This window comes from Lontra canadensis, unplaced genomic scaffold (genome assembly GCF_010015895.1).
Source record: "Lontra canadensis isolate GAN:19392208 unplaced genomic scaffold, GSC_riverotter_1.0 scaffold9, whole genome shotgun sequence".
NCBI classification, from domain to species: domain Eukaryota; kingdom Metazoa; phylum Chordata; class Mammalia; order Carnivora; family Mustelidae; genus Lontra; species Lontra canadensis.
The window spans coordinates 37785482-37929660 of NW_022631003.1; the positions used below are offsets into that span (position 1 = coordinate 37785482).

Here is a 144179-nt window from a genome sequence, read left to right on the forward strand (position 1 = left end):
CCCTGGAATATTTTCAGCCAGAAAGAAATTGAAAATAACACAACTGATTCTGGCACTTCTATCTCACCTTCTCTGTCCTGTGTATGTCCTGCCATTATGCCTGTTTAAGCATACTTGCTTGTTTATGATAACACTGTACAATATTATCATGTAAGACACATAAAATATCCTAAGTCTCAGCTGTGGTCAGGTGAAATTTATTTCTTGATACCTGTGAGGACTTTAAAACAATGCGAAAGCCTGTACTAACATTTTCACAACAATTTCTATGCACTCAACTACTAAGACAAGAATGTAAAGGAAATATTATAAAGAAATTTCCATGGGGTTCCTGGGTGGCTCAGTCAGTTAAGCATTTGCCTTAGGCTCAGGTCATGATCCTGGGATCCTGGAATCAAGGCCTGTGTTGCATACCCTGCTCAGCTGGGAGTCTGCTTCTCCTCTTACCCTTCTCCCTGCTTGTGCTTTCATTTGCTCTCTCTCTCTCTCTCAAATGAATACATTAAAATCTTAAAAAAGAGGTTTCACCATATGGTGCCAATATAATGAGAGTCTATATTAAGGTTTAATATAAAGTTGGAAGGAGAAAGAGTATCAACCAAATTATCTTTAAAACAGGAAACTTTAAATCAAGACTTCAAATTTTAAAATTTCTTGGTTTGGATTTTTCCCATCTTTTTATAGGTAGGAGATAGAATTCCCTTGATTACATCATTTGATTTAACAATAAAAATTTACCCATAGCACCCAGGTGGTGCAGATGGTTGAGTATCCCACTCTTAGATTTGGCTTGGGTCATGATCTCAGGGTCATGAGACTGAGCCCCATGTCAGGTTCCTTGCCTTGCATGGAGTCTGGCTTGAGATGTTCTCTCCCTCTCCCTCTGCCCCTCCTGCTTATGCTCTCTCTTTGTTAAATAAATAAATCTTAAAAAAAATTTACCCATGAAAGATAGCTATTTATGATACAGAATAATCTAATTTAACAACACAATGATGAAGACAACATTGAACAATGAAAATTTTCAGAAAATATAAAAAATTAAAATATAAAAATATATAACAAAAATTTTCAGAAAATATTTTAAAAAGTATAAAAAATCAGGAAATTAATGCAAAGGACTGAATGGCAATTTCATGATAAAACTATTGCTGAGATTTACAATAGTCATAATTAAATTACCTAACTCTCATAATAGGTAAAACAACTAGAATGCACAAATAGCTATTATATTTACTTATATTTACTTATTATGCCTATACTTAAGAAGGCTAATTTAGTTCATTGTGGATATGGTTCATAAAAGCAGAATTATTTTTAGTTCATAAGATAATATTCTCTAAAATTATGCAAATTATAAATAGAATCATAAGGACTGGAATGCTGTATGACATTGGTAGCTAGATTCTTTTGGGCTTATTTTGTTGTTTCTGGCAGAAGTATTGATGTACAAATAAATGACAGCTGTCAGTTCATGTAAGATAGCTGGATTAAATGCCAAAATTTGTTTAAAAAGATTCTTAAATTTTATTGTTATTGAAGAGACAGATGGAAAAACTGAAAGAAGTTATTATAATGAATTAAATAAATCAAAATTAATTTAAATAAGATCAGTGCTAATATTTATAGTATCTACATATATTTGAATTTTAGTGGTGATGTAGAAAATCCACTTTTTGGATTGAACAATGATAAGGCTTTGTAAGGAATTAAGAATTCCAAAATTCTCTGAATTAAAGAAAAAATTATATGACACTATGCATCTGAAATTCAGGCATTTTGTTTCCCAAAATTGGTGTGAAGAAGGCAAAGGTGTAGCATGTAAGAAATTATATTGTTTGTTGAAAAACACTGAATTGTATATCATCATGGGTTATGTGAAACAATGTTTTAAGAATGTAACTTGTCTAAATTTAAATGTAACTTGTCTAATAATTGTAGTGATTTGCTGAAACTGGCTTTCGGATTCACATGTTTTCTTTTCTTTTCTTTTTTTAAAAGATATTATTTATTTATTTGTCAGAGAGAGACGGGGAGAGAGAGTGAGCGAGCACAGGCAGACAGAATGGCAGGCAGAGGCAGAGGGAGAAGCAGGCTCCCCACCGAGCAAGGAGCCCGATGTGGGACTCAATCCCATGACACCTGGATCATGACCTGAGCCGAAGGCAGCCATCTAACCAACTGAGCCACCCAGGCGTCCCCACATGTTATCTTTTCCTTAAAACTTCTGCATCATATGTTAAGAGCTGGGGCTTTTGCTCTAAGGGTGCCAAAGTAGGTACTTTCTGCACTTCCTGTTCAAAAGTAGAGCATTGAAGAGACACTAAACTATGGAGGAGGGTAAAGAGGAATTACATAAAAGCAAAAATCCCAAAACCAAACAAAAAAGCAATATCAAAACTGGTATTTCAAAGTTATAAATAATGAAACAAACATTTTTCAATTACACATTTTGTGAGACTAGTTATAAACCATGTTTTATAATATAAGAGCACTCTCCCCAATCTCTGTTCCATTGCCAGGTTTATATGGTAGTCCTTTGGCCAACACTGCTACTATCCTTACTCTTTCATTTCTCCATAGTCTATATAACCACTGAGACTGTGGTGGCAAGTAAAATGAAACAAATTTATTCAAAAGGGAATATGGGTATAGAGGAAATGGGGACAATAGGGGGAATGAATATGGATGTAATTATTGATTCTTATGGAAGAGAGATTGAAAGAGATCAGTGCCTATTCATTCTTACGTTTATTATTTTCGGTTATAAAATTAAATTTTTATCTCTGTTTAACAGATTCACCTAAACATATTGATCCACTAATTGATACCAGTTTTCTGAACTGGGGATGTGGCTTATAGGATTTAACAGGATAGATGTTAATTGATTTATTTTTAAGTGGACCTTAGTTGCACAGAATTTTGTTAATCATAGTGCTTGGTTTGTAGACAGATTATCTTCATTGGTCTGTGCAAGGTCCTCTTTTAAGTTTGTAGTTATGGTGCATATGTGTGTTATCAATATAAAGAACATCCACGAACTCACAACTTAATCAAGAACTAGACTAATTCCAGTTATTTATGCCTATTCAGTTGTTCATCCTTTTTCTATTCCTCAAGCTCCCACTTCTGAATAAACTCTACCCTGGATTTTTGGTCATTCTCTCTCTTTGTAGCAACAGCTTTATTGGGATACAATTCATATACCAAAAAAATGCATCCACTTAAAGCATATAATTTTTTTTTTTAGTGTATTCACATACTGGTACAATCATCACTACAATCAATTGTAGAATATTTTCATCATCCCCAAATCCTGTGTGCTTTGCAGTCCTTCCTATGCTCCTCATCCACCACAGCCCCAGATATCTGCTAATCTACCTTCCATTTCTATGTATTTGTCTATGCTAGCCATTTCACTTAAATGGAATCATCATGTTGATACTGTCTTTTGTGACTGGCTTCTATCACTTAGCATAATGTTCCAAGGTTCACCATGTTGTAGCATGTACTAGAGTTTCATTCTTACTTATTGCCAAATAATGTTCCACTGTGTGGTTATATTGCATTTTGTTTTTCTCTTCACCAGCTGATAGGCATTTGGGTCGTTTCCTTTTTTTTTTTCCCTATTATGAATAATGGTGCTGTTAGCATCCATGTAGAAGTGTTTTTGCAGACGTGTTTTTATTTCTCTTGGGGATATATTTAGGAAGTAGAATTGCTGGGTCATATGACAGCTTTATGTGTTTACAATTTTGAAGAACTGCCAGACAATTTTCTAAACTGGTTATGCCATTTTACATTTCTAATAACCATCAATGAGGGTTTCATTTAATTTTTTACAGTTTTGTAAATTCTTCTTATTATCTTTTAAATTATAGACATTTTAGTGAGTGTTAAGTGGTATCTCATTGTAGTTTTGATTTCCATTTCCCTGATAACTGATGGTGCTGAACATCTTTTTTAGTGCTTATTGGCCATACGTATGTCTTTTTGGAGAAATGTCTCTTGAGATCCCTTGCCCATTTTTAAATTGAGTTTTTTGTCTTTTTATTACCGAGTTATAAGAGTTCTTTACATATCTAGACACGAGTCTTTTATAAGATATATAACTTGCATATATTTTCTCCCATTCAGTAGTTTGTCTTTTTACTTTCTTGATGGTATCCTTTGAAACACAAAAGTTTTAATTTTGATGAAATTCAATTTATTTATTTTTCTTATTGCTAGTGCTTTTCTTTTCACACTTAAAAAATCATTGCTAAATCCAAAGTCATGGGAATTTATGCCTATATTTTCTTCTCAGAATTTTATCATTTTTGCTCTTACATGTAGGTATTTGATACACTTTGAGTTAGTTTTTATATGTTGGGTGAGGTAGTGGTCCCACTTCATTCATTTGGATGTGGATATCCAATAGTCCCAGCACTAATTTGTTGAAAAGACTATTGTTTCCTCATTGAATTCTTTTTGCATAATTGTCAAAAACTGATTGATCATAAACATGAGGGTTTATTTCTGGAATCTAAATTTCATGTCACTGATCTATAGCACGTTCTTGTTCAATTATCACAGTTTTTATCCTATTGCTCTTTTAAGTTAGTTTGTGAGTAGGTTTTGTTTGCAATGATACAATATTCTTTAGAGATTAAAAAATTATAGAAACATATATACATAAATTCTTCAGACTATAGTGATTCAGTCAATGTTTTGTTACTAAAATTTATCCATGTCACAGAAATAATTTAGTGATTTCACTGTTCTTGTTGAATATACCATACCTTATCCAGCGCCCTATGTATAGGCACGTGGGTCACTTCCTTGCTTTTATGCCTCCTATTTGTACAGTATTTCGAGGAAAAGTCTTGTGCTATCTACTCAATTCTTATGAGTAAAGGTTTTTCTGGGTGTATACTCTGGGGTAGAATTTCGCTGTCCTGGGTATATGGGTGTTTAATAGATATTTCCAAATAGTTTTCTTAATATTACTCTCCTATAAGAAGTGTATTAGGAATCTTATTAATTACCCCCTTTTTAGAGTTGGTATTGTTTACATTTTGTGAGTTTGTCAGTTAATGCTATATATCATTATCTCATTAAAAGATTGATTTGTATTTCCTTGACTAATAAGGTGGAGTATCTCTTTATATGTTTATTACCCATATGCATTTTCTCTTCCTCCTTAAAATATCTTTCATGGATTTCATGTTTAAAGTTTTAAATTAGGTTATTTACGGTCTTACTGATTTGTAAGATTTTTTTCATATAACTTGCTACTAATCCTTTGTTAATCATATGTGTTGTAAATATTTTATCCCCAACTTGAGTTTGCTTTTTCACTTTTTAAAGGTGTTGTTTTTTTTAAAAGGTGTCCTTTTTTTGATAATGACAAATTATTTGTTTTTTAAATTGAGGTACAATTGACATACATTTTATTAGTTTCAGCTGTACACATAATGACTTGATATTTGTGAAATGATCATCACAATAAGTCTAGTTAACATCTTTCACCATATAGTGTTACAGCATTTTTTGTTCTTGTTATGAGTACTTTTAAAATCTGTTTTAAGAACTTTCAAATATTCAATATGGTATTATTAACTGTAGTTACCGTGATGCACATTACATCCCCATGACTTATTTATTTTATAACTGGAAGTTTGTTCCTTTTGCCTCTCTTTACCAATTTCACAGCTCCTCCTCCCTGCCCCATCCCCACCTGCCACCTTTGGCAGCCACCAACCTGTTCTTTGTATCTATGATCTTAGTAGGTTTTTTTTTTTTTTTTTAAGATTCCACACATAATGAGATCATATGGTGTTTGTCTTTCTATGACATATTTCACTTCACATGATGCCCTTGAGGTCCATCCATGTTGTTGTAAATGGCAAGATTTCATTCCTTTTAATGACTAATATTCCATTGCATATATAAGTCCATTTTCTTTATTCATTCATCTGTTGATGGACACTTAGGTTTTTTACATATCTTAGCTATTGTAAATAATGCTGAAATGAACATGGAAGAGGGTGAGTGCTGATACCTTTGCAAGTTAGTGTTTTTTTTTTTTTTCTTTGCATATATTCCTAGAAGTGGAAATGCTGCATCATACGGTAGTTCTATTTCTTTCTTTCTTTTTTTTAAAGATTTATTTATTTGAGAGAGAGAGAGCATGTGCACCTGAGTACGGGAGTGAGGTGGGGCAGAGAATCTCCAGCAGACTCCCCCCTGAGCAGGGAGACTGATGCAGGGCTCAATCCCATGACCCATGATCACAACCTAAGCTGAAACCAAGAGTCAGACAATCCAATGAGCCATCCAGGAGCCCCTGGTAATTCTATTTTTAATATTTAAGGAAACTTCATATTGTTGTCCATAGTAGCTGTCCCAATTTACATTCCCACAAGTGGTGCTGGAGAGTTCCCTTTTCTCCACATCCTTGCCAACACTTGTTATTTCTTATCTTTTTGATAATAGCCATTCTAACAGTGTGAGGTGTTATCTCATTGTGGTTTTGATTTGCATTTGCATGATGATGGTGTGTTGAGCATCTTTACATCTGTCTGTTGGTTATTTTAATGTCTTATTGGGAAAAATGTCTGTTCAGTTCCTCTGCCCAATTTCTAATGAGATTGTTTGCTTTATTGCTATTGAGTCAGATGAGTTCTTTATATATTTTGGATATTAACCCCTTATCAGATTTATGACTTGCAAATATTTTCTCTCAATCAGTAGGTTACCTTTTCATTTTGCTGATGGTTTTCTTGGCTGCGCAGAAGTTTTTAGTTAGTGTAGCCCCATTTATTTATTTTTGCTTTTGGTATCAAATTAGTAAATGTAATATGATTTATTGGTCTTTTAAAAATAAACAAATATGTCAGGCATATTTGGTGCCTTAAGAAGCCATTTTCTGTCTTTAAAAAATTTATACTCTACAATAGAATTTTGAAAGTTATTGAAATTTAATGCCATTTGAAGTTGAATTTACTATGTGGACTCCATTTTTCCCTATGAATAACCATTCTTACAAGTGTAGTTATTAAATAAATAGTTCCATTGTCCCCACAATCTAGTATGTCCTCTCTGTCACATACCTCCTTTCCATATCTACTTGACATGTTTTTGCTCCATTTGTTTCACCGATTTGTCTAACTTTGCACTATTGTGACACTGTTTTAATCACTATAGCTTCAGAATAAGCCATGATATTTTTAGAGTAAGTCTCACCTCTTCCTCCTTCTATTTCAGTAATAGGGCTGTTCATAGACCTTTACTTTTCTAAACACTTTTACATCAAGTTCTATTAAAATAAAATGAAAAACCTCATTTGGGTTCTGATTAGAGTGGCTTTGAAACTTTGAGTTGCTTTTCAATTTGGCAGGAATTTAAATCTTTCCATTTTTAAGACATTCTGTAATTGCCTTGGGCTATTTCTAAGAAACTAGAAAGTCTTAACCAAGTGTGCTTACCCCAAGGTCACAAAGATATCCTGCTTGGTGTTTCAGAAGGTTTATAGGCTTAAGATTTATAATTAGGTTTGATATGCCTGAAATTAACTCTTATGTAGGATATAAAGTAGGTTTTCAAATTATTATTTTTAAACTAAATTTCCAGTTGTTCCAATACCATTCTTCTCCCCTTTAAGATTCATTTAGGGTTTTTGTGTAAGGATATGGGATGTACAGAGATGCATTTTCTAGAGGTAGCACTGGGCAGTAGAGAGTAGAATAGTAGTACTCTGGGCAATACTACTACTGGCAGTAGTACTGGCAGTACACGGGGCAGTAGTAGAGATTCTATGAGAATCTGGAGATTTTAAAAATAATTAGCGATATTAATAAAACTCAGAAAAGAGATTTCATGGCTTGAACTAGAATAGTGGCAATGGAAAATTAATTTTAAAATGATATATGATTAGCAGGATTTTATAGGACCTGAGCTTATGTAACATGCTCCTTCTCTTCCCTTCTTTGCCCTTTTCTGTAATGTCAGGATCAATTTGGTATCTACTCCCTTCTTTTTAGCAACTTTGTCTGCTTGTACACCCAGCTTATGGTTCTTAAAAATATTTATCCCATCCATAGACATTAGGCATTAATGATAAGAATAATGTCAGTGGCAAAACCCAGAACCTACTATTTGCATAATTGTTTGCACATTATAAAAATGAAATACACTTTGATAGATCAGGCAGACAAAATTGATCTCAATTTATAGATGTGTAAAGTAGAAGTCAGTGAAATTTATATATCCTTCATCTTGGTGATTTACCTACAGAGGCAAAAAAAGCCATAAGTTCTCCTTTGTTTCATAGCATGTTTAGTGTTGTTTTCTACTGAAAAAGCATCAGCTAATAAATTATGTATGCAGTTTGAGGGCCAAAGACCTAGATCTGAGGCCCAGTCCCATGATCTACTACATGACCTTGAGCTTTCATCTAACCTCTATCTATCACAAACACCATCTCTGTGAAATGGAAGTGATAAAACTCACATGCTTTGTGGTAAGGACCAAGAAACAGCACATGCAAAAAAAAGAAAAAAAGAAAGAGCATACATGAAAAAAATTCTTAAATTGCATAAATATTAGTTTTTGTATTTCACGACATGTAGAGAATAAAAACCCAGACTTTGGAATTGTTTAACTATTTATTCAAAACTGTGCTCTACCATTAAGTATTATGCATATCTGCTTAATTGATCTGAACCTCAATTTCTCTATTTAAAAATGGTCATAATAACACTTTACAGGGATTTTGTATTGGTGCATAATACATGAGCTGTATGTTTCAGGTAAGATGCCAGTTTAAAACAAAACAAAACAAAAAAACTGTCCTTTAATTCTTGACCCTAGCCTTCAGTTACAGCTTCTGGTTGAGGTAACTGTAGCTTTTAGTACTGCTGCTCCGTTGTTGTTCACTCATTTAAGTTGGTTAGATTTGTGTCATCCTGGAGGCACCATTTACATAGACTACAGTGTGATCAGTACTCTAAGGAACTGTGCAGTGTTGTGGCCTGTTTGTGTTTTGCGTTCTCAGTATGATTCTCACATGTTAGTTCCTCTATGTTCTGGTTTGATTTCCCATCTCTGACTCAGATGTAGCCTTCCATTTAAGAGAAAATATTCAGTCTTATTTGTTCTGAAATTTAAAAAAAAAAATTGCTCATGAAAATGCATACCAGCTAACAATTAAATTCACCAAGTGCATTCATAGTGGGAATTAATTCTGTTCACATAATTTATAGTCCTATTTGGAACTTTAAATGATTTTTACCATTTGGAGGAAAAGTGGGTTAAAAAAACAGAAACTGTCAAGTATCTTATTTGAGGTTACTCTTCAGATTTTTGGTTTTATTCTCTGTAGACATTAATGGATATATATTTCTATTGTATTGTTTATAAGAGTGGATAGAATCAAAACTGTTCAAATCTTCCACACAAAGGAATTTTAAATAGCTTATCCATGAATTGGATGCTTTCAGATTCTGTCAGACACTTTGGTTGTAACAGCCCAAATTGTCAAGATAACAACTCATGCTTTTTAAGAGATGATAACTTCTGATTGCACTTTGCTTTATATTTCTCACATATATTTTTCAATGTATACGTTTCATCATATATATTATGTAAGTTGCCTATAAGATCATAACCTAATTATTATACCTCTGGTTAGCAGAATGGAGCTATGGCTAAGATGTGATCCTATGAAGATCTGTATACATTTAAAAAAATGGGATAACAACCTCTAAAAATAAGTAAGGAATAAATGTTTGTAGAAGAATGGGAAAAGTCTTAAACAATGAAATCCAAAATTAATCAGTACATATGAAAACTGACCAATTCCACTAGGAAAAAAAGAAATAAAAATCAAAACATTGAAAAGATATCATCTTTGTCATGTTCAAATTGGCAGAGATTGGAATAATAATAACACTACCAAGTAATGATTAGGGTACTTAGAATATTGTTAGTGGAAGTGTAAATTTTAAATCAGTGTGGATAGAAATATAAACAATTGTTGAGGAGATACTTGGAATTACTAACAAAAAAAAAATCTTTAAAGAAGCAACTTGGATTTCATTTAGGTGCTGCACACTTTTTGGGTGTAGAAACTTCAAAGTAAGTCCAGACAGATCAGACCACTACCTCTTTATCCTGCATTGTATCCAGGGGCATACATTTATTTACTTTCTTCTTCTTATGAGCTGTTTGTTTGTTTGTTTAAAGTGATGACTCTAGTATAGAGTATGTGCTTTATCAGTGATCATGATTTCCTTTGAGTCACATGCCATGTTGACCACCCAAGACTAGTTGCAACACCAATGTTCCTTATGAAAATCTTTTTGAAAATCTGAGGAAAAAGAGAAGCAAATGAATAAAATAACTGGTATACTCCAGCTATAGGATCATTTGCTATTTATAGGGACTTTTTTAGATGAAACAAATGTAGCTAATATGTGTAGGTAGTACTTACCTCTTTAACACTTGATTAATAAATGTTTCATTACTCCTCAATGGAGATAATCCAGGACTTTAAATTAATAGTTTTGTGAAAAAACAGTGTGTATTAAGTGAGATTTTTAAGATACATTCAGTTGCTCCTGATAGTTAATTATTGATAAATGTATCACACCGCTCTCTAATGAGTGGCGAAAACAATGACTACTGGAGTAAAAGCAATGCAGAGGCCTCAAAATTAAATCTTAAAAGGTATTTTCTTCAAAGACAAACATAATTTATAACCGCTTTATTTATTTTTCAAAATACATATGAAACAGTAAAATTATATTTCAAGTGCTTTTCCATTTTCTTTTACAAAAGTTATCATAAACTGTACACTTCATAACAGCTTTGAGGTTTCATTGTTATGTAATTCATCTGAACCTGACAAATATGTTCCCACACATTCTAAAGAAGACATTGTAAAAATACTGAAATGTATAACATCTTTTAAATGTGGTTGCAAAACATTTGTTCTAAGTAATACAATTATATGCGGTCAAGTTTCACAAATGGCTGGTTACAATGTACAAAAACCTGAAACACGAATTTCAAAAGATTTTAAAATTTCTCCTCTATACTACGGAAGTTAAAGATACTGATTTGAACAATGGCTACGTAGTACATCACAAATCAGTTAAAAAGTCACCTTATGAACAATACTGAAGGATACCCAAAAAGATCAAATACGATGGATCTAAATTATTCAATATCATGTATGAATGAAAAATTTTTGTGTTTTCTGGCTGTTTAGCATAATTGGCGAGTATCTTGAAGTATTCGTTAGTTGAATCATCACATTTACAATGTGAGGCAGCTCTTTTCTATTTTGACCTCTTGATTCTTCATTTTAAAAGGTCTCTCTTCAATGTGTTCTATGACTTATGCGTATATATCTGATGAACCCCATTACTTCTCTCATTTGGAAAGGTCAACAGAAAGTCAACGCAAATGACATGAACTTGGGTTGGATTTTTTTTTTATAAAAAAACTATAAATGTAAATGTTTTGTATATTAAAGTTGGTTCACCTGCTTCTTTCTAATACAGTGATAGAATTTATGAAGCTATTCATACTGGAGATTACTGTCTTTTAAATGGAAAGCTTAAAGGGTCTTTTTAAGTAAAAAAAAAAAGTAAAACCCACAAAATGATCTATATAGAGTAGATACAAATATTACAAATAGAGTAAGTCATGCAATTTTTATAGAGACCGATTCTGTGGCTAGCTTGACCATAGCCTTAGAGATTACAGTGTTTTTGTTGTTGTTGCTTTTGGTTCACAAACTTTATTCTACAGCAAAATCATTGCCAAACACTCTCTGTATTGATGTTCAGACTGGGAAACAAAACAAAACAAAACAAAAACAGCTTTGAAATAGATAACAAAAACAAAAATCCAATGCATTAACTGTCCAACATTGAGACTTATTTCTCTTAACAATTTTTCATTCATTTCTACATTATACCTCATTACACATTAAATTGTTTTTAAGGGAAGAAAAATATGAAATTGAATAATTGAAATACACCACCCTGTACAGTAAATAAAGATTCTGTGCACAGCAGATGTACATCACAACAAAATTTCTGAAGAAAATGACCTATTTTTAACCCTTTCATAAGACCAGGCATAGTTTGCTCTTTGGAAAGGGTTCTCATGACCCAGGTGAGCTCAGAAGATATTACTGGAGATGAAAACATTTCCATATAAATACTATCTGTATCTCTAAATCTGTCAACAGCAAGTCATTTCCAGTGTTTGAGTGTAGATAAAAATAGAATTATTCTGATGAATACCACCTCGTAGGACTGTATTTAAGTCATTTCAAGTATAAGGAAGTCTATCTTTTCTCATAAACACCTACTATTGTTTCGGTCACCATTTCTAGTATTTAAAATGTTTGCATTCAATAAATCCCTAAACCTTACCTTAGCCCTTAATTTAGCTCTGTCTTTTTAAGTTTCTAGAGCATGATATTTTCATGCCATCAAATTCGACACTGGTTACCCACTTCCCTGATGAACAGGGTGAAAACAAAAACACCTTTTTACTTTGATGAGAAAACACTTGAACTGAATATTAATTTACTGCCACTGTTCAAATACACATCTTTTTGGTTAACTGTTAATGGTGAATGACAGGTATTACCAATGCATCTTTTATTAAGTTACCATTTACTCTAACATAAAATTGAGTAAATATAGTAAAAGTCTTTTAATGAAATAGGAAATTCTTACCTTAAAGAGCATCACCTAGTAATACATCGGAAACAGAATTTTGATTAATCAGCTGTTTCCCATGTAAGATATAAACTCACTAATTTCTTTTAAAGAATGAGTCTTAGTAGGTTCAGATGAATAGTATCCTGAGCCATGTCACTGAGGAACTATTAAAATTCTGTGTCATGAGTTTTTTAAAGCAGTATTAGAAGATTTACTTTCACTAAAAGTTGAAGGTACAAAGGAGATTTCGATTTTGCCTTCATAATCTTTATTTCCATGTGCTTTAAAGTCTGTGTTTATGTAGATTTTCACTTTAAATTATTTTACTTTTCATGCTTTTGCATCATCTCTTACTGGCAGCAATACATTTTTAGCCTAAAAGCTATAGAAGTTTAGATCAATTAAAGTGTATCAGAACAGCCAGAGCTACTTCAAGAACAAGTTGTGAAGAAAACAGATCTCCACATTTTCTTTAGATTTAGTAGAGGTTGAAAGACTTTAACTCTTTATCAATAATATTTTGTTGTTGTTGTTGTTGTTGTTTTGTTTCAGTTATCAAGTAATTAAATTGCCTGGTAATAATCAAAACTAAGGTGGCAAGAAATAATCAGATGGAACTGCATTCCAGGAAAATATATCTACTTAGATAACATCAAGTACTATTTTAAAGAGGTATAGAAATGACTATGTGTTCAAAGTTGAGATTTTGTGTACTTTTATTATTAATAGCTTTTGGCTCTTTTGAGAATTCATTCTGAACTGTTATATTCAGTTTTATGAATAGCAAAAGTTGAGAAGGGAATGAAAGTTTGGCTTTTTCATTTTTAAAGCAATTAATTTTTAAGTTAAAGTCTTATGAGATTGACAGCTCTTTATTGAGTCTGCAAAATTTTAAAATAATAAACATTATAGGAGAATAAACACAGGTGGAAATGCTAATTAAATATCACAATCAAATAGATTCAAATATATTTGCTTTTATCTAAAACCTGAGTCAGTTATTGATCAGTAGTGATCTCCCTGCAGTAACTAGAACACACATACACACTCCTCAAAACTGCATAATAAAGTGGATGCTTGGCTTTGCATTCCCATCTCTAGTTCCCCGGCATAGTCCTAAAGATATTTTTTATTGAACTGTGCCTATATTAATATCGTGAGATTTTACATGTGAAACAATGTACCAGAAACAGGGCTAGCCTAACAAAGAAAATTAAAACCATCAAGAAACTTATTATTAAGAAACCACTGTTAAAAAAAAAAAAAAAAAGCATCCGTTCAGATTTTTCTGAGAAGATTGTACACTCCTCAAACATTAGTGTACTCTTCATTATTCAATTACCTCATTCCCCTGATTACTTACCGAATCAGGTAAAATACACAAATAAATAAGAAGCCCAAAAAGAACATTAGTATTTTTACATAATGAATCAACCCTTGCTCCCTTTCCCTAGACTTCAGTTTGACCAGTCACTGAATAGTCCCTGAAATTAGGTGTTCATTATGTGAAATTAAAAACATTCCATCTTTAGTCACACACAGGAGGATAAAATAGGTTTGCATGGATGTGTCTGTGTAGCGTGAGGGTGTGTTGTATTGAAAATGGTAGTATCCATGAAATACATGTATATTTACATGAACTGTCCTCTGAAATGATCACACTTTATGGAGGAGGATACATCTCCCTCATGCGTCGAATGAGATAGTTGTGGTTGTTCTTAATCTCTCTCACAGGGTTAACAAATATTGGGCATGATAAGTTTATTCTAAGCCCTAGGAAACAGTTTTTAAAAATTACCTTAAAAACATATTTGTATTTTAATCTATAATCCCCACAGTAAAGTCTCCTGTTTGGCTGGTTGATTGTGTTTTTTCATCACAAACATTGGCTTTTTCTCCATAGGAGGCAAAGAAAAGCAAGAGCTTCTAAGAATGCATACAAAGTCCTTAAAATATGTTTTCAGATGAAAATAATTATTATGCTTGGGAAATATAGTTGCTAATTAATAGCAAGCTGCAGCTATATCTACTAATAAAATATCTGTCTGCAAAAATGTCATTTTATTAAGAGTATAACTTGTCCTCCCATTTGACAATTTTTATTTCCTAGTAAAACAATGAATTCCAAAATGGTAGTGTCATCTTCAGTCATTCTGTCTATAGCGAATGGTTCTTTTAGGCTTCATAAGGTAAACAGGTGTTTCAAACAGGTTCCTTCTATTATTTTCTATCAGCTAATGCTAGCTAGAAATACTTGTTTTTACTAGGATGATACAGGCATTCTTGAAAAATTTTATGGAATAGTGTTTGCTTTTAAAATATTAATATGTAAAATATTTACATGTTAATTAACAGTAATGCAATCATATGACAGATGCCACAAACAAAATTTCACAGCTCTTAAAATTTTTTTAGTATTTAGAAATGAGATATTTTACTAAAATCAGAATTTTATAACTGCTGATAAAATTTTCTCATTCTGATGGCTATGTTTTTATAGTCTAAGTACAGATTTTCTTGGTTTTTTTTTTTTTGTTCTTTTAACCTCTTATCTAGGGATAATCTTGAAATATGCAGTATCCACAGTATATATCTCAAAAATAAAATAGGGTCATTCAATATGGATATCTTCTGATAGGGCCCAGAAGTGAGACAATAAAAAGCTGACCTGATTTAAATGAAAGTCCTGTCATGTAAAAACATTTGCATAGTTTTTACAACTCCTGGCCTGATCCTTGATCCTTTCATAAAAGGACTATGGGTCTGGGCCTTTAGAATTATTTTTATTTTTATTAAATGTGGAAGTTATGTTATTTATGGTATATTTATATAATTTTCTGAAAAATAACTCCTCCTGTCTTTAGGAAATACCCAATTCTAGTGACTAGTTTCTGATTGGGTTTTAAAGTCACCATTACTATTTACAATCTAGTTGACAATGAGCACAGGCATTTATTGTACCTTTGGTGTCTGTTAGTATGTTCTATCAGAAATACAGGATCTATGTGATAGTTTCATGTCACAAAATATATATGTCACAGTACTCGAGAACCTTACAAACACTTAAAAAAATGAACAATTTCTGATTCTATTCATTAGGAATACTAATGCTACATAAGTATCAGTTAAATAGTTCAACAGATGTTTGAACTAACGTAACATTAAGAAGTATAAAATGGTAGCCCAAATGGTTCAACCTTCATTTTCCAGCTACTAAATATTACTTCTTAAATTTAATTCAAAATTGTTCTTTGAATTATAGCATTGTTTATATGTTTTAAAGAATGAGCTTGAAAGACAGTTTTGTGAGTTTAGCAGAGCCAAACCTCACTAAGGACGTAATTTGCTGAAAATGAAAGAGTATGTTATCAGATAAATAACATGAATTTGATTGTGCAAGCATTTAATGCTGTGTAAGCGAAGTTCAGAACTTCCATTAAAGTTTACACGGAACCATCTGCACAACTAGAGATTAACACCGTTGTAACAAAATCCAAAACCATACATACATGACATGTGCTACTTGATACAATAGCAGCATAAACTATATTTAATTTAGGTAAGTACAGATTTCTTTTAAAAGAATGTATTTCTTTACTTATGCAAAGAATTGCAACTTATGAAAACATTCTTTGTGCTAATAGGCATATGACGTGAAGAATAAAATGCCTTATGCAAATAAGGAGTATTTGTACTCAAGTAAAATATATCAAGATGTCCAAAGTTAATGAACAGCCAAAAAAAGTAAATGAAAAATCATATGTCAAATTTGTTCATTATCAAGATATATTTTAAGTGAGGAAATCAAACCTTCCACTCTTTTTCTGATCTGATGAGCACAGGGTCCTTGTTCCTTATTATAATGGTCTTTATTCTGGAGGCATTACGGTGTGGAAGGTGGTTTGGGAGACGGACATGATCCTTGACTATCAAAACTGGTTGCTCGCCCAGGTAACTGAAAGACAATAATTTCATAATGCATAATCTCGTGCAAAAAAATAATACAGTGGGTAGTCGCTGCTACCTTTTAGTAGTGCATATTCACCCATGAGATGCTAGTCTCTGAAGAGAAGATATCCATAATTCCCCTTGCCCCCTAGAACTCACCGTCTCGGGCAACATGATGGGGCACAGACATCTCATGGAGATGTAGGCAGAGTATGATACACAGTGGCATGCGGAGCAACACTGTACACACAACTATTCATGACTGCAGACTCATTTCACATTTATGATAGGCTTTTAGTTCTTACTGTCAAATTAGATGGTTTGTGGTAGTGGGGGGTGACTGCTAGGTAAGAACAAGAAGGCTCAAGGCGTAGGAGACTGCATTGTACTTGTTCTAAGGCGAGAGAGGATTTTTATAGGGGCAACTAATGAGACCAGAGGAACTGACTCTGGGTAATGGGAGCTATGAGTGTTGAAGAATAATTTCTCATGGCCCTTAAATATTACATGTATTTAAAAAGTTCAATTACAATAGGATAAACTTTTGACTAGGTAGAAGTAACCAAATTTTCTAAATAATGCTTTAGTCTCTGCCCCACCAACTTACCCAGTTTTCAAATAATTGTTCCTTTCTCATTTTAATCCCTTCTCTGGCAATAAAACATATAATTATACACTCACCACTTTCCCAAAATGTAAAATCCAGCCAGTTCTTAGGTCTCTAGTCCATATGTTCTGTTTGACCAATGAAAGTAGGTGCAGGAGTTGGAAAAAAGGAGCTACTTGCTGGAGAAAGTACATTTACATAGTCTTTTAGTCCCATTTGTCCTCTGATACTCAGCTGCTAGAAAAATATCTGGGATCTTCTTCTGATGCCCATATTGTAGCGTGTTCTTCCTGTGTATCCTACAGTGACTGAAAAGTGTTCACATGTCCTGAGACACAAACACATGCCTATTCCAGAGCTTCCCTTCACCAAATAAATGCATAGCTGCTTATGAAACAGTCATAAGTAATTATAATATACCTTGTACCAGCCCTGTCTTTTCATTAATGAAAAATTCTTGCTCACATTGTTTCTTTTCTCCTTACATAATTCCTGTGAAGTCTGTACGGGCATGCTTTTCTATTTTCATTAAATATGGAGAAATGCAGCTGTAGACAGAACAAGTGATCTGCTCAGGATTAGACAGCCAGAGGAGTAAGGATTAGATCCCACATCACTTTTCAGTGTGGTTCTCTGCCCAACAAACTTTACTCTTATGTCTAGAATCTTAGAATTAATATTCGCTTTTCCAACTTTAAATGAAAGTAAGTTAAGAAGCAGGAAAAGGATAGTGATTGTATAATAAGAAGTAGCATATACTTTATACTTTATACAATACACACTGTTGACATGAAACCCAGCTTCCCAAGATTTGCTGAATACACTTGTTTGTACTTCTGATGCACTCTAGGGGAGAGTGCTGTGTGAATGTGAATTTATGTTTGTGTTTGTGTGTCTTCTTTGATTTACATTAAATGAAGTGTGATAAAGATTCAGGACATTAATATACCTGAGCAGATCTCTTATCCATAGAACAGCTTGCCTCTGTTGCCTGCGCATGCAGTGTTCATACAGTGTTCATCAAAATTTCCCTATAATGTCCTGGGTAACACAGCCAAGGTCACTTTTGTGACTAAGCTGAAGAGAACCTGGTCCCACTGACATTTAGTTAATTGCACTGTGCTGCCTCTCCCATTTAAGCCATTGCTTAATGCCAGAACAAGAAGCAGAACATGAACAGATCGTAGTGTATTCTTCACTTCCTATGTGGCTATCATAGCTATGCTTTTAATCGAATTTCAGGAATCTCATCATCCACCCCCATCCTTTCATCAACCTGCATTACCTCTCAATCAGGTCACACAAAAGATTTACTTTGTGCTGCCTCAAGAGTCTCCTTTGGGAGACAGTCATCTTTGGGAAAGGAAGTCATTCCATCTAGCAACACTTGGTGTATCAAGTAGACTGACAACTAACTTAAAGGCTAAAAATCCTGACAAACTGGTGTTGATACTTCTGATTAATACAACTATTAATAGTAGTTGTAGTCAGAGGTAACATTATGTCAAACTCTGTGCTAAGCACTTAAAATTTGGCATTTTATTTAGTTTTACTCTTTGAGTTTGCTACTGTTACACACTAAGAGCAGAAGTGTAGAGAGGTTAAGGAACTTGCCCAAAGTTCTCCAATATGTAGTCACACAGCAGAGCCATGCTTTGAACTCAGGTAATCTGATGTCTCAATATTTTAAAAATCCGTGAACACTTTTACTTACTGCCCTGAGTATTGGGAGATATACCTGTCCCTTTCCATAGAGGAGTCATATTAGAAAATAATACTTCTATTCAGGGATTCTAGAGAAGTTTAGGTGAGGTGGCTGTTTTCATAAATAAGCAGCAGCAAAATTCAGTTTCCAGGTGGTAAAAGATTTACTTGATTGCTCTATCACTCACTGATAGAAGTTTTCAGGCTATGTAAAGAAAATGACAGACTTGCAATTTTTATGAGCTTACTGTCCAAAGGAATATCAAACCCAAAAAATTTAGTAGTTTCTAAAATCCTACAAGGCACACAGAACTTTGAATATTGGATGAAAGATTATATGGGATGGAAGTAAGAGCAAGGTATAAACAAATAGGTGAATATATAAAATGACAGACGCATGGTAGCAGATAAATAATGTTTAAGCTGAAGAGATAAAAAAGAGAGTAGATGCCAGGGAACCACAGCATACCTCCAGCAAGGGGTGCCAGTGTGTTATTGGTTTTCGATGATAGGCCAGCATTTCATTCCAGTGGTCTCGCCCAAGACCTTCAGCATCCAGTCCTGTTCTACACACTCCTATGACTTCATTGTGTCCTACCCTACGATTTGGAGAATATCACACTTTCATTCCAACATTCAAAAATAAATGGAGTTTTGCATATCTTAGCAGAATTTTAAACATATGATTTCAACACTAGATTTTATGATAGGTTCTAAATGATTCTGCAGATTAAACTACTTTAGGTCAAATTATAAATCTTAAGTAAACAAAATTTCCTACACAGGATTGGCATTCAAATATGGATTTGTAAAAGGAGCACACACAAACCATTTTGGTTCTCTGTAACTTGAGCACATTTTACAATAAAACAGAATGACAAATGACGGCTGCTTCTTACCTATATTGTTGAATTTCCTTTTTAGAAGCAGCACTATTAACTTTAAGTGCTATAAATCAGATATTGTTTTTTTTCACAAGGCTTCATGTTTTATAACGATGCTTTGATTTCTTACCAAGAGCTCAGTACCCACTTTCTTGCATAAATGACCATATTTCATTGACTCTACATGGTAGGTCAGCATGTGTCACTGCTTGTACTACAATTAAACAGGGCAGGGCTATCTTCAGCACTATGAATTTGATTTACTACTGCAGAGTACCGGAGCATAGTGCACAACATTCCTATTTTCTACTCCTGTTTTCACAGCAACAAATCAAAATAACAGTGATACTTAATATTTTTGAGAGCTTATTATGAGCCATACACTTATAAGTCACTTAATTTTCACACTATGATCGTGAGTATCATTATCATCATCTCATTTTATGGAAAAAGAAACTAAATACCCAGAAGTTAAGGGACCTGGTAGTACACAGTAAGAAGTAGAGGCAGGATCTGAATCCAGACAGTTGACTCAAGTGTGCACGTGCTAAGTTGCTTCTTAAGAGTGGAATGTAATTTTTTTTTTTAAAGATTTTATTTATTTATTTGACAGACAGAGATCACAAGTAGGCAGAGCAGCAGGCAGAGAGAGAGGGGGAAGCAGGCTCCCCGCTGAGCAGAGAGCCCGATGTGGGGCTCGATCCCAGGACCCTGGGATCATGACCTGAGCCAAAGGCAGAGGCTTAACCAACTGAGCCACCCAGGCGCCCCAAGAGTGGAATGTAATTTAAAGATATTTCTATAGGGTTCTTTTTTAAAATTTTATTTTTATTTTTATTATTTATTTTTATTTTTTTTTATAAAACATACAATGTATTTTTAGCCCCAGGGGTGCAGGTCTGTGAATCACCAGGTTTACACACTTCACAGCACTCACCACAGCACACACACACACCCAATGTCCATAATATATTAGGGTTCTTTTGATAGACATCTCTAAGGAGACTTTTGAGATTATCTTAGAACATTTCTTTATTTTCTTCCTGTCATTGATGTAGATTTGAATGTTTACTATCATGTTTCTTCCATATGAAGTTTCCCAAACAAGCATATTTTTAGGAATAATTTTTTAAATCTTTCTCTTCTATATATTGTCAAGATCTATTTCCCTAAAATTGTCTGCATGACTAATACTTTGTTTTATCTACCTGCAATCACTGTGAAAAGCAACAGGAATAATTTTTTGGAAAGTAGAACAGAGGTTTCTGATGAAAACACTGCGACAATTTTTGAGTTTTTTGACTAATTCAAGACTTTTCTCTCTCTAAATAGTGACAGCTTTTTCCCCCCTTAAAGTGTGATATAAACTAATTGCAAATAGATGGTATAAATCATTTTACTTTTTAGTGCTTCATTTTCTAACTCCGAGCCAGAGGATAGCGTATTAATTTCTCTAGCTTATAGGGTCCTGTTACTACTATTTTCATGATACTATAAAATGGAGCACTCCTTTTGAGTACATTAGAACAAAATAAACATAGCAGGACACTATCTATATGCTAATTTTGTAGGTTAAACATGTAGTATTCCTTTCCAAAAGGTTTATAAATATAAAAAGCAAAACAATACGAAGAAGTATATAGCAAGGGCCAAATAACAGATATGAACCTTTAGTGGGACATGAGTTCAGAGAGAGAAGAGGTTGGGATGCTGAGAAAGACACAGAAGGGGTAACTGGAGCAGGGCTGTGAAGCCTGGGTGGAATGAGATACACAGAGCAGGATAACATTTCAGACAAAGCAAGTATGTGAGAGCAAAGCTGGAGCTGAAGCAGGAAGAAAGAGCAGAGCTGCACTTGGGAGTTTGTAATTTATTTTATGAAAGAATTGACGTAAAAACTGAGCTGAAAGAAAAACCCACAAAGCACATTTTAAGATTGATACGAAGGCATCAAGGCTGTGTCCCTATGGCCATTATTCACCTTCCACTCTTAATACTCACTGTTAATGGCTCTGTATTAGGCTAATGTTTTACAAATGGGAAAAGTGAATCCCAAAGAGATTACAAAAATTTGCCCTTTCACACAACCAGTTAATGATAGAGCTAGGAGAAGAATTAGGATATGCACATTCCAGCCTAGTTGGGAAAACAGACTCCATTGATTGCAATTTCTGTTGTTACTGTAAAGAGATGTCACAATCATGCTTTCTGTAATGGATTCCACATGACTTCTGCACCACTCTTTCCCCAGCCCCAGGTGTCCTGTCCTTCAACTTAAGAATGGCTTCTTATGGAAAAGAAAAAAAGAAATAGTATAACATGGGAAAAATGAATTTTGAATGAATAATTTTTTCCTCTTCCATTTCAAATTGAAACTGTTGGAACAGTAAATAACCTGGAAAGTTGAATTTGCTCTGCATATGCCTCTTCAGTGAGTGAGAAATACATGTACATACCTATCGTAATCCATGACCGCGATGGAGAGGCTGACCTGGTCCACATTCTCTGGAGGGATATCAAAAATAATGGCCTCATTGTATACAGGGTTTAGAGTATTTTTCTTTGTAGTTGTTTTCCTCTTTTTTAGTCTTCGACCCTCGCACATCAGAGACACTTTGACATAAGGATCTAAGGATGGTAAGGTAATTTCATTAAAACAAAGGTAGTAGTACAAAGTATAAATAAAACTGTAGTTAACTGTTACTAAATAAGAAAAATGACATATTAAGCCTTTTAGTATTATCAGTTTTAAATTGAAATGACTTATTTAGAGGCAATAGACTAACACTTTCTTTTCAATGTAGGAATTTATCTTGAATGAGCCAAAAAATCATTAACTTTATCTGTTTTTAATACAACAGAGAAAACCTACTGATCTATCAAGAGCCAGTCCAGAACTATAATATGTCTTCTAGTCACAGCTATTTGAGGACACATTTTGTTAAAAGTGATTTCTAGGGCACCTGGGTGGCTCAGTCATTAACCATCTGCATTTGGCTCAGGTCATGATTCCAGGGTTCTGGGATCTAGCCCTGCATGAGCTACCATTCAGTGGGAAGCCTGCTTCTCCCTCCCCCACTCCCCCTGCTTGTGCTCCCTCTCTGTGTGTCTCTCTCTGTCAAATAAATAAATAAAATCTTAAAAAAGAAAAAGTGATTTCTAGGGAATATAACCCTAACAAGTAAGTATAATTGCCTTAGTTATAAATTATAAATTTATAATTATAAATTACAATATATATAATTATAAATTACAATATATATAATTATAAATTATAATTGTAAAAGTTAATTTCCTTCAAAATAATTTAGGATAAGACTACTAAAATTTGTGAAAGAGTAACATTGTATCTAGTTGTGTGTGTGTGTGTGTGTGTGTGTAAGCACAATGAGTAGAAGTTAGAATTTTCCTCAGTTGTGGGAAGGGTACTAAAATAAGAAGTTTCATTTTAGTGTCATAGTGTTGGTATTTGATAAGCGGCTCAGGCAGAAGAAATAAATGATCACTACAAATATATTAAATACATTGTGTTTAATTGTATACTATAGTATATAATAAAAAAGGTAATATTTGGTTTAAAGATGTTCTCAAGGAAGGTTCTTGAGATGACATTGTCTAAATGATGCCGACTTAAAAGGGAAAAAAATAGTGGGGGTATATTTTTATGGGACAAAGGGTCAAATAAATGTTAACAAGTTCTGCCCCCAGTTGACTGATCTCTGTTTTTACTTCTCCCACCTTGAGTAGGAAAACTGTTACAGTATTACAGAAAATTATGCAGTATGATATGAAAGTTAAAAAAAAAAGTTAAAAGCCTTACTTTTGTACCTTTTTACAAGAAGGAGGCATGGCTTTGAGAAGGGGTGTCGGCATTGGAGTGAGAATGCTAGTTGGTTAATCAGTATCTGCTCTATGTTTATTTATTTTTCCCCCTTTATTCTGGTGGCCCTCCAACAGCAGCACCACCACATCTTTCTCCCTTTTTTCACCAATGTCATAGTAAATCTCATTCCCTTGGAATAAGCCCAAATCATGACAGTGTAAATTTACTTGAATTTATGCCTTTTAGGCACTAGAATAATGTATCTGTATATTTCATAAGCATTTTCATCAAGAAGCAAAAATATATTTTCTGCCTAGAAATAGGATATGTAAAGGAAGACAAAGTAAAATGGCAATGTTCAATGGCTGTTTGCCATTTACTTCTCAATTTTTTAATAATAGGAAATATGTTCCAAGGAAGAAACTCACTTCTGTGATACTCTTTTCTGTATGAGGTCCCAGGCCTAGATCTCTCATTAACAATGGGAATAAGGCATGCTTTATCCTCTGCCACCCCCATCATGACACTTCTCCACTAGTGACAAGGATAATTTACTGGTTCCTTAGTTGATTCACAAACCACTTGTAAACCTCTTGTAAGAATTAATGAGGTGGTGTTCTCAGAGTATGTACTCCTCCGATGAAGACTTCATATAAACAAAAAGTAATCTTGCACTTAATTACTGCTTGATGCTGTCTGCATGTCTCAAAATTTGATCTCTTTTGATATATGGTGGAAAGAGTAGGATAAACAATAATTTGCAGGGTACACTGTTTAAATTCTTCAACACTTACTGACCCAAGAATTTTTCACCAAAATAAATGTGGAATTTACTTTCTTCCTACCTTTAACTATCAATGATGTATTGCAAATTTTTAAAAAATGAAAAATTATTCACAGAATAGTTCAAAAGTGAAGATAATTGAGAACAACTTATAATGAGAAGACTCCTTCCCATCTGTTCCCATAACTCTCTCTCCACCCCTTAGTTTTCCTGTGTCTGGTATTTCTTTTTGTAAATATTAACAACATAAATATATACTGTAACACTCCCCACTCTTACACAGAAAGGCACATGATACCCATATTCATTTTTGCACCTCACTTTTTAAAAATTTACTTAGTATATCGGGAGCTCTTTCTACACTAGAACTTAAGAGTTCCCTCATGCTCTTGTAATGCAAATTCAGTTTAATTTTTTGTTCTGAAGAACCACAGTTAGAGATTCCTTCCCCATGTCATCCTTTCATGTATCTCCATTACTGTTTCTTTTTTGTTTAATTTGACAAATACTTACTGACCTCCCTCTTCTATCCTGATCATTTTTTCTTCTACAGAGCTGTGCCAAAGTTCACATATGAAGCTAATACATAACCCTCCAGACTGTAGTGATATAAAGGAAAGGGTAAAGGAGCATGATGAGGCTTTACCTTTTTATCAAAATTAGCACAGAAAGAGAAATTTCCTCCAAGAACATCTTTAAGAAACTTCAACATTCCTTTACTTTATAATTTCTTTCAGTCCCTATACTTGCCCAAATTTTTATTTCGAAAGATGGTAAGAATGCAAATGCAAATGATGGTCTTGGAAACTTGTTATTTCTCTGCAGATCAGGTAAGGGAGATAAAGTCAGCCTACATGTGTTTTCATACTTGTTGGGTAATGCAAGCTTGAGGTCAAGAATCTTCTTTTATAAGCAACTGACTAGTTAGAAGTAGGGCAGTGATTAGTAAATTATGAATTTTTGAGAACTAAGTCAGTAGAGAAAGAAATAAAAATAAAAAACCAAATTTCATAGTCAATCTATTTGATAACATCTTCTAAAAATTTTTGTAATGATAATGTAAATACAAGAGGTGATTTGGAGTACTTTGTTTGACAATCTCTTTTTCCACTTGTATAATAATCCTCTATAGACAACTGAACTTAATAATTCAATAGCCATGCATAATTTTGGATACATGAAATATTTTTTATTTGGAATGTATTTGAGCCACTAGCCAATCGTGTACATACCTGATGAGCCAGTGATATCCATAGCCTTCAGATTTCTGCACTTGATGACGGTCAATGTCATACGTCCAGCAGTTGGCAAGTAACAAAGGGAGAACATGATTTCACCCAGATCTATACTTTCCTAGAATGGCAATTGGTAATGTTATCAATTTCAAACACCAGATACTGAAAACAAGATACAATTGAAGAGGTTAAATGAAAAATCACTTCAACAGGGTATGTGAATGTCATTCTAAATTGTTTTATAAAGGATGCAGATAATATTGCAAGAAAGCTGTTCTAAACAGAGTAAGAAAATCGAGTATATTCCACCTGCTCATTTGACATCTCCACTTGCGTTTTTAATAGGAATCTCAAACTTAATACAGTCAAAACCAGACTGCTGATTCCACTCATTCCCATTCATCTTCTGGAACCAATTCCTATGTCAGTCTTTCCAAAACCCAGCAAAGGATGTCATCATTCACCCAGAGGCTGGAGCCAGAGCCCAGCAGTCGCTTTTATTCTTCTCTTCCCTCACCCCTACACTTCTAACCCATGTCTTGTCTACTCTGTCTGCAAAATAGATCCCAAATTAGTGACTTCCTTTTCAGCTCTATTAATACCATTCAAGCCAGTATCACTTCCTCTCAGGATTACATTATGAGTCTCTAAAACTGATCTATCTCAGAAGCAGTCAAAGTGATCCCTTATGAAATGCAAATCAAGTTATTTCACTCTCCTGCTTAAACCCATGTAAGGGCTCACAATTATACTGGAATAAAATTCAAACTCCTGCATATTAGTGGGGTGACTATAAATCTTGGTATATCTGAGAAATTCTGGGTGTATACCCATTGTCCTGGTGTAATTAGTAAGAACATCCTGCAATTCTTAAATATGTCTTTGATTTGGACAGTGCATCACAAGGTCACACATATAAGGCCCTGTGTGATCGGGATCCTACCTGTCATTCTAACTTTATTTCTTGCTTCTCTTCTTGTCTTACTCTGATATAGACTCAAAAGCCTTTTTTTTTTTTTTTTTCCTGTTACTCAAACAAATGCAGTTTGTTCCTGCTTTTGCCTGGTGCATTTTTTTTCCCCCCTCGTATGTCTTTCTCGCTATGCAGGACTCAGTTCAAACAATATCCCCTCAGTGAGACATTCCCCCTTCCTATCCTGTGTTCACCTACTGAAGAGATCCTTCACATTTTTTTTTTGATAGCACTTATAATCATCAGTAATAATCTTTTAAGTTCTTTTTTGTTCCCCTGATTCCCATATATAAGGTCTAGGACAGCAGAGTTCTTATCTTTTTATTACTACATCCTACTGAAGTGCCTGGTACATGGCAGGCTCTCAGTGAATCTTTTTGAAGGAGTGAAAAGCTTATTAGTTCAGATGGACAAAAACTGACCCACTTTGTATCAAATATGAATTTGAACTGTCTATAGTACTCTTCCATAGCTATATTTCCTCCCCATAGCTGCATAGATGGTGAACAAATGAAAATGAGTATGAACAATGCATATTTAGGATGCTTCTCAAAGAGCTCTTTACAGGATTTAATCAAATAATTCCTGGTAAGACAATATGTGGGAGATTTAATTTGGCAGGAAATAAGTTGCTATGCACCCAGGCCCGTAGAATTAAGTTCCTCAAAATTCTTCATGACAAACTATTAACATTTATTGGACTTATCCTCACAGCTTAGATTCTGATTTATGTAATTCCTATTTCTTTATTCATGAGCTAGAAGTAGTAGAATCTGCTAATTAAGAACATAAACTTTAGAGCCAATTAAACTTGCGTTTGACTCCTACTTTCTTTCTACTTCCTAGCTGTGAGATCCTAGGAAATTTAATTAAGCTTTGAATCTCTGAAATTCATTTTCAAATGGAGGAAAATACCCACTCAACCATCGTTTTAATCATTAAATGAGATAATGTAAATAGAGTCCAAGGCATTTAACACAGCGTCTGGCATACGATGAAGGATGCTGTTTTATTCACAGCTGTATTGCCATCACACGAGCAGTACCTTATACAGAGTGGGTGCTCAGTAAGTACTAGATAAATGAAAAAAAAAATTAAGGAAAGCAGTTATTACTTTTTAAGAACTTTAGCAAAAAATGTTTTAAAATAAAGATATATCCAACTGGGTTTCTTCTGGGCTGTTGGATTGCTGCAAACCCAAAATAGTGGGCAAGATCCAACAGGAGAGGCTTGAGAAAAAACAGAAAGAGTACAACCTCCTACTGAGGATTAATTAATTAATTAATTAATTAATTATTTTTACCACCAAGCAATTACTGAGTATTATTTGCTAGGTGTGCTGGTAGGAGCCACACATACCAAGATAGATGTGGCATGCTTCTGTCCTTGAAAATCCCAGTCAAGAAGGAAAAGAGTAGGCTATAAAAGGCTAATTAAATAAGTCTGGATCCTATTTTATCTGATGATTTTCTTCCCTTTTCTCTTTCTGTCTCTTTCCCAGTGTTTCTTTAGGCTTCGTCAATAGAGTTTTCTCTGAAGTTTTCTATCTGGCAGCCACCACCCCTCCCTTTCTCTCACTGTATATTTCTCCTTCCAGGAACTATCAATAAAAGTAGGCATATTTTATCACCAGCTGGTGAAAAAATAAAGGGATCTCTTTATGAATGTAGAGAGCAGGTATCAAGTTCTATCAAGAAACGGTGGGGATGGCAATGGAGAAGCTAGGGAGGAAATAAGGGACATGATCTCAGAGATGAAATGCTTAGAGTCCAAGAGGGAATGTACCACATACAGACAAAAGAACATAGAGACATGTAACAATCATGAAACAATCTGTGGAACTAATTTTTCTACTTCTCTAGATATATCACATGTTTACTGGTTGAAACAAAGAAAGTTTACCATATTTGGTCCCATCTCTCAAAGGTCCTTTCTATCCAGCTGCAGCATAATTTTGACTATCTGTTATTAACAAGTATTGGTAAACATAAAGAAGTTAAACTGAGGAGCTGACCAAAGCACTAGCCTAAATAAATTGAAAGCAAAGAGCATGATTAAAGAACATTCCCAGGCCCTTCTGTATGTATGACAGGATAGCTGGCTTTTTGCCTATTCTGGTAGTAAGAATTCTCCTTAAATATGTGAACTCCATGAGGTCAGGAGCTTTAATGAAACTGGAATGAACTGGGTGGTAAAGATTAATGTGTATTCTGCGTGCATAATAACTGCATAAAAGTTATATACTTCATTAAACTTGATTTTTTCCTTTAGGGGTGTGAATGTGAAAGAACTGAAATTGCATACACTCTGAAAAGGGCAGAATACTCTCTAAGGTAAATACCAATATTCTATAACTTCTTAAGTCTGGAAGCAATCTAAGAGATGATTATGAGACATGAACTTAATGAAGGTAAATGGCTGTATAACCTTTAAAAAGGTCCTATAACAAATGTAACAGCAGAACTCCAGATTCTGGCTACAGTTCTGTGAGCTAGTGTGTACTAACTCTTGGTAACCCCACTGAGTCTGTCCCTGTGTTGATGGCGCAGCACCAAGGAGTGGGTTGCGTTTTAATTGCCACCTCTTATCTGCCCGAGATCACCGCTGATACACAGTCCCAACAGTCTGAACCCCTTCCTGCAGAGCAGAGAAACAGAAAATAAGTTAAAATGTCTCCGCACAAAGTTATATGGTGAAATTCTATTAAATAAGGAAACTACCTCATTTCTTACTCATTTACTATTTACTTATTCACGTACCCATTTTCTATTATTTTAGACAAAACTCTAACAAGAATGTTTACTTGGTATATCAATCTTCAGCAGGTCAAAATTCACAAGTGGAATGTGGAAATGGGGAAACTAACCAGTAGTCTGTCTGACAGCAATAAATGATAGCTAGAAAGACACTACTCATACAAGAAAAAAGCAAACATTTGAAAAAGGATAACAATCTGGAATCCTTTTGTATCAAGGGGAACTGATACTATTATCTCACTGACTTAAAAACATCATTTTACTATAGGCTTCAACAGTAATTAATATTCAAAATTATAGCTTTTGAGTTATTAAGCTTAGAAAAAATATTCTATATGTTCTGCTTAAGAAAGTAGATAAGTGTACACTATTTTTTTGGAATTATTTTTATCCAAAATCCTTGAAATGTTTGAATTGGTCATTTTGGGTTTTAGTTTCTTAAAATGAGAAAGGCTTTGTGTTTCTGAAGTTTAATTATGGAAGACCTCATTTATTTCAATTCTACATAAACACAAACTTCCCATATTAACCTTGGAAAAAACATTGTATCTTTGGGCAAATAATCACTTGAAACCTGTTTTAAGTCTAGCATAGAGTGTTCTATAAAATTTCTTTCAAGTATAAAGACTGTTCTCATACACACTAATCTATTTGGTGGAATATTTGCAGAGACAGGCTTCTGAAAAAGGTTAACACTGAGGCTGGGTCAGGGACTGTATATTTGATTTCTTCACTCTGGTTCCACAGACATAGAGCTGTGTAGAGAAAGATCATTTTCTAATACTTGGCAATAGTTAACCTCATAAATCTAGTCAAAGTTATAAAGATTTTTCCATGTACCGTCTCTCCAAGATAAAAATAAAAGTCATTGGAAAGATAAGTTGATATATAGGTAGTTGCGTTGCACATTCTATTTCAGGACTGAGCTAATAGTAAGATCGAATTATAGCAACTGAGTACAGAGCTGGAGAGGAAGCAGACTGAAGGCTTGATAACTACAGCGTGTTCTAACCAAGGGAAGAACTCCTGGAGGGCAGTAAACATCACATTAGGGTTTGAGAGCCTTAAGACATGGGACTGGCAAAGAAGAGGAATGATATTGTATGTGAGTACTATGATTAATATTTACGAATACAAGTGGCAGTTTATGTTGAGAAATAAGGAGTTTGGTGACATGTGGGAAGAGTTAAGGCTCTATGTAGTTTATTTGGTGACTCCTATGGGTAATAGGGATCCAAAGGTATTGGTAATATAAAAGAGTGGGAGCTTGGCAGAATGAAAAGGGCATGTAGGTTCCCAGATCAGAAAAGCCATAGTTAAAATCTTACATCTCCCATGTATTAGTTGGTAATGAAAATGATATTTGGAAACCATTTCTTTGTTCTGAGTAGGCTAGATTAGGATGAAAAAAGGAGGGGCTGAGGTGCCTAGGTGACACATTTGGTTGAGCATTGGACACTTGGTTTCAGCTCAGTTTGTGATCTCAGTGTCCTTAGATCTCAGAGTTGGGCTCTGCACTCAGCATGGAGTCTACTTACGACTCTCTCTCCCTTGACCCTCCCCCAACTCTTTCCCTCTCTCAAATAAATGAATAAATCTCTTAAAAAAAAAAAAGGGAGGGGCCATTAAACAGGTATGTGAAGGTGTTAGCTGAAGAAAGGTTTGAATTCAGAGATATATTAGAAAGTAAGAATCATTAAGACTTAAAAAAACCTTTAAAAAAGCAATTTGTTACCATGGTGACAGCAGTCATCACATCCACTTAGCACCCTAAATGCTGCCTGCCTTCCACATTTCCTGGTTGGTAAGAAAACGGATAGTTTTCCTCACACTGTTAAACAATGTGTTACTGGATCAAATGAGCATCTTCACTAAATTACTAGTCTTTCATTTGCCTGCTCACAAAACGAAGCTACAGTGCAATGCAGACCCAGAGTGGGTCTACTGCATTCAAACTACTAGAAGGTATCTATTTTTCTCTGACTCACATCACCCCTCCACCTGAGAAAATCATGGAATTTAACCTTGGACAATCCACTTAACCTCACTTGACCTCAGTTTCTTTGGTATAACATGAGGGTGTCCAAAGAGATGAACTAATTTATTTTCCAGCTCTAAAATTTTATAATTTTAAGCACTGGTAAAATGAGTACTAAATAGTATATATAGTTCAAGCATGTTCAGGAATATATGGATAGGCCCTTTTAACCCTCGCTTGGTATAGACCAAGCAAAGCCTCATTAGAAAGACCATAAAGGGGGTGCCTGGATGGCTCAGTGGGTTAAAGCCTCTGCTTTCGGCTCAGGTCATGGTCTCAGGGTCCTGGGATCGAGCCCCGCATTGGGCTCTCTGCTCAGCAGGGAGCCTGCTTCCTCCTCCCTCTCTCTCTGCCTGCCTCTCTGCCTACTTGTGATCTCTGTCAAATAAATAAATAAAATCTTTAAAAAAAAAAAAAAAAAGAAAGACCATAAAGGATCAACTGGTGCTAATAGCTCAATTTCAAGTTTAAGAACAAGGTCAGAGTTGATCTGTTTGGGGATGCACGGGGAAAGATCATACTGGATAGGAACATATCTGGTTCTTTCTATGAAATCTAGGAGGACTTCAGAGGTGGGTGACTTTTAATCTGAACTTTGAAGAATGACTAAAGGTAAGGAGAATTAAAAACAGAGGGGGCAGCATATAAAGAGGCTTGAGATGCAGCATGGAGGGTCCAACCATGACCAGAAGGCTGAGAGAGACCAATGACATAGGATAATTTAAATGGCAACACACTGGCTTTATTCTAAATGACCCCTCCTTGGAGTGCCTGGATGGCTCAGTTGATTCAGTGTTTCTGCCTTCTACTCAGGTCATGATCTTGGGGTCCTGGGATTGAGCTCCACATCAAGCTCCCTGCTCAATGGGGACTCTGCTTCTCCCTCTCCCTCTGATCCTCCATCCCGCTCAAGCTCCCTCTTTCTCTTAATCTCAAATTAAAAATAAATAAATAAATAAATAAATAAATAAATAAATGACCCCTCCTCAGGAATACGTAGATCAGCCCTGATTTTTATTGCAAACAGGATGAGATCCATTTTCAAGGTTATAACAATTACCTGGAAGGGTTGCATTTAAATTATAAAGGGATGATATACAAAGCTAATGTAAGTATGGATCCAGTAGGACACAGTAGATGTTGAACAAGAATAGTATTTCTTTTCTTGTTTACAACAATTTTTCTAGGGTCAGTGACTGGTATAAGTTTGATGCTCAATAAAAAAAAAAAATGTACCAAATGAATAAATCATAAAAGCATCAGGCCAGGTCATGACTTCAGTGGCAGTAGGACATCTACTGTTTGAAGGACTGAAGGCTACTCACTAACCAGAGAACAAGGGAGCAAGGACACTGTTTATGGGTGTTGTGGGCTCTGAGTGGAGGCCCCTGGAACTGTGCAAGGGCATGTCTACATATGGCAGACCTGGGAGTATAATAGTTGTAATAGTTTTGAGGCACCTAAAGATACACTAAAGGTTTGGGGATCTTAAGTAAGAGGATACTTATCTTATGGTTTTTACTGAACTTTATTTCTTCATAGATCCCAGTATTCTAGTGTGATCTTGAATTTTGTTTGCTGTAATTATATGGTGTATTGAAATTTCAGAATCAGATGTATCCTTAAGGTGTAAAAATTGCATTTTTCCTTGCACATCTGGGCATTTACACCAAACAAGCAGTCTGGGGTCTCTGGGAGGCAAAGAAGGAGTACTGATGGAATACAATTAGGAAATGTAATTAACATTAAAATCTTCTCCAGTTTCTAGCCTATTTTCTTCCTTTTCTTTCAAAGAACCACAATTTTCACACAATACTTCCTTCCTGCCCTTCCTCCTTCTCCTAGTGATTGTGATTAAACCAGATTTCACTATGTTCAATGAGGGTGGGAGAAGGAACGGGCAAAGGAGGGTTCCCCACACCGGGAACCACACAACACCTATTTAGACTCCTGGACTTTCACATATATTTTCATTATTGATTCTTTCCTACCATCTCCACTTGAAGACAGAGAAGATTGCTCACTAGGTGTCCTTTAGCAGGACCTGCTTGTATTTCTGCAGGAAAGAAAGAACACACTTTTCAGTAAGGGTATAATATTAAGCATTGTGCTTGGCCATGGAACAAAGTCCAGGGGAAACTTTGCTGAAGTCAGGCAGAAAGGGGACAGAGAACATAGCAGTGTTGGAGATGGGATGATTACAACCCCCACTGAGCAGTAAGTGATCAATAGTCACAACCCAGAGCTACCATTGCCAGTGACGCTATTTAATAGTGCCGTGTTTCTGCTCAGTGGGAAAACCATTTTCCGTTCCCAATCCCAGTGGGAAATAACTGCCTGCCAGATGACTTAGCTTTTATCCTATCGACACAGCCTCAGACTTAGCCACTAGGAGGGACAAAATACTGAGGCCATAGAGAAGAGATGAGGCCTTGGAGTAGTCTTTCATGGACTTACCAAATCAAATTTCATAACTATTGGTGTAATGAGCAGCCTGAACCAGAGGAGATAGCCCAGTGTAGACACTGGGGTAAGAGCAGTCTGGGACATAAGAAGATGATACAAATTTACTAAGAACTCTTCCCTCTGTAATGCTGACTAAGAGACACCTTAAATTTCTTGGTGAGAGGAACTGGAGACTGATTCTCAAATCTTAATCACTACTTATAGATAGTGGCATAGAAACTTGCATAGTACACTATGCAGCTCTCTTTGGAGTATTTGAAGCTTTTAAATACCTTTGTAAAATTCCTCATTAGAAATATCCCTTTCAGACACTTGGACTGGATGAACCTGGCTTCACCATTTTAGAGTCTACCTTAAATTATTTTATACAGTTTTATCCCTGCTGTGTACTGACTTGTTATGATTTCCAACTCATGTTTTCAGGCACCTGGGTGGTTCATTTGGTTAAGTGACTGCCTTCAGCTCAGGTCATGATCCTGGAATCCCAAGATTTAGTCCTGCATCAGACTCCCTGCTCAGCAGGGAGTCGTCTTCTCCCTCTGACCCTACCCCTTTCATGCTCTCTCTCTTACTCATTCTCTCTCTCTTTCTAATCAATAAATAAAATCTTAAAAACAAACAAACAAACAAACAATGTTTTGAAAGCTTGCTTTGGACAACATTGTTTGTGGTTTGGACTTGTTTTGAATAACTTATCTCAATGAAATTGTTGCGCAGTTAGATATTAAAACTTTCTTACCAAATTCTTACACATGAATAGAAGATCATTACATTATTGATATCAGAGTAATGGCAGGGTGTCCATCAAGTGATGGACCTTAAAACTTTAAAAGCCAAAATTTGACCCGTAACTTGAGAGTGTTTGGTCTGGGCAAGTCTACTCTTTGTTGATCTAAATAGCTATCTGTAGATTTTGAAACACCTACCCCTGCCATAGCCAGGCTACTCTTGGCAGTGCTGTGGAACTGTGCAGCAGTCTCAGGACAAGAAGGGACACGTGCTCCTGCCTTGGCAAATCTACTCACCCCAGGCAGCGATGCAAGCTGTGTCCCTCGAGTAAATAACCTCCGGAGCAGCCCATCTCGTCTGCAGTACTGGTCCCCTGCTAGCTACACTCTCCCAGCTCCTACTAAGCCAGCAGCTGATACCCACATTTCAGTTGGAAAGACCAACTCTACTGAGAACAAAATTGTTAAAAGGAATACCTCAACTAAATGTGGACTTTATCTCATTCATTTCCTCTTGGCCTGAAACAATAGTGTAATTAATCTATTATTGGCTTGGTATCTCTTTATTGGCATACTAAAAGACATTATCCTGTATGCTGTTTGTTTGTGGAATATGATTATACATTATAATTCCTAGAGTGAACCCATGTTAAACAAATTACTGGCAAAGACAATCTAGTCTTTGAGCATGATTTGCCATGAACCAAACAACCTCTGCTCCTCAGTGTCTATCCTCCATAGTAGTCATATCTTATCGATGCTAAGTGACACCGTGGCTCACTTCTGATCAAAAGCCACCAATGGTCTCACAAGTCACTCAGAGTAAAACTAAAAGCTCTTCCTATGGCACATAGCATTTTGTTCATTGGACACACTATATATTCCCTTCAATATTACCTGCCTCTCTTTTCTAGAAAGTAGGCCTTATGCACTGGGGACAGAGTATGCTCTAAGACATCCAGAAGAGTAAACAGGAGAATAGGTAAATAGGTAAATAGGAGAACTAAATGGAGTTAGTTGAATTGATGGGTTTAAGATCCCTATTCTGTAGATGGGCAGAGCAGAGAACTAGCCTCTGGTACAGAATCTTCTTTTTAAAAAAGATTTATTTATTTACTTTGAGAGAGAGAGAGAGAGAGAAGGTGTGTGCACGTGTGCAAGTTGGGGTAGGGGCAGAGGGAGAGAATCCTTCAAGCCGACTACCTGCTGAGTGTGGAGCCCTTTGGGGGCTTGATCTCACAACCCAAGAGATCACGACCTGAACCTAAACCAAGAGCTGGACACTCAACTGATTGAGTCACCCAGGTGCCCCTACAAAATGTTCTTTTATCCATTATTTTCTCTGGATCTGGATGGCCAATATATCACACTTGCAACTCTATGCATAATTAGACTGTAGTTAAATATTTGCAGCCTATTTGCTTTGACAAAAACCTGACCGGGCATAATTTTCTGCTTCTGGTTATTGGCTCTCTTGTAGACTGGTATTTAAGTACCTGTACTTGTAAAGCATCCCTTTACTTACCACGGGGGATCAGATTGTACATAGAGCACTTAAAAATTTAAAAGCACTCCAAAGACATGAATAAAATTGATATTCAGTCAGTAAGATCTCTGGTTTAGTGAATTAAATTTATAGAAAGACTGAATGAAATATAAGCCATGGCATAGTCTCTTATAACATTGTCATATTTTATTCAAGTTCAAGATTGAAGAAATGTGTAAAGAAAAAGAGTCACATTCATTTAAAAAAAAAATACCAAGGTGATTCATTTAGGAAATTTAATTATTAGGGTAAAAAATTTAAAACATGGAAGACACTGGGATATTAGAAATCAAGTAGATAAAAATGGCTGTGTGCAAGAGTATAGCATGTTGGTGATAAATAATACTTGGCAACTTTTATAAGAAGTTCACATTTATTATCTCCTTTTATTTTCAAAATATTCCTGTGGGGTTGATATTATTATAAGCTTTTTTTTTTTTTTTTTTTTGTGGATGAGGAAACAAGTTCAGAAATGTGAAGCAACTTACCCAAAGTACTGGAACCAGAAGGGAGCAGACCCAGGTTTCCAGTGAAACTAGACTCATTTCATTCCGTTCCTGTAGATTTCTGCTTCCCTCTGTGACATTCCCCAGCAGAAACAGCGTTTCAAATTTTACTAGTCAGGTCAAGAAACTTTAAATTGTTTTCATGGTCTTAGATTTCAAAGCTAGTAGATGAAGTGCTATGTTTCTTTGAAAAAATTCTTTAGAAACTAGAAAATCAGTGATTTAATTTATAGGAAATTTTAATGCAGTCTATTAGAAAGAAGGAGGAGAATATTTTGAACGTTCACATTTAAAAGTCAACTGCATATTCCCTTCACTATATAAGAGCATGTTAATAATAAACTAATTAAGTTCAAGAAAGGGACAACTTTAACTCATGGTACTTTTACAACTATACTGAACTCCTAAAATTTGCAACAGATGTTGCTAGCATGTCCTGGGGCTGAAGAGCTTCTCCTTATCTGCTGCAAGTTCCAAATATTAAAATACAGTGGGACACAAATGATAAAACTCAATTATACCCCAAATACAGATTTTTCACTAATTATGTCTGAGAGGAAAAATTGCCTAGAAATTTCCTGAACATTGATTCCAACTGTTCTTTTAAATAAGGCCAAGAGAGTCATTATTTAATTCTCCATGCATTTTGATACAAGTTGTTAACAAGGTAGATTTGATAGTATTATATATTTTAAAGGCCTTAAACTCATATTTTTGTCATAAGTATATTAAAAATTCCTTTAATTCAAATTACGTAAGTATTTTGAGATTTCAATCCTGTAAGCTGAAAATTGAACTTCCATGTTAAAAAAAATTCGATTCTTTTTATTTCCTGTTAGTATATTGCAAACATGGTAACACTCCAGTATAATTCAAGACAAGGAACACTGAACTAAGAGTTAAAGATTTAAAATCTAGTTCTGGATCTTCTGTTAATCAGCTGGGTGTGCATAAGTGATTTTTTTTTTTAAACATTCCAAGACTTCATTTTCTAAGCTATAATATTAAAGGACAACATTTGAACACTCTAACAATTCTAAAACAATATGAGCACATGATCTGGACATGTGTGTTCTTGAAACCCTACTCCAAACATTCTCTAGAATTTAAAAATTAATATGAAAAGACTTCTGACCTATTACAAGTCTCATGCATTTAACTCTGAGAAAAAGATCACAGGCCAATATTTAAATGTATTGATTTTATCTGTATATAATTCTCCCAACTTAGGTATTTTATTAGAAACCTAAAAGCACAAATTGGAGAGGAATTCAAGAAGCATTTGGAGAGGAAATATTGTAACAGAAGAGCGATGGACAGAAATAAAAATCTGCTTTTTAAATTTATTATTTATTATGCTAACTAACGGTTATAACCTTAAGAAAAGGTTAAATTATTCAGTACATTTTACTTAAAAACCAGGGATATGCATAGTGTTTTATGAGTGTTTCTATTTTGAAATTTTTTAAGTAAGAAATTGGCCACATAAGCATGTTTGAAACCTATAATATTAACATAGACTTTTCCAGATGACCCTAAATAAATGATCTAATATTCCTGCCTGAAATCTTGATTTTTAAGAGGTGGAAATTCTGACCTTTTCAATTGTGATGAAATGTGAAATTCCATTTTAAGGAGTTCCTTTGAAATTCTCTGTATATAAAGATTAGAGGATTTTAGGCATTTTCTCACTTTCTGTGGCTGCTTTGTCTTACAATCAAGCTTTTAAAGGACTAAAGGTAGTGAACACATAGAATGTATCAGACACATGGCAAAGTCCAAGAAGGTTATAAGAAATTAAATCATTTGCAATCAGGAATTTTTTGTTGTTCTTTTTTTCCCTTTAGGTTGTCATTCAGAGATCCAGGAGGAAAGAGATGGCACACACAAACTAGACTAATTCCAGAGGGCTTAATGAATGGACTATCTACAGAGATGTGAGCAGAGGTAGGGAAGCCACAAAAGAGAGTACAGCACTGGACACTGGTAACAGGGGAGGTTGTGATGACCCCTGGGTCTGAAAGGACAAGGGTAGGGGGACAGCTACCTGGACTCAGAAGGAAAAAGTGGTGAAGAGAAAAGGCTGCTTTGAGAGGAAATATGCCCTCAGGTGAAGGACATTGTGAGCCTGAGACAATCTCTCAGAGAAAGATGAGAGAATCCTTACCCAAATGACATTCTCCTCCTGCCCTAACATCTCTTGCCAGAATTCCGAGAACAGTGTCTGTGGACATAACTGAGGTACCAGATAGCAAGGAGGATGGTAGAGAGTGAACCTGAAGGGACACACGGAGCATACTAGCATCTTTAGCTCCCAAAGTGTGATAAGATGCACTTAATAAGCACACGTAGAGATTGGGAAAGGAACAAAGAGGAAGAGTGCCTGGTGTAAAAGGAAGAGTTAGGTTAGGTTGCAGATGAGGGGCATACAGCGTGACATTATGAGTATATACTTCATAAAAAAATTATATACTCACTGAATCACAGTATATAGTAACTAATAAGATTTAAATAAACTCTTGCACAAAACCTTTCACCCTACATAGAAAAACATACCACCTAAAACTATCTCCTACCATAATAATAGGACATAACCATTTTTTAACACCAAGGTCTTTATTCCTGTTTAATATGTAAGCCACATCAACAACAACCGAAACCATCTCCTGATGACAGCATTCTGTAATACTTCTTGACAGCTAACATACAGTAAGCATTGATGAATGCCTGGCTCTCCTTAGCATTTATCTTATTTACTCTATTCAACAAACTATGGGTTTGCCTTCTCATCATCCCTGTTTTACAGATAAGGTAATTAAGGTTCAGAGACATTTTCTAACTTGCTCAAAGCCACAGAGAGAAGTGATACGGCAGGGAGGCAAAGCTTGTTGGTTTGTCCCAGAGCCTAAGTTCTCAGTGATTAGGCTGCAGGGCTGCCAACAGTAGCCAGATGGGGAGAGGGTAGCAGATGAGCAGGGATGAGGGAGGCAAAGGGGAAGCAGGGAGAGGGAGAGACCTCAGGGTGATAGAGAAGTTAGATGGCATTATAATCTTTACAAGTCAAGCAAGGTAGGAATTTAAATTGGAAATTATGTGGATGCAATGAATTTAGGCAAAAAAAAAAAAATCTTCCTTTTTGAACAACCCCAAATATTATGACTAAAATATGGTTAGGTATCAATTTTTGACTATTTTTCAGTGACTCAGAATACCTTACTGTGCTTACCCAACAATTCTCTAAAAAGTGTGGCTTCAGTGTTGAATTAAGACTAAAACAATTTAAGTTTTAGATAGGCATTAACTTTTTTTTTTGTTTTGTGAAACATAATGCTGTAACCAGTATTAGAGGAATCTACTACTTGACCTGATAATAAAGGGCTAATTTAATTGTTGTGGGCTATTTTAAAACTAATTTGCCATCAATCTCTCATGTGAAATACAAAGGCAGTCAAAACACATGGAACACTGAAGCCCTGTTCTCTAAATGTACATAGATGAGATTTAACTTTCAAAATAATATAAAAAACTATGGTGATTTATTAAATACCAAATATTTATGAGACAAAGTTCCTTATTTTTCCCCCCCTTTTCCCCCATTTGCCCTTCCCTCCACACCCTTCCCCTCTGGCAACTACTAGTAATTTAGTTGTTTGTTTGTTTGTTTATTTTGTGGAGACAAAGTCCCTTAACAGTCTGCTTGAGTTAAGCAGGAGCTGAAGCCAAGAAAAAAAACCACACTTTGAGAAGCTGCATAATCTTTGGATAGTTTATGATAGTCTCTATTATTTTGAACTTAATTTTAATTTGATTTTATATTGCTACATAGGTACATGCTATAAATTCTTGCAAAATGACTAAAAGACCTTATAGGTAGGTCATAGAATTTATTTGCATCATTTGAGTTAATAGTCAGTTAATGGTGGTCCATTATTAGCAGATGTGGTATCTTTGACACTCCAGAATCAGGTTTAGTGCAGAGATGAAAGAGAAAATTAGGAATACCTAACAAGGAGCATCATGATATGGGTTCATTGTCCCCCAATCTGCAGGCCTATGACTGTAATATTTCTTGCTTCAACCCAAAGATTGAGCTAGATGGCCGCTGAACAAAAAGTTTACTCTCTAGTGCCTTGCCTTCCACCACACTTTTTTCTTTAGAATGAAGTTGGAATTTTGCCACTCCTTAAAATGTTATTGGATAACAAATTATTCCAGAGTTAACAAATTTTAAAAGAGAATTGATAGCTAAATGCAAAAGAACAAAACAAAAAAAAATAGTATTATTTTGATCCTGGAATAGATCCAGGATGTTCATTGGAAAAATTAAAAATATATCACGAGAAACAAGAAAGCAAATTAAAAAAAATTTTTTTAAACATTTAAAGCTACTTTGGTACTGGGTATTAAAATACGTTATTTCAAACTCAAGCTCAGCTAGTACATTCGGTACTCTGATTGGTACAATGAACACAATAGTTTCTTTGTATTTGGCATGTCAAGGTCTACTCTTTCAAACTTGACAGATCCTTAGTTAAAAGATAATAGATTCAAGTACTTTATAGCTGTAAACCAGGTCAGTGTGGTTATGTGTATATACTCTCTTTTCCTGTGAGAATTCCTAAGTGTCTAGAACGTCACTGGTGCTGAAAAAAAATGTTCACTGATTAGATGAGTGAATAAATATGTAAAATAGAGGTAGTTTTATTCAAAAACAGAAAAGCTTTTCTTTAACCACCTATACTTTCAGTGGCTTCTTGAGTGTGCATGAGATCACTGCATTTAAATATTCAAAATACATAAGTCTTTATAATGAGTGACTTCTTGAAAAAAGTTAATTAAGAATTTGAAAAATATACTTACATAGCTTAAAAATTAATGTATATAAAGCAATATGTTGCAAATTATTCCTTTTCTACATTCATCTAGTTTCTATCATTTTTGCCAATAGTAACTACTGTTAGTTTCTTGTGTGTCCTTAAATAGGCTTTACTAATATATATAAACATATAAATATATATTTCTTTCTTATTGTCAAAAAGTGGCATAGTGTACACATTGTTCTTCAATGCAATTTTCCCTATATTGGGAGTTATTTCTATACTAGTGCAAGCAGTGACTGGCTTGCCACATTTCTGGTATATAGTGGGATGATCCTTAAAGTAAAAATTAATTTTTTGCAAAGAATAAAGACATACCTTTTCATTTCCTTATTCCTTAACCTTCCTTTTTACTCCCAATCTTAAATTTTAAAAACCTTGCTAGGGACGCCTGGGTGGCTCAGTTGGTTAAGCGGTTGCCTTTGGCTCAGGTCATGATCCCAGTGGCATGGGATCGAGTCCCACATTGGGCTCCTTGCTCGGCAGGGAGCCTGCTTCTCCCTCTGCCTCTGCCTGCCACTCTGCCTGCCACTCTGTCTGCCCGTGCTCGCTCTCTCTCCCTCTGACAAATAAATAAATAAAATCTTTAAAAAACAAAAACAAAAACAAAAAAAACCTTGCTAATTCCTGATAAAAATATTAATCCTTCTGTATAGAAATAATTAGTAATGAAATTATAAATATAAAATGTGTGACTTTGTTTTAACCTGATAGGATTTCTGACAATAAAATATTCCTGCTTTATTTTGCATATGAATTTATGCCACACACTGAATAAATTTTTAATTTTTTGTTACAGAAAGTGGTGTTAACAAATAGAGCTAATTTATAAATTTGTAAACAACAGGGTACAAGATTGCATTGTTTTTTCCTTCTGGTAGTGGTAGATTTATGCTTACATACATTCTTACACTTGACCATCCATAAAAATTTGCTACATTAATTTTTTCAACAAGTATTTACTGATTAGTTATGAAGTGCTCATATACACTGTAAAGAATACAAGAGAGATACAAGATGATTTCTGTCTTTCAGCTTAGAGGCAAGGGGATGATATAAGACATCTACTTGGAAAATGTTTAAATACATGTCACAGATGGCACTTTCCATTGCAAATGTTAGCTTCTTTCCATATCCATTGCTACCAGCCTCAGCCAGTCTTTATTTCATCTTACCTAAACTGCCATGTTAGACTCCTACCTGGCCCCTAACTTTTCAGAAGCCCCTATTCCTACCCAGTGTACATATGATACCATAGAAGGTAACAGCTCCAATAGTTTATACTCTTTTTATAAAAACAAAGTAAATATAAACCTCTATAGCAATAAAGGGCTTACTGATTATATGTAGTTTAAATAGAACATTCTACTTTTGGTTCCCTTTAGTTCCTTCTTCATCTCATATTCCTGTACTCACAGCCTACTGTTTTCCCCCTGAAAACGTTCTAGAACTTGCTTTCTTTCTTTTCCCTCATGCTGTTTTTTCTTCAAGAAACATCTCCTTTTTTCAGAATTCTGTCATCCTCATATGGTGATCATTTATAATATATTCATATTAGACATAATCTGTATGAGAGATTGAGAGCAAATGTGTGTGTGTGTGTGTGAACAAGACCACATTTGTGGAGATTATCAGGAAGATATTATATAATGTTGTTTATATATTAGCATATACTTCTTTACTTGTTTCTTCTATCAGGCTAAAGTTCTTGACCAAAACTTGTATTTTACTAGTCTTTATTTCCACTTTAGAACAAAGTATAAGCTTTGTACGTAGAAAGTTCTCAATAAGCACTTATATAGTCAAATTGAAGTTATTTGAATCCAGTGATGGAGAAAAAAAAAATCAATTTCATTTAATGAACTGGCCTAGGAAGATTTTTTTGAATAAGGCCTTGAACAGGACTTTGGATACATAGGGGAAAAAAACTGTGACAGAGACTCTATGTTAAAAATTTGCTGGAATGAGACACAAGATAATTAAAAACAATAATCACAAAAAAGCAGCAACTCTGAATTCCATAGAGTTCTATTTTTAATAATTATATCATTGGCCTGAAGAAGTAACAAGAAGCCATGGCATTTATATCGATATGATAGTAAAGCAGGACTTAATGATATTAATGAGATTCATTAAACATTAAAGATAGACTGACTATTTCAAGTTGATGACCAAATTTTTTGACTAAATTTTAGAATTTTTGAGTTGGAGGTTTGCAGTATATAAAGGTCCTCTTTTAAAAAAATTGCACATGATTATTTCAAATAAGAACTTTATAAGAATGGCTTAAAATCTATGTTTAACTAGTTATTTATGTGTATTTGTCATTAGTGTCTCCTGATATAAAAAGAACTAATACTTTAATTCAAATATGTTTTGTCTGTTACATAAATTCTTTTAAATCTGTATTCACATAGCTGAATCACCTTTGCAGGTTTCTATAAAACTTGGATAAGTGAAGGTGTATGACTTTTTATTTTTTAATTTATTTTTAATTTCTTTTTATTTCTTTCCTTTCTTTCTCCCTCTCTGTAGGAAACTGTATTTCTGTATGAAATTATTTAAAGTTAAAATGTGTAAGTAAAGATAGTTTCTTAAGCAAACTTCAACCTATATTATTTTACTTTATTAATCTGAAATATAAAATTGTTTAATGATTTTTCAAAAGCTGAAGAGAAGATTTACTTAAACATAACACTATCCATAAAGATGATGCTAGTGTATATTGTGAGCTTTGGCATCATAGTCAAGAAATTTAGGTTTCATTACTATCTTCCTAACAGAAAAGCCATAAACAGTATCTAGAACAATGGCTCAATGTTCCAGTTACAGAGAAATATCATTTGGCTAGAACAATTTAATAATATATTTTATTATCTACCTACTGCTTTTTGCAACCAGAATATTGAAATAAAAATGTCTATAGAAGTTGTACTCAGAATAAAGACACCCCAAAGATAAACACATCCTAAGTTCCAGAATCTGTGACTATGTTACCTACAAAGCAAAAGGGACTTTGCAGATGTGATTAAGATTACTATGAACTTGGGGCGCCTGGGTGGCTCAGTGGGTTAAGCCTCTGCCTTTGGCTCAGGTCACCATCTCAGGGTCCTAGGATCAAGCCCCGCATCGGGTGCTCTGCTCCGCAGGGATCCTGCTTCCTCTCTCTCTGCCTGCCTCTCTGCCTACTTGTGATCTCAGTCTGTCAAATAAATAAATAAAATCTTTAAAAAAAAAAAAAAGATTACTATGAACTTTGAGTTGGGGAAGTTATCCTAGATTTCCCACATAGGCTCAAGAACATGTTTCATACCTATTACTTAGAACATACCAAACCCATAGTAGGCACTTAGCAAATATTTGCTGGATGAATAAAAGAAGTAATAATACAAGATTGGGGAATCAAGAGAGAAATAACCTAACAATTAATTAATAATTATCTGTATTTGTAGAATTCCAGAAATGTCATACTTTTTAAAACATAAAAATCACCCCTCCCCATTTTTTCCCTGTAGGAATATAAGTTATAAGGTGAAAAACACCGTGAAATCAAAACAGCCCCAATGTACCTTTGAAATCTGATCCAGTTTGAAAATTTCTTCGTTCCCTATAAATTTTGGAAACCAAAAATAAAAACCTAACAATTGAAAATGTTATGATGATGCAATGCAACAAATTGGAAGTATAAAATTTTAAGTTACCTTATCCATATAATAATTATAGTGAAAATAGAATGACCCCCAAATACTGATTTTAATTAGTAAAACACTGATGGGGGAAAAATAAAAAGGAATTACTTTGAATTAAAATATAATTTTCTTATTTTTAAAATAATCCCTTATCTCTATTAAAAACTGTTACATTTTGGGTGCCTGGGTGGTTCAGTTGGTTAGGCCACTTCCTTTGCCTCAGGTCAGGATCCTGGAGTCCCTGGATCAAGTCTGGCATCCAGCTCCCAGCTCTGCGGGAAATCAGCTTCTCCCTCTGATCTTCTCCCCTCTCAGGCTCTCTCTCACTCTCTCTCTCAAATATATAAATAAAATCTTAAAAAAAAAAAAAAAAACCCTGCTACATTTTAAGATTATAAATTTTGGTAAAATTTGGACAAAAGATGGCAAATACATAAAGACAATCTGGTGGTAAAAAAATTAAATGATGGGCAGGGTGGACCAGAGGGGGAGATGAACCATGAGAGATTATGGACTCCGGGAATCAAGCTGAGGGTTTTAGAGGGGAGGAGAGTCGGGGGATGGGTATGAAGGAGGGTACATGTTGTAATGAACATTGGGTGTTATATGCAAACAATGAATCATGGAACACTACATCAAAAGCTAATGATGTACTGTATGGTGACTAACATAATAATAAAAAAAATTAAAAAATTAAATGACTCCATTGAAAAATCAAGAAATCAGGGATGCCTGGGTGGCTCAATTGGCCGTGTCCCCCTCTTGATTTCTGCTCAGGTTATGATCTCAGGGTCATGAGAGCAGGGTCATGAGAGCAAGCCCCATGTTGGTCTCTGTGCCGAGTATGGAGCCTGTTTAAGTTTCTCTTTCTCCCTCTCCCTTTGCCCCCCAACCCCAGCTCATGATCTGCCTCCCTCTTAAAAAAACAAAACAAAACAAAAACAAATCCAAACAATTCTGCAATCTAACCTAAGCAACCAGTTCTCTAGTTCCAATTCCATAATTCTGTCCTAGACAGATAATCTCAAATAAAGATTTATGGAATAAAGAACACAATAATTTTTAGCATAACGAATTTATGCATAACTCAAATGTCCAACAATAAGAGAATGGCTAGGTAAATAGATCATACATTTAAACATCATGCACTAAAACAAATGTAGCATGAAAGAAAACCAGTGTGGGAATTTTTAAACTTAGTTTGATCTCAATAATTTTAAAACATGTATAGAAAAAATTTAGAAAACAATATGTCATAATATTACACATAATTGGTAGCACTATAGAGTATTTTAATTTCGTATTTTTTTTTACTGTTTTCCCAATTTTCATTACTAAAGTTATTATTTTATATTCAGAGAAAGCATTTTATAATGTAAATGAAAAATCCCAATATAAACAAACAGTCACTTATGATCATTCAACATTTCAGATTCTGTAATCATATCTAGTGCATGAAAGCCTCTGTAGGAATGGGCTGTTTTAAATTTAAACAAGGGCTTTTCAAAACAGCATCAAAATATTTTTTAGGTTTGATCTGAGGAACAAAATTTTCTTAAATAATGAAAGTATTAACTATGAGGAGACAGGTTACAAATAAATATATTTTTTTTAATTTTACTTATTTATTTGACAGAGAGAGATCATAAGTAGGCAGAGAAGCAGGCAGAGAGAGAGGGAAGCAGACTCCTTGCTGAGCAGAGAGCCCGATGCAGGGCTCGATCCTAGGACCCTGGGATCATGACCTGAACTGAAGGCAGAGGATTAACCCACCGAGCCACCCAGGTGCCCCACAAATAAACATTTTTTAAGAGGAAACAACTACTATTTTTGGTAACCTAAAGAGCTATATTTTATTTACATAATTACTAATATTGTGTTAGGTGCCTAAATTATTTTATGTATGTAATCAAAGCCTACCTTTGCAGGTTCTTAGCATATAAATTCTATAATTTGTAAACTTACTCCAAGAAGCTGGGTGATAATTAGTTTTATGTACCACTGCAGGTCAAATAAAAACCAATATATTGGGGGAATTATTACTTACCGTAGTAGCGCAATGAATATCTTTCCAAACTGTGGCTTCCCTGGAGAGATCAGAGACTTCAAACAAATTATCAAGAATCACTTCCCCAATCATGTCATGTCTAGAAAATCTGTCAAAATCATACACACTGAAATGTAGTTTTCGGTTGCTTAGTTGATCATATGCTACGGGAAATTGAAACGTTTCATCAAATAGAGGATTTAAAGTCTTTCTGTGCACACGGGTCTGAAATTTCTTTTTCCTATCTGGAAGAAGATACATCTTCACATAAGGGTCAGAAGTGCCTGTGAAGTCTTTAGCAGGGAGATCTAAGGCTTTGATAATTTTAACAACTAGAAGTTCGTTTTCATAGTCATACTGGAGGGTGAAGTTAAGTTTCCCACAAGTTTTGATATCTTCTTGCCTGTTGCCCTCAGAGTCAACTGATTTCTGTTTGTAGAGCTCTGGTTTTATCCTCCCAATGCTGGTTGTTGTTTCTCCTCTTTGTAAAACGGGTTCTGTGCCCATGCTAAAATCAACACTGGAAACCTGCATTTGCCTTGGTAGGTGTCTCCTGAAGGAATTGTGGCTGTACATACACATACACACACACAAAATAATTCAGGAAGATCATTTTGATGACAACCTTATATGGTAGCATGTAAACTTTCTCCCATCCCCAGGATAATGAAAGCAAGGCATTTGTATCAATGGACAGCCACCTCCCCCACCCTACACACAGACAGACGGACAGACACACACACACACATACACACACAATCAAAGGGCTACTTTTGAAAAATCAGAAATGCAATATTTAAAGAAAAAGTCTTCTAAAATGATAACACCTGAAATACTCAAATGTACATTTTCTATGAGCCTTTGGAATTTTGTACTCTTAATCACAAGCATATAATTACATACAATTGTAAAAAAACGGGATTACCAACAAAGTTTAGTATTCCACAAAATACCATGAGTCATCAATCATCTGGGTATATCTGGGTGTAAGTCTTATGTAGACAAATCATTCACATGACTGGTTTCTTTATATCTGCATATTTGTGTCTCATGAATCTCATGTTTACAGACTACCCCACTGCAATAAAAAACGTAAGTCCACCTATTCTTATACTGTGTTAATTATTTCTAATACTTAAGATAACTAAATAAGTATTTACTTGTAAAAAGAATATTTAGTGGTGACAGCCAAAATTAGTACATTTTTCTTTTTTCAACATTGAGTGTGCTTCAGAAATCCTGAGGATTAAAAAATGTAGCATGTAGAATTCAGGGCCAACATAATAGGGTGTTTTAGAATTCAAATTGACTTTCCTATTATCACTGTTACTGTTCATCTAGTCAACATTCCCAGGACACCAGCTAACCAGTGTCTTTTTTTTTTTCTTTAAGATTTTATTTATTTATTTGACAGAGATCACAAGCAGGCAGAGAGGCAGGCAGAGAGAGAGAGGAAGGGAAGCAGGCTCCCTGCTGAGCAGAGAGACTGATGTGGGGCTTGATCCCAGGACCCTGGGATCATGACCTGAGCTGAAGGCACCAGGCTTTAACCCACTGAGCCACCCAGGCGCTCCTAACCAGTATCTCTTAAATGTGACTTGTACTAAGATTTGCTTCTCTTCTACTACTCTGTGATTTCCGGCAGGAACCATATCAACTTATGTGACTACTCAATGCTTAGTCCCAGGTCTTTTGTTCTTATTCTCCTTGGTCTCTCTATCAGACTAATCGTTTCTCGGACTATAACTGTCATCTCAAATCTGATGGTCTCCTGCCTTTATCTCATATATATAAGCTTCTAGTTCCATATTTCTGTATCTCTAAGAGAGACTTTCTAAATGCTTATCCTAATTTTGCTCCAAACTCAAGCAAAATCATTATTATCTGCCTTTTACTCCCAAACTGGTGCTCCCTTCCACAGTCTTAGAAAATAGCTCTAACATTTTTATCAGTCACTTAGGCTTAGAAGCCTGAATTATGGTTTCAATCTCCTTTCCTTTATTCATGCAATTTACCCAATTTTCTAAATCTTGTTGATGTTTACTTTGAAACATCCCATATACTTGTCCATTCTGTTTCATTTCCATTGCTACTCAGTCCAGATCTTCATCACCTTATACTTGACTTTCTATATATACTAGCCTTTGGCTGATTTTCCTTCTTTTAGCTCTCTCTTATACTTAACATCTATCTATCAATTATTTCTAAATCCTGTACCCTCTTCTGTTGTTTATTATATCAGATCTACATTATTTTTTACAGCAAGTGCTAAGTAATATTGAGGACACTGCTTAACTAATACTTGACTCATTGATGTGCACATGACTGATTCAAGAGGGATAAAAAACTAGCGATAACCAGAGTTAAGATACCTAGCCAAGATACCATTTGAGAAGTAGTTCGAGGAGCTGAGGAGGTTGAACCTAGCAAGGATAGGAATCTGGCTTCTAATATCTGAGGGACTGTCATGGAAGAATTAGTAAGAATCAGCAGAATTACAGGGAAAGATAGACTTCAGCTTAATATAGTGGAACGTCTAAAATATCTAGAGCTGTCCAAAATGGTGAAGTAATGAGCCTCTACAGACACCAAGTGTAGAAACAAAGGTTAGATGTTGAAGGAAAAGGTTTCTGCCTCAAGTGAGATGAGGCTAGACTTCTCAGTGTTTAACACTTAATTTTTATAATTCTCTATCATTCTGTGATTCTTTAATAATTTTATTTAAGATATCATTATGTATACTAATAAAATAGAATTTTATTATGTAAACTATATATTATGTAAAAACATAATTATAACCTGAGGTGTTCCAAATTCATCCTCTTACATTGAATTAGCTTATTTTCTATTAGTGGGACTGAAATACTAAACAACTATTTTTTTTGTATGTGGCACTTTCCATATTTCCTTTTTATGCTGTTGTTTCAAGTATTTATTTATATTTTAGTTAGCTAACATGCAGAGCAATATTGGTTTCAGAAGAATTTATTCAGCACTTACATATAATCCCTAGTGCTCATCACAAGTATCCACCTTCATGCCCATCACCCATTTAGCACATCTGCCCACATACCTCCCCTCCAGCAACCCTCAGTTTCTTCTCTATAGTTAAGAGTCTTTTATGCTTTGCCTCCATCTCTTTTTTCCCTTCCTTTCCCTATGTTTATCTGTTTTGTTTCTTAAATTCCACTTATGAGTGAAATCATATGGTATTTGTCTTTCTCTGAGTGACTTATTTCTCTTAACATAATACACTGTAGCTCTGTCCACATCATTGCAAATGGCAACATTTTATTCTTTTTCATGGCTGGGTAACATTCGTGTGTGTGTGTGTGTGTGTGTGTGCGCGCGCGCGCTTATGTTTTGTGTGGGTGTACCACATCTTTTTACCCATTCATCAGTAGATCATTTGGGCTCTTTCCATAATTTGGCTATTGTTGATAATGCTGCTATAAATACCCCTTTGGATCAATATTTTTGTATTCTTTGGATAAATAGTAGTGTAATTGTTGGGTCATAGGAGAGTTCTATTTTTAACTTTTTGAGGAACTTCCATACTGTTTTCCAGAGTGGCTGTACCAGCTTGCATTCCACCAACACTGTAAGAGGGTTCTCCTTTCTCCACATCTTCGCCAACATCTGTTGTTCACTTTAGCCATTCTGATAGGTGTGAGGTGATAGCTCACCATAGTTTTGATTCATATGTCTCTGATGATGAGTGATGTTGAACATCTTTTCATGTGTCTGTTAGTCATCTGTATGTCTTCTTTGGAAAAATGACTATTCATATCTTTTGCCCATTTCTGAACTGGATTATTATTATTATTATTTTTTGATGTTGCATTTGATAAATTCTTTATAGATTTTGGATACTAATCCTTTATCAGATATGTCATTCGCAAATATTTTCCCCCACTCTGAAGGCTGCCTTTTAATTTTGTTGATTTTTTTTCCTTTGCTGTGCAGAATCTTTAATCTTGATGAAGTCCCAGTAATTCATTTTTGCCTTTGTTTCCCTTGCCTCCAGAGATGTATCTAGCAAGAATTTGCTATGGCTCATGTCAAAGAGGCTGTTGCCTGTGTTTTAATCTAGGATTTTGATGGTTTCTTGTTTCACATTTAGGTCTTTCATCCATTTTGAATTTATTTTTGTGTGTGGTGTAAGAAGTGGTCTAGTTTCATTCTTTCGCATGTTGCTGTCCCATTTTCCCAGCAACATTTGTTGAAGAGACCATCTTTTTTCAATCAGATATTTTTTTCTGCTTTGTCAAAGATTAGTTGACCATATAGTTGTGTGTCCATTTCTGGGTTTCTTTTCTGTTCCACTCATCTATGTCTCTGTTTTTGTGCCAGTATTGCCTTGATCACCACAGCTTTGTAATATAGCTTGAAGATTGAAATCGTGATATCTCCAGCTTTGCTTTTCTTTTTCAAGATTGCTTTGGCTGTTTGGAGTCTTTTGTGGTTCCGTATGAATTTTAGGACTGTTCTAGCTCTAGTGGAAAATGCTGGTGGTATTTTGTTAGGGATTGCATTAAATGTGTAGATTGCTTTGGGTGTATAGACATTTTAACAATATTTATTAATTATGAGCATGGAATATTTTTCCATTTCTTTGTGTCTTCCTCAATTTCTTCCGTAAGTGTTCTGTAGTTTTCAGAGTATAGACCCATTACCTTTTGGTTAGGTTTATTCCTGGGATCTTATGGTTTTTGGTACAATTTTAAATGGGATTGAGTCCTTGATTTTTCTTTCTGCTGCTTCATTATTGGTATGAAGAAATGCAACAGATTTTTGCACACTGATTTTGTATCCTGTGACTTTACTGAATTCATAAATCAGGTCTAGCAATTTTTTGGTGGAGGCTTTTGGGTTTTCTACATAAAGTATCATGTCATCTGCACATAGTGGAAGTTTGACTTCTTCCCTGCTGATCTGGATGCCTTTTCTTTTTGTTGTCTGATTGCTGAGGCTGGGACACTAAACAACTACTTAAATACCATAGAAATGATACTGCTAATCCCATTCTAATTCTTGATACTTTTTAGCACTAATATGATAATGGAATACCATTTATTTCTTTAAGCCTATGTATCTATCTTTGATATACAGGATTAGGGGCTTAAATTAGGGACAGGCAACCATTAGAGAGTACTTAGGAAAAGTAAGAAGAATTTTAAAAGGAATACAAGTTCACACCAACCACAGTAAAAGTCTCACTCCCTTCACTTGCCAGGTGCATGACTCTGGGCAGGGCCTCTCAGGGCTTCAGTCTGAAAAATGGTTGTAATGGTGTTACCTGCGCCACAATGTGTGGTGCAAATTATGTGAAATGATGCATGCCAAACATTCAGCCCTTTGCGTGGCACGTAGTAAATACCCAACAAATATTAGCCATTAATGACGATAAAAATGTTGATGTAAATTTTAAAAAATAATAAAGGAATACAAGTAGTATATGTTCTGAATTATGAAAGGGGTCTCATATAACTTAGTTCTATATTCAGTGTACTTAAGAGATTAGGATATTTTGTTAAATAATTTAATATTTCTGCCCAAATCACATTCACTTATATAATGATTTTTTTTTTAAAGATTTTATTTATTTATTTGACAGAGAGAGATCACAAGTAGGCAGAGAGGCAGGCAGAGAGAGAGGAAGAAGCAGGCTCCCCACTGAGCAGAGAGCCCGATGCGGGGCTCGATCCCAGGACCCTGCGACCATGACCCAAGCAAGCACAAGCAGAGGGAGCAGCAAGGAGAGGGAGAAGCAGGCTCCCCGCTGAGCAGGGACCCTGACACGGGACTCCATCCGAGGACCCCTGGTTCATGACAAGAGTCCAAGGCAGACACTTAACCAACGGAGCCACCCAGGTGCCCCTATAATGATTTTTAAAGAAAACTTTTGTAAACAAAGCCCCCCAAAGGTAAATTCCTTATATTTTATAGATTGATTCCACTCACACTCACTTATACTTTTCAGTATCATAAAATTTTAACCTTCTATCCTCTTCCTAAAAATCAGTAATTTCTTTCTTATGTCTCTGAATATAATTATACAGCTGTAAAACCCCCTCCAGTGGGAATCAAAGAGTAGTAATGTTTTTGTTCCAGTAAGCTAGTGTCCTAATTATAGGGTAAATAGTGTATATTCTAAGTCATAGTTTAGCTAGTCAGTTAAGAGAAGCTTTAATTATTACAATGCTAAACTAGTGCCATGACAAAACAGACTCTTTCTTCTTGCTCCCCCCCCGCCCCACACCCCACCAGCCCCTTTTCTTTTTCTTTTCTGGAATGACATGATAAGTGGCTAGTCTCACACAAATATACAACCAAAGTATAGGCCACTTAACTAATACTGATCTTATTTGTACCCTTCAAACCTAGAAGGGCAACACCCAGGCACTTCCCCAGGTAGGGAAGGAAAAACTTTCCCTGCCTTACCTGGAATATCTGACAGTAGCTAGAATCAAAATTACTTGATGCCATAGGAATAACATGCATTAACATGGTGATTTTCAAATGCTTATTACCAACAGATCCCTTCCTTCAAACAGAATCAGAAGCCAGAAGCTGAATATGTAAAGACAGAGCTGGTCTGGTTGTTGTGTAGGTAGAGTCCTGGGATCTCAAGGGAAACCAAGCCAGCTTTTCTCTACTAACCAGAAGAAGCTGCTTAAAGATCACAACGCTGAGATGAGTGGGAAAAACACTGACCTGGAATCAGACAGTTTGCTTCCAGCTTCCCTATTAAGTGAGAGCAACTTTGGGCAAGTCACTTAACTTGTTGGAGTTTTACTCTCCCCTATAAAACAGTCCTTTCACAGAGTGTAAACTGAATGAGATATTAGATAAGATGACTTTGAAAACTATAACTTCTCATAGTCTGTAACAGTTATTATCACTAGAATTCAGGACACAAGGACCTGAAGTATGAATGCCATAATGAATTCTCTGATTCTGACAATCGCAAGCCTAGGGTTGCTGTTTGGGGCTCTACAGGTGGCAGAAAGTCATTCCTGGGTGAGCACATCCCGGGTCACAGCCCTGGGTAACATTGGCCCTCCAATTCATTCACTTCTTAGAACCTAGCAGTTCTCTTTTCCTTAGATGGGAAACCTTTATCCTATTACTCTTAGCTGCAGTGTCTTTTTTAAAAAAAGATTTTATTTATTTATTTGACAGAGCGAGGGCATAAGTAGGCAGGGAGGCAAGCAGAGGGAGAGGGAGAAGCAGGCTCCCCGGCTGAGCAGAGAGCCCTGACAAGGACTCTGGGATCAAGACTGGAGCCGAAGGCAGATGCTTAACAACCGAGCCACCCAGACACCCCTTAATTGCAGCGTCTTTACCATTTGTTAAGTTTACCTTAGATATTGCTTGAGAATTCAGAGAGGAAAAGCAAAAATATATTGAGCAGCATTTTACTGATTTATTCAATATGTTTAGAAGGAATTAATCTCTCCTTGTTTTTGTTACTACTGAACTTTTTATCAAAAACGATCAGCATATATTAAACGTTACAGCCGTATTTCACAGTTAAGAAGGCTTGAGTAGTAAGACTAAATCAAGTTTGCGGTAAACTAAGTTTTCATCTTTGTTTCCTGTTTTCTTATATTCAATTTGAAACAAGAACAGGAGTGACTCATTCAACACACAAAAATCTCAGCAAAAAACCCCCACACAAACAAACAAATAGATGTATTGCCAAGCCTAAGCAAGGCAAGGTACTGCATATATGAAGGCAGACTCAGCTGTGTAATGTCCCAATGAATTTTTGAAAATAAAAACTGGACATCAGCAAAATCCTCCGTATCCTTAATCTCTTCTTTGAATATGTTTCTCACCTGATTGTTCAGTAGAAACAGAGCTTTTCTCTAAGGACACGGTTTCCTCTTTGCCTCTCTCATGTGGTGGCTGATCCGTTCCCCACAGTCCTGGCTCCACTGGGTGGAGGTGGGGCAGTCGTGCAATCGTCTTCCCTCCCATTGTCACTTTGACCCCATTCTCCCTTCATCCACCTCTAGCAGCCCTGAAGCTCAAGTCAGCTAGTCACATCCCCATTACTACTTATTGTTAGCCATCTATTGATTAATAAATCACTCCCTTTCAAATCTTCATTATTTTCATTTCCTGGTTCACTAACACTCTCTGACAATATTTTTGTTCTGATTTCTAGCAATGCACGTGTTTCTTTCTACCTTGTGGCCTCTAGGTTCTTTGAACTCCCCTCCTGCTATGATGCCCTTTACTTACTGAAATTACTACCATGTACATAGATTTTGTCATAATTAGCTACAAACTGTCCACAACCCCAATGTCATGCATATCTCTCTCTGATCGATGCCTCTTATCTTTCTAGCTCAGACCCCCTTAAGCCCCTCAGACAACCTTTCCAAATTACCAGAACCTCCAGTCTCTGACTATACCTCAATTTCATAATCCCTACTTCCCTGATATCATTTCCCTCTCATTATCCAGTTTTAATTCCATGGCTAGTCATTAGAGTCCCTCTCAGGGACACATCTCCAATTCCCCGTTGCTCTCTACCTTCTTAGTTACAGGACAAAAAAATAACTGCAGCTCCGGTTGAATTCAAGCTTCCATCATTTCTACACCGGCACATGGGCAAGTGAATGCAAATGGAGAAAAACATAAAACAACTCTCTCTGCTCCACTTTAAATTCATGACCACATTTCTCAAGTAAGCCCTAATGTAACACAGCAATCTCTTCTCTCACTCAATCTCCTAGATTTGCAAGAAGACTATTTCACGTTCTCACCTTTCTACAAACTTTCATCACCCTTCTTCCTCATGCTAAGTCTCAGTTAATAATCCAGTTTTCCATTTCGCTCAGAAAAATTGAAGCAAAGAGCAGAAACCTTCCACAGACACCATCTTATCAACCCTCTTAGTAGTATCTGTAACCCATATATTTTGCCTTAAAGACAATTCCTCCTCTTATATACTAACTCCCATTTTCTCTCATGTCACCTTCAAGAATATTCCCTCTGATTCTTGCATTATTAATCCTCCCTCTCCGTGGGGTCGCTTCTATCTGCATAAAAGACACTGTTGTTTCTCCTATCTTAAAGAAAACTTCATACCACTTCCTCTCTCTGTACTACTATGTTTCTCTGACACATTTGTAGCAAAACTCCTTGAAAGAGTTGAGGACAGTCTGTTCACTGTTTAATTGGTTTCCTTCTATTCTACTTAAACATATTCTAATTAGCTTTTCACATGCTCAACCCCACCAAAACCAGTCTTGAAAATTTGAACAATGTCTTCCCCACATTGCTAAACTCACAGGGCAATTCACAGTCTTCATTCCAGCCAGATTTACTAGAGTCAGTTAACAGTTCATCTCTCCTGGTTGTTGACATACACTCTTCAGTTGGCCTCCGGGTTATACCTTCCTGGCTTTTTTCCTACTCTATTAGTGTCTACTTCTCAGTCTACTATGCTGTTCCTGATGTCTGCAAACAGTGTATTGAAACTAGTTGTTTTCAAATTGGTCTTCCATTCCTCAGCCCTTTTGCTAGATGGTGCTCTTTATAATGGTAGAGACTGTATTATTCATCTTTTCATGAATTTCATACTAACATATACTGGGATTTAGTAAATGTTTGCTGGAATTTATATTAAAATAATTTATCCTAGGGGCACCTGGGTGGTGCTGTCTATTAAACATCAGACTTTAGGATTTGGTTCAGGTCGTGATCTTAGGGTCCTGAGATCAAGCCCCTCATCAGGGCTCAGCACTGAGCATGAAACCTGCTTGAGATTCTCTCTCCCTCTCCCCTTCCCACTCATGCTCTCTCTCTTTCTAAAATAAATGGATAAATCTTTTTAAAAAAAACATTTACTGGGGGCCTGGGTGGCTCAGTCTGTTAAGCGTCTGCCTTTGGCTCAGGTCATGATCTCAGGGCCCTGGGACCCAGCCCCCATGTCAGACTCCTGCCTTCGCCAGGAGCCTGTTTCTCCCTCTCCTTCTGCCCCTCCCCTGTGCTTGTGCTCTCTCTCTCTTTCAAGCTCTTTCAAATAAATAAAATCTTTAAAAAAATCATTTACCCAAATACTCCTGTGACAAATGAAATCAAACATCCCAAGAATGATTTATATTATAAAGGAGGGCCCAATCAATTTATAATTAGTATTTGTAAAGAGGAGATGATATTTATCAGTGCCAGAAAACTCCCATGTTTGATTTTATTTTATAAGGATTTTTCTCTGACCTTGGTACAAACAGTCATCCCATTTCAGAAAAGAAATTGGTGTATTTATTGAATACATGTTTCATGAAAAGGCTTATTTAAGCAGCTCAAGCACCTGCACAGCATGTTTCATAAAATTTTAATTCAAAGAGCTAGATCTGAGGTCCCCACAGTTTTGGGTAAGTGTTGCTTCTTGATATCCTAGCTAAGTTCTCTCTTTGAAACTCTCCCTTTGTGTCATATCTTGCTTTCCATTCCTTACAGTGTCCTGGAATGGATAATTGCAATTTTTGCTATCTTTTCAGAGGAATTTAATTAAAAAAAACCTCTTAAACTATACAATCCAGTTTTATGTATTTTTACATAATTCTTTCATTTCTCTTATGTGATAATTTTAAAAAATTATTTTCCAAGCAACCATAGCTTATTGTAAGTCCAGGAGCACATATAAGTCAATGATTTCTTCCCATGAATGCTTTCTTGCTTTTGTTCATGTTCAGTTGGCTCTGCCATTAGGTTTCCTAATTACTTTTCAGTAGACAGTTAGACTCCTCTCTAGCAGTGGCTAACCTACATAACTCCTCATCCTCAACAATGTATTTTGCCACTTATTATTCACCTCTTCTGGGCATCATTAATAGAATGCATGGAAAATTGGTCCTCATACTCATCCTAGGAGTATAACATCATTAACCTCTTTCTAAAATGAGCAGTTTATCTCACAACCTGACACTGTTATTAAAGGAGCAAAGTGAAGTGGAGAGATGACCAATCAATCAAAAGTGTCACTTGATGCTTATTAAGTGCCTACACAGTGATAGAAATTAGGAATGCATGAAAGTAGGCTACACAGCCTTGTTCTCTGGGAAGGTAGCATTGAGTTTGGCAAGTAGTACAGCTTAATATTAGGACAATCAATAATTGCTAGATTGTAGCACCTCTCCTTTAAGTAATAAAGAATAATAGCTTATAACTGGCCAGAAAAAGTAGACTTTCAGATACAATTTCCTTAAACATCTTATAGTAGATAAAAAACAGGTCACCATTCCAGACATGGGAAGCAATACAAGCAAAAACACAGAGGCAGAGAGGTGAGGTCTACAGGAGGACAGTCAAAAGACCAAGCATTCCTTTCGTGGGCAGTCATAAAATATCCATTTGGATAGATAGATGAGGTTATCAAATTCATTTATTTTTTTTTTTTAAACTAAAAAATGTAGCCCGAGTTCCTTCAGTATTTTATCTAGGTGTCAAGAACAATACCAAAGTGAACTTGGCAGATTTTCTGCCTAAGAAAGCAACACAGAGCTGTATGTGTGGGGGAATATGGAATTAAAATGCTTGCATGGTAGCTTGGTATCATCCAATTTTAATAGTTCGAATGGCAGGCTTTGAAGAGGTTTAGGCTATGCTCGTAATGATTTGAAGAGTCACAGTGCTTTTTATAAGGGGTCTTAGATTTTTTTTTTACAACTGCCCTCAGGCTTTTGTCTTTCGGTTGTTGTTTGCTTTTTCCTAATTTTTATCATGCTTTAACTATTACATAAGTTTCTAAATACATGTCATTTTCTTTAGTCTGTCCTTTAACCTATTGCCAAATTAATTTTTCTAAAACATAGCTCTTTATACAAGGGACTCTTCTGTGCCAAATATTTTTTGACAGGACAGAACTTGAACATCTTGGCCATGATTTCAAGGCCTCTTATACTTTGATTCTAGCTGACTTTCTCTTCTTCCTTTATTCCTCCACTAAACTCCATTTTCTGATCAAGGTATTTTGCCTGCTGTTTTCACGGTAATGTTTCCTATTCTGTGTCTTTTCACATAAAATGTTTCCATATGGGATGCACACCTTTTCCCAGTAGCCATTCATGTGAATTCCTGGATTCCTTAATGGCCCTTCTCTCAGCCTCATGCTGGAAATAATCTTTCTGTTCTCAGAATTCCACATTCTCTACCACAGTTTGCACTTGTAATTTCTCATATTGAAGCTGGTCTTTCATGTCTTATCTTTGCATTATGTTGTAAATTTTTTTCCAGTTCCCTTGGATTTACAGAGTGGACGGAGTATGCATAATATTCGGTGATACTCATCACTAAATATCTACTGAATAAGACTACAGGATGAATGAACAGTCGATCAAGATACAGGCTAGAAGAATGTTAGTAATAAAGAAATACACGGATGCCTCCTGGCTGGCTGTTTGGTCTCTGGCAGGCTGACGGGACCAAATGTACAGGCATTTGAAAAGGAAGATGAGAACCTGGAAAATGTGCCCGTTTCCAGCAATGCTGTTAAGTTCTGGACCAATCAAAATGTTATGAAATTATAGAGACAAATAAAGCTTGAAAGGCTAAGAAGTTTGTCCTCTACTGTCTGAGCCAAGTCAAAGGGAGTCCCAACAGCAGACTGGAGCTGGCATAGCCTAATAAGGTGATGAAATCAAGCATTAAATTAATTGTGTGTGTGTGTGTGTGTGTGTGTGTGTATGTGTGTGTGTATGTGTGTGGTCTGATTTTGCTACATTTTAGTGAAAAGTTAGGATTTGATCAGAATAATCTGATTTATGATAATGTATCTTTGATCTCTGTGTCCAAGTGGGCTGCCTAATGCACTCAGCAATTTCCTCCTCCTTTCATATAAGGTCATTTCGGGTGTGATGAAGTAATTAATGTAGCAGAGGGGTTTTGAGAACTACACACAATCAAGTTTTCTGCAAGGAATTCATCTCAATGCCAAAGAGATTAAAATCATGACTCTGATCATTCACAATAATCACTTACAATTTTAGATTTCTGAGAATAATGAGCAGGAAGATACCCTTATTTTTCAATCTCCAAACCGTCTGTCCTCAGCGGACTTTGTGATCAACATCTTTGAGTTCAGAAAACTATATCCCCTTGGCTTTCACACTTAAAATGTGAAATTATCAATCTGGATAAATTTGAATTCTAACTTTTGCCAGCCGCATGACTTCAGGCAAATTTTTAAATCTCTCTGGGTTTGAGTTAAACCACAAGTAATGGGAATGATTAATAATACTTACCTCATGCAGGTTGGCCAAGGATTAGCAGGAAGGCTGCCTAGCATAGTGGCTAAATTGCAAGTGCTCACAATAATTCTTTCCTTCTTCCGTTCTTACCCACTCACATAAACAAGAAAATTCAAAGAGGCAGATGAAATGATATCAAAGTTCTAGTAGAACTTTGAATTTGTCTTCTACTTTTTCTCTTAGAAAATATGAGATATGTATAATTCAATCTTTATGTTTTTTTTTAGGATCAAGAGAGAAAGTGTCCTTGTGTAGGGTGCACTTATCAGTTAAAAGAGCTGAATAATTCTAAATGCTAAGCTCACTGATGTCCATAGCTGCTGCTAATATTTAAAAAAAAAAAAGTTTTGTAAGGTAATTGAACATTTTTACCCTAAATTTTTTGAGTGTCTTTAAAGCTTTATCTTCACACAAAATTTTTTTTACATTAGTGTAATTTGAAATACACTATAGCAAATTATTTTTATTCAAGAGATCTTCTGCTGAATTTTCCAAGCAGAGTTAAAATGTATCTCCACAAAGAGGCCTCCCTTTTCTCTCATTTTCTGTGTGCTCTTCAGTATACTCACGATATCCACCAAAAGCCTGGCGGAGTGTCTCGCACTCTGCCCAGTGTAAGAGTTTGGTCTGTGTGGATTCAAATAACATTTTCCTGTGGTTCCATGTTGACAGTGTAGTTGCTAAACAACTGTAAACTAGTGTTTACACTATTAGTGTAAAAAATTAGTGTCTGTTACTCAATTTTGATTGTGAAGTGCTCAATGATTCCATGACAGACTTTGCAAATGGCTGTTTTCTTGGTATTTATTGGTCGACTTAAACTAAATTGAAAGACTGCAAGTAGCATCTATTGAGCCACGCTATTTTAAAGGAAAGAGTTCATAAATAATAATCTGTAGTTATATGATTTTACTGAGACTTCAGAATCTACTAAACTTTCTGGCACTGCTCCCTATTTGGCTCCTTTGTCCTGAGTTTCTTTGATCCTTACTCTGTCCTTTTCCTCCTTATTCAGTTATCTGTTTCCTGTGTCCTTCTCATTTCTCCTGTTTGTCTTTTCTTTTCTCCTTTCCCACCTCAGTTTTTTTTCTCTTATGAAATCACACACACACACACACACACACACACACACACACGCCCAGTTTTATGTATTTGATCTTTCCTTACCGGGATGAAGACGTAGGCTCAGTAGTTTGTCTTTGCACACGTGCATGTTTAATTAAATGTTCTTTTAAAGCAGTTTGGACTTCTGCTGGGATATCAGGGGAAGTGTGGCTGATTTTTATAGCAGGTTCAATAACTTTTAGAGCTGGCTTTTCGTTTTCTTTAACTTCTTTTTTCTCTTCAGTCTCAAAAACTTCAGTAGGAGCACTTGAAATGCTCTGTGGAAGGGTACTGATGTTGGAAGTCACCGGTTTGCTCTTCCAGCAAGGCCAGCACAGCTTCCAGAAGACAAAAAGTGAAACAACCAACAAGGCCAGGCCACAGAAGCTGACAACCACCGCTAACAAGCTGACTGAAATATCTGGAAAAAATTACAATGTAAAGAAATGTTAATTCATTGATAGTGTAGATAAAAGAGCAACAATGGTGAGATGATTTACCTATGATTATTATTAATAGCTTTCTGACTGAGAATTTCAAAATTTACTTTTAATTTATCTTTGTAGGGAGGAAAGATTAATAACTGTGCCTGAAAATTCTCAAAGGAGATATATGAAAACTTCAAACTATACACAGAAAAAGCATGTCACTTCCAGGAACACTACAAGGGGTTCAAGAGTTTGCAAACTGAAGGTGGCAGCTTGTAATCTGTCTTGAAGTTACAAAGCTTAAGAAACTTGGAGAGGGGCACCTGGGTGTCTCAGTGGGATAAGCCTCTGCCTTCAGCTCAGGTCAATGTCTCAGGGTCCTGGGATCGAGCCCCGCAATAGGCTCTCTACTCAGCAGGGAGCCTGCTTCCCCCTCTCTTTCTCTGCCTGCCTCTCTGCCTACTTGTGCTCTCTCATTCTCTATCAAATAAACAAATAAAATCTTTAAAAAAAAGAAAGAAACTTGGAGAATGCATACAGCAGGAAAGGCTTCTGTTTGCTTCATCTTTTATCTAAAGATGCAAACTTCTCACTCTTGAAGCAGGGAATAATGTTAAATATTTGCATAAACCACTTTCTATAGTCTAAATGAGGATAACATGTTACTAACAGAGAATGGGTATAGTAATAGCATATTTTTAAATTCCCCAGGTCCTTTCTGATAACCATGCATGTTCCTTCTTTTTAAAGTTCCAAATTAATGATGTGTTACCTAAATATCTCTAAAATAAACTTACTTTAAAATATTCACAAACTTAATACATGATAATTATGTAAAATAATTTAAAGAAATATAGTAAAAAAAAAGTAAGATTGAGTCAATAAATGAATGGGAGAGAAGGAACAAATCTGTGCAGAATTTCAAACAATTTATGTAGATACTCTGCTCTCAAGGAGGTGGAGCACAGCTCTCGACTCCTTAAGTGTGGACTACACATAGTGACTTCCTTCCGAAAAGGAGAGCATGGAAAAAGTAAGGGGAAAAAAAAAGGTAACTCTAGAAACCTCACCTGGGTGATCGAGGTGAACATCGACTATAATGAATCATGTTGATAGTATGCACCCCTGATAAGTGATGAAAATGGCACTCTAACTCTGTTGTCTTCTTCCCCATATCCATAACCCGAGTCTAAACATTAGAAATATATAAGACAAATTCTGGTAGAAGGGCATTCTATAAAGTATCTGATGAGTACTCTTCAAAACTGCCAAGCTTCCCAGATAAAAAGATAGCCTGAGAAATTATCACAGCCAAAAGGAGGCATGACAACTAAATAAAAGATGGTATCCTAGACAGACTCCTTGAATAGAAAAAGGATATTAGGTAAACTAAGGAAATGTGAAAAAAGTATGGACTTTAATTAACAATGTATCAATACTGGTTCATTAATCATAACAAATGTCCCATATTAATGTTAAATGTTAATAATAGGAGAAACTGGGTGTCAGGTACATGGGACCTTTGTACTATTTCCCCCAATTTTTATGTAAATCTAAAACTGCTCTAAACCGTAAAGTCTGTTTTTAAAAAAAGTTAATGATTTTCCACTACCCACTTCCATTTTCAACCTCCTAAGATAACCAATGTTAGCAACTTGGTATACTAGCCCTCTTCAGAATCAAGTAGAGTTCTTGTAAAGGGAGATTTTTCTAGATGTAAATAACCTTGTAATTTTCTTTTACAACTTTGCTTAGCCTCATTTTTGTAAAATATGAATCCAATCTTTTATTTGTTCAAAATAAAAAGTTAGGAATATGTTAGAGGCTGAACTCTTATCTGTTCCTTTATCCCTTCCACTTTCTTATGTTGAAGTCCTAATATACTAGGGCCTCAGAATGTGACTGCATTTGGAAATAGAACCTTTAGATTAGTAACTGAGGCAAAATGAGGTCCTATGAATAGGCCCTATTCCAGTGACTGGTGTCCTTATAAGAAGAGGAGATGAGGACAAAGATACTCAGGGAGAAAGATGACGTGAAGACACGGAGAAGGTGGCTGCGTACAGGCCAAAGGGGACAGCCCTCAGATAAAAAAAAAATCAACCCTCCTGACACCTTGATCTCAGACTTCTGGTTTCCACAACTGTGGAGAAATAAGTTTCTGTTGTTTAAGCCACCAGTCTAGGTACCTTGTTATGAAAGACTTAGCAAACTAATAAAGAACAAATCTAATTTCCTTTAACTACTACCACAAATTCAGGATTTCCCACTCCTCTCTAGAAGCAACCTTTGATCCCATTTGGTGTGTATCTGTCCAGCCCAAGCACTAAGGTGTTTCTTTAAAAAAAAAACCTCACAAAAACATAGAATTGTTTAATATACTTTTTAAAAAACATAAATAGCTTGCTATATATTTCTCCAATTTTTTTTAAAATTCAATGATCCTTGAGGTTTAACATCATCTCACATTATTCCATACTACTTCCTCATGACAGCTACTTAGATTATGTCCAGTGTTTTGCTGTTACAACAGTTACCTACAATGAGCATCCTTGCACCTTACTTCTTGTGTGTATTTGTGAATATTTTTTTAAGGTCAGTATCTAAAAATAGAATTGCAAAGTCATAGGTTATGCACGTATTTAATGTTACTAGATATTTCCAAAAGAACCTCAGAGTAACCATAACAAAAACATTTTATGAGTTTACCAGTTCCTACAGTCTCAAAAAAATGCTGATGTACTTTAATTTTCACTAATACGATCAGGAAATGATACCTTGCTTTAATTTACATTTTCCTGATTAGTAAGATAAAATGGTTGTGCTTAAACTCTTAATTTGTAGCTAATGGAAACCTATTCAGAAATTGAAATAATTCCAAGTTTTTAATTCTATTTTATTATAAGAATAAAAATTAATTTGGCACGCTATTATACATAGATATTAATATTTTACCTCATTTTTCCAGTTGCTTATTAAAGCAACCATTGAATATCTTTCCCATTTATTTTGGGAAATGAGGAATGTGTGATCATACTTTACATTTTGTAGTTTACCTTATTTTTACTTTTTAATTATTCATTAGTCCCAGGACTTGAGGAAAAAAAGAAAAAATATATAAAATGTGCTTCCTGATGATTAACTATGGCTTTAAATGGAGGAATAAATACTATAATATGGTTTCATAATCTTTATGTATATTTGGCTCCATTTATATTTTTATGGATATTTTAACTGCTCAATCTGCTCATTTCTACCCAGTTGGAGCCAAAAGCCAAGAAACAAGGAGACTGCAGGACAATGTGGGGTAGGGCAAGGATACAAGTAGTTTTCGGTTCACAACTGAAAATGCCTCCCTTCTTACTTATGGTTATTAGAGAATTATGCTCTACCCACAAAAATTTGATGGCATTCATTTATGCCACCATTCCCAAGTGATGGGCTTTGGCATTCACAAGGTTGTTCTCATCCTAGGAAAAAGTGCTGTGGAAATCTCTGACCTTAATTTCATTTTCCCTACTGATGACAATTTTCTTTCTAAAATCAGTATCTGGGGGTGCCTGGGTGGCTCAGAGGGTTGAGCCTCTGCCTTCAGTTCAGGTCATGGTCTCAGGGTCCTGGAATCAAGCCCCACATTGGGCTCTCTGCTCAGCAGGGAGCCTGCTTCCCCCTCTCTGCCTGCCTCTCTCAGCCTGCTTGTGATCTCTCTCTCTGTGTCAAATAAATAAATAAAATCTTTAAAAAATAAAAAAATAAAATCAGTATCTGGTTCTACCTTTTAGGGGACCATAAACTATTTCATCCACACTAGTTACTTGTGAAAGTGAAAAGCTGTGCTACCAGTCATGCCAGGATAGCAGGAAGAACCCAATCCTGTCCTGGCATCTGAGACATATGGTTGCCTTACCTGTCTTGGCCTAACATCCTTCCAGATCACTTTTTAACCATCTGGGACAAATCCAAACTTTGTAAGGCATTTCATAGCATTTCTGGGATTTGACCACTTGGTATTGATCAGCTTTATTCTTTTGCCACCTTCCCACATAATCCCCTTCCCCTGACCACATATTATTGTCTTGTGATTTTGTTCAGGCTGTTTCATGTAGCTCCATGTAACTGCATTTTCTTCTCCTCTTTGGCTGCCTGGCAAATTTGTATTCAACAGTCAGATCCAATAGTCACGCTGAGTGGGATCACTGAAGATTATAAGTAGCTTAATAAGTAATAATAAGTAGCCAATTCAGGTAAGGTGTTGATGCCAAAGTTTTACAATTTACAGAATAATTTTTTGGTTTTCAGCATTTTGAGGTTTCATAATTGTAGATAAGACATTATGAATCTGTACTTATTATGTTTTTCCAGATGTTCCTGTCCTACATATACTCTCATTCCTTGATCTTCAGAGCAGAAACTGAATGTACTCACTGTTCTAATGTCTGGTATTTATTACATGGTCAAAAGTGTTTATGGAGTTACTACATACATATTTTGGGAGTTATCTGACAAGGAACTCAAATATCTGTGGATTTCAAGGTGGCTGGATGAAAAAAGTTGAGTGATTTGGAGGGAATATGCAGAAATCCTTGTACTAGGAAGATAGTACAATATAGCCTATAATATAGCTTACAATATAGTTTATAGATCTGGGTTCAAATGTCAACTCCACCACTGTGACTTTGGGCAGCTTGGTTAGTTAGGTTTTAAGAGGCTCAGAAAAAAAAGGGGTATTTATATTTATTTCATAGGGTGTTGTCAGGTTTAAGTAAATGTATATAAAATAGTTAGCATTGTAATTTGCATAGTAAGTACAGTGATAGTTTGCTATCAACTATTTACTTTTCTTTAAACAAGAGTACTGAGGGAAAAAGAGGCATAGTTATAGATGGGGTGCAGATTGAATGGTGATTCACAAATTAGTAAGAAGAGGAGAGACTCATCTAATGATATCTGGTACTGAAAGGAGTGAATTTGTTTAAAATGAACACCATCACTTCTAAGTAAATGCTAATGTTTCAGGAAGCTAACAAATAACATCCCATTTTTCTACCCATATGTGCTCCGAACAACTAACAGGCAGACACAGTGTTCAAACAGGTAGCAAATAAATATTAGCAGCTATCAGCTTAGGTGTAGCAGAAAGTGGACTAATATACTACCTTGAATTTAATTACACTTGTCCATATAGTCACAAGCCTGGCTGGACCACCACAGATATTCCCCATGAGGACTGGACCTTGTAAAATTTACTACATGGAGGAGTAGAGAATATTTGTTTCCTGAGGACATGAAGCTTATACCTCAAAGAAGGGAGAAACAGGGAGAAATGGCATTTCTCAGAGATGGGGGTTGGCCAAGATTCCAGGATTATTCCTATCTTATAGCTCCTTTCATCCAAAAACAGAGCAAAGGGGAAAAGTTATTTGTTCTCAACAGCAAAAAGTGAGAAAAGTTGGGATAATTCCAATTTTATCCTGAAAAAATAAAACTAAAGTTATAAAAGTAAGCTTATTGTATTTTATATATATATATATTTTATATATTTTTACATTACATTACATTACATTTTTACATTGTTATTATAATTGTAAGTAATTAAATTATAAGTATTAAAAGCCCAAACCAACTGTTTAATCCTTAGGTCTTTATGATATTTTTTTTTCAACAAAATGTGTTTAGCAAAATAAAAAAAAATCTGAATTTAAAAATATTAATGGAGGATCTGGAAGAATTTATAAAGTCATCAAAATATTTTAAATGATTTTTTTTTATTACAAGTCAATAATTAACCACGGCATGAAAAACGTTATGAGTCTAGACTTAGTTCAAAGAAAATCAGTAACTTCATTCTTGACCTTCAGTCAGGATACTGAAAAGGTCAGATACACATTTCAGAAGTAACACTCTGGTTAGGGAGAAGATCAGAGTGGAAATGAGACTAGAAGAGGCAAAACTAGCTAACAGATTATGATAGTAGCCATCCACAAAGGGATTATAGTAGTTCTGAATGAGGTTTGCTGGAATGGGGAAAAGAGCAGACTCAGGAAATCATTGGAAGTTTAAAACTCTAGTTAAGGAGTGTGAAGACTGAAGGACAAGAATGTGAGTTAGCGGGAGACAAATAGGATGACAGAGTCAGGAAAACCATGACTTTCAGCTTCGGTCATACTGAGTTTGAAATACTTGTGATCAGGCAAGTAGAAATTTTGAGGAAGCTATTGGTCATACATGACTGCAACTAAAGATAAAATTAAGGGACTTTTTAAAATAGTGGAATATGGATCCATGAAAGAAGACAGAAATTCTATAGAAAACTGAGTACATCAATATTTAAAGAAAAAGAACTTAAAGAAACAAAGAGTCTATGTGCATAGGAGATTAAAAAATAATAGAGAAGTATGGGGGAAAATCAGGTCAATGTGTTTTCACAGAGTTTGGAGAAAAATATTTTAAGAAGTGATCATATAAAAAAGTTAAAGTAAGTTCAATTAGAATAAGTAACTACTAACATTAACAAGTAGGTCTTTGATGAATTCAATGAAGTTAGTGAAGCAGAGACTGTATAACCAGTTTAATATGGTTAAATAAATGATAGGAATGATGAAGTGGATTCTGTAAAAGTAGATAATTCCTTCAGGAAACCAGATGAAGGAAAGGAGGCGAGAGAAAGGAATAACTAGAATAGCACATGGAGTTGATGAAGGTGTTTTATCAGGATGTGCAGTATTCAAGCATGTTTTAAAAATTAGGGGAAGGAATCAGACAAGAGTACACAGAAAGTTAAGCAGAATGCATAATTAATGGTGAAGTCCCAAAACAGGAGACAATGGATGGATGGGGTCTGAAGAGAGGGTGAAAGGACTGCCTCATTTTTTCCTTTGCAAGAAAAAGTAGATGGTTCTGGAATCACGTAAGTTTATAGGTCTTTGGGCAGAAAGTCAAGTGAATTCCTTATAAGTAGTATCTTCTCTCCAAAGTAGAAGTTAGGGTCAACTGCCAGTTATTTAGTGATATTTGGGGGAATCGTTTGGAATATTTGAACACACTGGGAAAGTTTTAAAATAAGAATTGTAGAGAACAGGAGAAACTCGAATAGAGAAACATAGGATTTCTGTTCAGAATTGAGGGTTCTTTTGAAATGAAAGGCTAATAGGATGATGCTAGCCTGCCAGGTTTTAAAAGATCTCCTGAATATTCAGTTGTTCTGGTGTAGGGATAAAGAAGAAGATGAATTTATCCATGAATGAGGTTCCTCTTTGCCATACTGCAGGAAGATCCAATATACTTCAAAGGAAAAAAATGACTGAGATGATGAAATGATGCAACATTAAGTATGGTGCCATATTTATTGGCAGAGAATTCAGAGAAATAGAAAGGTGAATGGGTTGGAGTTTCCAAATGAGAAAAGGTGAAAGCATAGGAACTTTTGGTTGGGGACTGGGGAGGTAAGGTAGCAAAAAGTTCACTGGAGAAAAGGGGTCAACACTGGGAGGCCAGAGTGATGAATATAAATGGGTTGCCTTGGGGCAGAGCCTCTGAAGTTATTCCTTGCAATGGCAAACTTGATGAGTAGGATCTATCTCAAATTTACAATGTCTCTGGATAGTTAAAAACAATCCATTATATGACGTTCATCGTATTATATCTTGGTAAGACTAAGAGTTAATGAATTATACAGATATTAGATTAGGTACCAAGATAGTCAGGTTTAAAATTGCTCAAACTCTGGTTTGATTACATATATATGCATAACCATTGCTTTACCACTATCTATTTACTTACCTTTCTGACTGGATATCTCTGACTCACTTTTGCTATAGAGATCTTACTCTTATTGTGTCTTAATATCTCAAAATAAAGTGACCCAATTCTAAAAAACTAAGACAACTCTCATCAGAAAACAGAATAAGCCAAAAAATGTGATTCTTCAGAAACTTAGTAAAGCAGAACTTTGCTATATAGTCTTTATAACCAGACCATAGTATTTGAATTCTCTGAGGCCTGTAAAATATGTTAGATCTAATTGCCTACTACCTATGCAGACAGAAAAGATCACACAGAAAAGCACAGAGCAGTTGGCATGCTCTCAATTTCCATCATCACTTCCTTAATTGATATTCTTATCTGTTCTGTATCATTTTTAAAAATTTTAAAATTCTAGTTCTTTGGTTTTCAAAATGTACAAATATATGATTTCCTATAATTAATCAAAAAATTATAATTTAGGGGTCCCTGAGTGTCTCAGTGGGTTAAGCTTCTGCCTTCAGCTCAGGTCATGACCTCAGGGTCCTAGGATTGAGTCCTGCTTCAGGCTCTCTGCTCAGCAGGGAGCCTGCTTCCCCCTCTCTCTCTGCCTACTTGTGATCTCCATCTGTCAAATAAATAAAATCTTTTTAGAAAAGTTACAATTTAGTTCACTGGTGTTCTAAACCTTTTCTTTCTTTCTTTGGTTGCTTTCCATTACTGCTAGAACACAGACCACATTTATGGCATCATTCCATAAAGAGGGGGAATAAAACTCAAATTTGTAACTCTTATTCAAAAAAAGTTGAGGAGGGGCACCTGGGTGGTTCAGTGTGTTAAAGCCTCTGCCCTTGGCTCAGGTCACGATCCCAGGGTCCTGGTATCGAGCCCAGTGTCAGGATCTCAGCTCGGCAGGGAGCCTGCTTCCTCCTCCTTCTATACCTGCTTCTCTGTCTACTTGTGATCTCTGTCAAATAAATAAATAAAATCTTAAAAAAAAAAGTTGAGGAAAACTGGGTCTAGGATAAAAATTTAGAGGAGTCAAGATGGCAGAGAAGTAGCAGGCTGAGACTGCTTCAGGTTGCGGGACATCAGCTAAATAGCTTATCTAAAGATTGCAAACACCTACAAATCCAACGGGAGATCGAAGAGAAGAAGAACAGCAATTCTAGAAACAGAAAATCAACCACTTTCTGAAAGGTAGGACTGGCGGAGAAGTGAATCCAAAGGGACCGGAAGATAGACCGCGGGGGGAGGGGCCGGCTCCCGGCAAGCGGCGGAGCAACGGAGCACAAAATCAGGACTTTTAAAAGTCTGTTCCGCTGAGGGACATCGCTCCAGAGGCTTAACTGGGGTGAAGCCCACGCGGGGCCAGTGTGGCCTCAGGTCCCGCAGGGTCACAGAAGGATTGGGGTGTCTAAGTGTCGCAGAGCTTGCAGGTATTAGAACGGGGAAGCCGGCTACAGAGACGGAGCCAAGGAGTCAGCTCACAGCTCGGGCTTACCTTGAACTGGTTGCAGGCTCGGTGAGCTTGGAGCGCGGCCGGAGGCCAGGCAGACGGGAGTAATTGGGCGCTGTTCCCTGAGGGCGCACTGAGGAGTGGGGCCCCGAGCTCTCGGCTCCTCTGGGCCGGAGACTGGGAGGCCGCCATCTTCATTCCCGTCCTCCGGAACTCTACGGAAAGCGCTCAGGGAACAAAAGCTCCCGAAAGCAAACCCGAGCGGATTACTCAGCCCGGCCCCTGGTAAGGGCGGTGCAACTCCGCCTGGGGCAAAGACACTTGAGAATCACTACAACAGGCCCCTCCCCCAGAATATCAACAAGAAACCCAGCCAGGACCAAGTTCACTTACAAGGAGTGCAGTTTCAATACCAAGGAGAGCCTCGGAATCCAGAGGAGGAGAAAGCAAAGCACGGAACTCGTGGCTTTCTCCCCATGATTCTTTAGCCTTGCAGTTAATTTAATTTTTTTTTCTTTTTCAATTTTTTTCTCTTCTTCTGCTAAATTTTTTTAACTTTTACCCTTTTCTTTTTTAACGTTTTTTAACTAGTTTATCTAGTATATATATATTTTTTTCCTTTTTATATTTTTTCATTATTGGTTTTCTTTTTTTATTTGTTTCTTTTTTCTTTTTTCTTTCTGAACCTCTTTTTATCCCCTTCCCCCCCCCTCACGATTTGGGATCTCTTCTGATTTGGCTAAAGCATATTTTCCTGGGGTTGTTGCCACCCTTTTAGTATTTTACTTGTTCCTTCATATACTCTTATCTGGACAAAATGACAAGGCGGAAAAATTCACCACAAAAAAAAAGAACAAGAGGCAGTACCAAAGGCTAGGGACCTAATCAATACAGACATTGGTAATATGTTAGATCTAGAGTTCAGAATGACGATTCTCAAGGTTCTAGCTGGGCTCGAAAAAGGCATGGAAGATATTAGAGAAACCCTCTCGGGAGATATAAAAGCCCTTTCTGGAGAAATAAAAGACTAAAATCTAATCAAGTTGAAATAAAAAAAGCTATTAATGAGGTGCAATCAAAAATGGAGGCTCTCACTGCTAGGATAAATGAGGCAGAAGAAAGAATTAGCGATATAGAAGACCAAATGACAGAGAATAAAGAAGCTGAGCAAAAGAGGGACAAACAGCTACTGGACCACGAGGGCAGAATTCGAGAGATAAGTGACACCATAAGACGAAACAACATTAGAATAATTGGGATTCCAGAAGAAGAAGAAAGAGAGAGGGGAGCAGAAGGTATATTGGAGAGAATTATTGGAGAGAATTTCCCCAATATGGCAAAGGGAACAAGCATCAAAATCCAGGAGGTTCAGAGAACCCCCCTCAAAATCAATAAGAATAGTTCCACACCCCGTCACCTAATAGTCAAATTTACAAGTCTTAGTGACAAAGAGAAAATCCTGAAAGCAGCCCGGGAGAAGAAGTCTGTAACATACAATGGTAAAAATATTAGATTGGCAGCAGACTTATCCACCGAGACCTGGCAGGCCAGAAAGAGCTGGCATGATATATTCAGAGTACTAAACGAGAAAAACATGCAGCCAAGAATACTATATCCAGCTAGGCTATCATTGAAAATAGAAGGAGAGATTAAAAGCTTCCAAAACAAAAAAAAACTGAAAGAATTTGCAAACACCAAGCCAGCTCTATAGGAAATATTGAAAGGGGTCCTCTAAGCAAAGAGAGAGCCTAAAAGTAGTAGATCAGAAAGGAACAGAAACAATATACAGTAACAGTCACCTTACAGGCAATACAATGGCACTAAATTCATATCTCTCAATAGTTACCCTGAATGTTAATGGGCTAAATGCCCCAATCAAAAGACACAGGGTATCAGAATGAATAAAAAAACAAAACCCATCTATATGTTGCCTACAAGAAACTAATTTTAAACCCGAAGACACCTTCAGATTTAAAGTGAGGGGGTGGAAAACAATTTACCATGCTAATGGACATCAGAAGAAAGCAGGAGTGGCAATCCTTATATCAGATCAATTAGATTTTAAACCAAAGACTATAATAAGAGATGAAGAAGGACACTATATCATACTCAAAGGATCTGTCCAACAAGAAGATCTAACAATTGTAAATATCTATGCCCCTAACGTGGGAGCACCCAACTATATAAACCAATTAATAACAAAATCAAAGAAACACATCGACAATAATACAATAATAGTAGGGGACTTTAACACTCCCCTCACTGAAATGGACAGATCATCCAAGCAAAAGATCAACAAGGAAATAAAGGCCTTAAATGACACATTGGACCAGATGGACATCACAGATATATTCAGAACATTTCATCCCAAAGCAACAGAATACACATTCTTCTCTAGTGCACATGGAACATTCTCCAGAATAGATCACATCCTTGGTTCTAAATCAGGTCTCAACCGGTATCAAAGATTGGGATCATTCCCTGCATATTTTCAGACCACAATGCTCTGAAGCTAGAACTCAATCGCAAGAGGAAATTTGGAAAGAACCCAAATACATGGCGACTAAACAGCATCCTTCTAAAGAATGAATGGGTCAACCAGGAAATTAAAGAAGAATTGAAAAAATTCATGGAGACAAATGATAATGAAAATACAACGGTTCAAAATCTGTGGGACACAACAAAGGCAGTCCTGAGAGGAAAATATATAGCGGTACAAGCCTTTCTCAAGAAACAAGAAAGGTCTCAGGTACACAACCTAACCCTACACCTAAAGGAGCTGGAGAAAGAACAAGAAAGAAACCCTAAACCCAGCAGGAGAAGAGAAATCATAAAGATCAGAGCAGAAATCAATGAAATAGAAACCAAAAAAACAATAGAACAAATCAACGAAACTAGGAGCTGGTTCTTTGAAAGAATTAGTAAGATTGATAAACCCCTGGCCAGATTTATCAAAAAGAAAAGAGAAAGGACCCAAATAAATAAAATCATGAATGAAAGAGGAGAGATCACAACTAACACCAAAGAAATACAGACAATTATAAGAACATATTATGAGCAACTCTATGCCAACAAATTTGACAATCTGGAAGAAATGGATGCATTCCTAGAGACATATAAACTACCACAACTGAACCAGGAAGAAATAGAAAGCCTGAACAGACCCATAATCAGTAAGGAGATTGAAACAGTCATCAAAAAATCTCCAAACAAAAGCCCAGGGCCAGACGGCTTCCCAGGGGAATTCTACCAAACATTTAAAGAAGAACTAATTCCTATTCTCCTGAGACTGTTCCAAAAAATAGAAATGGAAGGAAAACTTCCAAACTCATTTTATGAGGCCAGCATCACCTTGATCCCCAAACCAGACAAGGATCCCATTATAAAAGAGAACTACAGACCAATATCCTTGATGAACACAGATGCAAAAATTCTCACCAAAATACTAGCCAATAGGATTCAACAGTACATTAAAAGGACTATTCACCACGACCAAGTGGGATTTATTCCAGGGCTGCAAGGTTGGTTCAACATCCGCAAATCAATCAATGTGATACAACACATTAATAAAAGAAAGAACAAGAACCATATGATACTCTCCATAGATGCTGAAAAAGCATTTGACAAAGTACAGCATCCCTTCCTGATCAAAACTCTTCAAAGTGTAGGGATAGAGGGCACATACCTCAATATTATCAAAGCCATCTATAAAAAACCCATTGCAAATATCATTCTCAATGGAGAAAAACTGAAAGCTTTTCCGCTAAGGTCAGGAACACGGCAGGGATGTCCGTTATCACCACTGCTATTCAACATAGTACTAGAAGTCCTAGCCTCAGCAATCAGACAACAAAAAGAAATTAAAGGCATCCAAATCGGCAAAGAAGAAGTCAAACTATCACTCTTCGCAGATGATATGATACTATATGTGGAAAACCCAGAAGACTCCACTCCAAAACTGCTAGAACTTGTACAGGAATTCACTAAAGTGTCAGGATATAAAATCAATGCACAGAAATCAGTCGCATTTCTCTACACCAACAACAAGACAGAAGAAAGAGAAATTAAGGAGTCCATCCCATTTACAATTGCACCCAAAACCATAAGATACCTAGGAATAAACCTAACCAAAGAAGCAAAGAATCTATACTCAAAAAACTATAAAGTACTCATGAAAGAAATTGAGGAAGACACAAAGAAATGGAAAAATGTTCCATGCACCTGGATTGGAAGAATAAATATTGTGAAAATGTCTATGCCACCTAAAGCAATCTACACATTTAATGCAATTCCTATCAAAGTACCATCCATTTTTTTCAAAGAAATGGAACAAATAATCCTAAAATTTATATGGAACCAGAAAAGACCTCGAATAGCCAAAGGAATATTGAAAAAAAAAGAAAAAAAAAAGTTGGTGGCATCACAATTCCGGACTTCAAGCTCTATTACAAAGCTGTCATCATCAAGACAGCATGGTACTGGCACAAAAACAGACACATAGATCAATGGAACAGAATAGAGAGCCCAGAAATAGACCCTCAACTCTATGGTCAGCTAATCTTCGACAAAGCAGGAAAGAATGTCCAATGGAAAAAGACAGTCTCTTCAATAAATGGTGTTGGGGAAATTGGATAGCCACATGCAGAAAAATGAAATTGGATCATTTCCTTACACCACACATGAAAATAGACTCAAAATGGATGAAGGACCTCAATGTGAGAAAGGAATCCATCAAAATCCTTGAGGAGAACACAGGCAGCAACCTCTTCGACCTCAGCCGCAGCAATATCTTCCTAGGAACATCGCCAAAGGCAAGGGAAGCAAGGGCAAAAATGAACTATTGGGATTTTATCAAGATCAAAAGCTTTTGCACAGCAAAGGAAACAGTTAACAAAACCAAAAGACAACTGACAGAATGGGAGAAGATATTTGCAAACGACATATCAGATGAAGGGCTAGTGTCCAGAATCTATAAAGAACTTAGCAAACTCAACACCCAAAGAACAAATAATCCAATCAAGAAATGGGCAGAAGACATGAAGAGACATTTCTGCAAAGAAGACATCCAGATGGCCAACAGACACATGAAAAAGTGCTCTATATCACTCGGCATCAGGGAAATACAAATCAAAACCACAATGAGATACCACCTCACACCAGTCAGAATGGCTAAAATGAACAAGTCAGGAAATGACAGATGCTGGCGAGGATGCGGAGAAAGGGGAACCCTCCTACACTGTTGGTGGGAATGCAAGCTGGAGCAACCACTCTGGAAAACAGCATGGAGGTTCCTCAAAATGTTGAAAATAGAACTACCCTATGACCCAGCAATTGCACTGCTGGGTATTTACCCTAAAGATACAAACGTAGTGATCCGAAGGGGCACGTGCACCCGAATGTTTATAGCAGCAATGTCTACAATAGCCAAACTATGGAAAGAACCTAGATGTCCATCAACAGACGAATGGATAAAGAAGATGTGGTATATATATACAATGGAATACTATGCAGCCATCAAAAGAAATGAAATCTTGCCATTTGCGACAACGTGGATGGAACTAGAGGGTATCATGCTTAGCGAAATAAGTCAATCAGAGAAAGACAACTATCATATGATCTCTCTGATATGAGGGAGAGGAGATGCAACATGGGGGGTTAATGGGATAGGAGAAGAGTCAATGAAACAAGTTGGGATTGGGAGGGAGACAAACCATAAGTGACTCTTAATCTCACAAAACAAACTGAGGGTTGCTGGGGGGAGGGGGGTTGGGAGGAGGGGGTGGGGTTATGGACATTGGGTAGGGTACGTGCTATGGTGAGTGCTGTGAAGTGTGTAAACCTGGAGATTCACAGACCTGTACCCCTGGGGAAAAAAAAAATATATGTTTATAAAAAATTAAAAAAAAAAATTGGAATTATCTTTAAAGTTACCCTATTTATCCTCTTCATAATGGTATTACAGTTGACCCTTAAATAAAGAGGGGATTGGGGCACTACCCCGAGTTGAAAATCTCCATATAACTTTTGGCTCCCTAAAAGCTTAACTTTATTTATATTTCATTTTTAATTTTTTAAACAGATTTTATTTATTTATATGCAAGAGACAGAACACAAGTGGGGAGAGGGGCAGATAGAGAGACATTAGCAGACTCCCTGCTGAGTGTGGAGCCCTACATGCGTCTCAATCCTAGGATCCTGAGATCATGATCTGAGCTGAGATCAAAATTCAGATGCCTAACTGACTGAGTCACTAAAGTGTCCCAAAAACTTAACTATAATAGCCTACTGCTGACCAGAAGCCTTGCCAATAACATAACCAATTGGTTAACACATATTTGTATATGTATTAAATACTATCTTTTTACAATAAAGTAATCTAGAGAAAATACAGTGTTATTAAGTAAATCATAAGAAGAAAACACATTTAGAGTACTTACTGTACTATTAAAAAATCCACATATAAGTGGATCTGCAAAGTTGAATCCTATGTTGTTCAAGGATCACCTCTAGTGTTATAACAGGGCATAATTCTGATTTTTGTAACAAGGGGCCAAATTAACAATGACTTACACAAGGGAGAAGTTTATTTCTCAGTGTCATTAACTGTGTGATTAATTGTCCCAGCATAAGCAGGCCAGGGCATACACATCAGCTTCAAGGTGTCTAGAATCCTGGTTTCTTCAATTTGTTTTGCTATTCAAAGGTTTTTGCCTTTTCCTTAAAGTCCAAGAAGGCAAGTTAACCATGTGTACATTCCAGGCAGCTGAGTGGCAGAATAACAAGGGAAAGGGAAGGTGAGAGTATATACTTTTATTTTAAGGGCACAGCCTGGAGGTAGTACATATCATTGCTGCTAACCTGCTGGTGGTCAGATTGATTGACTGACTGATTTTTAAAGATTTTATTTATTTATTTGTCAGAGAAAGAGAGAGAACAAGCAGGGGGAGTGGCAGGCAGAGGGAGAAGCAGGCTCCTGGCTGAGCAAGGAGCCTGATGCAGGGCTCCATCCCAGGACCCCAGGATCATGACCTGAGCTGAAAGTAGACATTTAACTGACTGAGGCACCCAGGCACCCCCTGATGGTTGGATTTAGTTACGTGGTTGCACCAAACCAAAAAGAAAGCTCAGAAAAGTTGTCATCTTTAAATTTAAAAATTTTGAATTTATTTATTTATTTATTTATTTAATCTTTATGGGAACTTTTTTTTTAAATTTTTATTTTTTATAAACATATATTTTTTTTCCCCCAGGGGTACATGTCTGTGAATCTCCAGGTTTACACACTTCAAAGCACTCACCATAGCACATACCCTACCCAATGTCCATAACCCATCCCCCCTCTCCCAAACCCCCTCCCCCCAGTGAATTTATTTTAATGCTGTCACATACCTAACTAAAAATAAAGGATTCTGATACTGTGAAATGAAAGAGGAAAATGAATACTAGGAAACAACTAGCAGTCTCTTTTTCATCTCTCAATCCAATACATAATCAACATATCATCCTTGCAACAGTGTTTCTTTAATTTCCACTTAACTGTATTGACTTTTGCATTTTTCTTGAATTTCAGTAAACATAAACAACTTTATGTTAATACTATACTTCATTGATTGTAAAATGCACATTTTAAAAGATTTTCGTTTTCTGAAATTAGAATATATCTTAGTATCAATGGCTTGTTACAATCACTAATAGCCAGGAAGTAAGTGTGTCATAATTTATTCTGAGTATGTGCTAAAGCAAAAGCATCAATGTTGGAAGTCACAGAAAGTGAAGTTTTAGTGGCTTGAAAGAAAACAGTAGAGACAACGTGAAGCCTAACCCTAACCTTACAAGCCAAACTTTTATTGGGGATGGAGGGCGAAGGCATGAGTCAAGTGAGTTTGCCAACATTGCTAACATTGCACATACCTGTACAGGTAGCTTAGAGCACAACGCCAATGGCCTTTGTCTCTTTTATGAATTCTTTTAAGGCATTCTTGATGGCATAGATCCCAATAATGAGTGCAAACAAAGGTATCACCAATTCTGAATCAAAAACCCATTCAGAAGAACCACACTCAATTTTATATTTTTAAAAGATTTTATTTATTTATTTGACACAGAGAGGCAGGCAGAGAGAGAGAGAAGCAGGCTCCTTGCCGAGCAGAGAGCGCGATGCGGGGCTCAAACCCAGGACCCTGGGATAATGACCTGAGCCGAAGGCAGAGGCTTTAACCCACTGAACCACCCAGGCGCCCCAAACCACACTCAATTTTAATTTAAAATTATTTTAACCCATTTATATGTTTTCCTTTTTACGTTTGTGCAACAGTGATATAATTTCAAAAATTTATGAGGAAGTGGAGATGCAACATGGGGGGTTAAGGGGGTAGCAGAAGAATAAATGAAACAAGATGGGATTGGGAGGGAGACAAACCATAAGTGACTCTTAATCTCACAAAACAAACTGAGGGTTGCTGGGGGGAGGGGGGTTGGGAGAAGGGGGATGGGGTTATGGACATTGGGGAGGGAATGTGCTATAGTGAATGCTGTGAAGTGTGTAAACCTGGCGATTCACAGACCTGTACCCCTGGGGATAAAAATATATTATATGTTTATAATAAATAAAAATAAATAAATAAATATGATATAAAAAAATTTATGTCAGTTTTAAGAGAAGTCTTTACATAAGTATGAAGCAAAAATTCTGTGTGATAAGAAGGCATTAAGCCACAATTTAACAACATTCTTTTTCCTTTTTGGTATCATTTAAATACTGGTGTCTCTTATCAATAGCATCTTAAATTCAATCAAATATGGTATCAAATATGGTACTAAATATAGTATAAAAGTATCCAAATGTATAAAAATTCTTTACATATGTTCATAATTGAGTAATTTATAAACTGTGACTATATTCTACAGTTATAATAACTTGAACTATACACACTGTTTAATTAATGGTATGAGTACATTTTAATATCTGGCATAGTGGCTTTCACAAAAGTGTTCAATAAATATTTGTTGAATAAAAGCATAATGCTAACACTATCTCTTGGATAGAGTAACAACTCATACTGTAACATATTAGAAATGCTAATATGCTTCTTGATAGTTTTGTCAATTATTCCTATAAATATTACTACTGAAATAGAATGAAAGGAATAATAAAGACTATAAACAGTAGTCCTCATTGTTTGATTAAAATAATTCTGCAGGATGAACAAATTGACATTTACAAGGTTTCTTCAATTGACTGTAATGTTGTCTCTATTCAATAACAATGTTAAAGAGAAGATCCTAACATTCCTCAGAATCCACCTGGATTAAAAAAAAAGTTAATACCAGTCCCCCCACCTCCATCATTCTACCCTTCTAGCTCTGAGGCATCACAGCACAATTTCATGATTATATAGTCATGTGATGTGTGTGTATATATACACACACACACGGAGTTTTATTTTCTGATAGTCTTATGTAAGCCTCGTTAATGTCAGCTCTTACAGCTTCAGTAGTCAATTAGAATATTTAACATCATAAGGAAAAAGAAAATGAGTTTATTATATAATAACAAGAAACCATCTCTTGGGGTGCCTGGATGGCTCAGTTGGTTAGGCATCTGCCTTCAGCTCAGTCATGATCCCAGGATCAAGCCCCACATTGGGCTCCCTGCCCAGCTGGGAACCTGCTTCTCCCTTTGCCTGCTGTGGCCCCTGCTTGTGTTCTCTCTCTCTCTGACAATTAAATAAACAAAATCTTAAAAAAAAAAAAAAAAGAAAAAAAGAAGCCATCTCTTCGGTTAGGGATTCTGTTTCTAAACTTGGCCAGTGTTGGATATTCTACCAACAGAAAAAATTGGTATTGTACAAATTAGAAACAAGCAAAATAATTTACTGAACTTTACTAATAACATTTCCTATTAGGGGGTCTAGTTTTCTTTGACATTATAGCACTGTTAATAATGATATATACAGATGGTTGATAACTTACATCAAATACCCAAATTATGGCAGGAAAATAAAGCAAAATTTTTAATGTATTATTTTTTTCTAATTACAAAGTAATAAAAATAATTTAACTGACAATTTCATATCTGTTTTCATTACAGGCTTATTTATGGACATACAAAAGGAGCTATATTTGTAATTACATTGTAATTACATGAGCTGAAAGTTGTGCATTTTGGACACACTAAAACCTTTTACATGATTTTACTGTTCAAATAAATTAGTTATATTTAGCTAAGAATTCATGAATAAACACTCTAGTACACTTAATTACAAATGCATTCATGTACTCAAGTAAGGAAAATGAAGAATGTTGTGTCTTATACTTGTATAACAATACATCTAACAAAAAGAAATCTGGGGATTTGGGTCATAATGACACACTGAGAAATCTTATTAATACTGGCACCTGGGTGGCTCAGTTAAGCATCTGACTCTTGATTTTGACTCTTTATTTAGGCTCAACCCATGATCTCTGGGTTTTGGGATGGAGCCCAGCATCAGGCTCTGTGCTCAGCGGGGAGTCTGTCCCCCTCTCTCTCCTTTTCCCTCTGCCCCTTGCCCTGTTCACGCATGCTGGGTCTCTAAAATAAATAAATAAATCTTTAAAAAAATTACCTTCCAATGGGGCACTAATTATAGCCAATGGTATTATAATAGATAAGAGCCTATCCTTACAAGCATTTGTTCCAGTGCTCTATAGCACCAAGAATGTGTCTCCCAGGAAATCTTCCTATTCCTACTTTTTGGTGAACCTAGGATAGGATCTAAGGAGTCCTGGGTTCTTATCCTAGTTGCATCATTAAATAGCTGGGATTTGAGGGGACGTTGCTAACTTTTCCTGTCTTTGTTTTTGCCACTGCAAAATGATGATTTCTAATTCTAAGTGGTATGACTAATAGGCATTTGAATAATGATATATTTTTTCCCATGCTATTTTCTACTTCAGCAGACAGGCTTTCTTTACTATTAAAAATTGATATTTTAAGTGGATAGTCCCATTTTTCTAGAGCTTCAATAAAGTCAATAGTTTTATTATGCAACACTTAATAAAAATTTAGCCACTGGATTTTAGCCTTTCCTGAACACACTCTAGGGAAACTCAGTGGACATCCATATGGGGTTCAGTTGTCTTTTCATTAGTATCTTGCTCATGTTCTAGGTTTTAAATGCCTCAAATGCTTTAATTTCTGCAATTTTCATAAACTACATATTTTGCATGCCTATCTACCTGGATCCTGTATTGGACACTGGAGACATGAAGACACAAGTATATATAATATAGTTTCAGAGGAATTTGGAAATTATTAAATAGCACCCATCGTTTTACAAATAAAGAAACTGGTTTCTTGAGGATAAATTTATTAATTCATTTATTCTTTCTTTCATTTCTTCAACAAATATTTGTTGAGACTCTAGTAGGAGCCACAGATTTTTCTAGGTACTAAGGATAAGACAGTAGAGAAACCACTGCTCTCAAAGAGCTTGTATTCTACTGACTTAATGTACATATCAGGAAGCACACAATTACATTTGCAAAATATAGATAATTTTAATTGTCATTAGAGATTCCAATAAACATTTGTGATAATGTTTATCTTCTACCAGCATTTCGTAAAAATGAAATCTTATAAGTGAATGCAAGTGCATTCCATTTGTTTTTTGCATAAAACAAAGTAACAATGATGATTAACTTTTAAAGAAAAGAGACTTGAATGAAATGGGCAGCTACAGACCTTGTATATAGACCTTGTAAGAACCATATTTCAGAGATCCACAGCTCATATAAAGAGAAAATACAGATCTTAATTTGTTTCAAGAAAGAAAAAAAGATTAAAGCAAAAAAAGGTCCAGTCAGTATTGCCAAAATATTGATATTTCAGAATTAACAAAAATAGATGTTTGCTGAGACTGGCTTGGCCTTTGAAGGTAGTTGTTCATTTCCCTTTGGAGCAAATGAGACCAAGCACAATATGTATCGATGATCATGTAAAAAAGACTAGAAATAGAAGGTGGCTGTTTTTCACTGGAATGACTGTGGAAGAAGGAAAAAAATCCTCTCACACATCCTTCTTCATATTGGCCTATCTGAATTCATTATGGTTCAATTACTCTTTCTCAGACCTATTAGTCTTAAGGAAAAATTTCCTCTATATTTCTAAATTGTAACTCTTTATACAACCATTAGAATGTACAAAACTTAGTGGTGTAGTGATAAAAGAATTATGAATTGAGTAGTCATCTGCTTTGTGTTTGTAGAGAAAACCTATGAAACACACTTATTCATTTTAAGTCCTTATCATAGACTTAAAATGCTTTAATCTCAGAGGACAATCATGATATACTTTTAAAATTTTACTTAGCCATCTCTTCTATTAGTTAAGTAACTTCAAGGAAATTCTTTGATAGATCTCCTTATCTCCACATCTAAGAAATTGAGGAACACATGTATGAATTTAGAAAAATTTGTTTAAACTTTTTTTTTAGAATTTTTAGTCCCAAATTAAAAGTTAAAAATGCAAAATTAAAACAACGATGAATTAAATGTTTATTTAAAATAGGTCTATACAATTAGGATGTGACTGAGTGCTTCACTGGGTTTGATTATTTATGATTTATGAGGTCTGCCTTTTAAGCAACTTAGTTTCCTAAAACCTCATAAACATTTGGATATGGAGTAGCAGTTAAAGACTGACCAGCAATGAACCCAAATGCAGTTCAAAAACTATTATGTATCTTATTTACAGTATATCTGAAAAATAACATTTTAGGTGGCTATATTGTTTTGTATTTTCCCTAAGCATTCTAGTATTAAATCATGTTGTACATGGAGATGAACTTAGTGGGTGACATGTCCATGGGGAGAGGGGAGTATCAGTGGTAAAAAGAGGGCAAAAATTTGATTTTCTAAAAACTGCACATGATCAACTTTCTAGTGAAGGGGTAATGTTGACATCAATAATGTCTCTAACAAACTATTCCAAGAAAGTATACTAACTAGTGTTGGCAGATTCAATCTACATCTTCATAAATTTTATGAAAACATGGCATTGTTCTACTTGATTGGTAGATCCTTAATGCCAGTAACATTGCTGCTGCTTCTGCTACTGCTGTTATGCTAAAAAGGATGTTTTTATTGGCATCTGAAAAACCAGTAGGAGCATATCTTATTTATATACCTGATTTATTAGTTCTTTAATGTAGAATGGCTTTAATTGGGATTACTGGAATTTCTCTCCTACTCCTATGTGCAGGAATCTAAAAATACACTCAATCTGGAAGCTTGCAATTGTCACAGCAACCTTTGAATAACTGACACCATATGGGCAGTGCTGATTAACATGCAAAGTAAATAACCACTGTACCATTCAATGTCAATGTCCTCCTACCAATAATGTGTTTCCCATTAAACAAACAGTGAGTAGAAGGATCACCTATAAGAAGTGTTTTTATTTAGGGACTTATAATAAAGGGCACATGTTCATAAGTTATAAGAAAATGAACAATACGAAGCTGAGTGGCTAATTAATACAAAGATTCAGTAAATAATAGCTGAATCCATTTCACCATTATCGATTGGTGTTGGGAGTTGATTTGTGGGTTAAAGTATTCTATTTGATTGTTCCATAGATTTACAAATAGGATATGTAATCTTAGACATCTTTATATCTAATATACAACCTAATAGAATGTCTTCTTTAGCGGTAGCCACTCAAAATATATTCATATATTAAATCAAATACCCTATTTGGATAGTATATATATATCTCACTGAACAGGAGAAAAATATCCATGTAATTGTTTTAGGCTAGTTTTTCCCCACTTTTTTCTATCCAAGCGTCCAAAAATTCCAACAGGAATGAGGACTACAACTACTTCCTGTATTGCTTAGAACAAGCCCAAACCCTTTCTGCAATTCGTATACTGTGTTATACCTTAAGTTTATATGGTTGTGTACTTAGAAAGATTTATAAGCTAGTAATTGGTTTCCAACCTTCACAAATTGTCCTCATTACCAGACACTCTGAGACCCAGGAAACCACTACTTGGTGTGTGATCACAAACAGTTGGATCACAGCATCAACTGTTAAATGACCAAATTATAGGTCTTTAAGTTTAAATACTCTAATTTCTTCCACTACCCCCTCCTCTGAGTCTTATCTTTAGCATGTATATTGCTAAAGACAGTTCAGAAGACTTTATCCAATAGCACCACAGAGGACTTCTAAGGTCACAGTATTTTGAGGGTTTATCTCATCCTTAGCAACCAAACGCAGGACGCGCATATACACAGTATTCACCAGTCCCTTCCACTAATAGTTTTTTCATACATTCCTAGGAATTGACACCCACTGAACAAGAGATAAAGACTTGTGTTTGTATATTTGCAAAATGTCTAAGTTTCCAGCATGTGGACAGCACCAATTATATGTATCATTCTGCTCCAAGTAGCAGGGTCTCTGCAGACAGAAAGAAGCTTCCCTTGGTTTCTGGGGCCATGACCAGAAAATACGAAAACCCTAAAGATACTCCGTTTACGAAATGGTATGTAAATAAACCACATCTATCCACCCCCCCTCCCCCAACACACTCCATTTCCTTTCCCTTTTCTTCAGTCGTGGTGGTGGTCAGGAGAGAGTCGCTAACAGTGTCCTCCTGACAGCCTTCCCAGGCTTTCAGTAGTCGTGCTCCACTCGCGTCGAGCGGTCCAGCTCTTACTTGTTGCCCTGGGTACCCTCAACCCACGAAGCCCCGCCGGGAGAGAACAATGACAGGAGAGCAAAGAGAGGGAAACGAGACCCACATTAGGAATGGCAATCTTCCAGCCGGATGCCCAAAATCCCGAAACCAGTGTTTGTCTCCCAAAGCAACAAGTGACCCTCGCAAGGGACTCTTGAAACCACGCGGCCCGCAACTCTGGAGTCCCTCTCACTCGTGTGAACAGCACAACAGGCTGCACAAACCAAACATTGCGCAGGTGGTTAAAACCCTACCCAAGCGTGACCAAACAGTAGTTCTGATACGGTTCCCCCCACTTCCCGAGAAAAACCTGTCGCCTGAGGCTACTTTCCACCTGCAGATTTCTGACGGTCGATGTCCTTCTCCATTCCACCCCCTTTTTTTTTTTTTTTTACAAGTTTCCTGAACGGAGAGGGAAAATGCCCGTGTGTTTGGGTGTGTATGAGGGCATGTGTGCGGGAAGGATTTATAAATTCTTTTGTCCTTCCGCTTTATCTGTGACCAGAGCCTTAGTTGCCGCCTGAAAAAAAATGGGATCAATAAGCCCTGCTGTTTTGCCAACGTTCAAAAAGCCCTACAAAATCATACTTAATAAAGGGACTTGGACACTATCAAAAGCTCGACAGGTTGCAGCCCCTGGTTACCCCTCCTGGGAACCTTTCCGCTCCCGGAATCCAAGGCAGCCCCATTTGCAAGGCGGTTCTTCACTTCCAAGCTGGGATTCTCGGGTCCGGCCCCTAACCCAAGCTCGCGACCCGCGACCCGCGAGATGAGAGAGCGCAGCGCTAGTCCCGCGGGCGAGCGGCTCCCGCGGGCAGCGCTGGGTAAGCGGGCTGGGTGCAGCCGCCCGCGCTCGCCTCGCCGCCCCGGAAGGGAGCCCGCAGGCGTGGGAGAGCGGCGGAGGGGAGGTGCGGGAGCCGGGGAGCAAGTAGGGACGGCGCGGCGGGCAACGAGCAGCCTAGGGAAGTGGAAGAAGCCGGGCAGGTGGAGACGAGGACGCCAAGCCCGAACAGCCCACGCTCCAAGTCTCCAGGAGCTGCGCGGAAGAAGGAGCAAGGTAGGAAGGCGCGGCGTCCCACAGACGCCTGGCGCCGCGCGGGGTCCCGGCTGGGCGCGCGGAAGCGAGAGGAGCCCTTCCCGGTTACCTGTGCTGCTTCCGCCCTGGCTGCCCCTGTCCCGGGGGAAGATGCCCGAGCACTTCTCCCACTCCACCTGGCCCGCGAAGCACAGCTCGGTGACGATGTGCAGCGCCTTCTGGCACAGGCTGCTCACTCCGTCCTCCTTGTGGAAACTCATTGTTTGGCCTCTTACTCTCCACTCAGCCGTCCCTTTCCCCTTCCCGTTACCTCTAGGCTGGCCCCTCGGGCGCCCTAAGCTTACATCGCCCGCCCGCGGAGAAATGGGCGGGAGAGTGCGCTGCTCAGAGACGGCAACTCTTAGGAGCCGCAAGTTAGCCCCATGGCAGGAGTGGAGGGCGCCGGGGAAGGCGGAGAGGCTGGGGCTGGAACGCGCGCGAGGCTTGCGGCGGCGAGGTTTGCGCCAGTTCTCCCGCCGTGCCAGCTAGTCGAGGCGAGCTGGAGAGAGAGACCCGGCATGGAGTGCGGGGCGGGGGGGGGGGGTGAGGCGGGGGGAGACGTAAAAAAGCCTAAGCCCGGGGCTTGCTAGACCGCCCCCCTCCTCTTCCAAGCGTGTTTGCGCTTCTGGCCGGTGCCTGGCGGCGGCGCGTCCAATCGCAGCCCGGCGCGGGCCTGGACGACCCGTGGCGCTACCCGCAGCGCCCCCTCCCCGCGGAGCTGGGGATGGAGTTGGCCCCGGAGGACGCGCGGCCCCGCGCCCATGCTGGGGTCCCTGGTTAGGCTTCGGGTACTGGATGCAGCGGGGGCGGGGATTAGAGAAATCTCCGTTTTCTCCGTACTTTTCCCAGCCTGGGTCCGCCCCCACCCGAACCTCAGTCCTCTACCTCTCCAACTTTGCTACACATGTGTGCTGCTCTCTCTGGTTTCTCGGGTTTTACTTTTCTGAAAAGTCATTTCAAGTGAATATAAACTGAATAAGTTAAATTACAAAAATGAACAGATGAATAATCAAGCCAGACGTGAATACAGAAAAGAAAGATGTGCCTGGAAAGCATGTTTAAAGTGATTTCTAATGATGATGGTTTTAGAGACAAAATTTAATCCGAGAGTTCTTTTTATTGCTATCACTGAAATTCACAGTAAGATAAATTCCTATTTAGCCGATTCAGTTTTTCTTTATGCAGAAATTCTTTAGTCAGATTTTAATTTGTTGCCTTTGATTTTTTTCTTTCTTTAAACTCTATTAGGTATTGCGCAAAACGAAATGTTGCTTGTATTAATATTCACTGTCGACTGATCCGTAATGGGCAATTAAGAATGCACAACTTGTCTTCTTTATCACTTTTGCACGTGAATACTGAATATAATAAGGCATGAGTGTTAAAGGGGAGGGGAATGAAGTTCAAATCTGTCTCTCTCACACACACACACCCCTGTGTTTAACCTTGAAATTGCTTTCAGGTCCTTCTTTCAATCTGTAAAAGGAAGGGCTGGGCCTCTCCTGTTCTTCTAATTCTCTGATGCAAATGGGTGAAAAGCACTCGTGGAGCTACAACTACAAAATAATGTTAGTAAGTGTGTGCCGCAAGGTTACAGTAAATGGATTTATATTGTTCTTAAATTGTTTTGAGACACAGTTTGATACCCTCTTATAACCTAAAGATTTATTTAAACTTTATTAGGTAGGGATCTTTATTTTTGAAGTAGAATATCAGGACTTTGTTAGTGTATTTACACTAGTAGAGTAAGTAATCTTATTTTAAACTGCTAGGCAGTTTATGATAAATTATTTCCTGTGTAAGGACACTATGGTAAATTTACTATAAATACTAGGCCTAGCATCCAAGTAGCTAAGCATTCATTAGTTGAATCATTTTGACCTGATTCATAGGACAATTGCTATAACCAGGACTATTTTTATCATGAATCAAGACAAACTAAACTCTGTAGGCTTTGTTTGTTTTTTTGTTTTTATGCATATTGATTTGAATGGTTTTTAGATAAGATTGACTATTTTGAAATAATTTCACTGTCAAAAAATATTAAATATCTACTGTATCTTTGAAACAAAGTAACACACTTTAATAGGGCCCTTTCTAATTGTCCTTGCCTTCTAGTCCTCCACAGTCTAGATAGATCCATGTAAGACAACCTGAAATGCAATGCTGTTCTTTCATATTTACTGTATGAGCAAACAGTTGTGTGGGAGTCCAAATGAGTAATTTGTCTCTATACTACTTGCAGACTCTAATTGCTTAAGTGGAGTAATGCAGGTCTCTCTCATGACCCTCTTATGTTTGATTTTGGCGTTCATTATTAAGTAAATGAATTCTGAATAAAACTTTCCTGTTATTTGTTTATGCTGTTCCTGGCCTGTTACTACTCTCACCTGTGTTTCCACAACAAGCAGAGTTAATTTCACTTGTATATTCGTTTTTCTGAATTTGTCTGAAATATTTTTGCTTTCATTTAAAATTAATATCCTAAGGTTTCCCCCCTCCCCCTTCCTCACTAGACCATCTCATATAGCTCATTAACAGGTGAATCAAACCAGTTTTTTTCCTGTCACTTATTAACAGCTCTGGTAAGAGGTGTGGGAAATGTAAAAACTGGTCACTATTTTCAATGCCGAAGGATAATATGACAAGAATTTCAATTTACAATCTTTAAGAAATGTTTATGAACTATTTCAACTAACAAGAGCCTACCCATCAAATAACCCAAGCAATAAAGATTTGCAATTATTTCCCCACCCACACTTGAAGGAGTTGCTAAAATAGTAAAGGAGGGGAGAGCAGGTTAGACTGATTTTACTAAGCACCAATTGCTATACTAAGTGATAAATGAGGCATTGATAGTCAAAATATTCAGGTAGGTCGCTGACACAGCTTTCTTCTGAATGATCTCTGCATTAAGTAGAGGAGGAATTGGTATGGAATTGAAGAGCCCAGGAGTACTCATTGTCATCCCTATAAGCTAAGCCAGCCTCTTGAGAGGTAATTTTAAATGGTTAACACTATGATTTCCCTGATTGTTCAATCCTCTCTCAATTCTTTTTTTTTTTTTTTCTCCTTTCCATGGCTCTTTCAAAATTTGGAGGGGAGGGAGTCACTTCTTAGGTAGAGATCTCTCTCAGGTAAGGGGAATTTGGGAATCATTCCTAAAACTGTAATTTCAAATATTACTTGACCCCCATATCAAGCATTGAGAAGGTGGGTAAATGAGGAAATTTCAGAATGGCTGAGTTCAGTCTGAATGAAGATCAGAGACAAGGATTAAATTGTAACTTACTTAAACCTTCCTACCTTGCTTTTCTGTATTCTGCTGCTCAGATTCATACAAGCCCAATTCTAACTGCCTGTACATACTTGGGCCTGCTCCTGTATTCCTTAATTTGGAGAGTGGCATCATCACTCACTCCCAGCTGGTAAGATGACCAGACTTCTGGTTTGCATGGATGGGTATTGCTATTGAGAAGTCCATTTCTATTCTGACTCCAGATCCTTGGTCAGCCTGATTCATCACTCTGAAGGTTTGGTGTCTTCTCTCTTTCCAGCGTGTTCATTTTATTCATTCATCCCGATGGATACTCAGTGAGCACTTCAAACGGACTCAGTTTTGAATCCTTTGATTTTGAGAAATGCTAATGATTTATTCCTTCAATAATTCTCTGCCTTCTGTTTTTCTGGGTAGTTCCTCTCTGGAACTCCTTTATGTTGAAGTTTTGACTGCCAGGATGGAATCGCTAATTTTCCTTTCTCTTCTACTTTCCATCTCTATTACCCCATCCTTGTGCTCTAAGTTTTGGGAGATTTCCTTGGCTTTCTTTTCTGAGCCTTCTATCAAATCACTACAATTTCAGCTATTAGAGTTCAAAGAAATACATACTTTTTTTTGGTTTACTAATTGTTTGGGTTACTTATTTTTTGGAGACAGTCTGTGCTTATTTATCTGACCATATTAATTATGTATTTTTAACTACTCCCCACCCCGCTTCTACATTGTATCTTTTTTCTCTGAATAACTTGATTTTGTTTTGTTGTTGTTCTTCTTCTTGTAAAAGTTTCTCAGGTGTTTGCTCCTCTAAATAATGAAGTATAAATATTCACCATGAAGATATGGAGTTGAAGCCCCAATCATATTAATAAGGCTTATAACCAGGGGCTGCACTGCAATGTGACTCAGAGTATTTTGAATTGGAGCACCCCCAAATATGAAGAAAGACTATCTAATCTTTTGTTAGGCATATGGGGCAATAACTCAAGTCGACCTGTTTTTATTTTCTAATCTGCAGCTGCTCATGGTTCTGGCCTCTTATAGTTCTGGTGCCTTAAGTCTGGAGCTTTTCTAGTTTGATATCTTCAGGGGAAAATTATTTTACTTGCAAGTTTGGGGAAAGGTCACCACCTGACCAAAGGAGTTGTATGGATGGAGACTTGAGCCTCTGGACACATTCAGAGTGACACTCCCTGCGTTTTTAGCCTTTCCCTCTACTGCCATCCTCTGTGGAGTCAGTATGAGGTACCTCCATTTCCGAGTTTTTCTGAGACTCTGGCCTCATTGCTTCTGGTTTGGAAGTTTCAGCTCTCTCTGCTCAGTCAGTACTCCTTCACCGCTTCCATCTTGTAAAGCATTTGACAGCTTTTGTCCTTACGTCATCTCCTGTGTCTTTTCCTTTTCTTCTGTCCTTTTGAGTTGATAGCTTTATATTGCTCTATTGTCATCTCAGTGTCATTTCAGGATAGGCAGGAACACACATACATTTTCAATCCATCATGTTTAACTGTTTAAAAAGGCAGTTCTGATTTCTGTCACTTCCAGTGCTTTTCCTTTGTGCTTTTGCTACATCTAATACCTTGAATGTGGCCTGCAGGACCCAAGGGGCTCTGGCCTCTGCCTAGTTTCCTTGTCCTTTTCTGAATTCTTTGACTTGTGCTCTCTTTTCATTCTCTATTTTTCCTTTGTAGCACATAATGTAATTTACATTAATTAATATGATATAAACCAGTAGGTAGAGAACCTTTCCTCCCTCATCACTGCTTGTTTCCCTGAGCCTTCACTGTGCCGGCTGTAACAGTCACTTGATAATATTTGCTGAATAAATAAATTAATGTACATCTTTTGTTAATCCTCTTTCCCTCTAGTTATCATAAATAAAAGCCTTTATTTACTTGTTTAAGAAATGCCAGGCTATAGTAGAAACTGACAAACTTTTCTATTCTCGGGAAGTTGAGAGAAGAGGGATGAGAAGGAAGAGTGAGTGATGGTAGTAGAATATGTCCTTTGAGAAGGAAGAAGATGGTTATTTATATATTCGGAACCGACACTAACTTTTGAATACATGCTTTATACCAAGTCTCTTATGTATATTCTATATGTGGTTTACTACTAATAATAATGATAGTTTCTGTTTGATGTGTAAACTGTTTAAAAAACTAAATACTCTGTAAGCTAATTATTACAGTAACTCTTATATTAACTCATATAGAACAGTGATAGGCATAGTACTAACCTTTGTAGATATATCGACTTAATTAATTCTTTTCTTTTTTCTTTTTAGAGTGGGGTGGAGGAGCAGAGGGAGAGGGAGAGAGAGAATCTTAAGTAGGCTCCATGCCCAGAGAGGAGCTGAATGTGGGGTTTGATCTCATGACCCCAAGAGCATGACCTGAGCTGAAATGAAGAGTCAGATGCTTAGCTGACTGAGCCATCCAGGTGCCCCTATACTTACTTAATTCTTACAACAAGCTTGTGAGATAGGGCATATGTTCTCATTTTATAGGTAGGGAAACTGAGTCACAGAAAGGTTAAGGAATGTTTCTTAAACTACATAGCAATTGGTTGTAGAGCCCGGATTCAGAATAAGTATTAAGGTTGCAGAATTTAGATCTTAACTATTGTAGTATACTGCTTACTATCTATCCTTATGACATGCTTATAGAATGGGCAGGATGAAATTAAAGGGTTATTCAGCCAGACAGCTATAATTGGTAAAAATGTATAATGATAAAATTATGACCTTTATCTACTTCACATTAGCAGTCAGTCCCTGCCCCAATGGTTATGCCATTTAAGAACTTAGAATGCATTTTTGTCATATTCTTCTCTTCTCTCATATAATTAAGGACATGCGTATGCATAAATATTCTGTCATTGTTTATCTTCCAGAAAGGTGCAGTTTTTGCCCAACTGTAATGACAGTGTCTCTAGTCTACCTGAGTAGCTTTAACTAAGTATTTTAAATGACTATAAATTATTCAGTGTGATGATGATATAATTTGTTTAACTATTTACTCACTGATAGGAATTCACTTTACTTTTAGTTATTTACTACTGTGGATCTCTTTATAGAGTAGTAGTATATGTTGTAGTGTGTAGTGCATGTTGTAGTAAATCTCCTTGTAATATTTATTTACACACTAAGAATTTTATTTATTTCATCTAGATTCCCAAGGAAGAGAATTCTGATATATGAAATCACATTTAGAATCATATTTCTACCAGGAATATACACAGTATGATTTTTTTTTTTACCTCTTGCATAACAAAAGTAGATGTTACAAATTCTTGCCACTATTTTGTGTGAATTTTTTTCAGATTTCTCTAAAAGACATGAATTAAATGGTCATATTTATACATCTTTGTAAATTTTTATCTATATAATAATTTTGTCTTTCTATATAAATGAAGTTAAAATTGAAGTTTAAACATTTATTTTCAATTAAAAAACCAAGAATCTGGGGATAGTAGTTACCCATCTTTTAAATTAGTAACTTCAAACTATAACATGTATCAAAATCACCTGGAAGGCTTGCTAAAGCACAAACTGTTGGGCGCCACTCCCAGAGTTTCTGATTCAGTTGGTCTAAGGTGGGGGTCTGGGGATTTGCATTTCCAAGTTCCTAGGTGACAATGCTGCTTGTCCAGGGATAACACATTGAAAATAATTGTTCTGTGGTGCCTCTTTAAAATCAAGAAGTAGAGGCGCCTGGGTGGCTCAGTTAGTTAAGGTTAAGCATCTGCCTTGGGCTCAAGACATGATCCAGGGATCCTGGAATTGAGCCCCGCATGAGGCATGAGACTCCCTGCTCACAGGGAACCTGCTTCTACCTCTCCTTCTGCTGTTCCCCCTGCTTGTTATCTCTCTTTATCGCTCTCTTATGCTCATTTAAAAAAAAAAAAAAATCTTTAAAAACAATCAAAATAAAGTCAAGAAGTATTCCTAAGAATTTACCCCAGAAGTAAGTTCCCCAATAATCATACCCGGTCAGTTCAAAATAACCAAAGATTGAAGGTGTTAATTAAATTAAGTAGGAAACCTTAGTTTTGGTTTGAATCACTTGCCAACGGTGTTATACATAGCTTACTCAAACTCTTTGAACTTAGTTTTTCTTTTATAAACTTTAGAATAATACCATGTTTTACTTTCTATCAAAGGATTGTCCTAAGGCTCAATAAAGGCAACAAATGTGAAAATGCTGGGGGAAAAAAAAAAAAAGTTATCAAATACTATGCGAATGTGTTATCATCATTCTTTGGATTAGGATTACTTGATATGTAAACCATACAAGTTACAATTTATCACTCCTTGTCAAGGCTTTTCTCAAACTGACATCTCATTCATAAATAAACAATGGAGTACCACAGAGGTCTTAAAAAGTAATAGTCATGTTTCTCAAGAGATAAGTTATATATTACCAGACAAGCGCACCCTTCCCTAAAATTCGTCTTTAGACAGTGCTCTTCTCCACTTCCCACTCATCAAGGAGGTCCCAGTCATTCCACATCATATTAGAATATTCTATTCTCTCTGTAGCAATAGCCCCTCTCTGAAATTATCTTGTTTATGTGTTCACAATGTATCTTCCCCATACTAAAGTCCACACTCCATGAGAGCTAGAGCTCTCTGAGTTTTTTCACTTACTACCTCCCCAGAACTGAGAAGAATGATGGCCACAGTAGCAGTGAAACAATGTAGCTTTTTAGATACCAAATGAAACTGTACCATAGTTCGTAAGTAGGTCTTATCTGGGACTGACAAGTTTGAAATAGTCACTTAGAATGAGCTATGCCAATTCTTAAGCATCAGAAACTTGAAACTGGTTATTTTGGAAAGTTCCAGAGGAAGGATATAGGGATCAAATGTTTTGTAAATCACCATGATTACAATTTATGCATTCATTGAACAAATACTCATGTAATTTCTATATGATAAAATTAACAGTTTGTAAGTTTTTAGCAACTTTTTAATTTCAAGACATATTCTTGGAAGAAAACTTGCTTAGGAAAAATGCAATTCTAGCTTGGTATGCTAGAACCAATTCTCCTAATATCGAGTATACTTTTCCCAGCAGAAGAAGTGATAAAGTTGTTGTGTCTACTCTTGGGAGCAGAAGTAGGTTAAATGGTGAAAATTCTAGGAAGATAACTTTGAGTGAATGTTAGAAATAACTTTCTGATGATGATTATTACTCTCATAATATTTCATTTTTAATTTGTTAAATAAATTTTCTGCAGAAGCATTTATAGGGCTCCTGGGTGGCTCAGTGGGTTAAGCCTCTGCCTTTGTCTCAGGTCACGATCTTGGGGTACTGGGATTGAGCCCCACATTGGGCTTTCTGCTCAGCAGGGAGCCTGCTTCCCCCTCTCTCTCTGCCTGCCTCTCTGCCTACTTGTGATATCTCTCTCTCTGTCAAATAAATAAAATCTTAAAAAAAAAAAAAAAGAAGAAGAAGAAGCATTTGTAGCATTCTTGGCTCTAAACATTAAAGAGTTAGTGCTAGAATATAGAATGTGGTTATAAAATAAGGAGCATACTCTTTTTCTGAATAGTCGTTTTTATAGGATTATCACTAATTATCAGCATGTTACGTTTACTCAGTATTTTGGGATTTCTTCTTTTTGGACTGACTTCAGAATCAATTCATTTCTCTCAAGAATACCAGAGAACTTCAGGATAATACCATTTTTTAAAACCTAAATTGTAGTAGTGTAATTTGATTGAATGTTTTGTTTATCAATGTTGAATACTGGCTGCTTAATGTCAATTTAAAAAAATTAGATCCAAGATTCTTCCATGGTAAAAGCATTGAACAAACTAGAACCTTTTAAAAGAGGACTTACTCAAGCTGATTAAAAAACAAAAGCAAAAACAAAAACACGGGGTGCCTGGGTGCCTCTGTCGGTTGGTCGTTAAGCATCTGTTTGGTCTCAGGTCATGATCACAGTATCCTGGGATGGAGCCCTGCATCGGGCTTCCTGCTTGGCAGAAAACCTGTCTCTCCCTCTCCCACCCCCCTGCTTGTGTTCCCTCTCTCACTGTGTCTCTCTCTGTCAAATAAGTAAAATATTTAAAACAAAAACAAAAATAAAACATGACCCCGGCTAACACCATACTTAACAGTGAAAGACTGAAAGCTTTCCTTCTAAGATCAGGAAACAATAAGGATGTCCACTCTTGCCATTTCTATACAAGATTGGTTCTAGCCAGGGAAATTAGACGAGAAAAGGAAATAAAAGCCATCCAGATTGAAAAGAGAGAAATAAAACTATCTCTATTTACAGAGGACATGATCTTCTACATAGGAAATTCTAAGGAATCTATATCAAAACTATCACAGCTAATAAGTGAGTTCTGCAAGGTTATAGGATATAAGACCAATATTTTAGAAGACTGTGTTACCATACACTAGCAATGAATGCTCCAAAATGAAATTAAAGATAGTTTCATTTATAATAGTATCAAAACAATAAAATATGTAAGAATGAAGTTAGCATAAGAAGCACAAAACTCGAATCTTGAAAACTGAAAAACATTGCTGAGAGAACCTAAAGAAGACTTGAATAAATGAAAAGTATCCTGCGTATATGAGTCAATAAATTAACCCACAGCTGTTTTGTTTTTTGTTTTTTTTTTTTTTTGCAAAAATTGATGGAATGATCCTAAAATTTATATGGAAATCTAACACACTCAGAATTACCAAAGCAATGTTGAAAAGGATGAAAGTTGGGGGGATTCACACTTCCCATTTTCAAACCTACTGAAAGCTCTATAGTAATTCAGACAATGAGGTACTTGTATTGATAAATGGAATAGAATTGAGAACCCCAATGGGGAAAGAATAATCTTGTCAACAAATGGGCTCTGGGACAACTGGTATCCACAAATGAAAGGATGAAGTTAGACCTTTTTTACACATCATACACAATAATTAACTCATAGTGGATCACAGGACTAAATGTAGAGCTACCATTATAAATCTTTTAGAAGAAAACATAGGAATATATATATATATATATATATATATTTTTTTTTTTTTTTTAAAGATTTTATTTATTTATTTGACAGAGATCACAAGTAGGCAGAGAGGCAGACAGGGATGATGTGGGGAAGCAGGCTCCCTGCCAAGCAGAGAGCCCGATGTGGGGATCGATCCCAGGACCCTGGGATCACGACTTGAGCCGAAGGCAGAGGCTTTAACCCACTGAGCCATCCAGGCACCCAGGAGTATATTTTTATGACCTTAGGTTAGACAATGATTTCTTAGATATGACACCAAAAGCTCAATCAACAACAGAAAACAAGTTGAACTTAATGAGAATTAAAACTTGTGCTTCAAAGGAAATTATCAAGCTAGTGAAAAGGCAATCTACATGTTTAGAGAAAATATTGCAAAACATAGATAATAAGGGATTTTTATCTAGAAAATATGATGAACTCTTTTTTTTATTATGTTCAATTAGCCAACAGATAGTACATAATTAGTTTTTGATGTAGTGTTCAATGATTCATTAGTTACATATAACACCCAGTACTCATCAACAGATGAATGGATAAAGAAGATGTGGTTCATATATACAATGGAATATTACTCAGCCATTAGAAAGGATGAATACCTACCATTTGCATCAACATGGATGGAACTGGAGGGTATTATGCTAAGTGAAATAAGTCAAGCAGAGAAAGACAATTATCATCTGGTTTTACTCACATGTGGAATATAAGGAATAATGTAGAGGGAAAACTAAATGGGAAGAAATCAGAGGGAGACAAACCATGAGAAATGGGGCTCTGGGAAACTGGGTGATGGGTATATAATGAACTTTTATAGGTCAACAATAAAAAGATAGACAAAGTATTTGGATAGATATTCCTCCAAAGAAAATATTCAAATCATCAATAAGCTTATGAAAAGATGCTCAACATCATTAGCCACTAGGGAAACAGAAATTAAAACCACAATAATATACCACCTCAAAGTAAGTAAGATAATTATTACTAAAAAGATAAACATGTCTTTGGAAAGAATGAACTAATTAGAACTCTCCTACATTTCTGGTAGGAATATAATTGGTGTAGCCACTTTGGAAAACAATGTGGAACTTCCTATCGGGTATCTACTACTTAGTATTCACTACTTAGTCTCTACTCAAAAAAATTGGAAACATGTTCATATAAAAACATGTACACTGCTGTTCAAGCAGCATTATTTCTAGTAACTAGAAAATGGTAATGTCCATCAATTGATAAATGTGGTATATCTATACAATGGCATATTACTTGGCAATTAAAAGTAATGCATTATTGATAGATTCTACAGCATGAATGAACCCTAAAAAGATTGTTTTAAGAAGCCAGTCATAAAAGAAGACATGTTATGTGATAGCCATTCATATGAAAATCCAGAATACAAAATACATAGAGACAGAAAGTAAATTAGTGGCTTCTAGGATCTGGGTGGGTAGAGAGAACTAGAGAATGTACAGTGGCTGCTAATAGAGATGGGATTTCTCCGTTTTCATTTGAAAATATTCCCAGATTATATAGTGATAGTGTTTGCACAACTCTTTGAATATACTATGACCCACTGAGTTATATACTTTAAAGTGTCACTATTCTGATATAGGAAGTAGATCTCTCCAAAGCTGTTGTATTTTGTAAAATGCTGATGTCTCCATGGAGTTTATTTAATTTTGAATGCCTTAAATATTTACAATTAATTATAAAATGAAAATTACTTTTAGAGAATTTTGAATTATAACAATTAAAACCATAACATACAAGACAAAAATATACTGAAAAAGCACCATAAAAATTGAGAAAAATAATAAATTAAAAAACAAACAAAAAAAAAGGAGGCACTTGGGTGGCTCAGTCGGTTGAGCATCTGCCTTCAGCTCAGGTCATGATCCCAGGGTCCTGGGATTGAGACCCACATTGGGCTCCCTGCTCAACGGGGAGTTTGGTTCTCCCTCTCCCACTTCCCCTGCTTGTGTGTTCTCTTTCCCTCTCTGTCAAATAAATTTAAAAAAATTTTTGAGAAAAATGTGTGTGGCATATATGCAATAAAAAGGCTAATGACAATAATAATAGTATCTTAATAATAAAACATCTCTTACAAATCAATTAAAACAAAAGCTCAATTTTTATGAAGTAAGAAACATGAATTTAAGAACCTATAACATGACAAATTAACATGTAAAAATAACTTTATTAATAGCCAAATAACTACAAAGTTTATCAATATGACAATCTTTTTAAAAATGATAAGATTCTGTGTAGGCCAGACTTAGGATAAAACGGGGTAATTGTATACACTGCTGGTAAAACAAATTGATACTGTATTTCTCTAAATTATTTAACAGCATTTAACAGTTTTACGTACTTTACTTAGAAATTCCCTAACAGTGTATCCTAAGGAAGCTATCATAAATGGGTTCATTGGTTTAGCCACAAAAATATTTATTGAAACATTGTAATATTAGAACACATTATATTGTTGTAACTATCTGCATTTCCAAAATGGATTTATGACATCACTTGTGTATATCCATAAAATTGAACACTGTTCAGCTGTTCAATAAAAAATAATGATTGTGGAGAAGTAGGTACAAACTTATTGATTTATAAATAGCAAGAAATAGTAATAAAAAAAGTAACAAAATGATCACAGTGGTTATGTCAGATATTGCGCTTGGCTTGGTGGCTGTGATGGCTTCCAACCTCTTCCCAGAGGCTTTCCTATACTGTAGAGACTAGAAAATTAGAAATTCCATTTCTAAACTCCATTACAGCTCGTTTCTGTAGCTGATTAATGTCCATGAACACCATGTCATTGCAGGAGATTTCCAAGCTGCAGGTGAAGGGGAAGTTACTACTCTCGCCATTTTCTAAACAGGGCTGGAGAAGCTTTTGATTTTTTTTTTTGTTGCAGCATCATCAGGGTCCCCACTTATAATATGATTGCTAAGAAGCAATGGTTAAGTTTTCTAAGAGTGATAGATACTTGTGTCTTTTTTTGGAAATCTTTTCTACCAAGAAAAAATGGCTGGTACTTCACTATCACTCTAATGTCTTGGGACATCCATGGAACATCCATTTTGCTGTTGTATAGTACAGCAGGTGCAGAAGAGATTGCCGAGCTTGTGGCTAGTTCTGGCTGTGTGGTTATGATTTTGCATCCTAACTTCTAATCTTGAAGAATCAGTAAACTGTGGTACAGCAGTAGGATTCATTTCTGAAAGCCCAACCTAGAGTTTTTCTCTTTACCCTTTACAATAATTCTGTAAGCCACTTAATTGTAAAATTTCTTTTGGTTTACACTGGCAGAAAGGATTCGGTTCTCTACAGTTGGTGTCTGAACATGGATACAGTTGGGTTATTTTTATTTTCAATTTTTATCTTATATGTATTATATACATTTGCAACAACTACATATTACTATTATAATATAGAAATTTGTATAATAATATTGTTTAGAATAAATCTGATGTTTACAAAGGGGCTTCTTTTTTCTAATAATTTTTTATTTTTTTATTAACATATAATGTATTACTAGCCCCAGGGGTACAGGTCTGTGAATCACTAGGTTTACACACTTCACAGCACTCACCATAGCACGTACCTTCCCCAGTGTCCATAACCCTCCACCCTCTCCCTACCCCCTTCCCCCTGGCAACCCTCAGTTTGTTTTGTGAGATTAAGAGTCTCTTATGGTTTGTCTCCCTCCTGATCCCATCTTGTTTCATTTATTCTTTTCCTACCCCCAAGCCCCCCACATTGCATCTCCACTTCCTCATATCAGGGAGATCATGATAATTGTCTTTCTCTGATTGACTTATTTCGCTAAGCATAATACCCTCTAGTTCCACCCATGTTATCGCAAATGGCAAGATTTCATTTCTTTTGGTGGCTGCATACTATTCCATTGTATATATATACCACATCTTCTTTATCCATTCATATGTTGATGGACATCTAGGTTCTTTCCATAGTTTGGCTATTGTGGACATTGCTGCTATAAACATTCGGGTGCACGTGCCCCTTCGGATCACTACATTTGTATCTTTAGGGTAAATACCCAGTAGTGCGATTGCTGGGTCATAGGGTAGCTCTATTTTCAACTTTTTGAGGAACCTTCATGCTATTTTGCAGAGTGGTTGCACCAGCTTGCATTCCCACCAACAGTGTAGGAGGGTTCCCCTTTCTCCGCATCCTCGCCAGCATCTGTCATTTCCTGACTTGTTAATTTTAGCCATTTTGACTGGTGTGAGGTGGTATCTCATTGTGATTTTGATTTGTATTTCCCTGATGCCGAGTGATGTGGAGCACTTTTTCATGTGTCTGTTGGCCATCTGGATGTCTTCTTTGCAGAAATGTCTGTTCATGTCCTCTGCCCATTTCTTGATTGGATTATTTGTTCTTTGGGTATTGAGTTTGCTAAGCTCTTTATAGATTTTGGATACTAGCCCTTTATCTGATATGTCATTTGCAAATATCTTCTCCCCTTCTGTCAGTTGTCTTTTGGTTTTGTTAACTGTTTCCTTTGCTGTGCAACAAAACTGTTTCTTGAGGTCCCAATAGTTCATTTTTGCCCTTGCTTCCCTTGCCTTTGGCGATGTTCCTAGGAAGAAATTGCTGTGGCTGAGGTCGAAGAGGTTGCTGCCTGTGTTCTTCTCAAGGATTTTGATGGATTCCTTTCTCACATTGAGGTCCTTCATTCCTTTTGAGTCTATTTTCATGTGTGGTGTAAGGAAATGGTCCAGTTTCATTTTTCTGCATGTGGCTGTCCAATTTTCCCAACACCCTTTGTTGAAGAGACTGTCTTTTTTCCATTGGACATTCTTTCTTGCTTTGTTGAAGATTAATTGACCATGGAGTTGAGGGTCTATTTCTGGGCTCTCTATTCGGTTCCGTTGATCTATGTGTCTGTTTTTGTGCCAGTACCATACTGTCTTGATAATGACAGCTTTGTAATAGAGCTTGAAGTCTGGAATTGTGATTCCACCAACTTTGGCTTTCTTTTTCCACATTCCTCTGGCTATTCAAGGTCTTTTCTGGTTCCATATAAATTTTAGGATTATTTGTCCCATTTCTTTGAAAAAAAAAAAGGATGGGATTTGATAGGGATTGCATTAAACATGTAGATTGCTTTAGATAGACATTTTCACAATATTTGTTCTTCCAATTCATGAGCATGGAACATTTTTCCATTTCTTTGTGTCTTCCTCAATTTCTTTCATGAGTACTTTATAGTTTTCTGAGTATAGATTCTTTGCCTCTTACAAAGGGGCTTCTTTTAAAATTATAGCTTTTGGAAAAAGTATTATAATTTGGTAGTTAAGAGTTGGGCTCTGGAGATTTCATAAGCTTAAATCCCAGCTTCCTTCTTTAGTATTCTTAAGCAATAGCACTTCTAAAACCTCAGAATTATTTTCTATAAATTGAGGATTAGAACAGTTTATTTATGGTATGAAGATTAAATGAGATAATGTATGTAAAGCTGAGATCCCAGTCCTGAATATTTTATAGAAATTCAATAAATGGTGGCCTTGCAATCTCTCTTAAACTTTCATAGAGCTCACGTTTCTCTATCTTGGTTATAAGAATATCCGTGCATATCTTTCTGAAACACTTTGCTTTGAACTACATTTATTATATTCATTACACTACCCCAAAATAAATTTAAGTAAGTGTCCTAATCTCATGAAAGTATTAAATGAAAATTATTTCTCCATGTGAGTTTGTATTTTACACTTGATGTTACTTAAGAAAACAAATTCTACTTTAAATGATTTTAGTATTCTTTCAGTACAGTGATTGTTTCAAGTTGAAATAAGTGCCAGCCTGTTGTTCAAAATATGGCAACACATCAATGTCTGATAATTAAGGGGTCTATGCTTTGGGGATCCACATGCATAGCTTTTAGTAGAGTTAAGAGTAAATGAGGCACACAATGAATTTGTTAAGAACTTAAAATAAGAATATGCTCTGATTTGTTTTTAACTCAAGTATCCAGATACACAGGGTAAATATTACCCTTGAATATTAAATATTTACACATGAATATTATATGATTACAGATGTATCTCTTGAAACTGTCAATGAACTCAAAGCACTTCACCTAGTAAAGCTAATGGTTTCTGCTGATGTAATTGCATTCACCTTATTCTCTGGTAATGTGAAGTTGCCAATGGAAAATAATGAATTATTGTAGCCAGTACATAAACAAATAGAAAACCACCTTCCATGGGGTTCAAATTTATCACCTTGGTTTTATTGGCATATACACTAACCAACTGAGCTGATTTGCTGTGCTCCTGAGTTGTAAGAAACTATTTAAATTCCTTTCTGCTTTAACTAAGGACAGTGAGATTAGGAATGCCTCCTTACAACTTCTTCTTTTAAATAAATGCTTAGCAATAATTTGTTATAGTTAGAACTTGTTAATAAGAAGGAAAACTCTGTTTTTTTATCCATCTATCTATCTATCTATCTATCTATGCATTCAGTACATATAGGTATGAGATGTATTGGCAATCTTCTATGTGCTGGAGATCTAGCAGTGAACCAAATAAGTAAGGGATGTAAATGGTGCAGCCATTTTGGAAAACAGTTTGGAAGTTCCTCAACATGTTTAATATATGGTTCCCAATATGACCAGAAATTCCACTCCTAGGAATGTACCCCAAAGAATTGAAAACATGTTCATACACACAAAAATTGTACATTATATTCATGGTATCATTATTCTTAATAGTTAAAAAGTGATAACATCCATCAACTCATGAATGGATAAATAAATATGGTATATCCTTATACTGGTATACAGTGGGCAATAAAAATGAATGAAATATTGATATATAACACAACATGGATGAACCTGTAATATTGTGCTAAGTGAAAGAAACCCATCACAAAAACCACATATTGTATGATTTTTAGGAAATGTTCAGAGTACACAAATCCATAGCCATAGAAAGTAGATTACCAGCTCTCAGAATCTTTATAAGAGACAAAATGAGGGAATGGGAAATGATTCCTAATGAATATGGAGTTTCCTTTTGGGGGAATAAAAATGTTCTAAAATTATATAGTGGTGATATTTGTACAAATATGTGATAATGCTAAAAATCACTGAATTATACCCCTTTAAAAGGGTGAATATTATGGCGTATGAATTATATCTCATAAAGCTGTTATATTTAAAAAACTAAAAAATCAATTGTGAATCCTCTTTATGCCAGGTAATATCTAAGAATCTAGGGATATTGCAGGTGTCAAAAAGTATAAATCTGCATTCACAGAGTTAATCATTTTTAATATACGCAGTTGAAATTGAAAGACCATGCTCTATATTTGAACAAACTTTAACTAAAGGAAATAATTATTGGATATTATGGTCGGAGTACTATTATATAAAAGGGGTAGGATTCTTCTTCCTACAGTATTCTGTAAGGAATTGTAGCATGACAGAAGGTGTCACTAAAGAGATAGAACAAACTTCTTACATTTAGGATGGATCAACACATCTCAGGAGCTTATAGAAACATATTTTCCTATAATTTTACATCAGAATTTCTTGGAAGATAGCCATGGCCTATAGAAAATTTTAGGAAGTGACAGAAATTAATATCACTCTGTGCCTGCCCTCATATTAAAATATCAATATCATGATATTGTCACATGCTTTTAACTTTGGAATAAAGTAAATGACTAATAGTGATTTTTAGAAAAATGTAACTGTGGAAATGAAGATGTAAATATTAATTATACATTAGATGTAACATAAAAGATGATTTTAATGGAATGATAATTATATGCAACAAATTAAATGATATTACATTATAAGGAAGACATGGGTCATGTGAACACATCCAACTTGATTAATCATTTACTCAGGAGTTGCTATTGTCATTTCCAAGCATAGCGGTCTGCTATGGTTGGTTTTCATATCAACATGACTAGGCTGTAGTACCCATTTTTAAAGTTAAATTGTTTTTTATTTAGTTAGCTTTTAATTCAATTAAATTCAGACTTGCTAGCCCCCACAGCTGTGTAAGCTAATTCTTTGAAACAAATCCTTTTTTCTTAAAAAAGATTTATTTATCTCTATCTGTCTTCTGTCTATATATTATCTATCCATCCATCTATCTATCATTTATCTTTCTTACTGGTACTATTTCTCTGTTAGAATCTTCACTAATACAGATTTTGGTACTAGGAGTGATTCTAGAAAAAGAATTTTACAGTGAATTTTTAAAATTGGTTCTGATTGTTCTGGAATTGAGTCTCTCTAATCTCATTAGATTTAAAGGCATTAATGACTCTATCTTGAATGGTGAAGAGAACACTGGTAACCCATGGCATGATGTGGCTATAGAGAAATAAGAAATATTGCCATTGGATACTCCAAATACTTACCCAGCTAGGACATACCAGGGCTAGAATATAAATGTAGTTTAGTAAGACTGTAAAATCTTTTAAGTTTCCACTGCATGAACAAAAGTTCAGTCTTCTAAGAGTGATAGATACTTGTAGCCTTTCTTGGAAATCTGTTTTTGGGTGAGAAAGCCTAAGACTCACAGTCACACTCTACTAAGCAAGAATAGCTCTTCACTATCATCCTAATGTCCTTTCAGATTTTCTAAAATTAAGGTCACCCTTTTATACCCAGAGTGGCTACACTCAAGATGTTAACAGAGTCAAAACTCAATTTTTCTGTCACATTTATAATCTTACTTATTAACAGATGAAACAAAATTCCTGGTGCTTGTAATGACATTGTACCAAAAGGCCATAGCAGACCATGAAAAAGGACATAGCAGACATTTTTGCTTCCATGTTAGACATTATAGGAAATGAATTAAATACACATCAGGTTTTATTTGACTTTCTAGGCAAAAACTCTGCAGTTCAGGCAAACCTGGTAGTTTACATTGAGTAGTTACTGAATTTTAGGACTTGCATTCACTCTTCTGTAGGACTATAAAATATCTCTCAGTTTATACTTCTTATTTGATCATTAAATAAAATTTAAGTAACCCACAAAATAAATTTATTTAAATTCATGCATCTATTAACATTATAGAGTCTCAAAGAATAGAGATTAGGGGCACTTGGGTGGCTCAGTCATTTAAGCATCTGACTCTTGGTTTTGGCTCAAGTCCTGATCTTGCAGTTGTGAGATGGAGCCTCAAGTTGGGCTCGGTCTTAATCTAACTGCTCAGTGTGACGTGTGCTTCATTTTCTCTCTCCCCTGCCATTCCCCGGTTCTCACATGCCTATTGCAAGTGTGTGCACCCTCTCTCTCTCAAATAAATAAGTAAATAAAATCTTAAAAGAGCAGAAATTAGAATTTTGCCAATAAAATGGGCACAGATATATAAAATCAAAAATATTAAATATATATATATTTATATTCATTAAACATCTACACAAGTAAGTTAGCGATTTGCACCTCTTAATAGTCATCAGAGTTGCTTGCAGGGCTTCCTAAAATACTCATGCCTGGATTGCACCAAACACTTATGAGTAAGATTCCCAGAAGGGGAGATTCCAGAAACCTGCATTTTTACAAAGAGCCACGGGTGGCTTTGATTCATGGCCAGTAGTGAAAAATACAGAAGTCAGAAAAGAGAAACTTTAAAATTTGCAAGTCAATTGACTCAATTGTTTTTTCTACTCTGCTCCCTCTTTATAAGCTCAATTTCCCATCCTACACACATATCCCAGTTCATCTTTAGATTTATTTTGCCACCACTTTAATTTTGGACTTTCTATTTAACTCCACCCTCCTGGCCTGATAAGAATTTTTTTTTAAAATTCTGTCTTCTTGTAAAGCCCAGGCATATATCAGTTCTGGTTTGGTGAATATTTTATTTTATTTTATTTTATTAATTCATTTGAGGGAGAGAGAGAGAACAAGCAAGGGGAATAGCAGAGGGAGAGGAAGAAGCAGACTCCCTTTTAGCAGGAAGCCTGATACGTGTCTTGATCCCAGAAACCTGGCATCATGACCTGAGCCAAAGGCAGATCTTAACCAACTGAGCCACCCAGGTGCCCCCCAAGTTTTGGGTTTTTATCGAGTTTTATTCATACATATATATATACACAAATGGGTTAGTATCTAGATAGTTTCCTTGAGTTTGTTTGCTTGCTTCCTTCTTTGGAGGAAAGAAACAAACAGCATTTTGAGAACAAATACAAATGACTTACTTTCCATTAGCTGAATTCTGGAAGAGCATTGATAAATCAGCTGTGCAGAGCCACTAAATTGAAGAAGCACACCCATTCCAAATGTTCTCATTTTAAATATGTATAGAATTTTTTTTTTGCATTGTCTTTTTATTTTGTTGTCTACAATAAAATTCAAGTGGGTAATATGTCTCCTCTCTCTTATCCCCCCTTTTATTTCTCATAATGTGAATGTTGGTAAATAGACAAAATTTCTTTGCTTTATGGGCAATTTTCTGGTTAATATTTGAATAGCAGTGTGAACATAAATGGAATTAAGATTTAAAAAATCTTTTTATTATAAAATAAGTTGTCTTTCTGAGCTTATTTCTCATTTGAATTGAAATGAAATATAGAGGGAAAAATTATCTGGTATGCTAGTTTTTGCAGTGTGACATTATTATTATATGGGAGGTTCTTGTTTCTGGGGTGCTAGCATGATTCTTTAGGGGAGAATTTAGATTTTTATAATCATAGACCCCCCGCCCCCTTTTAAGACATTTTGTCTTGGTCATACCAAGTAAAAACTTACAGTCATCATTATATTAAAAGAATAGAAAATAGTAAATGCCTGTAAAATGTTCTTCTGATTTTATATAATTGTAGTTTTTAAAAATTTTATGTAATACAGTATCTTGAATTCTGATAAAATGTATTAAAGTACATGGAATAAGATCCCTTTAAAAGACAACTGCTTAAAAAATTTTACTACTTTTAAATTCTACTGAAAAGATCTCTAGAAAACATAATGGATGTTCTTAATAGGGTAAGCATGGAAAAATAACTTGATTTATAGGATTCAAAGATTTAGCAGTGTGTCAATCATCTAGGTCATATATAGAGAATATGTTCATAAGTAAGTTATTAATTCAAGTAGGATAGTTCTTTCCATTTGTTATTCAAGATTCTGTCAATACTTTGTCACTTTTTTGGTATATAACATTTAAAAATATATGTTAAGAGTGACGATATGGAAAATAGAGTAGGGAACTCACTCCCCTGAAATTATTAAGCTGACAAAAACAGAGTAACCTTTTTAGAACTCTAGAATCTTATGAAACGTTTGTAACAACCAAGGAAGTACTTAATGAAGGAAAAGGCTGCTAAGTTTCAGCATTTAAAGAAATGTTTCCAGTTCACTGGCTAAATCTTAAGGCAATGGGACAGAGAATGAGTGACTATATGCAATAAGGAAAACAAATTTTGCTAAAATAGCTTTGGAGAAGTCATTAAATGAATGGATAAGTGCAGCCCTCAGCAAGCAACAACAGCAAAACTTGGGGAGAGGGAGAGGAGAAGAATCTGATTTTTTATTTCCACAGTATAATATTCAAAATATCAACTTCTCAGCAAAACAAACAAAAGCAAAAAAAAAAAAAAAAAAAAACCAAAACATACAAAGAAATGGGAAAGTATGGCCCACTATCCCCCTCCCCCTAAAAAGGACAGAAACCATAACTGAAAAAGCCTTGACATTGGATTTAGTAGACAACATTTTAAATCAACTGTCCTAATTTTCTCAAAGAGCTGAAAGAAGCCACTGAAAGAATTAAAAGAAACCAGGAGACTGATATCTCATGAAATAAAGAATATCAGTAAGGACATACAGATTGTAAAAAAGAAATCAGATAGAAGTTTTGGAGCTGAAAAAGAATACAATATCTGAAATAAAAGATCCACTAGAGTGATAAAAACAGTGTATTTGAGTAGGGAGAAGAAAGAATCAATAAACCAAAGAGACGACAATTCAAATTATCCACTCTGAGGAATAGATAGAAAATGACGTAAAATGAACAGGGCCTAAAAGATCTTTTGGGCACTATCAAGTGGACTAGCATAGCATTATGGGAGCCCCAGAAGAAGAAATAAAGAGGAAAAGCAATATATAAAGAATAATGGCTAAAAAAAGTCACAATTTTAATGAAAGAAGTGAATCTACAAATACAAGAAGTTTGTTAAACTTCAGTAGCATGAACTCAAAGAGTAACACTGCTGCACATAATAAAACTGAAAAACCAAAGATGAAAAATCTTGAAAGTAGCAAGGGAGAAATGAGTCATCATCAACCATTGATCCTGAATAAGATTAATAACTGAATTACCATTAGAAATCATACAGTCCAGCAGAGAGTGGATGACATATTTAAGTTGTCGAAAGAAAGAAAAAAAAAAGCTGTTAACCAAGAAGTTTATATCTGAGCCAACTATCTTTCAAAAATGAAAGAGAAATTAAGATATTAATAGAAAAATAAAAGCTGTAGACTTGCACTATCAGAAATGTTAAAGGGAGCCCTTTATGGTGAAATGAAAGACGTAGAAAGTGACTTGAAGGCGTACACAGAAATAAAGTACTCTAATAAAGGTAACCACAGAGGTAAATATAAAGTAGGTATTATTGTATTCTTGGTTTGTAACACCTCTTTCTTTTCATATGTGATTTGAAAAACAAATGCATAAAACAATTATTTTAAATCTTTAGCAGAGACATACAATGTACAAAGATGTAATTTTTTAAAAAGATTTATTTATTTGACAGACAGAGAGCACAGTAGGCAGAGAGACAGGCAGAGAGAGAGAGAGGAGGTAGCAGGCTCCCTGCCGAGCAAAGAGCCTGATGCGAGGCTGGATCCCAGGACTTTAGGATCATGACCTGAGCTGAAGGCAGAGGCTTTAACCCACTGAGCCACCCAGGTGCCCCAAAGATGTAATTTTTGACAATAATAACATAAATGGGGCATGGAACTATATAGAAACAGAGTTTGTGCATGCTATTGAAGTCAAGTTGGTATCAATTCACAATAAACTATTCTAAATTTATGTTGCTAATTGTAATCCCTAGGGAAATTATTAAGAAAATTACTGAAAGTATACAGAGAAAACATGAGGAGGAAGTCAAAATGATATACTGGAAATAACAAACAAAAAATAAAGTAGTATTAGAGAAATTGAAGAATAAAAGTTAAGACATACAGAAAACAATTTCAAAATAGGGAATTCCTTACTTTTCACTAATTACTTTAAATGTAAATGGATTAAATTCACCAATTCAAGACAGAGATTGGCACAACAGATTTAAAAACCCAAAACATGTCCCAGGAAACTCACTTTAGATCCAGAGACACAAATAGGTTCAAAGTGAAGTGATGGAAAAGATATGCAAATAGAAACAAGAGAGCTAATGTAGCTCTTATAGTATGAGAGGAGAGTTTAAGTCAAAATTAATCAAGAAACTATAAAAATTATAAACATATACCAAACAACAGAGCCTTAAAATGTATTAAACAAACTGACAGAATTTAAAGGAGAAATAAACAGCTGTATAATAATCATTGGAGACTTAAATACCCCACTTTCATTAATGGATAGAACATTTAGATGGAAGACTAATAAGGAAGCACAGGACTTAAAGAGCAATATAACATAACTGGATTTAACAGATATATATATAACACTGTATCCAAAAACATCAGAATACACATTCTTCCAAGTGCACATGGAACATTGTCCAGGATACATGATATAAAAGCTACTGCATACAGATATGCAGTAGATGGAAGACAATTGAAAGTCCTGAATTAAACCCATACATTTGCGTGCAATTGGTTTTTAGGTAAGCTCTATGCCAACGTGACGTTTGAACTCATGATCAAGGCTTGCAAGCTCTATTGACAGAGTCAACCAGTCACCTCTGTGTGCAATTGATTTTTGATAAGGGTGACAAGTCCATTCAGTAAGGAAGTAGTGGGCTTTTTTTCAACAAACTGTGATATCATGAGTAGATACTCACATGCAAAAGAATGAAGTTAATGCTTACTTCACATGATGCAAAAAAGCTAACTCAAACTGGATCAGTTATGTAAAAATAAGAGCTAAAGCTATAAAACTCTTACAAGAAAGCATAGTGATACATCTTCATGATGTTGGATTTGGCAGTGGTTCTTCAATATAACACTGAAGCATAAGCAACACAAGAAAAAATAGATATATTGGACTACATAAAAATTTAAAACTTTTGTGCACCAAGGGACATTATCAAGAAAGTAAGAAGACAACCTAAACAATAGGAGAAAATATTTGTAAATCATATATCTGATAAAAGTCCATTATCCAGAATATATAAAAAATTCTTCCAGCTCAGCACAATGACATCCAACCTAATGAAAATGAGTAAAGGACTTGAATAGACATTTTTGCAGAGCAAATATATAATGGCCAACAAACATAAGATGCTCAACATCATTTGGGAAATCCAAATTAGAGCTGCAGTGAGCTACTGCTTCACACCCAGTAGGATAGCTATAATGTAAAAAAAAAAAGAAAAATAATAAATTGCAAGAATGTGGAGAAACTGAAACCATTGTACATTGGTGCAGACCCCATGGAAAACAGTTTGGTGGTTCATTGAAAAGTTTAAACAGAATTATCATATGGCTAGTATTGGAACTCATGGGTATATACGCCAAAGAATTAAAAACAGAGATGCAGACCAATTCTTGTATATGAATATTCATAGTGGCACTATTTACAATAGATAAAAGATATAAATAACTCAAATGTTTTTCAATAGCTGTATGGATAAACAAACGTGGTGTATAATAGAATGAAATGTTACCCTAAAAAGTAGTATAGTACTGATACATGCCTCCATGTAGATGAAGCTTGAAAACATTATATGAATGACGCCAGTAGAAAAGGTCACATATATTCCATTTATATGAGATAATCAGCATAGGTAAAGCTATAAAGACAGAAAGCAGATTGGTGATTTCTAGGAATGAGGCAAAGGAGAATGGAGAGGGACCACTTAATAAGAATAGGGTTTTCTTTTGAGATAACAATATCTTGGAACTAGATAGAGGTACGTGGTGGTTGAGCAACATTGTGAATGCATTAAATGCACCGAGTTACATACTTTTAAGTCGTTAATTTCATATTAAATAAGTTATACCTCAATAAGAAAATATATAACCCACTACATTCTGGTACGTTTTATTTTGTTTTTATTTTTTTTTTAAGCTTTTATTTATCTGATCGAGAGAGTGAGAATGAATTAGAGAGCAAATGCATGAGCAGGGGAGGGGGAGTGGAAGAGGGAGAAAGAGGCTCCCCACTGAGCCGGGAGTCCCATGCAGGATCCCAGGTCCCTGGGATCATGACCTGAACTGAAGGCAGACGCCTAACCAACTGAGCCACCCAGCCACTCCCTTTTTTTTTGTTTTTAAATCATGGGAAGAAACAAAGTTGTACTGGGGTCCAGTTGTACCACGGTCTAGTCAAGGGAGAGAAACTACATAGTAATTTTAGCAGGGAAGGTTTAATATAAAGAATTATAATAGATCACTTACCAAAATAAAGAATACAAGAAGAGCAGATATAAGGAAGAGCTCCTACCTTTTTGGCTGAGAAAGAGCAGTGAAGAAAGGAACAAATATGGAGAACCTTCTTACCAACTCTAAGACCTAGACCTAGTGAGAGAAAGTATAAGCAATACCTTATACAATGGTAAAAATGTTTGCTGAGGTCCTGGGCGATGGAACTTACTGGCAGTCCTCCTGCAAGGATGTTGATTGGGAAACTGCCTGCTGCAGGAAAAACTGCCCAAGAAGTGCTGTTGGCTGTTGGGCACTGCAGTTTCCCCCGAAGAGCATTCTGAAACCAAGAAAAGACCCTTCCTGCTGCTGCGTCCTTGCAGCACTCTGCTCTAACAAAGTTTATCATGAGCCAACTGGCAAAGGAAAATGTTTAAAAGGCTACATTATTATTTCCACTATTGCATAGTAGGAAGGAAAAGTGAGCTTTCAGCTGAGAAACAATAAATTTTTAACTGGCACAAAATTATTTTAACAAAGTAAGTTTGGATCAAATAAGACACACAAAGGTCTCTATCTTGGCAATAGCCTCCAATATTAATTCATGAGACATGTAATAATTCATATGTGATTACTTACTTGTCATTTGGGTTTGTGATATTACTTCTCATCATCTGGGAATTGGAAAGTTACATTCCTTAGAAAAAATGTAATTAAAAAAATAGACATATTAAACTATAATATTCAACTGATGGTATTAGATAAAAATATAACAATGAATTTAAAAGCATCAGTTAAGTCATGCTTACTGATAATAAATTAGCACATAATTTTTCCATTTAGTCTCTCAGATGCTAATCATTATTTTCAAGTAGAGTTTATCCAGCATACCTGTGTAAGAAGTAAAATGATAATCAGCTGTGCTGGAAAATATACTAAAAGAGATATTTCTGAATTGTTAAAAATAAAGAAGCTACATTTTGATCAATGCGTATAACCACAACATTAAATATAATAATAAATAACTGTCAGGACACAATTATAACATCTCTATTATAAAATAATTGCTTTTCTAAAACTTTTTAGAGGAAGGTATAATGTATCCAAAATAAATTATTGCAATACAACATTGTTTAAAGGTTATTATTTTATGAGATAAAAATTCCCTTCTCAACTTTGACATTTGTTTTTGAAAAATGGGTTCCATTTCAACATTTATAGAGCAGCAGGAGACCGTTATCTTGTGACAACACTTCATTGCATTGACATTATCTGTTAATTATCCTTGCCACCACTAATTTCAAGCCTGGTGTGCTGTATATGCTGGCTCTTACCAGTTCTATGATTGCTCTTTCTTTCCTCATTGATGAGTCTGAAAAATATACAAAGCTGAATTAAAAGTGAAACTCAGACAAAGGTTATATTTTGCACAACCATAAAACACAGAAAATGAAAAACAGTATAGCTTAATAAATAATTTTTTATTTAATAGGCACTATGCTCTTACCTTTTTCTAATATTGTGAAGTGATCATATGAGCTGCATGACTATTTTAAATCTAAAAACTAAAGGAAAACATTTAATTCTTGATATACAAAACACTTAGCAGAGGAGAAAAATTTTGTAAGTACAGTCATAAAACAGATGAGAAGTGTGAAGAGATTTATTCTTGTAGACAAGTAGATCAATAAAGTTCTGGAAATAAGTCTGTCAGTTACTGTTATTATTAAATTACCCTTTTATCAGTATGTTAATTACTTGAAAATATTTTTAAAGAAAAAAATTGTTGGTTCTTTGTGTATGTGTATGTGTATATGTGTGTGCATTATTTTTTTTACAAAAAAGCTACCTATTGAAGTCTTATGTTTCACCCTTATGATTCACATGCCTTTAGTACAGTATTACAAGACAGGTTTTGTGGGGTTTTTTGTTTTTTAACTTAACAAAGGCTTCTCTTCTGCCCTTCAGAAAAACTCACAGAAGAGTGTATTTCTAATAAATTTATAACACCAAAAAACAACTCAAAAAAATAAATTGATATTACTGTGTTTTTTAAAAGATGTACAAATTGGGGCAAAGGTAAAACCAAATAACCTGCTTAAGTGTACACCCTGAGATTATGCATGCATGATGCGTAGTTTATTGCCTGACATGTGGCAAAAATCAACAGATCATGGGAGCTATTGAAAATAACCAAATACATACAAATCTACTCAATATTTGACCAAAAACGTGACATTTTCTGATATTTAACCAAAATATGAATAGATCCTTTTTTGCTTCTTTTGAGATATTTTTAATGGTGTTTTTATGCATATCTTACTGGTTTTGTATCTGTTTCTGTTACTTTCTGATATATATTCTTGGTTCAATGGAAAAGGGGAAGATACAAAAGAGTCTGACATTTGAGAATATAATATTTACAGTGAGAAAATAATCTCTTTTCTACTCTTAAATAAAACATAGGTGTAGTCTCTCCTAGTCAGGTGTTATATAAGGCTTAACCTGGTGAATAGGTGAGAATAAGTTAATATTACTTAATATTATATGTTTTTAATTGCTAAAATAATATTTTTATCATTATGTCAATACAAAATATATTTTATAGCAAAGGCTGTTAAGGAAAGGTCAGAATATAATTTCAACATGTTCAGGTCTCCAGGAACATAATTTACTTTGGAACATTAAGTTTGTAATAATATAATCTCAGGTTATATGAGAAAAAATTCAAATAACTATAAACATTGGTGGGCAAATTAACCATCATCATGTGATTTCAACATACCTATCAATAACTGATGGATCAAGCACACATTAATAAGGATATAGAACAAAATTAATAAGCTTGATAAAGTGGATACAATGTAATTAAAATTTGAACAACTCAATCATTCTTCAAACTTTTTTTTTAAATCATCCTTTTTTCTTTTTTTTAAAAGATTTTATTTATTTATTTGACAGAGAGAGATCACAAGTAGGCAGAGAGGCAGGCAGAGAGAGAGAAGGGGAAGCAGGCTCCCCGCTGAGCAGAGAGCCCAATGTGGGGCTCGATCCCAGGACTCTGGGATCATGACCTGAGCCGAAGGCTGAGGCTTAACCCACTGAGCCACCCAGGCACCCTGAAACTTTTTTTTTTTTTTTTTTTTAGGGAGAGTACAGACACATGTGTTCACTCGAGCGGCAGGAGGAGAAGGGTGAAGGGAAAGGGAGAGAGAGAGAATCTCAAGGAGACTTCCCGCTGAGTGGGGAGCCCTATGTGAGATCATGACCTGAGCTGAAATCAAGAGTCAGACACTTACCTGACTGAGCCACCCAAGTGCCCCATAAACAACTCGTATCTTTCTTAAGCATTCATGAAATATTTACCAAATTGAACAATTAATATGACATTAATATGACATAACTAAAGCCTCAAGAATTCTCCAGAATTAACTACGCTAATCAGAGTTCATTCTTACAACCTCGCTTTTGAAGTTTTCTATCAGGGCAAAAGCCCCACGGGAAGATGAATGAGTAGGGAGTTTTGTCTTACCTCACCAAAGGCAGAGTATCTGCTCTTCAGATACTCTGAAAATTGGAAAATAATTTTCCAAATTATTTGCTCTTCTGTATGGGAGAATACTTCTGTATGGGAGATTTGTCTTTTCTCTTCCATTTACCTGTTGAATCATTTATATCAGTATGGATTCATGGGGACTTATTTTATACTGTTATAACCCCAAACTATTTTATTTTGTTGCTGAAAATATTCCAGCGTTGGCCACTGGGTACTACTTCATTTGGTTTCTATGTCCCTTTGACATATCACTATCATTATGTTTTTTCACTTCATTTCTAAATTGTATTTTTATTGGCTATTGAGTTTTGGCATGGACATTTTTCCCCCCAGCACTTTCATAATGTTGTTATCTTGTCTTTTGTCTTCCACGGTTTTTACTGTTAATCTTTGCTTTTCTGAATGTAATGTCCTTTTTTTGCTTCACTTTATCTTTGGCTTTTCAGCAGTTTTATGATGATGACCACATGTGTTTTTTCAATATTTGTTTTTTAATTTTTAGCTTTTTACTTAAAAATTTAAAAAATAACTTGTTAATTAGAGAAAGTGTGCACAAGCTCAGAGAGAGGCAGAGGAAGAGAGAGAATCTCAAGCAGACTCTGCTCAGAGTGTGGAGTCTGCTGTGGGGCTCAATCTCATGACTCTGTGATCATGACCTGAACCAAAATCAAGAGTTGGAGGCTTAATTGACTGAGCCATCCAGGCACACTGGCTGTGTGTTTTCTCAATCCTGTAGCAGGTTTCCTGAATTTCTTGAAGATTTGGAGTTTGATATCTTTCATCAGTTTTGGAAAATAATCTGTCTTATTTCTTCTGATATTTCTTCTGCTTTATTTTCCTTCAGTTTTTTCTTCTGGGTCTCTAATTATATTTGTATCACACTATTGGATATCATTCCACTGTTCTCTGGTGTTCTGGGTTTTCATTCCTTTTTTTCTTGTTGTGTTTCATTTTGGATAATTTCTATTGAGTTATCTTAGAATTATTGGTCCTTCTTCAGCTCTTAACTCATTCAATGAATTAAACATATTAAATTTTATTTTAATATAATCTAAAGCTTACAAAAAATGGTAAGAAGAGAATAATGAACTTCAGAAAGATTTGTTGTAGAGTAGGTTGCTGACATGATGCCCTATCATGCCCCAACATTTTAGTATGTGTTTTCTATAAAAGGACTTTTTCCTAAAAAGACACAATACACCCATATAAAATCAGGAAAATAGTATTTACTTGTTATTACCATCCAGTTTTTTTCCGTTCAACTTTTCCCACGCTCTTAGCCAAAGTCTATTGGGGAGAATCAGTGGGATGTTGGAACTAGCTGGGTGTTTTCAGTTTCTACAAATTCCAGTTCATCCCACCAACTTACACTGTCATTAAAAAGTCTTCTAGTAATTCCTTAATTCAGTAGAGTATCTCAGCTTGCAGGAATATCAGTTCTCTGCTCTCCATATTATTAGGCAATATTACTAGTGACGGGAATAGCTACTAAATTTTAGTCATTTAGGGAGGTCTTTTGTCTCTTTGTAATAAAATTTATTTAGATTTCTTTGCTGAGGAAATGTTGTTTCTTTTGTTTGATTGTTTTGTTTTTCTAAAAAAACTGCCATTTCTTTATTTTCATCTGCTACAGTGGGAACAATGGTTTATCTTATCCTATATTTTGCTAGAAGTAAAACTTCTGCTTCTGTAGATTGCTTTTCTACTTTTTTTCCCCTTTTGAAATGATGGTGTAATTGATTCTTGTCATTTTTATTCTTTAACCAGTTTTGAAGTTACATATTTTCTTGTTATTATTTTCTTAACTATGATAGAAGTTAAAACATACATACTTGCTAAAGTCTAAAGTTTCTCCTTTACCTTCCACTGAGAAGATCAAGTTAATTGTTCCATTAACTCCTCTCAAATGTCAAATAATTGTTGGTATGCATCTTAATTAGATGTTTTTAATCCCACAAAATATTATTGTGTTATACAATGTTCATTTAATTTTACTTACATATATATAAGCTTATAAATCATTATTTTTTTCTTGTAGCTCAGACTCTTCTGTTAGTCTTTTGTTCTGCCTGTAGTAAACTCTTAAGAATTTGTTTTGGTCAAATTGTTATGATAAAAAATTCTTATGGCTTGATTTTTCTTGAGCTATAATCACTATACTGCGAATCTTATCCTATTTTGTGTGGAGTTCCATGACTTCTCATAAGCACATGCTGCCATGTTTCACCACCAACATTAAGATATGAAACATTGCCAACACCCCAAAGAATTTCCTCTTTTCATTTTTTAGTAAGTTCCTCTCTCATCTCCTTCTTCTGGAATCTAGTAATCTGTTTTTCTGTTCCTATAGTCTTGTCTTTTCTGGAATGATAGTATGCAGGTCTTTTGAGTTTCCCTTCTTTCACCTAGCTTTATGCTTTTGTGACCTCTCCATGCTGTTGTATATAATTCATTCCTTTTTACTGATGACTAGTATTCCATTGAATGAGGTACCACAGTTTGTTTAACCATTCACTAGCTGAAGTACCTTGGGTTGTTTTTAATTTTTGGCAATTATGAATATAACAGCTATAAACATTCACATACAGTTTTTTACATGTACATAAGTTTCATTTTACTTCAATAAATACCTTAGAATGGTATTGTAAGATTATATTGTAATGATATGCTTAACTTTATAGGAAATTGCCAAATACTTCCATTTGACTGTATCATTTTGCATTATCACCCATAATTCATGAAAATTCCAGATGTTTAGCATCCTTATCATTTCAACCATTCTAATAGAAGAATAGTGGTATCTCATTGATTATAATAGTCTTTCCTTGATCACTAATAATGTTTAACATTATTACATGTGTTTGTTTTCCATCTGTATATCATCTTTGGTGATGTATATATTCAAAACTATTTTTTAATTTGTTGGTTGTTTTCCTATTATTGAATTCCTTATATATTTTGAATAAAATCCTTTGTCAGATGTGTTTTGGAAGTATTTCCTCTCAGTATGTGGCTTGCCATATTCTTTTCTTTATTAAAAATTTTTTTTAAATTTAAATTCAATTTAGTTAACATATACTGTCTTATTAGTTTCAGAGGTAAAATTTAGTGATTCATCAGTTGTAAATAACACCCAGTGTTCATTACATCAAGTACCCTCCTTAAGGCCCAATACCCAATTACCCCATGCTCTCCCAACCTTCGCTCCAGCAACTCTCAATTTGTTTCCTAGAGTAAAGAGTCTATTACAGTTTGCTTCTCTATTTTTATCTTATTTTATTTTTCCTTCCCTTCCCCTATGTTCATCTGTTTTGATTTTTAAATTCCACATATGAGTGAAATCATGGTATTTCTCTTTCTGACTTATTTTGCTTAACATAATTTTATGTTCTTAATGGTGTCTTCCAAAGAGAAGAGGGTTTTTAACAGAAGATATCCAATTTATCTATTTTTTGAATGGATTGTGCTCTTGGTGCCAAGAAAGCTAAGAAATGTTTGCCTAAACTGAGGTCTGGAAGATCTTTCCTAGGTCTTCTAAATTATTTATACTTTTGGTTTTATGCATATGTTTGTGATCCATTTTGAGTTAATATTTGTATATGTAGAGAGGTATGAATTGAGGCCCAATTTATATATTTATTTATTTCATATGTATATCCAATTGTTTTTGTACTTTAGAAAAAGATTATACATTCTCTATTGAAATAGTTTTGTTCTTTGTCTAAAATTAATTGACATACACCTGTTGACTTATTTATTTTATTTCAGTTGTGTTTTATTGATCTATCCCTTTACCTTGATTTAAAGCTTTGTAGTAAGAGTTGAAATTAGAATCTACATTCTTCTCTTCACTCCCAGGAGATCTGGGGAGGTAATCTTGAGCAGAGTAAGATGTTTATCAAACAAGATAAATATCAATGCACCACACATATCAGGCTCAGAACAATGTTCACATGCAGAAGATCACCGAGAATAGAACAGTAGCAAATATAGAGATCTTTTCTGTCTATTGCACTCAGGAGCAGAGCACACTTATATAGTCAAGTAGTATGCTATGCTATTCAAAGAGGGACTCTGGCTTTTATAATATGAAGTGTAAAAGCTTAAGCAATTCAGAAACCATAGAATCTTCCCTGGCATAGGTGAGGGCTTTGAATTATGTCTCCTTTGCTCCTTGAGATCACCAACACTAAAGCCCACATTTTCCTAAGGTTGAAGAATCTCTTCTTGATCCTGCATCATCAAATGATCTTAGTCAGAGTTGCAAATTGGTTGGTATTATTTCCTACATGTGGTATAATTCACCAGTAAAGCCATCTTATCCTTGACTTTCTTTTTATGAAGTTTTTGATTACTGATTCCGTGTTTGAAATTACGGGTAATTGATCTGATCACATTTTCTATTTCTTCATGATTCCATCTTGGTATCTTGTATGTTTTTAGGAATTTTTTCTTTCTTTCTTTCTTTTTTTTTTTTTTTAAAGATTTTATTTATTTATTTGACAGACAGAGATCACAAGTAGGCAGAGAAGCAGACAGAGGGAGAGGAAGGGAAGCAGGCTCCCCGCTGAGCAGAAAGCCAGATGCGGGCTCCATCCCAGAGGAATTTTTTATTTCTTATAGGTTGTCCAATTTGTCAGTGCTGTAATTGTTCATAATAGTCTCTAATGTTTTTTTTATTTATATATTATCAGCTCTAGTGTCTTTTCTTTCACTTCTAATTTATTTATTTGAATCCTCTTTTTTCCTTGGTAAGTCCAACTAAAGGTTGTCAATTTTGTTAATGTTTTCAAAACACTAGCTCTTAGTTTTATTGATTTTTTTTCTATTGTCTTTTTAGTCTCTATTTCATTTGTTTCCCCTATAATCTTTATTCCTTCCCTCTTTCTACTAACTTTGACTTTCATTTGATCTTTTATTTTTTTCTAAACCCTTGAGGTGTAAAGTTAGCTTTTTAAGAAAAAATTTTCAGATTTTTTTCTTAATGTAAGTATTTATTACTATGAACTTTCCCCTCAGAACTGCTTTTGCTGAATTTTGTAAGTTTTGGTGGTTGTATTTTCATTTCCTTTTGTCTCAAGATATTTTTGATTTGTCTTTTAATTGTTTCCAAATTCATTTTACTAGACCACTGTTATTTTGTTACCAAAACCAGACAAGGATATTAAAAGCAAATAAATAAACAAAAAAAAAACCCCTACACACCATATCCCTGATGAGCACAGATGCAAAAATCTTCAACAAAATATTAATAAGCCAAATTCAACAATGCATTTAAAGGATCATATGCTATGATCAAGTGAAATTTATTGCAGGTATGCAAGAATAACTCATCACTTACAAATCAATGTACTATACTACATCAATAAAATGAAGGATAAAAATCATGTTCATTTTAAGGTGCAGAAAATGCATTTGACAAAACTCAATATCCCTCCATAATAAAAATTTTCAAAAAACTGGGAATAGCAGGAAATTACCTTAACATAAGAAAAGCCATATATGATAAATCCACAGCTAACATCATTCTCAAAAGTAAAATGATGAAAGCTTTTCTTCTAAGATCAGGAATAATGTAAGGATGCCCATTCTTATCACTTTTATTCAACATAATACTGGAAGTTCTAGACAGTAATGGGCAAGAAATATAGTAAAAGACATAAAAATCAGAAGGGAATAAGAAAACTACCTCTATTGGCAGATGACGTAACCCTAAAGATTCCATAAAAGAAAAAAAATTGTTAGAACTAAAAAATGTATTCAGTGAAGTTGCAGAATACAAAATTAATGTACAAAAATCACTTGCATATGTATACAGTAACAGTGAAGTATAAAAAAAAGAAATTAAGAAAACAGTCCCATTTACAAATGCATTGAACATAATAAATGTAGCCAAGTAGGTGAGAAACCTGTATACTGAAAACTATGACGCTGATGAAAGAAACTGAAGAAGACACATGGAAAATATTCTGTGTTTATGACTGGAAGAATTAATATTGTTAAAATGCCCATATTACCCAAAGTAATCTAAAGGTTCAGTATAATCCCTATTAAAATTTCAATGGCAGGGGCGCCTGGGTGGCTCAGTGGGTTAAAATCTCTGCCTTGGGCTCAGGTCATGATCCTATGGTCCTGGGATCCAGCCCCTCATTGGGCTCTTTGCTCGGCGGGGAGCCTGCTTCCCCTTCTCTCTCTACCTGCCTCTCTGCCTACTTGTGATCTCTGTCTGTCAAATAAATAAAATCTTAAAAAAAAATTTCAATGGCATTTTTCACAGAAATAAGAAAAAATCCTAAAATTTGTGTGGGACCAGAAAAGATCCCAAATAGCTGAAGTAACCTTAAGAAAGTACAACAGAGCTGGAAGTATCACACTTTCTGTTTTCAAACTATATTACAAAGCTTTAGTAATGAAAACTGTATAGTAGTAGCATAAAATACACACAAAAATTAATGGGACATAATAGAGAATCCAGGAAGAGGCAAGATGGTGGAAGAGTAGGGGACTTTGTTTCATCTGGTCCCTTGAATTTAGCTAGATAACTGTCAAACCATTCTGAACATCCATGAATTTAGCCTGAGATATAAGAAAAAAACACCTGGAACTTTAGAAGTAGAAAATGACTGCTTTTTGCAAGGTAGGAGATACAGAGAAGTGAATTTGAAGGGAGATATCAGAAGAGAAACAGGGGCGGGTGGGGGGAGGAGCTTCCATAAGCCAGCTACTGGAAAGTGATAGAGCCCCAGAGGGCAAAACCAGAACCCTTAGAAATCTGCTCCAGTGAGAGACATCCCTGTCAGAAAGGGGCTCAGGGGATGAAATGGGCAGATATCTAGGTGGGTTACTGTGTTCTTAGAATCCCAGGAGTCACAGAACTAAGGTGGGTACCTGAGCCAGTAGAGTTCCCAAGCAGTGGATGAGGGAAACTAGTTATGGTTAGCGAGCCTAGAAGGGAGCGCTCAGTTTGGATCACCATAAACCCCGAGCTGGCTGGATTGGGAGGGAGTTTTCTGCCTGGGCACCCTGCAATGGACTGGACCATAGGGACCATCTGCCAACCCCTTGGAGTGGAGGGGCGAATAAGTGCATGATCCTGTGACTGGTTGCTGCACCAGGGTCTTACAAATGGCAGTACCAGGGACCTTTGGACTCCCCCTGGGAGGATCACTGTTGCATGCACCACAGGAGTCTGTGGACTTTGGCACATAAAAGTGAGGATGCTTTGTCCCAGAGGGTATATTGAAGAGGAGGGACAGGCCTTTGGGCTCTGGAGCTAGAGATCAGGCATGGCCATTTTTATTTTGATCCTCTAAAGAGATAGGGATAGCTTTCAGGAAACAAAACCCACACAGAGGACCAGCTTACACAGAGCCCAGCCGCCTGGGAAGGGGTGGTGCAACTCTGCCCAAGCAAAGACACCCAAGAGGCAGCAGAGCAGGCCCCTCTCCCAGAATACCAACTCAAAGATCGGGTGCACAAGAATCCCACAAGATTAAAACTCCAGCACTAGAGGAAAATAGTATATAGAACTCGAGCTTTTTTTCATAATTCTTTTATCTTTCAGTCTAAAATTTTCCACTTTTTTTCTTTTTACCTTTTGAACTAGTTTCTTATTTATATCAATGATTTGTTTTTAAGTAGCTTTTTAACTTTTATTTTTTACATCTACACTTCATAAATATATGCTTCATTTTTAACCTTTTTTTCACTCTATTCAGTTTTATTTTTGTATATATATGTTTTGCAATTTTGTGATTAACACAGAGACCAAAATTCACTCAGGAACAAGTGGATCATTTTGTCCACCCTGTGAGATTATATTCTTTCCCCGCTCCTTTTGTTTTGTTTTGTTTGCTTTTCTGTTCTGGTTTCCAGCCTCTTTGGATTTCTCTAGTGTGTATTTGCTTAGATCATGGTTGATAATTTTGATTCTGCTCACTCACTCATCCATTCTTCTCTGGGCAAAATGACTAGAATGAGGAATTCACAATAAAAGAAAGAACCAGAGGTAATATTCTCTGAAACAGATCTAACTGATATGGATTTAAGTCAGATGTCAGAGACGGAATTCAGGATAACAATTAGAAGGTTAATAGCTGGGTTTGAAAAAAGCATAAAAGACACTAGAAAATCTATTAGTGGAGAAATGAGATCTAATCAGGCTGAAATTAAAAATGTTCTGAGATGCAGTCTAAATTGGATTCTCTAACAGCAAGGGTAAATGAGTCAGAAGAAAGAGTAAGTGATCTAGAAGATGGGTTGATGGAAAGGAAGGAAGCTGAGGAAAAGAGAGAAAAACAACTAAAAGCTCATCAAAAGAGACTTGGAGAAATCAGTGATGTCCTGAAACATACCAATATCATAGTTATTGTCTGAAGAGGACAAAGAAAGAGTGGGCCAGAAGGTTTATTTGAGGAAATCATAGCTGAGAACTTTCCTAATCTGGGGAAGGAAACAAGCATTCATATCCAAGAGGTAGAGAGGACTCCTCCCCAAATCAATACAATAGATCAACACCCTGACATATAATAGTGAAGTTTGCAAATTTTAGAGAAAGAGAAAAAATCCTGAAAGCAGCTCAAGACAAAAGGCTCCTTACCTACAAATGGAGAAACATCAGACAAACATCAGACCTATCCATAGAAACCTGGCAGGTGAGAAAAGGCTGGCATGATATATTCAGAGTACTAAATAAGAAGAACATACAGCAAAGACTACTTTGTCCAGCAAGGCTGTTATTCAGAATGGAAGCAGGGATAGAGATCTTCCATGACAGACAGAAACTGAAAGAATATGTGACCACCAAGCCAGTCCTGCAAGAAATATTAAGGGAATCCTGTATGCGAATGGATATCTCAAGAGCAACATTGACCAGAAAGAAACAGATACATTATACAGAAAAAACAGGGACTTTACAAGCAATACAATGGCACTAAACTTGTATCTTTCAATAGTTACTGTGAATATAAATGAGCTAAATGCTCCAATCAAAGGACACAGGTTATCAGAGTGGATAAAAAGGCAAGACCCATCCATATGCTATCTACAGAGACTTATTATAGGCCAAAGTTACCTCCAGACTGAAAGTGAGAGGGTGGAGAACAATTTACCATTCTAATGGACCTCAAAAGAAAGCTGGGGTAGCAATCCTCATATCAGATAAATTAGATTTTAAACCAAAGACTGTAATAAGAGATGAGGAGGGACATTATATCATACTTAAAAAGTATATCCAGCAAGAAGATATAATAAATGTAAATATTTATGTCCCCAACATGGGAGCCACCAATTATATAAACTAATTAGTAACAAAGCAAAGAAACACACTGATAACAATACATTAATATTATGGGACTTCCGCACCCCACTCACAGCAGTGGGCAGGTCATCTAAGTGGATCAACAAAGAAATGTGGGCTTTCAATGACACACAGGACCAGATGGACTTCACAGATAAATACAGAACATTCCATCCTAAAACAACAGAATACTCATTCTTCTTGAGTGCACATAGAAGTTTTTCCAGAATAGATCACATACTGTGTCACAAATCAGTTCTCAATTGATACCAAAAGAAAGGGATTATTTCCTGTATATTTTCAGAGCACAATGCTTTGAAATTTGAACTCAACCACAAAAGTAAATTTGGAAGGAACTCAAACATTTGGAGGTTAAAGAGCATCCTACTAAGGAATGAATGGGTCAACTAAGAAATTAAGGAAGAATTTTAAAAATTCATGGAAACTAATGAGAATGAAAACACATCTGTTCAAAACCTTTGGGATACGGCAACAGTAATCCCAAGAGGGAAGTACATTTCAATGCAAGCCTTTCTCAAAAAATTAGAGAAATTTCAAATACACAAGCTAATCTTACACCCAAAGAAGCTGGAGAAAGAACAGTAAATAAAACCTAAACCAAGGGGCACCTGGGTGGCTCAGTGGATTAAAGCCTCTGCCTTCGGCTCAGGTCATGATCCCAGGGTTCTGGGATCAAGCCCCACATCGGGCTCTCTGCTTGGTGGGGAGCCTGCTTCCCTTCCTCTCTCTCTGCCTGACTCTCTGCCTACTTGTGATCTCTGTCTGTCAAATAAATAAATAAAATCTTAAAAAAAAAAAAAAACAAAACCTAAACCAAGCAGGAGAAGAGAAATGATAAAGATTAGAGCAGAAGTAAGTGAAATAGAAGACAGAAGAATAGTAGAACAGATAAATGTAACTAGAAACTGGTTCTTTGAAAGAATTAATATGATCGGGGCGCCTGGGTGGCTCAGTGGGTTAAAGCCTTTGCCTTTGGCTCAGGTCATGATCCCAGGTCCTGGGATCGAGCCCCGCATCGGGCTCTCTGCTCAGCAGAGAGTCTGCTTCCTCCTATCTCTCTCTGCCTGCTTCTCTGCCTACTTGTGATCTCTGTCTGTCAAATAAATAAATAAAATCTTTTTAAAAAAAAAGAATTAATATGATCAATAAACCTCTAGCCAAACTTATCAAAAAGAAAAGAGAAAGGACCCAACTTCAGAAAATCTTGAGTGAAAGGGGAACTATCATGACCAACATCAAGGAAATACAAACAATTTTAAGAACATATAATGAGCAACTATATGTCAACAAATTAGGCAATCTGGAAGAAAAGGATGCATTCTTAAGAACCTATAAACTACTAAAACTAAAATAGGAAGAAACAGAAAATGTGAAAAGGCTAATAACCAGCAAGGAAATTGAAGCGGAAATCAAAAACCTCCCAAAAAATAAGAGTCCAGGACCAGATGGCTTCCCAGGGAAATTCTACCAAACATTTAAAGAAAAAAATATACCTATTTTACTGAAGCTGTTTCAAAAAATAGACATGGAAGGTAAACTTCGAAGTTTGTTCTATGAGATCCAGCATTATCTTGATCCAAAAACCAGGCAAAGACCCCTCAAAAAGAAAAATTATAGACCAATATTCCTGATGAACGTGGATGTCAAAATTCTCACCAAGATATTAGCCAATAGGATCCAACAGTACATTAAAAGAATTTTTCACCACAACCACGTGGAATTTATCCCTTGGGTGCAAGGGTAGTTTGCAAATCAATCAACGTGATAGATCACATTAATAAAAGAAAGGACAGGAACCATACGATCCTTTTAATTGATGCAGAAAAAGCATTTGACAAAATAAAGCATCCTTTCTTGATTAAAATTCCCCAGAGTGTAGGGATATAGGGAACATACCTCAATATCATAAAAGCCATCTACAAAAAGCCCACAGTGAATATCATTCTCAATGGGCAAAACCTGAGAGCTTTTCCCCTAAGATCAGAACATGACAGGGTTGCCCACTCTCACCATTGTTGTTCAGCATAGTACTAGAAGTCCTGGCCTCAGCAATCAGACAACACAAAAGGATAAAAGGCATTCAAATTGGCAAAGAAGAAATCAAACTCTCACTCCACAGATGACATGACACTTTATGTGGAAAACCCAAAAGACTCCACCCCCAAATTGCTAGGACTCATTCAGGAATTCAGCAATGTGGCAGGATACAAAATCAATGCACAAAAATCATTTGCATTTGCATTGCATTTCTATACCCTGACATGAAGAAAGAGAAATTAAGGAATTGATCCCATTTACAATTGCACCAAAACCGATAATACCTAGGGATAAACCTAACCAAAGAGGTAAAGGATCTATACTCTAAAAACTACAGAGCACATACGAAAGAAATTGAGGAAGACTCAAAGAGATGGAAAAATATTAAATGCTCATGGATTGGAAGAATAAATATTGTTAGACTGTCTATGCTACCCAGAGCAATCTACACATCCAATGAAATCCCTATGAAAATACCATCAACATTTTTCACAGATCTGGTACAAACAATCTTTAAACTTGTATAGAACCAGAAAAGACCCCAAATAGCTAGAAGAATGTTGAAAAAGAAAACCAAAACTGGAGGCATCACAATACCTGACTTCAAGCTATACTACAATGCTGTAATCATTCAAGGTAACATAGTACTGGCACAAAAACAGATCCATAGATCAATGGAACAGAATAGAGAACCCAGAAGCAGACCCTCAACTCTACTGTCAACTAATCTTTTACATAGCAGGAATGAATATTCAGTAGAAAAAAGACAGTCTCTTCATTAAATGGTGCTGGGAAAATTGGACAGCCACATGCAGAAGAATGAAACTGGACCATTCTCTTAAACCATACACAAAGATAAACTCAAAATGGATGAAAGACCTAAATGTGAGACAGAAGTCCATCTAAATCCTAGAGGAGAACTGAGGTAGTGACCTCTTTCACCTCGGCCACAAATACTTCTTGCAAGACACATCTCTAAGGGCAAGGGAAACAAAAGCAAAAGTGAACTATTGGGACTCCATTAAGATAAGTAGCTTTTGCACAGTAAAGGAGATAGTCAACAAAACTAAAAGGCAACCTATGGAATGGGAGAAGATATTTGCAAATGACATATTAGTTAAAGGGCTGGTATCCAACATCTATAAAGAACTTATCAAACTCAACACCCCAAAAAACAAATAATCCAGTCAAGAAATGGCAGAAAAGACATGAACAGACATTTCTTCAAAGAAAATATACAAATGGCCAACAGACACATGAAAAAATGCTCAACATCATTTGTTATCAGGAAAATACAAATCAATACCACAATGAGATGTACCTTTCACCAGTTAGAATGACTAAAATTAATAAGACAGTAAACAACAAATGGTGAGGATGCGGAGAAAGGGGAACCCTCTTACACTGTTGGCGGGAATGCAAACTGGTATAGTCACTCTGGGAAAACAGTGTGGAAATACCTCAAATGGTTAAAAATAGAACAACCCTACAACCCAGCAATGGCACTACTGTGTATTTACACCAAAGATACAGAGGTAGTGAAATGAAGGAGCATCTACGCCCCAATGTTTGTAGCAGCAATGTCCACAATAACCAAGCTGTGGGAGGAGCCAAGATGTCCTTCAACAGATGAATGGATAAAGAAGATGTGGATCTTATATACAATGGGGTATTACTCAGTTTACTCAGTTATCAGAAAGGATGAATACTACCATTTACAACGACGTGGCTGGAACTGAAGGGTATTATGCTAAGTTAAGTAAGCCAATCAGACAATTATCATATGGTTTCACTCATATGTGTAATAGAGTGAAATAATGCAGAGGATTATAGAAATAAGGAGGGAAAACTGAATGGGAAGAAATCAGAGAGGGTGACAAACCATAAGAGACTCTTGAATCTAGGAAACAAATTGAGGGTTGCTGAAGGGGAGGTGGGGAGATGAGGCAGTTGGGTGATGGGCATTAAAGAGGGCACTTGAGGGGTGCCTGAGTGGCTCAGTCAGTCAAGCGGCTGCCTTCAGCTCAGATCATGATTCTAGGGTCCTGGGATTGAGTCTTGCATCCGCCTCCCTGCTCAGTGGGTAGCCTGCTTCTCCCTCTCCCTCTGCCTGCTGCTCCCCCTGCTAGTGCAAGCTCCCTTTCTCTTTGTCAAATAAATCTTATTAAAAAAAAAAAAAAAAAAAGGAGGGCACTTGAAGTGATGAGCACTGGGTGTTATATGCAACTGATGAATTATTGAACACAACATCTGAAACTAATGATGTATTATTGTTAGCTAATTGAATTTAAACAACAACAACAAAAAAGAATAGAGAGTCTAGATGAGCCACTTGCCCTCACTGAGAACAAAGTTCAGTAATGAGAGTCTAGATAAACCCATGCATATAGGTCAACTAATTTACATCAAAGAAGCCAAGAATACACCATGAGGAAATGATAGTCTTCGATAAATGGTTTTGGGAAAGCTGATCAGCTGCATGCAAAAGAATGAAACTGGATCTTTATCTTAGACCATAAACAAAAATCTACTTGAAATGGATTAAAGACTTTCACATAGCACCTGAAACCATTGGAACACCAGAAGAAACATGAACAGTAACCTCCTTGACGTCTGTTTTGGTAATGACCTTTTTGGTTTTGATGATCAAAGCAAAGGCAACAAAAGCAAAAGTGAATGGTGGGTCTACCATTAAATTAAAAAGCTTCTGCATAGCAAAGGAAACCATCAACAAAGTGGAAAGGTAACCTGTGTGTGAGAGGAAAATGTTTGCAAATCATATATGTGATAAGTGCCTAGTATCTAAAATATGTTAAGAACTCATACAACACAACAGCAAAAACAATCTAAATAAAATACAGGTAGAGGATTTGAATAGACATTTTTCCAAAGAAGACATACAAATAGGCAAAAGATACATGAACAGGTGCTCAACTTCACTTAGTTATCAGAGAAATGCAAATCAAATTCACAATAAGATATTACCTCACACTTGTTACAATGGCTGTCATCAAAAAGATAATAGATAACAAGTGTTGGTGAGGATGTAGCCAATAGGGAATCCTTGCACACTGTTGGTTGTAATTTAAATTGGTGTGGAAAATAGTGTGGAGCGTCCTCAAAAATTAAAAGTTGAACTGCCATATGAGCCAACAATTTCACTTTTAGGTATATATTTGAGGGAACAATATTACTAGCTTTAAATGATGTCCACATGTTCAGTGCAGCATTATTTACATTAGCCAAGACATGAAAGCAACCTAAGTATCATTGATGGAAGAATGGACAAAGAAAATATTTTATATATAGCCATGAAAAACAACAAAATCCTGCGACTTGTCACAAAAGGATGAGCCCTGACAGCATTATGCTAAGTAAAAAAAGTCAGATGGGGAAAGACAAATACTGTAATCTAACTTATATGTGGAATGAAAAAAAAAAACTAAATTCATAAACACAGAACAGATTGGTTTTTGCCAGATATGGAGGAAGGTCAGTGGAAGCAATTGGTGAAGATGGTCAAAGGGTATGAACTTTCAGTTAGAAGATAAGTAAGTTCTTGGGATGGAATATGCAACATGATGACTAAACTTAGCAATAGTATATTATATATATGAAAAATGCTAAAAGAATAAATCTTAGAAGTTCTTATCACAAAAAATAAAATTTGTAGCTATGTGTGGTGGATGTTAATTAAACTTATTTTGGTAATCATTTTGCCATATATACATCTATCAAATCATTATGTTGTATACTTTAAGTTAATACACTGTTATATATCATTATTTCTCAATAAAACTAGAAAAAGTGGTATTTTTTTTCTAAGTAGTGGATTATTTTTTTAATGGGACTAAGTAAGGCTCTTCACTGATCAACATTTGTAATTTTGTAATTTTTCTACGAATATGAATAAATAAGGTACAATAGTTTTCAAGATTTTCCCATTCCTGAAGGCTCACATAAAAGCCACCTGTTTTAATATTTTGCAATTTTCTGCCCTCTACACATAGCAATGATTCACAGTTTCCTCTGAGTTCCCACATCATGTTAGTTATTCCAATCTATAGCACTGAAAGAAAAAAAAAGATCTTGGTCAATCTTAGCTTTGGTGCTCTGCAATTTCAATTTTTGCTCTAGGGTCCTAAATTTTCTTCTATGTTGGTCTGGTGGTTCTTTATTATTCTGTTAGCTCATTAATGTTTGAAGGAATCTTGATAATGTTCTATGAAGTATTTTGTTGTTTTTATAACAAGATTGATCTATATAAGCTAGCTCATCACTAATAAGTTTGAATTATCTCTCACCATTTTAAAGTACTTTTTCCATTTAAATAATATGTATTAAATTATTGTTTTGTGTTTAAAATATAACCTATTTTCTAAAAAAATACTACATATATTATTAATAAGAACAATCTGGAAAAATCAACATTATCTTTTTTATAACTAAAGTATACTAATAGCTAATACTATACTAAGCACCTTTCTATATATAGAAATAAGACAGAAAATATTTCTTTCATTAATTTATCTTGCCAGGTATCTTGCAAAGAAATGTAAAAAATTGGGTTGAAATTCTGTGCATTGTAATTTTCTACTATGTTCCTATAGGATGTTTTTTAGCCAAATATTGGTAGAATGGTGATCCTAGTGGTAGGTATTATGGAGGGCACATATTGCATGGAGCACTGGGTGTGATACATAAACAATGAATTCTGGTACACTGAAAAGAAATTTAAAAAATAAAAAAATTAATTAAAAAAAGAGGACCTAAAGTTTATAAACACCCATGTACCTATAATTATACCAAAAATTTAATGGTTTTAACAGTAATGTTATTTTAATAATGCATCAAAGAATAAGTATACAATGTATTTAGAGTAGAAGCAGCACTATTTCCTTTGTCCTTAACATATGTAGTACTTTCTCAGGCTACAAGGAAGCAGGCAGACCAAAAGATTACAGAATTTCAATGTCTAATATTTTATATCAAGCTCAAGAAATGTTGCATTATCTGAAACTGGTAAGATCACTTTGGTATTTAGATTGAATAATCTATGATATGTATTTTAAAGTAAATCGATGCAGGATTAAACAGGACTGCTGTCAGGGTCATGAATGATAATTTTCAGAAGCTTGTTAAACAAATCTTGTCTCTATGGGGATTGAATTTCTGTATTTGTGTGAATTGAATATGTTATATCCTATTCATTATTTCATTGATATTTGTATTCTTGCATTCACTTATTTTCTCAACAAGAATTTAAATATCATCTGGTAAAAGGTTAAATTTACTTTGATAAATGACTAGTAGAATTAAAGACCAGCATTCAAGTTTTACCATAACAGATGACATTAAAATATCACTTCACTCATAAAGGAGAGAAAATTTGACTTTGTAAATCTCTGAGGTCCTTGTTCTATAATTCCATATATATTACAAATTTATACAATACAAATGTTGTCATTTACAACATATTAAAGAGATAAGAAAATGACGTATTATGTTAGGACACCTGCAAATAGCTTTAAAAAGTGTTACTCAAAACTTAAAACAATTCAATTTATTAGTTAATGTGTTCAAATGCAGAGGCTGTCAGTAAGTTCAGGAATCTCCAGGGAAAGATCTGATGGTCTTTCAAGCCTAGAATCCTGATCTTGAGTGTCCCAGTAACTTACCCTAACCAAAATCACAAGACATTTTGGTGTGTAATATAGAATGTCAATTTCCAATGACACAAATGATTCTCAATGAATCATCTTGGACAGTGTATTCCTTACACTAGAATTTTAGAAAAACTACATGGGTAGCTAAACTATTAGCAGGATTTTCTTTTAGGAGATTCACATAGGATCCAAGCAATGAGAGCAACATTGACATTTGCAAGTGCCAACTTTAATTACCCTGCTGACTTATTATGGTATGCAGCCAAGAGGTATAGGTGGTATTTTATTAATAGAAAAAAATATATTATTGCTTATTATTTTGCTTTTAAAAGTTCAATAAGAGGTTGTTTAAGAGAAGGACTACAATTAAGGATACAATTTGTAAGACTAACATTCAAGGAAATAATTTATAATGTTTTAAATATTCTAATTTAGACATTACATTTAAGTGTTATATTAAATAGATCAAAGTAAATTTGATATTTTTCATATGGAAAATTTTAATGAGAACTATTTTATTATTTATTTTCATGCATGGCTATTTAGAATTCATGTAGAAAATAATTGGATAATTCAAATATGATCCATACATTTTCTGCTCTCCTTTCTTTGTATCCAGTACAAATGTAATATGCCTGAAAACAATTGGTGTTCATGATAGCTATCCAAAACAATATAGAATTACTTCTTTCAAGGGAAGTGAATAATATTATACATCATACTGTAATTTTATGGTATAATTTGTGAGAGGATTATTTTTTATCTAATTTTTCCCCCAAGAGTCCTCTGTGGTAGATATTCACAACTCTGTATTTGCTTTGCACTATAAGATATTGGAGACATTTTCTAGTTATGTGTAGAACTAAATAAAACACACATGCCATGTCTATTTCCTAGATGAAAAAACAGAATTTTAAGTAAGTACTAAAATAAAAATACTTAGTATAGAACTATATGAAAAAACAATGCATTAATAATTCATAACAAGGATAGCAACTCTCACTACTTTTATTCAATATAGTACTGGAAGTTCTAGCCACAGTAATTAGTCAAGAAAAAGTTAGGGGGGAAGTCAACCAAATTGGAAAGGAAGAAGTAAAACTGTCACTAATACTATACATAGAAAAATCCTAAAAACTCCTCTAAAAAACTGTTAGAACTAATAAATGAATTTAGTAAAGTCACCGTACACAAAATCTATGTACAGAAATCTATGGTATTCCTATATACTAATAAGAGACTATCAGAGTGAGAGATTAAGAAAATAATCCTATTCTAATTTCATCTAAAAGCATAAATACCTAAGAATAAAGTTAACCAAGGGAGTGAAAGAACTGGACACTGAAAATGATGACAATGTGAAAGAAATCCAAGAAGACAAAAATAAATAGAAAGATATTCAGTGCTCATGGATTAGAAAAATTAATATTATTAAAATGTCTGTACTACTTAAAGCACTCCATAGATTCAATGTAATCTCTATTTAAATATCCAGAGTATTTTTCACTAAACTAGAATAAATAATTCTAAAATTTGTATGGAACCAGAACAGATCCCAAAGGAACCTTGAATCTTGAGAAAGGAATCTTGAGAAAGAAGAACAAACTTGAAGGTATCATATCTCATGATTTCAAAGTATGATACTTTGAAATCATACTTTGTGCTGGTATGGTACTAGCACAAAAACAGACACACAGACAGATCAGTGGAATGGAATAGAGAGCCCAGAAATAAACCCACACACATATGGATGATAAAGGAACCAAGAACATACAATAAAGGAAGCGCAATCTCTTCAATAAATGGTGTTGAGAAAATTCATGTCAACCATGTGCCAGACAATGAAACTAGATCACCATGTTACACCATACACAAAAATTAACTCCAAGTGGATTAAAGACTTGACTGTATGACCTGAAACTATACAATTCCTAGAAGAAAACATTAGTCAGTAAGCTCCTTGACATAAGTCTTAGTGATGTTTTGTGGATCAGACTCTCAAAGCAAGGGAAGCAAAAGCAAAAATAAATGAGACAATATCAAACTAAAACAACTACTACACAGCAAAGGCAACCATTATCAAAATGAAAAGGCAAACTACTGAATAGGAGAATGGGAGAAGATATTTAAAATCATATATCTGATAAGGAGTTAATATTCAAAACATAGAAAGAATTTATACAACAACAACAACAAAACCCCAAACAGGGGAGCCTGGGTGGCTCAGTGGATTAAGCCTCTGCCTTCAGCTCAGGTCGTGATCTCAGGGTCCTGGGATGGAGTCCAACATCTGGCTCTCTGCTTAGCAGGGAGCCTGCTTCCCCCTCCCAGTCTGTCTGTCTCTCTGCCTACTTGTGATCTCTCTCTCTGTCAAATGAATAAATAAAATCTTAAAAAAAAAAAAAAACAACCCAAACAACCTAATAAAAAATGAGCAGAGGATCTGAATAGATATATTTTCCAAAGAACAAATACAGGTGACCAATAGGCACATGAAAAGATGTTCAGTATCACTAATTACTAGGGAAATGCAAATCAAAACCACAATAAGATATTATCTCAAAGAATGGCTATTATCTAAAAGACAAGAAATAATGAGTGTTTATGAGGATGTGAAGAAAAGGGAACGCTGTACACTGTTGTAAATTGGTGCAGCCATTACAGGAGACAGTATGGAGATTTTTCAAAAATTTTAGCATAGAACTACCATAATTCATCAATTCCACTTCTTGGTATTTGTGTAAAGACAAAAACAAAAAACAAAAAACCTAATTTGAAAAGATATAGTCACCACTGTGTTCATTGCATTAGTTACAATAGCCAACATATGGAAATAACCTAAAAGTCCATCAATGGATGAATAGATAAAGAAGTCTGGTATATTAGTACATAAAATAGAATATTACTCAGCCATAAAAAGAATGAAATCTTGCCATTAGCAACAACATGGATGGACCTCGAGAGTTTTATGCTAAATGAAATAAATCAGAAAGATAAAGACAAATACCATATGGTTTCCCTTACATCTACAAAAACAAAACAAAGAAACAAAAACTAACTCATAGATATTGAGAACAGATTAGTGGTTACCAGAGGGGAAAAGGGTTGGGCAGTGAGCCAAAAGGGGTGAAGGGGGGTCAATTGTAGGGTGATGGGTGGTAAAAGACTTTGGGGTATAATCACTTTGTAGTGTATACAGATGGCAAATTGTAATGTACACCTGAAAATTATATATAAAAATACTCCAAAGTTTAAAAAAAGCTAGAAAAATTAGAAATAAATAAAAAGGAAATATACTAATTGATTCACAGAGTAGATTCTAAAACTGTAACAGCTTGGAAGGACAACTCTTTATTAGCAAGATAGTTTAAAGATAATTTGTAGTTTTGCATTTTATGATAAATGTATATAGTTCAGAATTTTGTGCAGATGAGTAACAATACACAGAATCACAAGAGACCAAATTCTTGAAAGACAGGTAATAAAGTAAATAAGACATCTATATTAAATAGTAAAAGATGTTTCTTGTATGATGAATGCCACCTCCTTCCTAATAAAATTCTTAAGTCATCAGCTTATCTGTGTTATTACCCATACAACAACATCTTAGGATAATCAACTTCATATAAGTTATAATTTATAGTATTTTTATTGAACTTTACCATCATTTATTAAATAGCAACTTCATCTTAGTTTTCAGCAGAGGGCACTGGAACACATCATGGAACAACAACAACAAAAATAATCTAATGGAAAGAAGTACTCAACACATAGAAAACAGTTTTAAAAATGTTCTGCATTTCACATAAAACAATTAGACATGAGCAACTGATAAACTTATCAACATTTTTTAAGTCAGTATTTTACACTATAATGAATTTATGGAAACTTCTGTTTCTATTGCAATTTTCAAAATGCCTGCTTTGTTCTTTCACAGCACAATGCAAGTAACCTATTATAATTTGGTGACAATGTAGCTTGCTCATTTATATGGATTAGGTATCTAGCTATGATAAAAAATTTAACAACTCTTTAATAAACCAAATCTTTCTCTCTCTACACATAATAAATAGATTTGTCAGACCTCAGAAACTGACACTCCTTTTTGTTCTGTACAAGTTCATTAAAATATGTATGATATGGAAGCATTCAGCTTTGTTTTTGTCATAAGCGAGATAATAACGTTCCTTTATTTCAGTATATTATATATATTATTCAGAAATTTTTGTATAATTTTCTATCCATTCTCATGATTCTACTGATAAAATGATACTTGAATTCTAATTTTTATTTAGGTCATAACATCAGTGTACGTCTTATAATTTATTATCCTTAAGTAGAGAGAGAACATCTTTGATATTCTTGTTGTTTGAAAAAGTGGGCATTTATAAATTCAGAATGATGAGTCATACATTTAATTAAATCACAGTTCTTTACATATTTAAAACTCAAGCAGAGAAATTTCTGTATTGAAAAAAACGATCCGATTTATGCAAATTGTAAAGCAGAAAAGAGTGTATGGCAACAAGTTGCATAATGGATGTACTATGATCAAAATAGAACAAAATATAATAGTAAGCCAGGTGGTTCACATATTTTTTACTTCACTTCCCAGGAATAAATTGCTATCTGGAAAGCAAATAGAAGAGCCAGAGCAGAGAGGTAAAAATTTTCTTAAAGATACTAGCCAATGCCAACCCCAAATAAATAACAATTATATATTATTATAATTATTATAATTACAGTTATAAAAATATTTATAATCATAATCTGATAAGACAAGATAAGATTTATTTTGGCACTTTGATGTACTGTGATAATAGAGTCAAAGACTTTTTTAAATGACTTTACTCTTTTGAGAGTAGTTTTTAGGTTTACAACAGAATTGAGAGATACAGAGATTTCCTATATATTCCCTCCCCCAACACAGGCATAGCCTTCACTGTTGCTACCATCACTAACCAGAATGGCACGTTTTTTATCAAGGATGAACCTACACTTATTCTTCATCATCACCTAGGTCCTTAGTTTATCTTAAGGTTCCCTGTTGATTTTGTATATTCTATGGGGTTAGACATGTTTATACCAAAATTTCTACTATAAGTTATCATTTTGTGAGATCACTAATTCTTACCTCCACTACATAGCAATACAAAAACTAAATAAAATAATGATACAGTTACTTTCATTTAAAATATGTTCATTGTAAAGGGAAGAAATTTATAATATTCTGTATTCTTATTTTGGTTGTCTTATTTTTTTTTTATAATCACCCATTTTGTCTTAATCAGAAGCTGAAGTCTTCAAAACAACTTTGGTCTCTATTATTGTATAATACTATGTCATCATTACAACTGCCTTCCTAAAAAGAAAATGTTACCTTCTTTACTCAATACTCAGAAAATCTCATTATTTGAGCCATTAGAAGTCTTGCTATCTCTACTAAGTACAGTGAAATAAAGGAGCTATATCTTTATGTTCCTTCATGTCTTTTCATGGCTTGATAACACAGTTCTTTTTAATTCTGGATAATATTCCATTGTTTGGATGCACTCCAAGTTGTTTATCCTTTCACCTGCTGAAGAACATCTGGGCTGCTTCCAAGTCTTGGCAATTATGAATATAGCTGGTATAAACATCTGCATGCAAGTTTTTGTGTGGACATAAGGTTTTGGCTTCTTTGGGTAAATTCCAAGGAGTGCAACTGCTAGACTGTATGGTAAAAATATGTTTAGTTTTGTAAGAAACTACCATACTGTCGAGAGTGGCTGTAGGATTTTGCATTTTCATCAGCCAAGTATGAGATTTCCTGTTGCTCCACATCCTCACCAGCATTTGATGTTGTCAGTGTTCTGGATTTTGGTCATTTTAATAGGTGTGTAGTGGTATCTCATTGTTTCATTTTTCTGATACATGTGATAGGAGTATCTTTCATTTGCTTATTTGCCATCTGTGTATCTTCTTTGGTGAGATATCTGTTAGAGCCTTTGGCCCATTTTTTAATTGTGTTGTCTTCTTATTGTTAAGTTAAAAAACTGTATATATTGGATAACAGTCCTTTATCAGATATATCATTCAAAAATGTTTTCTTTCGACTTGTGACTTGTTTTGTAATTCTGTTGATATTGTCTTTCATAGAGCAGAAGTTTAAAATTTTAATGACATCCATCTTATTAATTATTTATTTCATGGATTGTGTCTTTGGTGCTATATCTAAAAAGACATCACTAAATCCAAAGTCATGTAGGTTTTCTCCTATGTTATATTCTAGGAGTTTTATAGTTTATTTTACAATAAGATCTATGATTCATTCTGAGATAATTTTTGTGATGGGTGTAAGGTCTCTGTCTAGATTTACTTTTTGCCCAGAGATGTCTAGTTGATCCAACACCATTTGTTGAAGAGACTGTCTTTGCTCTATTGTGTTGCCTTTGCACCTTTTTCAAAGATCAGTTGACTATATATATATATATATATATATATATATATAATATATATTGAATATATGCAGAATATATATATATATGATATAACAGAATATAACATAGGAGAAAAATATGTATATAAGTATTTCTGGGTTCTTTAGTCTTGATTGCTGCAGATTTTAAGTCTTGATGTCAGGTAATGCCAACTTTATTTTTCTCCTTCAATATTGTGTTACTATTCTAGGTCTTATGCCTCATCATATAACATTTAGAATCAGTTTGTTGATATCATAAAATAACTTGCTGGGATTTTGTTCATGATCACATTTGATCTATAAATCAAGTTGAGAAAAACTGACATCTTGACAATATTGAGTCTTCCTATCAATGAATATGTTATATCTCTTTGTTTATTTGGTTCTTGGTTTCATTTGAGTTTTGTAGTTTCCTTATATATATTTTATATTTATTTTTGGGGTGCTAATATAGATGGTATTGTGTTTTTTAATGTCTAATTCTGCTTGTTCATTCTTAGTATATAAGAAAGCAATTTACTTTTGTAAATTATATTTGTATCTTGCAAACTTATTCTTTTTTATTAATTTATTTTATTTAAATTCAATTAGTTAACATACTTGCAAATTTGTTCTAATTGCTTATTAATTCCAGGAGTTTTTTTTGTTGATTCTTTCAGATTTGGTACAAAGGTAAACATGTCACCTGTGAACAAAAGCAGTTTTATGTCTTCCTTCTCAATCTGTATGCCTTTTATTTCCTTTTCTTGCTTCATTTCAGTTAGCAAGGATTTACAGTACAATGTTGAAAACAAGTGATGAGAGAGGACATCTTTTTCTTGTTTCTGATGTTAGTAGGAAAACTTCACCTTTCTTACCAGTAAGTATGATATTTGCTGTAGGATTTTTTGTGAATAGTCTTTATCAAACTGAGAAAGTTTCTCTCTATTCCTAGTTCACTATGAGTTTTTATCATGAATAGCTGTTGGATTTTGTCAAATGCTTTTTGTGCATCTGTTGATATGATAATGCGTATTTTTTTTTTTTTTGGTCTGTTAATGTGCTATGTTACAGTAATGTATTTTATAATGTCGAACCAATCTTGCATAACTAGGATAAATCCCACTTGGTTGTAGTATATAATTCCTTTTATACATTATTGGATTCAGTCTGCTAACATCTTATTGAAGACTTTTGATTCTGTATTCATGAGATATTGATCTGTAATTTTCTTGTAATATCTTTGTCTGATCTTGCTCTTAGGGTAATTCTGGCCTCACAGAATAAGATATTCTTAAAATGCGTAATTGCATTGGAAATTCTTGGGTCAGGCAAAATGATATCTTGGCAGTTGGGGCCTTTCAAAAAAAACTGAGTGGAGCGGAGTTACAATTTTCCTTCCTCAAATAATAATATTTTCAAGTAACATTGGGTATGAATAATTGTTAGCAATACTATTTATGTACATTTTCTTACTTGCTGATATTTTATTTAGTGCAGAATATTTTAAGCACACTTACAATATCCTTGTACAATAAAATGACATCAATTTTTTTCACTTTATAAATAACAAAACAAAGGCATGAAAATCTTAAATATCAGAATAAAAATTAGTAATAAATCAATAATAGAACTAGTTAGGTTCTTTCTTTCCTAACATTAGTGACCAAAGAAAAAAATTTGTAGTAATTGAAGTGTAAAATTCAACACAGAAATTGCTGTTGTTGCTTTAAAATTTTTAATCTGGTCTATAAATTGAGTTGTATTAGAAATAAGGCAAGGTTATTCCTATAGTAAGGCTATAACTCAGGCCTATCAAAAGTAAGTCTTTGACCTTTGTATAATTTTCCCTGCTTAGATAGCCATGTCAACATCTTTAAAGGAATGTGTGTCTAATGTGCTCACTTTGGCAGCACATATACTAAAAAAAAAAAGAAAAAAAAATGTGTGTCTGGGAAAAAAAAAAATCATGTCTTCTCATGTCTTCTTATTTCCCAGTTCAATACACAGCTGAAAATTTGACCACAGCTTATAAACTGTGAGTTGTCTTCAAAACATAGAGCAACACAAGTGATGGGAGAGGACATCTTTTCCTTGTTTCTGATGTTAGTAGGAAAAAGATCAAGCCAACATGAGATGGAAAAGACAACAAGAAGCATTTAAAAATTTTTTTAGGTCTGCTGACTCATCCTCATTAAGACTATCTTCTGATTCTTAATAAGACCACTGTAATTTTCTTTTAAACTCTGCTCAAGTGGTCCCATACTTATTTTTATAGCTGATGTTCTATGTTCCCTTAATAGGATTCTCAAACCAGGTTTTAAGTTAGTGGCGATTTATAAAATTTGAAGTATGGAGGAAAATGGAGAAGTCCAGAAATAGTTGACATTGACTGGGAATTGTTTTAGTAAACAATCTTATTTTTAAAACTCAATTTCAATAAAATCAAGGAGGCAGCAATATCAGAAGAGGATTCTTATTAAATTATAAGCTCCTTTAGCACAGTGGTTTAATAGATTTATTTTACTCTTTCAGGAAAACTTACTTATTTCCAAAGTACAGACAGGTAGTTAGGTATAAAACAAATCAACAGTGTTTTTCATTTTCTTCACCTAGTAAGCTTTACTTTCAAATGAATTGGGTTATTATCATCAAATCAGAAAAGGATACACATATTTAGGAATAATGAAGAATCATCTTTATCTCCTGCCCTCACATAGCACCAGTCTTCCCTATTACACTATGTAAAGGAGAAGCACTTCTATTTTCAAATGCCTCCAGAAGACAAATATTCTTAATTTTGTGATCACATGTGTATCTTATTGACTAAGCAGAAAATAAGAGTAGGAGATATGGTATTGGTTCTCTGAGACTTTATCTTTGAAAAATAACTATTATTAGAATGCAGCATTAGGAACTGTTCTTATGTCATTGGACTGCCTTTCTCTTCTGATGTATGCAGGATCATATTAACCTTATTCCCTTCTCCATTCCCCTAAGTATGGCTGTTTACAGATTTTAGTCCTCAGCCCACTTCTCTTATTTCAGTCAGCCTGTTTCTTCTGTGATCATTGAGATAATAGGGATTGCCATACTATACTGGGAAGACTATTGGACTTAGAATCAAATATCGAGTTTTAATTCAGGCTTCTTTACTCACTGCTCATGTCATCCTAGACAATTCAGTTAACATTTCTGGGCCTTAGTTTTCTCATATTTTAAGTTAAAATAATAGTAATAATATCTACCTTGCATCATTTTTTAATGAAATTCATATCAGTTATTTGTAAAGAGGATCAAAAGCTATTTTTTTTAAGTGGAAATTCTTTGAGGACAGAAATTACACTTTATCTTTTTTATAATAATGTGAGTAATAAGCAGCATTTGTTGAAGTGATGAAAAAGATGAATGCATGTACTTATAAATGGATTTCTAACTTTAAGTGCTAATTATTAAGACATCCTAAAATCCACCCACTTCACTCAATTGTCATTTGTAGAGTAGCTGTGAGGTACAATGTATATAATGTACTCAACTATGTATTATAGGTAATACAAGATGAGTAGATACCCTTTTCAGTGAGCTCATAGTCACAGAAATCATAGAACACTAGAACAAAGAGACCATAGATACCTTCTAGCTCAACCTCCTCATTTTACATGCATGAGAAGTGAGGAATAGGGAAGTTAAATACCTTTCCCAAGGTGAAAAATCTATGAAGTAGGGACACTTTGACTCCAAACTACAAAATACAGTGGAAAGAAAAGCATGCCTTCTAATAACTTCAGTACATGGTAGATTGTGAGATTTGCTAGGACAGAGACACATCCTCCATAATTATGTGGGACTCCATATTTCATGATGAAAAGAGCTCCTTGTATAGGCCATTCCAGATCCCCATTTACTATGTGACTTGTGAAAATTGTTTAAAGACTGACACTATGTTTTTCCAATAATGATAGCATAATGAAGATATTGCAATATTGTGTGAGTTCTCGACACAAGATAAGCATTTAATAGTAATTGTTATTTTGTGATGAAAGTATAAATTCATAAATTTAAACAAGTAATAAAGAGATTTTGTTATGTAATAAGCTAAATTTTATTATGTATACACACACACCCTTACTATTGATTTCTTTCAAACTTAAAAAGTTCCATTTGTTCCATTAGGGATTTGACAAATATGACAGCAGTTG

General features: G+C 35.3%; 1 protein-coding gene and 1 non-coding gene across 2 annotated transcripts; one reads left to right on the plus strand and one right to left on the minus strand.

The window, feature by feature from the left end:
* Positions 1–16192: 16192 nt before the first annotated feature.
* SYT10 (synaptotagmin 10) lies at positions 16193–87597 on the minus strand. The gene is made up of 7 exons (XM_032855340.1): positions 87210–87597; positions 61772–62129; positions 47337–47904; positions 25708–25828; positions 22325–22496; positions 19454–19583; positions 16193–16680 (listed from the first exon to the last, which is right to left on the minus strand). The coding sequence occupies exons 1-7, from the start codon at positions 87358–87360 to the stop codon at positions 16609–16611; spliced, it is 1572 nt and encodes a 523-aa protein (XP_032711231.1). The 5' UTR covers positions 87361–87597; the 3' UTR covers positions 16193–16608.
* Positions 87598–130193: 42596 nt separating this feature from the next.
* On the plus strand, positions 130194–130248 carry LOC116866483. The gene has a single exon (XR_004382412.1). It is a non-coding gene; the product is annotated as a small nucleolar RNA SNORD103/SNORD85 (small nucleolar RNA).
* The last annotated feature ends 13931 nt before the right edge of the window (positions 130249–144179 follow it).

Bases quoted from the DNA above. Each gene is read 5' to 3' on its own strand.
- SYT10 (XM_032855340.1), bottom strand. From the start codon at position 87,360: ATGAGTTTCCACAAGGAGGACGGAGTGAGCAGCCTGTGCCAGAAGGCG. The intron at 19,584-22,324 runs GTATGTACATGT...TCCAAATCGTAG, and splicing joins GCGGTCATGGATTACGATAG to GGTAGGACACAATGAAGTCA. The intron at 16,681-19,453 runs GTATGCTGTGGT...ATTGTCTTTCAG, and splicing joins ACTGGCACCCCTTGCTGGAG to TTACCTGGGCGAGCAACCAG.